This window comes from Ranitomeya variabilis, chromosome 6 (genome assembly GCF_051348905.1).
Source record: "Ranitomeya variabilis isolate aRanVar5 chromosome 6, aRanVar5.hap1, whole genome shotgun sequence".
NCBI classification, from domain to species: Eukaryota; Metazoa; Chordata; class Amphibia; order Anura; family Dendrobatidae; genus Ranitomeya; species Ranitomeya variabilis.
The window spans coordinates 562,529,956-562,674,134 of record NC_135237.1 but is presented as its reverse complement, the minus strand read 5'-3'; positions in this window follow the sequence as shown (position 1 = coordinate 562,674,134).

Genomic DNA, 144,179 nt, shown 5'->3' with positions numbered 1-144,179 from the left:
AGAGAATCGAAAGGAAATATCTATTATGTAGAACCAAAATATTTTTTTCTAATTGTCCACATGCTTCTATCCCTCTTCACGATAAATACAGTTAGGTCCATATATATTTGGACAGAGACAACATTTTTCTTATTTTGGTTATAGACATTACCACAATGAATTTTAAACAAAACAATTCAGATGCAGTTGAAGTTCAGACTTTCAGCTTTTATTTGAGGGGATCCACATTAAAATTGGATGAAGGGTTTAGGAGTTTCAGCTCCTTAACATGTGCCACCCTGTTTTTAAAGGGACCAAAAGTAATTGGACATATTCAATAATTTTAAATAAAATGTTTATTTTTAGTGCTTGGTTGAAAACCCTTTGTTGGCAATGACTGCCTGAAGTCTTGAACTCATGGACATCACCAGACTCTGTTTCCTCCTTTTTGATGCTCTGCCAGGCCTTCACTGCGGTGGTTTTCAGTTGCTGTTTGTTTGTGGGCCTTTCTGTCTGAAGTTTAGTCTTTAACAAGTGAAATGCTGCTCAATTGGGTTGAGATCAGGTGACTGACTTGGCCATTCAGGAATATTCCACTTCTTTGCTTTAATAAACTCCTGGGTTTCTTTGGCTTTATGTTCTGGGTCATTGTCCATCTGTAGTATGAAACGACGACCAATCAGTTTGGCTGCATTTGGCTGGATCTGAGCACACAGTATGGCGGCTCTGAAGACCTCAGAATTAATTCGGCTGCTTCTGTCCTGTGTCACATCATCAATAAACACTAGTGACCCAGTGCCACTGGCAGCCATGCATGCCCAAGCCATCACACTGCCTCCGCCGTGTTTTACAGATGAGGTGGTATGCTTTGGATCATGAGCTGTACCACGCCTTCGCCATACTTTTCTCTTTCCATCATTCTGGTAGAGGTTGATCTTGGTTTCATCTGTCCAAAAAATGTTCTTCCAGAACTGTGCTGGCTTTTTTAGATGTTTTTTAGCAAATTCCAGTCTAGCCTTTTTATTCTTGATTCTTATGAGTGGCTTGCACCGTGCAGGGAACCCTCTGTATTTACTTTCATGCAGTCTTCTCTTTATGGTAGATTTGGATATTGATACGCCGACCTCCTGGAGAATGTTCTTCACTTGGTTGGCTGTTGTGAAGGGGTTTCTCTTCACCATGGAGATTATTCTGCAATCATCCACCACTGTTTTCTTACGTGGGCGCCCAGGTCTTTTTGCATTGTTGAGTTCACCAGTGCTTTGTTTCTTTCTCAGGATGTACCAAACTGTAGATTTTGCCACTCCTAATATTGTAGCAATTTCTCGGATGGGTTTTTTTTGTTTTTTGCAGCTTAAGGATGGCTTGTTTCACCTGCATGGAGAGCTCCTTTGACCGCATATTTACTTCACAGCAAAACCTGCCAAATGCAAGCACCACACCCCAAATCAACTCCAGACCTTTTATCTGCTTAATTGAGAATGACATAACGAAGGGATTACCCACACCTGTCCATGAAACAGCCTTGGAGTCAATTGTCCAATTACTTTTAGTCCCTTTAAAAACAGGGTGGCACATGTTAAGGAGCTGAAACTCCTAAACCCTTCATCCAATTTTAATGTGGATACCCTCAAATGAAAGCTGAAAGTCTGAACTTCAACTGCATCTGAATTGTTTTGTTTAAAATTCATTGTGGTAATGTCTATAACCAAAATAAGAAAAATGTTGTCTCTGTCCAAATATATATGGACCTAACTGTAAGTACATTCAACCGCCTACCTATCCCCCTCCACTAATCGCCACCAAATGCTGAATCATTCTTTAAGTATCTGGGTGCTGCTTTCTAGATTGGGTTTGCCCGGTTGGAATCAATACTAACAATCACCGTCTCTTTGTATTCTAGAACGTTTTCTTTTATGTGCAATCAGAAGATAATTTTATAGCTCCAACGCGTTTTCCACTTTTATGTCGCAGTGGTATTTCTTTTTTATCTCATCTTTTCTTTTGTTCGTCGGCTTCTAACAGCTTCTTTTTTGATAAACATTTGCTTCTTACTGTGTGCCGGCAGAATGCACGAAGGGCCGGTGGTCGAGAAAGAAGAGGGAAGAGGATACAAAAAGATTTCGAAAAAAAAAAACTAGACAAGTCAATTCTCCATTCGGCTTTGCTGCCTTTAAAAGGCTGAGCTCTTAATTATCTACATTATCTGTTTGACAAATCATCCCCGACAACCTTTGAAAAGCCGAGGAAAAAACAGAGCATGTTCCGCTCTCCCTGTGGGATCTGGAGCACATCACGAGATTTTACTCAAAAGGATTTCTGTCACTTTGGTTCTTTAGCCACCAGGAGTGTAAAATGCAACAGACGCTTATTCATGATTTATTTTATATTTTTCTGTTTTCCTGTGATCTTCGATTAATGACTACAGAATCCACGGCTCTAACGAAGCGCTAGCAAAAAGAAGGAGAAAAAAGTTTGCAAATTAATTGGAAGACGGCTTCTAAACGAATAGTGAAGATGATTGAGTTTCCGGAGCAGCGGTGGTAATCATTAAACCGGTTTGTTGCAATTCGGGGGCGAATCAGATTTAGAGCTGGAAACCCGCAATCCCCCCCAAACCTGGCGGTGGTGATTATGTATGAGCCGGACGCCAACTGCTTTTCTGCAGGACGCTCAGAGGAGGAAACAAAAACTACTCAATAGTCCCTGAAAGCATCATGAAGGGCAATTATATAGGGATAAACATATCGGGAAAAATATGCGTAAATGAGGGAGCCCCTCTGGTGATATAAGAGAGATGCAGAGGACTGTGGGCTAGGAGGAAGATGGGGGTCTACCATGGTTCTGACAAATAAAAAAAAAGTCTGAGCCTCGTTTTAATTGTCAAACTCTAAAGGACATCTGATATAACATAGGAATCTGGTAGAATCTGGCTACTTATGATGTTCAGGTCATTGGACCCCAGTCTGGCACCAATTCCAACCATAATGTGGGGATAGAAAGGAGCAGAAAATGACCTAAATCTGTCCAAAGTCTTTGATTTGAAAGTGGCAACCCTACTTGCGAACTGGTCAACGCATCGAGATGTCAACTGCAAAGTAAGATCTTGAAGGTTTCATGGGGAAGCTTGCACTGAAACCCTGTAACAAACCCTCAGCTGGGCCAGAACATGCTTGGCACCACATATGACTCTTGGAAGAACAGAATTGAGATCTGCAGCCTGGAGGAATCATCTGCTCCCATCTCTCGTCTGCTCTGATGTTTCTACATGCAGATGACATTGATCAACGTTCGGATTACCGCGGCCGACAATGGTCCCGTTCCTTCTATGAGCAGTTTCCCAGCAACCAAAGCTGATAAAATAACAGGTGACGGAGGTATTCTGCAGCAAACTCATTGAGTCAGTGCCTTCGGGGGCACACAATCTCATCCTGGGCGAAACACCGGAGAACAAATGATGATTGTAGCGGTATAAACCGAGACGTTTCTGTAATGGAAGGTAGCCCCCGGTGCAGGGGGAAGTTATTGTCCAGGAGAGCACCTGGGATTCTCCTCATCATCCTCTCACTCTCTTCATTGCTTTGTCTACAGGGATCATAATAAAACGTCTGGAGTTCATCAATTTACTGCATATTACCCATCAGTATGTCCTGGAGGAAGAGAAAACAATATAATGGCCGCTCTTATAAAAAAATCCCGTGCCTGCTGGTGGCGTAGGGTTCATGCCTCAGAGGTTGGAGGCTATTAGCATAGCTCATTTGCAGATGTCATTTGTATTTTGCTCCATTTTGAGGAGATGGAAATCATTTTCTTGCACATTCGGATTCATGCTTGAACTATGGGTGTTCTCTGAGCCTCATTCACACACGTGATGTATAGCTAATATGGACAAATAAATTGCAATTACCAGTGATGGCGCACACATCAGCTCAGTCATAAAAGGGCGGTTTATCTTAATCATTGCTTTGCCAGCACCATAAGTGCTGGAACAATTTTTTTTCCTTTCTTCCAGCATGCACTGCTCTTGCCATTATCCACAAACTGAAAACCCTCTTCTATGTTATACTTGTATACAGCTTAACGGACAAGACAAAAATCCATACCCACTTATTGTAGATAGACAAAGCTCCACCTCCACTTCCTACTGAACAAACAAAACAAAGATTATCAGCTAACCGCTGATGTAAGGACTTATGGAGTACACATTGGCTCCATGTGGATTTTATGAAAATGTTTTTATGAAGAGCTCCCTGGATGCTAAATAATCTGTTTTGTGGCTGTAATACATCTCGGCTTCTCTGCAGATACAGACGGATTACACTTTACAACAGGCAAGAGAAGTAAGTTTGACTGACGGGAGACACCCAGTAAATTACATATTTTATTTTTCAGGAGTAAAAATATTTAAGTTTTGGGAAAAGTGATTTACCAATTCCTTACTGAGCATATTTTTCATGAAATGAATTTGCCTGAAAGTGTAGGGTCAATTTAAATTCTGCAAACGATGCATCCTCAGCTGACACTCATACCAGTCTTCAGCTGGCTCTGGCAGAAGACACCAATGCAAAGCTACTGATTAGTTACTCAAAGATCACTTCCTAGCAAACATTATGAGTACAATGCAAACTTGGGCTCACTGAATGGAAGACTGCATATGAGGCAGCTCCATGTATGCGGCATGAGTATGCTGGGTTCCAGGAGGTGCACAAATAAGGCACTCTGCCTTAGCCAGGGCATGTATATAGAAGTCTAGGGTAGTGAACATGATTCTGTGCGTGGGGTGGGGGGAGCTGTCGGGGCATCATATTGTGGGGACATCATACTGTGTGTGGAGATGGGGGGAGCTGTCAGGGCACCATATTGTGGGGACATCATACTGTGTGTGGGGGAATGTACTGTGGGGACATCATACTGTGTGTGTGGGAATGTACTGTGGGGACATCATACTGTGTGTGGGGAATGTACTGTGGGGACATCATACTGTGTGTGGGGGAATGTACTGTGGGGACATCATACTATGTGTGTGGAAATGTACTGTGGGGGCATCATACTGTGTGTGGGGGAATGTACTGTGGAGACATCATACTGTGTGTGGGGGAATGTACTGTGAGGACATACTGTGTGTGGGGAATGTACTGTGGGGACATCATACTGTGTGGGGGGAATGTACTGTGGGGACATCATACTGTGTGTGTGGAAATGTACTGTGGGGGCATCATACTGTGTGTGGGGGAATGTACTGTGGAGACATCATACTGTGTGTGGGGGAATGTACTGTGGGGACATACTGTGTGTGGGGAATGTACTGTGGGGACATCATACTGTGTGGGGGGAATGTACTGTGGGGACATCATACTGTGTGTAGGGGAATGTACTATGGAGACATCATACTGTGTGTGGGGGAAAGTACTATGGGGACATCATACTGTGTGGGGGGGAATGTACTGTGGGGACATCATACTGTGTGTGGGGAATGTACTGTGGGGACATCATACTGTGTGTGGGGGAATGTACTATGGGGACATCATACTGTGTGTGGGGGAATGTAGTGTCGGGACATCATACTGTGTGTGGGGAATGTACTGTGGGGACATCATACTGTGTGTAGGGGAATGTACTATGGGGACATCATACTGTGTGTGGGGGAATGTAGTGTCGGGACATCATACTGTGTGTGGGGAATGTACTGTGGAGACATCATACTGTGTGTAGGGGAATGTACTATGGGGACATCATACTGTGTGTGGGGAATGTACTGTGGGGACATCATACTGTGTGTGGGGGAATGTACTGTGGAAACATCATACTGTGTGTGGGGGAATGTACTGTGGGGACATCATACTGTGTGTGGGGAATGTACTGTGGGGACATCATACTGTGTGTGGGGGAATGTACTGTGAAGACATCATACCGTGTGTGGGGGAATGTACTGTGGGGACATCATACTGTGTGTGGGGAATGTACTGTGGGGACATCATACTGTGTGTGTGGGAATGTACTGTGGGGACATCATACTGTGTGTGGGGAATGTACTGTGGGGACATCATACTGTGTGTGGGGGAATGTACTGTGGGGACATCATACTGTGTGTGTGGAAATGTACTGTGGGGGCATCATACTGTGTGTGGGGGAATGTGCTGTGGAGACATCATACTGTGTGTGGGGAAATGTACTGTGGGGACATCATACTGTGTGTGGGGAATGTACTGTGGGGACATCTAACTGTGTGTGGGGAATGTACTGTGTGGGACATCATACTGTGTGTGGGGGAATGTACTATGGGGACATCATACTGTGTGGGGGGAATGTACTGTGAGGACATCATACTGTGTGTAGGGGAATGTACTATGGAGACATCATACTGTGTGTGGGGGAAAGTACTATGGGGACATCATACTGTGTGTGGGGGAATGTACTATGGGGACATCATACTCTGTGTGGGGGAATGTACTATGGGGACATCATACTGTGTGTGGGGGAATGTACTATGGAGACATCATACTGTGTGTGGGGGAAAGTACTGTGGGGACATCATACTGTGTGTGGGGGAATGTACTATGGGGACATCATACTGTGTGTGGGGGAATGTAGTGTCGGGACATCATACTGTGTGTGGGGGAATGTACTGTGGGGACATCATACTGTGTGTAGGGGAATGTACTATGGGGACATCATACTGTGTGGGGGGGAATGTACTGTGGAGACATTATACTGTGTGTGGGGAATGTACTGTGGGGACATCATACTGTGTGTGGGGGAATGTACTGTGGAGACATCATACTGTGTGTGGGGGAATGTACTGTTGGGACATCATACTGTGTGTGGGGAATGTACTGTGGGGACATCATACTGTGTGTGGGGGAATGTACTGTGAAGACATCATACTGTGTGTGGGGGAATGTACTGTGGGGACATCATACTGTGTGTGGGGAATGTACTGTGGGGACATCATACTGTGTGTGGGGGAATGTACTGTGGGGACATCATACTGTGTGTGTGGAAATGTACTGTGGGGGCATCATACTGTGTGTGGGGGAATGTGCTGTGGAGACATCATACTGTGTGTGGGGGAATGTACTATGGAGACATCATACTGTGTGTGGGGGAAAGTACTGTGGGGACATCATACTGTGTGTGGGGGAATGTACTATGGGGACATCATACTGTGTGTGGGGGAATGTAGTGTCGGGACATCATACTGTGTGTGGGGGAATGTACTGTGGGGACATCATACTGTGTGTAGGGGAATGTACTATGGGGACATCATACTGTGTGGGGGGGAACGTACTGTGGAGACATCATACTGTGTGTGGGGAATGTACTGTGGGGACATCATACTCTGTGTGGGGGAATGTACTGTGGAGACATCATACTGTGTGTGGGGGAATGTACTGTTGGGACATCATACTGTGTGTGGGGAATGTACTGTGGGGGCATCATACTGTGTGTGGGGGAATGTGCTGTGGAGACATCATACTGTGTGTGGGGGAATGTACTGTGGGGACATCATACTGTGTGTGGGGAATGTACTGTGGGGACATCATACTGTGTGTGGGGAATGTACTGTGGGGACATCATACTGTGTGTGGGGGAATGTACTATGGGGACATCATACTGTGTGGGGGGAATGTACTGTGAGGACATCATACTGTGTGTAGGGGAATGTACTATGGAGACATCATACTGTGTGTGGGGGAAAGTACTATGGGGACATCATACTGTGTGCGGGGGAATGTACTATGGGGACATCATACTGTGTGTGGGGGAATGTACTATGGGGACATCATACTGTGTGTGGGGGAATGTACTATGGAGACATCATACTGTGTGTGGGGGAAAGTGCTGTGGGGACATCATACTGTGTGTGGGGGAATGTACTATGCGGACATCATACTGTGTGTGGGGGAATGTAGTGTCGGGACATCATACTGTGTGTGGGGGAATGTACTGTGGGGACATCATACTGTGTGTGGGGGAATATACTGTGGGGACATCATACTGTGTGTGGGGAATGTACTGTGGGGACATCATACTGTGTGTGGGGGAATGTACTGTGGAGACATCATACTGTGTGTGGGGGAATGTACTGTGGGGACATCATACTGTGTGTGGGGAATGTACTGTGGGGACATCATACTGTGTGTGGGGGAATGTACTGTGAAGACATCATACTGTGTGTGGGGGAATGTACTGTGGGGACATCATACTGTGTGTGGGGAATGTACTGTGGGGACATCATACTGTGTGTGTGTGGGAATGTACTGTGGGGACATCATACTGTGTGTGGGGAATGTACTGTGGGGACATCATACTGTGTGTGGGGGAATGTACTGTGGGGTCATCATACTGTGTGTGTGGAAATGTACTGTGGGGGCATCATACTGTGTGTGGGGGAATGTACTGTGGAGACATCATACTGTGTGTTGGGGAATGTACTGTGGGGACATCATACTGTGTGTGGGGAATGTACTGTGGGGACATCATACTGTGTGTGGGGAATGTACTGTGGGGACATCATACTGTGTGTGGGGGAATGTACTATGGGGACATCATACTGTGTGGGGGGAATGTACTGTGGGGACATCATACTGTGTGTAGGGGAATGTACTATGGAGACATCATACTGTGTGTGGGGGAAAGTACTATGGGGACATCATACTGTGTGGGGGGGAATGTACTGTGGGGACATCATACTGTGTGTGGGGAATGTACTGTGGGGACATCACACTGTGTGTGGGGGAATGTACTATGGGGACATCATACTGTGTGTGGGGGAATGTAGTGTCGGGACATCATACTGTGTGTGGGGGAATGTACTGTGGGGACATCATACTGTGTGTAGGGGAATGTACTATGGGGACATCATACTGTGTGGGGGGGAATGTACTGTGGAGACATCATACTGTGTGTGGGGAATGTACTGTGGGGACATCATACTGTGTGTGGGGGAATGTACTGTGGAGACATACTGTGTGTGGGGGAATGTACTGTGGGGACATCATACTGTGTGTGGGGAATGTACTGTGGGGACATCATACTGTGTGTGGGGGAATGTACTGTGAAGACATCATACTGTGTGTGGGGGAATGTACTGTGGGGACATCATACTGTGTGTGGGGAATGTACTATGGGGACATCATACTGTGTGGGGGGAATGTACTGTGAGGACATCATACTGTGTGTAGGGGAATGTACTATGGAGACATCATACTGTGTGTGGGGGAAAGTACTATGGGGACATCATACTGTGTGTGGGGGAATGTACTATGGGGACATCATACTGTGTGGGGGGAATGTACTGTGAGGACATCATACTGTGTGTAGGGGAATGTACTATGGAGACATCATACTGTGTGTGGGGGAAAGTACTATGGGGACATCATACTGTGTGTGGGGGAATGTACTATGGAGACATCATACTGTGTGTGGGGGAAAGTACTATGGGGACATCATACTGTGTGTGGGGGAATGTACTATGGGGACATCATACTGTGTGTGGGGGAATGTACTATGGGAACATCATACTGTGTGTGGGGGAATGTACTATGGAGACATCATACTGTGTGTGGGGGAAAGTACTGTGGGGACATCATACTGTGTGTGGGGGAATGTACTATGGGGACATCATACTGTGTGTGGGGGAATGTAGTGTCGGGACATCATACTGTGTGTGGGGGAATGTACTGTGGGGACATCATACTGTGTGTGGGGGAATATACTGTGGGGACATCATACTGTGTGTGGGGAATGTACTGTGGGGACATCATACTGTGTGTGGGGGAATGTACTGTGGAGACATCATACTGTGTGTGGGGGAATGTACTGTGGGGACATCATACTGTGTGTGGGGAATGTACTGTGGGGACATCATACTGTGTGTGGGGGAATGTACTGTGAAGACATCATACTGTGTGTGGGGGAATGTACTGTGGGGACATCATAGTGTGTGTGGGGAATGTACTGTGGGGACATCATACTGTGTGTGTGTGGGAATGTACTGTGGGGACATCATACTGTGTGTGGGGAATGTACTGTGGGGACATCATACTGTGTGTGGGGGAATGTACTGTGGGGTCATCATACTGTTTGTGTGGAAATGTACTGTGGGGGCATCATACTGTGTGTGGGGGAATGTACTGTGGAGACATCATACTGTGTGTTGGGGAATGTACTGTGGGGACATCATACTGTGTGTGGGGAATGTACTGTGGGGACATCATACTGTGTGTGGGGAATGTACTGTGGGGACATCATACTGTGTGTGGGGGAATGTACTATGGGGACATCATACTGTGTGGGGGGAATGTACTGTGGGGACATCATACTGTGTGTAGGGGAATGTACTATGGAGACATCATACTGTGTGTGGGGGAAAGTACTATGGGGACATCATACTGTGTGGGGGGGAATGTACTGTGGGGACATCATACTGTGTGTGGGGAATGTACTGTGGGGACATCATACTGTGTGTGGGGGAATGTACTATGGGGACATCATACTGTGTGTGGGGGAATGTAGTGTCGGGACATCATACTGTGTGTGGGGGAATGTACTGTGGGGACATCATACTGTGTGTAGGGGAATGTACTATGGGGACATCATACTGTGTGGGGGGGGAATGTACTGTGGAGACATCATACTGTGTGTGGGGAATGTACTGTGGGGACATCATACTGTGTGTGGGGGAATGTACTGTGGAGACATACTGTGTGTGGGGGAATGTACTGTGGGGACATCATACTGTGTGTTGGGAATGTACTGTGGGGACATCATACTGTGTGTGGGGGAATGTACTGTGAAGACATCATACTGTGTGTGGGGGAATGTACTGTGGGGACATCATACTGTGTGTGGGGAATGTACTATGGGGACATCATACTGTGTGGGGGGAATGTACTGTGGGGACATCATACTGTGTGTAGGGGAATGTACTATGGAGACATCATACTGTGTGTGGGGGAATGTACTATGGGGACATCATACTGTGTGGGGGGGAATGTACTGTGGGGACATCATACTGTGTGTGGGGAATGTACTGTGGGGACATCATACTCTGTGTGGGGGAATGTACTATGGGGACATCATACTGTGTGTGGGGGAATGTAGTGTCGGGACATCATACTGTGTGTGGGGGAATGTACTGTGGGGACATCATACTGTGTGTAGGGGAATGTACTATGGGGACATCATACTGTGTGGGGGGAATGTACTGTGGGGACATCATACTGTGTGTAGGGGAATGTACTATGGAGACATCATACTGTGTGTGGGGGAATGTACTATGGGGACATCATACTGTGTGGGGGGGAATGTACTGTGGGGACATCATACTGTGTGTGGGGGAATGTACTGTGGGGACATCATACTGTGTGTGGGGGAATGTACTATGGGGACATCATACTGTGTGGGGGGGAATGTACTGTGGGGCATCATACTCTGTGGGAAAATGTACTGTGGGGACATCATACTGTGTGGGGGGTGTACTGTGGGGACATCTTACTGTGTGTGGGGGGATGTACTGTGGGGACATCATACTGTGTGTGGGGGGGATGTACTGTGGGGACATCATACTGTGTGGGGTGTGGGGGGGATGTACTGTGGGGACATCATACTGTGTGTGGGGGGAATGTACTGTGGGGACATCATACTGTGTGTGGGGGAATGTACTGTGGAGATACAGTGAAGCAGCATTATAACATATGGGTGCACATTGGGGGAATCAAAGTGTTGCGGGCTCTGTGGCAGCATTATAGTCTAAGGGCATCAGAATTTGCAGGAGCAATATTGCAGTCATACTGTATGAATGGGGTGTGCTATGGAGGGATTTACTATTGAGGTCATACTTTGTGTGAGGGGCATTTCTGACACATCATACTTAACGGAGGCCTTGAAAGGGATACTGTAGTTAATGAAAATGCCAAGAGGCTCCAGTAGGGGCACAATTTCTGTGTTTTGCTTCAGTTCTTGTGGGAAAGGGGTGACAATTAGGACAAAGCCCATAGATAACTGCTGTCTATTAGACACTATCTAACAATAGACTAAGAGCAAAAAAGATGCAGTCATAGAATCCAAAAAACACTTTTTATTAGTAAATAGTAAAAATACACGAATAAAAGACCAAACAGTATGCGGTGAGACCAGTAGATGAAAAAAGAAGCCAAAGGCAACATGGAAAAACTAGTCTCCCTTGCTATGCTTTATGCCCGTTTAGTTACATGGGCTGCTTCTGGACTACCTCTGGGGACATTAGACCTTGGGTGACTAGTTTTTCCATGTTGCCTTTGGCTTATTTTTTCATCTACTGGTCTCACCGCATATTGTTTGGTCTTTATTCGTGTATTTTTACTATTTACTAATAAAAAGTGTTTTTTGGATTCTATGACTGCATCTTTTTTGCTCTTAGTCTATTTTGCGTTGGCAGTTATCCGCATTGTCCATGTTTGGGTGGTGTACTTACCTGGTTATATAGTGGCAATAGTGCAGTGATTTATATGCACCACCAAAGTCGTTTATTGGAATTCTTATGCTTAACTATCTAACAATGCATATTGGGCTGGAGCCCTGTATAATGGGGAATTGTGTAGTGTGTACTCTCTAGATGGGGCCCCATTTATCAGGGCTCCCGCTGGCTCTCACTGTGGACTAGACAGTATCTGATCTTGAACATTTGGCTTCATAAGGAAATGTACAGTGGGGCAAAAAAGTATTTAGTCATTCAGCAATAGTGCAAGTTCCACCACTTAAAAAGATGAGAGGCGTCTGTAATTTACATCATAGGTAGACCTCAACTATGGGAGACAAACTGAGAAAAAAAAATCCAGAAAATCACATTGTCTGTTTTTTTATCATTTTATTTGCATATTCTGGTGGAAAATAAGTATTTGGTCAGAAACAAACAATCAAGATTTCTGGCTCTCACAGACCTGTAACTTCTTCTTTAAGAGTCTCCTCTTTCCTCCACTCATTACCTGTAGTAATGGCACCTGTTTAAACTTGTTATCAGTGCAAAAAGACACCTGTGCACACCCTCAAACAGTCTGACTCCAAACTCCACTATGGTGAAGACCAAAGAGCTGTCAAAGGACATCAGAAACAAAATTGTAGCCCTGCACCAGGCTGAGAAGACTGAATCTGCAATAGCCAACCAGCTTGGAGTGAAGAAATCAACAGTGGGAGCAATAATTAGAAAATGGAAGACATACAAGACCACTGATAATCTCCCTCGATCTGGGGCTCCACGCAAAATCCCACCCCGTGGGGTCAGAATGATCACAAGAACGGTGAGCAAAAATCCCAGAACCACGCGGGGGGACCTAGTGAATGAACTGCAGAGAGCTGGGACCAATGTAACAAGGCCTACCATAAGTAACACACTACGCCACCATGGACTCAGATCCTGCAGTGCCAGACGTGTCCCACTGCTTAAGCTAGTACATGTCCGGGCCCGTCTGAAGTTTGCAAGAGAGCATTTGGATGATCCAGAGGAGTTTTGGGAGAATGTCCTATGGTCTGATGAAACCAAACTGGAACTGTTTGGTAGAAACACAACTTGTCGTGTTTGGAGGAAAAAGAATACTGAGTTGCATCCATCAAACACCATACCTACTGTAAAGCATGGTGGTGGAAACATCATGCTTTGGGGCTGTTTCTCTGCAAAGGGGCCAGGACGACTGATCCGGGTACATGAAAGAATGAATGGGGCCATGTATCGTGAGATTTTGAGTGCAAACCTCCTTCCATCAGCAAGGGCATTGAAGATGAAACGTGGCTGGGTCTTTCAACATGACAATGATCCAAAGCACACCGCCAGGGCAACGAAGGAGTGGCTTCGTAAGAAGCATTTCAAGGTCCTGGAGTGGCCTAGCCAGTCTCCAGATCTCAACCCTATAGAAAACCTTTGGAGGGAGTTGAAAGTCCGTGTTGCCAAGCGAAAAGCCAAAAACATCACTGCTCTAGAGGAGATCTGCATGGAGGAATGGGCCAACATACCAACAACAGTGTGTGGCAACCTTGTGAAGACTTACAGAAAACGTTTGACCTCTGTCATTGCCAACAAAGGATATATTACAAAGTATTGAGATGAAATTTTGTTTCTGACCAAATACTTATTTTCCACCATAATATGCAAATAAAATGATAAAAAAACAGACAATGTAATTTTCTGGATTTTTTTTCTCAGTTTGTCTCCCATAGTTGAGGTCTACCTATGATGTAAATTACAGACGCCTCTCATCTTTTTAAGTGGTGGAACTTGCACTATTGCTGAATGACTAAATACTTTTTTGCCCCACTGTATATGTGGGCAATGAGTAGGCGGTGTGCCCTCAAGCTCGGTCACTGTACATAGGGGGCGTATTTGAGGGTGTATGTAGCATGTAGCTCAGAATACTTTCTTGAACTTAACCGAGGGTCTTAAAGGGAAAGATGCAATTTGTTTTATTGACCTATAATCAGGGGACTAACAATCACGATTGCAGAGGATGCGACTGTTACCAGGCCCATGTGGAAGGACGGCTCACCGATGGCAGCGCCTGCTTCAGCTGGATGTGCATTTGAGGATGCACATTCAGGTGAAGGGTATTGCAACCCTCCGGCTCCCTGCACTGCAGCATATATACTGGGACACTGTACATATATATCAGGTTGGGGGGCATATAGATCAGGCTGGGGGATATATATGCCAGGATGAGGGCATATATACTGTGGTGGGGGGCATTTATACCAGGATGGGGGCATATATACCAGGATGGGAGGCATATATACTAGAATGAGGGGCATACTGTATATACCAGGATGGGGGATATATATACCAAGATGAAGGATATATATGCCTGGAGGAGGGGACATATATACCTGGATGGGGGGCATATTGTATATACCAGGATGGGGGATATATATACCCGGATGGGGGACATATTTACCGGGATGGGGGACATATATACCAGGATGGGGGGCATACTGTATATACCTGGATGGGGGATATATATACCTGGATCGGGGGCATTTATACCAGAAAATGGGGCATATACACCAGGATGAGGGACATATAAACCAGGAAGCGGCCCAGGATAACTGACATATATATTAAAATTGAGGGTCATATATACCAGGATGGGGGACATATGTACCTAAAAAATATAAATGAAAGGGGCCCAGCATGGGGGATATTACTACACAATGAAGGGGGGACGAACATGTATGTCTTTATAGGATTGAGAACGCTATAAAGGGTCATACATCTGACCAACATGTAGGGGGGACAGGTCCAAATTTGACTCTAGTTACGCCACTGCCTACAATGTCAGGTTGCCCACCCCTGCATAGCTGAATCCCCAGCATTGTGCCCCCTGGATAACAGCCATAAGGCAGTGGTCTGTATATAGGGCTCTCATCTGCATTCTATACAGGGAAGGCTTCTGTTTATCTATCGTATACCTATGTGATCCCACCGCAGATCAGCGATGCAGAATGGATTTTCCGTGTCCTCGATTTGAAGTGGCTGACCCGACAGTTGCCTCCATAGTCTCCATAAATGACTGCATTCATCTCCCTGGCCCGGCTTCTCTGGTAAATGTGCAGCCAGGAGATAGGACACTTTCATCTGCTATTCACTATAATTAAGCTTAATTGCAAAGTTAATTGTTTAAGAGGCTGTGTATAAAAAAACCCACACAAACAGCTGGAGCCGGGAAGGTTGCATGCTAATATAGCCTAAATAATACCGCTACATGAAAGAGCAATAGCGCTGATTGAGAATTCTGCCACGCCATCATCAGTCGGCAGCACGTTCATCATCAGCCTGTTAGCATATTCACCAGCTGCCACCAATTTCCAAAAATGTCTTCATTCAAGGGGAGAGTTGAAAAAGTTCAGAAAAACATGGCTGCATTTTCTCGTAAACAGCGCCACATTGTTCAACAGGTTGTGGGTGGTACAGCAGCTCCACACACAACCTGGGACAGGTCTGGCACTGTTTTCTTTGTTTTTATTAAGGAAGCCATATTTTTCTCACCCTAGATGACACTTAGAGCTTTTCCTGCTTTACCTGCTAATTAAAGGGGAACTTCTTATTGTTAGCTGATTATTTCCCATTATTATTAGTAAGTAGGTAGACTTTTAGACACTTTGAAATTATTTCTGAAGGACTAATGCCTAAATAAAAGTTACCCCCAATTAGGTTTACTTTTGCTTCTCCAGTTTAGCATGATGGTTGGAGAACTCTCGTGCCAACCGTGGTTGTGTCTACAACGGTACAATGCAATCTGCAATCCGCAACATGGGTGGTGTCCTTAAAAAGGATTGTGCCACTAAGAATACTCTTGTCCATATACCATGCTCGTCAACTCATCTGGAACCTCCTGGAGGCTCCTACAAATTGGATTAGTTTCCAACACTCCCAATGGAATCGGGAAGTCTCATTGATGCCCCCCAAACCTCCATCCTAAAGGTTTATTTGGTGGAGGTGGCATGGAAAGAGCATTTGGCAGAAGTGATCACATTGACCAACTTCCCCGATGATTTTCTCAGAAAATTAGCAATTATGCAGGTGCTTCTCACAAAATTAGAATATCATCAAAAAGTTAATTTATTTCATTTCTTCAATACAAAAAGTGAAACTCATATATTATATAGAGTCATTACACACAGAGTTATCTATTTCACATGTTTATTTCTGTTAATGTTGATGATTATGGCTTACAGCCAATGAAAACCCAAAAGTCATTATCTCAGTAAATTAGAATAATTAGCAAAAAAACACCTGCAAAGGCTTCCTAAGTGTTTATAAAGTCCCTTAGTTTGTCTCAGTAGCTCCACAATCATGGGGAAGACTCTGACTGACAGATGTCCAGAAGGCATCACTGGCACACTCCACAAGGAGGGGAAGCCACAAAAGATCATTGATAAAGAAGCCAGCTGTTCACAGAGTGCTGTATACAAGCATATTAATGTAAAGTGGAGTGGAAAGAAAAAGTGTGGTAGAAAAAGGTGCACAAGCAACCGGGGTAACCGCAGCCTTTAAAGGATTGTTAAGAAAAGGCCATTCAGTAATGTGGGGGAGATTCACAAGGAGCGGACGGCTGCTGGAGTCATTGCTTCAAGAGCCACCACATACAGATGTCTCCAGGACATGGGCTACAAGTGTCACATTCCTTGTGTCAGCCACTCATGACCAATAAACAAAGCCAGAGGCGTCTTACCTGGGCCAAAGAGAAACAGAACCGGACTGTTGTCAGTGGTCCAAGGTGTTTTCGGATGAAAGTCAATTTTTCATTTCATTAGGAAATCAAGGTCCCAGAGACTGGAGGAAGAGTGGAGGCCACAATCCAAGCTACTGGAGGTCTAGTGTGATTTTTCCACAATCAGTGATGGTTTGAGTAGCCATGTCATCTGCTGGTGTAGGGCTACTGTGTTTTATCAAGACCAAAATCAGTGCACCAGTCTACAAGTACATTTTAGAGCACTTCATGCTTCCCTCTGCCGACAAGCTTTTAGGAGATGGAAATGTCATTCTCCAGCAGGACTTGGCCCCTGTCCACACGGGCAAAAGTACCAATACCTGGTGTAAACACAACAGTATCACTGGGCTTGATTGGCAGCAAACTCGCCTGACCTTAACCCCATAGAGAATATTGTCAAGAGAGTATTGACAAGAGCAAGATGAGACACCAGACCCAACAATGCAGACGAGCTGAAGGCTGCTATCAAAGCAACCTGGGCTTCCATAACCCCTCAGCAGTGCCACAGACTGATCGCCTCCATGCCACTCCACATTGATGCAGTAATTGATGCAAAAGGAGCCCCGACCAAGTATTGAGTGCATTTATTGAACATACATTTCTGTAGGACAACATTTTGGGTTTTATAATCATTTTTCAAGCTGGTGTTATAAAGTATTCTAACTTACTGAGATAATGACTTTTGGGATTTCATTGGCTGTAAGCCATAATCATCAACATTAACAGAACTAAACACGTGAAATAGATCACTCTGTAATGACTCTATATAATATATGAGTTTCACTTCTTGTATTGAAGAACTGAAATAAATTCACTTTTTGATGATATTCTAATTTTGTGAAAAGCACCTGTATATTAGGGTATTTGGCCAACATATAAAGTGTTCCCCCTTGGGACTTTTTTAGGAACTAGATGGAGGACCATTAATGGCTCACATGCTGCTCATCTTGACACATAACACAGTCCTACTATACCAATGATTGACTTCACGAACTGCTGTGCTTCCCAAAATCGGCGTTTTGACTCAACAATCTGCACCATTGAAAGTTAGGTGACTATTGCTTGGGTCCAAACTGAAAAGTTGTTGTGCCACCAAAGTCTTTGAGACAACAGTTTCCTAAAATATTTCCAGTCAAATATAAAAAAAACTCTTGTTCTCCTGAATCTAAGTAGTGATTATTAATTTCTGTCATTATTGCTCCAAACCTCTCTGGCCTGCAGGAGTTCACAGATGATGACTTCCTGCCACTTCCTGTCGGCCATATTAGGGATCATTTTTGTGGTCCGGTGATTTTTGTGAGTTAGCATGATGCAGATAAGAAGCGGCTCTGAATTCTCCGTGTGTAAATAGAAATAATAAGATAATTATTGATATTACAGCACTGGTCTTATCTAGTTTTGTATAAGGCCAATGGGAGATGAAAAATATCGAAAGACAAGTTTGAGTGACCAGGTGACAGAAAAAAGCCGATGACAGGAAAGATGGCCGACAATAGTCCGTCAGCTACTTCCTATCTGGAAAGGAAAAAGAGCAACAGATATTTCCTATAGTTACCTATGATTACAGCTTAAGATTACAAATCACACCCCAGTCATGTCACCAATCTCCATAGAATATATCAGAATCTAGACTTAAAATGTAACTTCAGTTCAAGAATTCTCAAGGCAAATGTTAATTAGGATATGAGACCCTCCTGCTGAAGTGCTGCCAAACAATGGTCTCCATCGATACATGCATTGTTACCATGCAAATACACTATTTTTAATTAGCAATGTATCTTCACCAGGATTCTGCCAGCACCATATGTGCTGGATTTTCTTTTTCACTACTTCCCAGCATGCACTGCTTCTCACAATGTCCAATGGCTTTCTTTCCTGAATTGGAAGCCCACCTCTCCGCTATATCTTTATATAGTTTTACAAGAAAGAAATCCTTCTTCCTTTCCGGTATAAAGGCAAAAACCCTCCTACACTGCCTGTAGAGAAAGAAAAACCTGCCCTAAATTACTAAAGAGAGAAAAAAAAGCTCTTACACCATTTCCTGTAATTAATTCATCTCGACTTATCAGCTGCTAGAGACAGATTGCGCTTGAGAACAGACGGACCCAGCACTTTGGAGCAATTCTTCAAGGGTAAAACTCTGCTTAAGTGCTGTCGAGCAATGGTCACCGCCAACGTGACTTTATGTACATCTCTACCACTCATAGACACTTGACCACTGCGGCCAATCAATGGCCTTAGCAATGATACTTGCACTAGACTGTGAGGCCAATGACTGGCTGCTTGGTTGGAACGCCATTTCTCCAGGATGCGAATACAGACCCGCGGGTGGCCACTGGAGCTGCGGTGTTGGAGTGGAAACTACTTAAAAAGTGAGCCACAGACAGGGATAGACCAAAGCAGCATAGATTCAGTATTGGACTTGGTCAACCCCTTTAATTATGACCTACTGAATAAAGACAAGGTACATAAGCACCTTGCCAATGTTTGAGCTCAACATGCCAATGTGATGGCCCTCGTTCCTCTAGGCAGCGTATACAAACACAATGCACAACAGGGGGCAGCACTGAGCACAACGCATCTTTCCATTAATAAAGTGGATTTCAAAGTGAAAGAAAAGTCACTCCAGTCTATGAAAGAACGATAAAAAAGAGCATAAAAAAGACTTTACGGGAGACCCAGAAACATCTCACATTGGCCGATTCTATTGCCCGCACTACCATTTGCTTCCATAATACAGAGCTTTGCTTTCTCCCGGACAGAAAGGCTTTAGGACTGTAGGCATGACTCTGAACAGAGAGCCCCTTGTTCAGCGCAATTCCCAATATAAATGCAAATCTGGTAGAATTTGTGACTTATCTTCACGGCAAAGTGAGCGATCGCAACAGGAGAGATATATTGTAGATTAGTGTTTCTGTTCTTGTGTTCTCAATGTTTAATCCAACGCCATAAACAACTGTATTTCCTATGTGGAATTGCTTCTCTGCCGCTCTGTGTCGTTAAAAGGAAGGCAATGTGCTCAAGGATACAAAAGGACATAAAAACACGTGAACCCAATATCAACTACGACACAAAGAACAAAAGTATATACAAAAAAGATTATATATATCCACAGCTTACTGACATGAAATTCGTACCAGGTATAGGCAACAACCCATCCAATCCACACAGGCAAAAAAATCACCATAGATGTCCAAAAATTAAGTTATGTTTAATAATGAAAAATGACACAGGGAAAAAGTATAGAACACTCTTACTGAAATGTATTTAATATTTTGTACAAAAACCTTTGTGGTTGATGAAGCTTCAAGATTCCTGCTGTATGGAGAAACTAGTCGAAGGCATTGCTCAGGTGTGATTTTGGGCCATTCTTCAACCGAAGCAGTCTTCACATCCTGAAGGTTCTGCGGGATCCTTATATGATCTCTGAGCTTTAGTTTCTTCCATACATTTTGTATTGGATTCCGGTCTGGTGATCGGCTCAGCCATTTTAGCACCTTTATTTTCTTTCTCTCAAACCAATTGAGAATTTTCTTGGCTGTGTATTTGGGATCATTGTTTTGCTGAAATGTCTACACTCATTATATCTTCATCACTGGCAGATGGCATTTCAATTACATGAAATTTTTCAGTGCTGAAACACAGCCCCACACCATGATGTTCCACCTCCAAACTTCACTGTTGGTATGGTGTTTTTGGTGTGATATGCAGTGTATTTTGGCCTCCAACCATGGTGTGTATTATGGCATTCAAAGAGTTCAATTTTGGTCTCATCTGACCAGATTATATTCTCCCAGTATTTCACAAACTTGTCTAAATGTTGTTGAGCAAACATTACACGTGCTTGAACATGTTTTTTGTTTACCATTGTGTGGTGAGCATGCATACAGACCATGGATATTGAATGAATTACTTACAGCTTTCTTTGAAACAATTGTACCGGCTGATTACAAGTCTTTCTATAGCTCACCTCTGGTGTACCTTGGCTCATGGATAATTGTTCTGAAAATTCCTTTCACTCCTCTGTCTGAAATCTTTTGAGAAGCACCTGTTCGTGGCCGATTTATGGTGAAATGGTGTTCTTTTCTATTCCGGATTATGGCCCCAACAGTGCTCACTGAAACCTTCAGTAGTTTAGAAATTCTTCTGTAACCAATGCCATTAGTATGTTTTGCAACACTAAGGTTGCAAAGGTCTTGAGATAGCTTACTGGTTTTACCCATCCTGAGTTGTTAGTTGTGTGGTACCCTGGTAATGAGACACCCTTTTAATACGCCATCAGTTGAACCAGCTGATATTGTTTGTCACTAAGTGGCAAGATTGCTTTCTAATTACTGATAGATGATAGAGATGACTGCAGACTGCCCCTCTAATGATATTTGGATAACCCTATTGACGTTGCCCTCTAATGATAATGAGATGACTTTGCTGACCCTGCCCTTTAATAATAATGAGATGACTGCAGGTCACCCCCTTTAATTATAATGAGATTACTCTGCTGACCCTGCCCTCTAATGATAATAAGATGACTGCAGACTGCCCCTCTAATGATATTTGGATGACAATATTGATTCTGCTCTCTAATGATAATGAGATGACACTACTGCTTTCTAATAATAATCATTTGACTGTACTGATCCTGCACTGTAATAATAAAGAGATAGTTGCGGACCCTGCCCTCTACGGACTCTAATAATGAAAAGGAGATGACTCTGCTGACCACAACCTCTAATGATTATAAGACAGATGACTCTATTGACCCCACCCTATAATAATAATAATAATGAGATGACTGCAGGTCACCCCCTTTAATTATAATGAGATGACTCTGCTGACCCTGCCCTCTAATGATAATAAGATGACTGCAGACTGCCCCTCTAATGATATTTGGATGACAATATTGATTCTGCCCTCTAATGATAATGAGATGACACTATTGCATTCTAATAATAATGATTTGACTGTACTGATCCTGCACTGTAATAATAAAGAGATAGTTGCGGACCCTGCCCTCTATGGACTCTAATAATGAAAAGGAGATGACTCTGCTGTCCACAACCTCTAATGATTAGGGTTGAGCGACTTTCATTTTTTTAAGATCGAGTAGGGTTTTGGGAAACCCGATTTTGTCCAGAGTCGAGTCGAGTGCAGTCGGCCGATTATCGCTAAAAGTCGGGGATCGACCGAAACACGAAACCCAATGCAAGTCAATGGGGAAGCATAGTCGGCAGTGAGTGGAGGCCAGGAAAACACCTACAGTGCCCATTTTAATGCCAAAAACATCCATTCTTGTTTCTGAAGCTTGCCAATCTTAATTAACTGTATAATAATAGTTGGGCATAGGGAATTGGGGGAAAGTTGTGGGGGGAGTAGGGCTGGCTCAAGTTTTTCGTGGGCCCAGGAAATGCGGACTACGTCACGGCGGTGTTGCAGGGAAAGGTAAGTATTTAAACGTTGCAAGTGCTGTGATCCTGAGCAAGCAGGGGGGGGCCCACTCGTTCGCATTGCCACTGGCACAGGGCCCCTCAAAGTACGGCGGTGTGTTTGCATGGTGGGGGCGCCTCCCACCAGCAGCGACACTTTTGCGTACTCTGAGGGGCCCTGTGCCAGTGACGTCGCCAACGAGTATGCCCCCCCACCTGATGAAGGAACCTGCACTTTCATCTGCACCTTCCTCTTTGTCCCTGTGTAAGGTGGTATAACATGCGGGAAGGGGAACCTTACTTTCAGCAGGGTCAGATTCTGGCTGTGTAGAGTACAAGGGGAATGTAGTGGTCTAGGTCAATGTACCAGCAGACTCATTTAGCAGTGGCTGGGCAATGGGCAGGATGAGGAGGAAACAGATATAGGGCCAAAGAATAAAGTAGGCTACATGCAGTTCAAACTTGGTAACAGGATTAAACAGGCGGCATTGCTTTGTTCAGTGGAGTAGCAAACCCAAGAGCAGCAGACACTGTTTCAAGGGCCTAACCACACTAGTAGGCCAAATGCAGTTTAATATCTGATAGTATAGGGCGAAAGCCAGAATGTGGAAGCTCAGCTTTGTTCAGTTGAGGACAACACCAGGGAGGGGCAGACACCTTTAGTAGGCCGGAAAAGCCTATTGCATTTTTTAAAATGGTAATTTGGAGCAGAAGGTTGAAGCTCAGCTTTATTTAGTTGAGGGCAACACCAGGCAGGGGCAGAAGCCGTTAGTAGGCCCTAACCACCATTTTTTTTTTTTAAAACCACTTAATGAGAGCCGGAAGGTTGAAGCTCAGCTTTATTTAGTTGAGGACAACACCAGGCAGGGGCACACAGACAGACACCTTTAGTAGGCCGGAAAAGCCTATTGCATTTTTTAAAATGGTAATTTGGAGCAGAAGGTTGAAGCTCAGCTTTATTTAGTTGAGGGCAACACCAGGGAGGGGCAGAAGCCGTTAGTAGGCCCTAACCACCATTTTTTTTTTTTAAAACCACTTAATGAGAGCCGGAAGGTTGAAGCTCAGCTTTATTTAGTTGAGGACAACACCAGGCAGGGGCACACAGACAGACACCTTTAGTAGGCCGGAAAAGCCTATTGCATTTTTTAAAATGGTAATTTGGAGCAGAAGGTTGAAGCTCAGCTTTATTTAGTTGAGGGCAACACCAGGCAGGGGCACACAGACAGACACCTTTAGTAGGCCGGAAAAGCCTATTGCATTTTTTAAAATGGTAATTTGGAGCAGAAGGTTGAAGCTCAGCTTTATTTAGTTGAGGGCAACACCAGGCAGGGGCAGAAGCCGTTAGTAGGCCCTAACCACCATTTTTTTTTTTTAAAACCACTTAATGAGAGCCGGAAGGTTGAAGCTCAGCTTTATTTAGTTGAGGACAACACCAGGCAGGGGCACACAGACAGACACCTTTAGTAGGCCGGAAAAGCCTATTGCATTTTTTAAAATGGTAATTTGGAGCAGAAGGTTGAAGCTCAGCTTTATTTAGTTGAGGGCAACACCAGGCAGGGGCACACAGACAGACACCTTTAGTAGGCCGGAAAAGCCTATTGCATTTTTTAAAATGGTAATTTGGAGCAGAAGGTTGAAGCTCAGCTTTATTTAGTTGAGGGCAACACCAGGCAGGGGCAGAAGCCGTTAGTAGGCCCTAACCACCATTTTTTTTTTTTAAAACCACTTAATGAGAGCCGGAAGGTTGAAGCTCAGCTTTATTTAGTTGAGGACAACACCAGGCAGGGGCACACAGACAGACACCTTTAGTAGGCCGGAAAAGCCTATTGCATTTTTTAAAATGGTAATTTGGAGCAGAAGGTTGAAGCTCAGCTTTATTTAGTTGAGGGCAACACCAGGCAGGGGCACACAGACAGACACCTTTAGTAGGCCGGAAAAGCCTATTGCATTTTTTAAAATGGTAATTTGGAGCAGAAGGTTGAAGCTCAGCTTTATTTAGTTGAGGGCAACACCAGGCAGGGGCACACAGACAGACACCTTTAGTAGGCCGGAAAAGCCTATTGCATTTTTTAAAATGGTAATTTGGAGCAGAAGGTTGAAGCTCAGCTTTATTTAGTTGAGGGCAACACCAGGCAGGGGCAGAAGCCGTTAGTAGGCCCTAACCACCATTTTTTTTTTTTAAAACCACTTAATGAGAGCCGGAAGGTTGAAGCTCAGCTTTATTTAGTTGAGGACAACACCAGGCAGGGGCACACAGACAGACACCTTTAGTAGGCCGGAAAAGCCTATTGCATTTTTTAAAATGGTAATTTGGAGCAGAAGGTTGAAGCTCAGCTTTATTTAGTTGAGGGCAACACCAGGCAGGGGCACACAGACAGACACCTTTAGTAGGCCGGAAAAGCCTATTGCATTTTTTAAAATGGTAATTTGGAGCAGAAGGTTGAAGCTCAGCTTTATTTAGTTGAGGGCAACACCAGGCAGGGGCAGAAGCCGTTAGTAGGCCCTAACCACCATTTTTTTTTTTTAAAACCACTTAATGAGAGCCGGAAGGTTGAAGCTCAGCTTTATTTAGTTGAGGACAACACCAGGCAGGGGCACACAGACAGACACCTTTAGTAGGCCGGAAAAGCCTATTGCATTTTTTAAAATGGTAATTTGGAGCAGAAGGTTGAAGCTCAGCTTTATTTAGTTGAGGGCAACACCAGGCAGGGGCACACAGACAGACACCTTTAGTAGGCCGGAAAAGCCTATTGCATTTTTTAAAATGGTAATTTGGAGCAGAAGGTTGAAGCTCAGCTTTATTTAGTTGAGGGCAACACCAGGCAGGGGCAGAAGCCGTTAGTAGGCCCTAACCACCATTTTTTTTTTTTAAAACCACTTAATGAGAGCCGGAAGGTTGAAGCTCAGCTTTATTTAGTTGAGGACAACACCAGGCAGGGGCACACAGACAGACACCTTTAGTAGGCCGGAAAAGCCTATTGCATTTTTTAAAATGGTAATTTGGAGCAGAAGGTTGAAGCTCAGCTTTATTTAGTTGAGGGCAACACCAGGCAGGGGCAGAAGCCGTTAGTAGGCCCTAACCACCATTTTTTTTTTTTAAAACCACTTAATGAGAGCCGGAAGGTTGAAGCTCAGCTTTATTTAGTTGAGGACAACACCAGGCAGGGGCACACAGACAGACACCTTTAGTAGGCCGGAAAAGCCTATTGCATTTTTTAAAATGGTAATTTGGAGCAGAAGGTTGAAGCTCAGCTTTATTTAGTTGAGGGCAACACCAGGCAGGGGCACACAGACAGACACCTTTAGTAGGCCGGAAAAGCCTATTGCATTTTTTAAAATGGTAATTTGGAGCAGAAGGTTGAAGCTCAGCTTTATTTAGTTGAGGGCAACACCAGGCAGGGGCAGAAGCCGTTAGTAGGCCCTAACCACCATTTTTTTTTTTTAAAACCACTTAATGAGAGCCGGAAGGTTGAAGCTCAGCTTTATTTAGTTGAGGACAACACCAGGCAGGGGCACACAGACAGACACCTTTAGTAGGCCGGAAAAGCCTATTGCATTTTTTAAAATGGTAATTTGGAGCAGAAGGTTGAAGCTCAGCTTTATTTAGTTGAGGGCAACACCAGGGAGGGGCAGAAGCCGTTAGTAGGCCCTAACCACCATTTTTTTTTTTTAAAACCACTTAATGAGAGCCGGAAGGTTGAAGCTCAGCTTTATTTAGTTGAGGACAACACCAGGCAGGGGCACACAGACAGACACCTTTAGTAGGCCGGAAAAGCCTATTGAATTTTTTAAAATGGTAATTTGGAGCAGAAGGTTGAAGCTCAGCTTTATTTAGTTGAGGGCAACACCAGGCAGGGGCACACAGACAGACACCTTTAGTAGGCCGGAAAAGCCTATTGCATTTTTTAAAATGGTAATTTGGAGCAGAAGGTTGAAGCTCAGCTTTATTTAGTTGAGGGCAACACCAGGCAGGGGCAGAAGCCGTTAGTAGGCCCTAACTACCATTTTTTTTTTTTAAAACCACTTAATGAGAGCCGGAAGGTTGAAGCTCAGCTTTATTTAGTTGAGGACAACACCAGGCAGGGGCACACAGACAGACACCTTTAGTAGGCCGAAAAAGCCTATTGCATTTTTTAAAATGGTAATTTGGAGCAGAAGGTTGAAGCTCAGCTTTATTTAGTTGAGGGCAACACCAGGCAGGGGCAGAAGCCGTTAGTAGGCCCTAACCAAAGTTGAAGGCCAAATGCAGTTTAATTTCTGATACTATAGGCCGAAAGCCAGAAGGTGGAAGCTCCGATTTAGACAGTGGAGGACAATTTGAATTAGGGACTGCAGACAGACTTAGTAGGCTGTCCCCTGTGGACCATGCATCCACCACATCAACCCATTGCGCCGTAATGGACACGTAATCTTCCGTGGCCATGCCTACAGGTCCATGCGTCTGTTGTCAGGTGCACCTTTGTACTCACAGATTGCCAGAGTGCATGGACAATGCGGTCTTCTACATGCTGGTGGAGGGTTGGGATGGCTTTTCTCGCAAAAGAAGTGTCGACTGGTTAGCTTGTAGCGTGGTACAGCATAGTCCATCATGGCCTTATTAATAGTAAATAAAATATATAACTAGGCTCTATGAACTTTTAAATAGGTTCCAGGGGTACACGGGCAGCATTGGTGTGGTCAGTGGAGGAGTATTGCAAGTAGGGGCTGCAGACAGGCTATCAAAGGCCTAAAATAACAAACAGTAGGCAGTCATGGCAGTCTTACATCGGTTACATGGATACACAGGCAGGCACTCCAGGCAGCATTGTGGTCAGTGGAGGAGTATTGCAAGTAGGGGCCGCAGACAGGCTATCAAAGGCCTAACATAACAAACAATAGGCTCATGGCAGTTTTACAGCGGTTACATGGATACACGGGCAGGCAGCTTGGTGGTCAGTGGAGGAGTATTTAAAGTAGGGACCGCAGACAGGCTTCAAAGGCCTAACATAAGAAAATGGGCTGGCGGTAGGCACTTTATTATTGGTTCCAGGGGTACACGGGCAGCAGTGGTCTGGTCAGTGGAGGCCTAGTGGAAGGAGGGACCGCAGACAGGCTTCAAAGGCCTAAAATAACAAACAATAGGCTTATGGCAGTTTTACAGCGGTTACATGGATACACGGGCAGGCAGCTGGTGATGAGTGGAGGAGTATTTAAAGTAGGGACCGCAGACAGGCTATCAAAGGCCTAAAATAACAAACAATAGGCTCATGGCAGTTTTACAGCGGTTACATGGATACACGGGCAGGCAGCTTGGTGGTCAGTGGAGGAGTATTTAAAGTAGGGACCGCAGACAGGCTATCAAAGGCCTAAAATAACAAACAATAGGCTTATGGCAGTTTTACAGCGGTTACATGGATACACGGGCAGGCAGCTTGGTGGTGGTGAGTGGAGGAGTATTTAAAGTAGGGACCGCAGACAGGCTATCAAAGGCCTAAAATAACAAACAATAGGCTCATGGCAGTTTTACAGCGGTTACATGGATACACGGGCAGGCAGCTTGGTGGTCAGTGGAGGAGTATTTAAAGTAGGGACCGCAGACAGGCTTCAAAGGCCTAACATAAGAAAATGGGCTGGCGGTAGGCACTTTATTATTGGTTCCAGGGGTACACGGGCAGCAGTGGTCTGGTCAGTGGAGGCCTAGTGGAAGGAGTGACCGCAGACAGGCTTCAAAGGCCTAAAATAACAAACAATAGGCTTATGGCAGTTTTACAGCGGTTACATGGATACACGGGCAGGCAGCTTGGTGGTCAGTGGAGGAGTATTTAAAGTAGGGACCGCAGACAGGCTATCAAAGGCCTAAAATAACAAACAATAGGCTTATGGCAGTTTTACAGCGGTTACATGGATACACGGGCAGGCAGCTTGGTGGTCAGTGGAGGAGTATTTAAAGTAGGGACCGCAGACAGGCTATCAAAGGCCTAAAATAACAAACAATAGGCTCATGGCAGCTTTACAGCGGTTACATGGATACACGGGCAGGCAGCTTGGTGGTCAGTGGAGGAGTATTTAAAGTAGGGACCGCAGACAGGCTATCAAAGGCCTAAAATAACAAACAATAGGCTCATGGCAGTTTTACAGCGGTTACATGGATACACGGGCAGGCAGCTTGGTGGTCAGTGGAGGAGTATTTAAAGTAGGGACCGCAGACAGGCTATCAAAGGCCTAAAATAACAAACAATAGGCTTATGGCAGTTTTACAGCGGTTACATGGATACACGGGCAGGCAGCGTGGTGGTGGTGAGTGGAGGAGTATTTAAAGTAGGGACCGCAGACAGGCTATCAAAGGCCTAAAATAACAAACAATAGGCTCATGGCAGTTTTACAGCGGTTACATGGATACACGGGCAGGCAGCTTGGTGGTCAGTGGAGGAGTATTTAAAGTAGGGACCGCAGACAGGCTATCAAAGGCCTAAAATAACAAACAATAGGCTCATGGCAGCTTTACAGCGGTTACATGGATACACAGGCAGCTTGGTGGTGAGTGGAGGAGTAGTGCAAGGAGTGTCTGTCCCAGTACTCCCAAAATATAAATAGATGTTAATGTCTCGCAAAACAACCAAAACAAAAAAAAAGGTGGCATACTTAGGTACAGGGGTGGGCTCATCTACTGAGTTTCTGACATAGTAATTTGGCAGTAACTATTTAATGGTGCCAATATAGGACACAGACACAGACTACTTTAAGTTGCATCATAGATGTCTACAAATTTGTATTGTCAGTGCCAGACATTGAATGATGTCAGCGAATAGACTAAAGATTGGTGGAGCTGTGCGACATAATTTTGGACGTGGTAGAGCACATTTTGAGCTGGGGTAGGGGGGAACTCTCTTGAGGCCGGCGGGACCGCCCCAGGGCCCCTCATGTTACAACGGTGTGTCTGACGTTGGGTGCGCACCACCACCGCCAGAGACACTACATTGTACTATGAGGGACCCAGTAGCAATGCCGTCAACCAAAAGCGAGCACACCCACCTCTTCAGACAAACAGCAGTCTCACGGGTGCTTGCGCCAAGTCGCGATACCACGGCCCCGTGTGGGGAGTTTTGCCATTTAGGGAGGTGTAAACATGTCGTATGCTGTACAATCAGCTGCAGCAAATTAGACATTAGAAAAGTAATTCACAGGCAAGAGCTTTTCATAGGAAAGCTAGGTGTCGGCCGGGCAAGGTGGGGCAAAAGATTTCGAAATCCAGTTGTGGTTCATTTTAATGAATGTTAGATCGTCAACATTTTGGGTAGCCAGACGAGTCCTTTTTTCGGTTAATATTGAACCTGCAGCACTGAATACTCTTTCTGATAGGACACTTGCTGCCGGGCAAGCAAGCTCCTGCAATGCATATTCTTCCAATTCTGGCCAGGTGTCTAATTTGGAGGCCCAGTAATCAAATGGGAATGACGGTTGAGGGAGAACATCGATAAGGGATGAAAAATAGTTAGTAACCATACTGGACAAATGTTGTCTCCTGTCACTTTCAATTGATGCAGCAGTACCTGTCCTGTCTGCGGTCATAGCAAAATCACTCCACAACCTGGTCAGAAAACCCCTCTGTCCAACGCCACTTCTGATGTGTGCACCCCTAACACTCCTAGTCTGCTGCCCCCTGGAGCTCGTGTGAGAACGATCACGTGCGCTGTGTGCTGGGAATGCCTGAAGCAAACGGTCAACAAGAGTTGATTGTTTGGTTGCTAATATTAGTTCCAAGTTCTCATGTGGCATAATATTTTGCAATTTGCCTTTATAGCGTGGATCAAGGAGGCAGGCCAACCAGTAATCGTCATCGTTCATCATTTTCGTAATGCGTGTGTCCCTTTTTAGGATACGTAAGGCATAATCCGCCATGTGGGCCAAAGTTCCAGTTGTCAAATCTCCGGTTGTGATTGGTTGAGGGGCAGTTGCAGGCAAATCTACGTCACTTGTGTCCCTCAAAAAACCAGAACCCGGCCGTGACACGCAACCAAATTCCTGTGCCCCCGGGAAAGGTTCGGCATTAAAAATATACTCATCCCCATCATCCTCCTCGTCCTCCACCTCCTCTTCGCCCGCTACCTCGTCCTGTACACTGCCCTGACCAGACAATGGCTGACTGTCATCAAGGCTTTCCTCTTCCTCTGGTGCAGACGCCTGCTCCTTTATGTGCGTCAAACTTTGCATCAGCAGACGCATTAGGGGGATGCTCATGCTTATTACGGCGTTGTCTGCACTAACCAGCCGTGTGCATTCCTCAAAACACTGAAGGACTTGACACATGTCTTGTATCTTAGACCACTGCACACCTGACAACTCCATGTCTGCCATCCTACTGCCTGCCCGTGTATCCTCCCACAAATAAATAACAGCACGCCTCTGTTCGCACAGTCTCTGAAGCATGTGCAGTGTTGAGTTCCACCTTGTTGCAACGTCTATGATTAGGCGATGCTGGGGAAGGTTCAAAGACCGCTGATAGGTCTGCATACGGCTGGCGTGTACAGGCGAACGTCGGATATGTGAGCAAAGTGCACGCACTTTGAGGAGCAGGTCGGAGAACCCAGGATAAGTTTTTTCAATAAGCACTGCACCACCAGGTTTAAGGTGTGAGCCAGGCAAGGAATGTGTTTCAGTTGGGAAAGGGAGATGGCAGCTATGAAATTCCTTCCGTTATCACTCACTACCTTGCCTGCCTCAAGATCTACTGTGCCCAGCCACGACTGCGTTTCTTGTTGCAAGAACTCGGATAGAACTTCCGCGGTGTGTCTGTTGTCGCCCAAGCACTTCATAGCCAATACAGCCTGCTGACGCTTGGCAGTAGCTGGCCCATAATGGGACAACTGGTGTGCAACAGTGTCATCTGCCGATGGAGTGGTTGGCAGACTGCGTTCTGTGGAAGAGCTGTAGCTTCTGCAGGAGGACGAGGAGGAGGAGGAGGAGGGGGTGCGAACGCCTACAGCCAACTGTTTCCTAGACCGTGGGCTAGGCACAACTGTCCCTAAATTGATGTCGCCTGTGGACCCTGCATCCACCACATTCACCCAGTGTGCCGTGATGGACACATAACGTCCCTGGCCATGCCTACTGGTCCATGCATCTGTAGTCAGGTGCACCTTTGTACTCACAGATTGCCTGAGTGCATGGACGATGCGCTGTTTAACATGCTGGTGCAGGGCTGGGATGGCTTTTCTGGAAAAAAAAGTGTCGACTGGGTAGCTCGTATCGTGGTTCAGCGTACTCCATCAGGGCTTTGAAAGCTTCGCTTTCAACTAACCGGTAGGGCATCATCTCTAACGAGATTAGTCTAGCTATGTGGGCGTTAAAACACTGTGTACGCGGATGCGAGGATAAGTACTTCCTTTTTCTAACCAGAGTCTCATGTAGGGTGAGCTGGACTGGAGAGCTGGAGATCGTGGAACTTTCGGGTGTGCCGGTGTACATGGCAGACTGAGAGACGGTTGGAGACGGTATTGTTTCCACCGGTGCCCTAGATGCAATATTTCCTCCTACAAAACTGGTGATTCCCTGACCCTGACTGCTTTTGGCTGGCAAAGAAACCTGCACAGATACTGCCGGTGGTGCGGAAACTGGTGGCCTTACAGTGACGGAAGGGATGTTGCGTTGCTGACTAGCTTCATTGGCCGAGGGTGCTACAACCTTGAGGGACGTTTGGTAGTTAGTCCAGGCTTGAAAATGCATGGTGGTTAAGTGTCTATGCATGCAACTAGTATTTAGACTTTTCAGATTCTGACCTCTGCTTAAGCTAGTTGAACATTTTTGACAGATGACTTTGCGCTGATCAGTTGGATGTTGTTTAAAAAAATGCCAGACTGCACTCTTCCTAGACTCGGATCCCTTTTCAGGGATTGCTTTAACCGGATGGCAACGCTGTGCTCCAACAGGTTTTGGCTTTGACACGCGTTTTGGGCCAGATACGGGCCCGGCAGATGGAACCTGTTGCGATGTTGATGCCTGCTGCGGCCCCTCCTCCACCTCCGCTTCTGAACTACTGCCGCCTGCACCCTGTTCCCCCAATGGCTGCCAATCGGGGTCAATAACTGGGTCATCTATTACCTCCTCTTCGAGCTCGTGTGCAACTTCGTCTGTGTCACTGTGTCGGTCGGTGGTATAGCGTTCGTGGCGGGGCAACATAGTCTCATCAGGGTCTGATTGTGGATCTGTACCCTGAGAGGGCAATGTGGTGGTCTGAGTCAAAGGAGCAGCATAGTACTCTGGCTGTGGCTGTGCATCAGTGCACTCCATGTCAGAATATACTTGTAATGGGCATGGCCTGTTAAATGTTTCACTTTCTAAGCCAGGGACGGTATGTGTAAAGAGCTCCATGGAGTGACCCGTTGTGTCGCCTGCTGCATCCTTCTCTCTTGTTGTAGTTTTTGCTGAGGAGGACAAGGAAGCGACTTGTCCCTGACCGTGAACATCCACAAGCGACGCGCTGCTTTTACATTTACCAGTTTCGGAAGAGGAGGCAAAAGAGCTAGAGGCTGAGTCTGCAATGTAAGCCAAAACTTGCTGTTGCTGCTCCGCCTTTAAAAGCGGTTTTCCTACTCCCAGAAAAGAGAGCGTTCGAGGCCTTGTGTAGCCAGACGACGAACCTGGCTCCACAGCTCCAGACTTAGGTGGAATATTTTTATCCCCACGACCACCTGATGCTCCACTACCACTACCATCATTACCAGCTGACAATGAACGCCCACGACGACCTCTTGCACCAGACTTCCTCATTGTTTTAAAATCTTAACCAAAGTAACTTTATTTGTTGCTGTCAAACAACTTACACGGTGAGCTATAACTTCAGTATGATTTCAATATCCCTTAACAGGTTGTTGAGACCACAAGGAAAATCAGGCACAATGTTACACACTCTGTTTTCTGTGGCACAAAATCACAGAGATGACACACACGCAGGACTGTCACTCAAGCACTAATGTCAATATTAATCTCCCACCTAATTTATTTATTTTTTTTTCTCAGGGAGACTTTAGAAACCAAATAATATTAAAAAAACCAAAAAAAAAATAGCCTTTCTATGGCCCACTGAATGAGAGAGAGAGGTGGCACACCCAGGAGTCAAGACTGGCGCACAAGCTGAAAGGGCAATATTACTCTCCCACTGTTTTTTGTATGTTTTTTTTTTTTTTTCAGGGAGACTTTAGAAACCAAATAATATTAAAAAAACAAAAAAAAAAATAGCCTTTCTATGGCCCACTGAATGAGAGAGAGAGGTGGCACACCCAGGAGTCAAGACTGGCACACAAGCTGAAAGGGCAATATTACTCTCCCACTGTTTTTTTAGGTATTTTTTTTTTTTTCAGGGAGACTTTAGAAACCAAATAATATTAAAAAAAAAAAAAAAAAAAATAGGCTTTCTATAGCCCACTGAATGAGAGATAGCACACACAGCAGTGGCACACAAGCCCTGACTGAGGCCAATATTTTTCTCCCACTGATTGATGTAGTGTTTTTGTGTTGAGGTAGAATTTAGAACACAAATCACGGAAAAAATAAATAGGCTTTCTATGGCCCACTCAGTGAGAGATGGCACACACAGGGATGGCACTGTAGCAGAAATGCCAATCTTAATCTCCCACAAAAAAAACAAAAAAAAAACAGGGACTGTCCTACAATTACTATCTCCCTGCAGTAATCTAAGCCAGGTATGGCAGGCAGCAATAGGAGTGGACTGATGCACAAATTAAATAAAAAGTGTGGACAAACAAAAAAGATAGCTGTGCAGAAAGGAAGGAACAAGAGGATATGTGCTTTGAAAAAAGCAGTTGGTTTGCACAGTGGCGTACACACAGCAATACAGCTATCACGGAGCCTTTTAGGGCAGCCCAATGAGCTACAGCGCTGAGGGGAAAAAAAAAAAAAAATAGCTTCCACAGTCCCTGCACACCGAAGGTGGTGTTGGACAGTGGAAATCGCTGCAGCACAAGCGGTTTGGTGGTTAGTGGACCCTGCCTAACGCTCTCCCTGCTTCTGACGAAGCGGCAGCAACCTGTCCCTAAGCTCAGATCAGCAGCAGTGAGATGGCGGTCGGCGGGAACGCCCCTTTATAGCCCCTGTGACGCCGCAGACAGCAAGCCAATCACTGCAATGCCCTTCTCTAAGATGGTGGGGACCAGGATCTATGTCATCACGCTGCCCACACTCTGCGTTCACCTTCATTGGCTGAGAAATGGCGCTTTTCGCGTCATTGAAACGCGACTTTGGCGCGAAAGTCGCGTACCGCATGGCCGACAAGCACAGGGGTCGGATCGGGTTTCATGAGACGCCGACTTAGCGAAAAGTCGGCGACTTTTGAAAATGATCGACCCGTTTCGCTCAACCCTACTAATGATTATAAGACTCTATTGACCCCACCCTATAATAATAATATTGATATGACTGCACACTGCTCCCTCTATAGATAATGAGATGTCGTTGCTGACCCTGCCCTTTAATGTTGAGATGACACTCCTTATCCAACCCTCTAATGATAATGAGATGACTCTGCTGACCTTGCCCTCCAATGAAAATGAGATGGGTGCTGTTGTTGAACTGACTCTTCAGATCTCACCCTCTAAAATTACTTAAACTAATCTGATGATTCTTCTCACAAAGGATAATAAGATGACTTTTGACACTTCCCTTGAAAAATAATGATATGACTATGATGACCCTGATCTTTAATAATTATGAGATGACTCTGCTGACTCAGTCTCAGGCAATACAACAAAGCTGAAAAGTCAGATGCAGTAATATTTTTTATACTCCAGCAGCCATGTTAAAATCAGATTCTTTTTTCATTTTTTTTTTTATCAAAAAGCTCTTACAAAGCACAATCTTTAAAAAAAATATGCATAGAATACAAAAATAATGAAAAAGAAAAAAAACTATGCAAACTATTTTCGGTATGAGTACAGAATTATAGAATGCGTATGTAGACATTAAAAGGGATTATAAATTAGGCGTTTGCAACAATCCAGTAAATGCAAACTGATTATACCTGGAAATATCAATTGTTCCATGCATGAAGACTGTGAGCGCAGAACCACAAAGCCTTGTGTTAGTCTGGTCACAAGATTTAGTCAGTCGATGAAAAAAATCTATGAAAATTAAGTTATGGTTTAATATAGGTTTTACCTTATTGAATACTGGTGGAAAAAATGCCGAGCCACAGAGTGCGCAAGTAAAAGCGTGGAAACCACAATGGACCCATTACCATGTAAAAGAGCCTCTTTTGTTTTGGAAAGCCGTCACAATGAAATGCCTTACGATGGTAGTTTTTAATGCATTTTTTAAATTACCATAAGTGTAAAATATATTTTGGAAACAGCTACATGCAAAAATGCATTTTGAGCATAAGAAAAGAAAGTGATTTACTCATTGTAAGCCTTTGAATGATACTTTTTTTCTGCCTTCTGACACCAAAAATACTACAACAAACAGCAATAAAAATGGTCCAAATGGCCAAAAATGTCTAAAAAAAATTAATATGAATTTCAATAGTGATCTTATGTTATCTTGTTCAAAATGCAACAAAATCTGCGAACATCGAAGCCAGTGCAAAATGGCAGATTACAAGAAAAGTTGTTGTTTTGTTTGTTTTTGGAGGGGTAATTTTTGTTCTTTGTTTCCTATTTTTCTTGCCTCTTTCTTTGGTGCTTTATTCATAGGAACCATGAAAAGAAACGTTCAGCTAAGAATTCAAAGCCAAATTGGACAAAATTGGTCAGAAGAAGAAATGTTTCAGAGGTCCCCATGCGTCTCCTCCAACCCGCAAACTTGCTACAACTTGATGATTGTCGATGGCACCTGGGTTGTCTTTTGTTTTGTAGCTTGTAACATGATAATAACTTGTGATGATCGCTAATAGGGAAGCGCATAATGAAGAGACATGAAATAGCTGCTTTGGGCAGCAATCTTCGGGAGGAATGAAGGAACTGATGTAATTAATTTCTTGATGTAGAGCTGTAATGTAATGTCGTCTCTTTGTTCTACAAAAGGCTTCAAGTGATGGAATTTGTCTACTAAACTGTATCAAACGACGGGAAATGTCTTTGATGCAAAGGAATCACAAATTCTAAAAAAGATTTAATCTTTTTTTTCTTTTTCTTTAAATTAAAGTCAAGAATTTCGGCTGGTGTCGCAGATGAAAGAACTCCAAAGATAAGCCAACAAGAAGCGCACAACCATCGCAAAAAAAGCCATGTCAGAAAGTTTTACTACCTTAAATGATTAATTGATGTGGAGAACATGGAGGACAGTTTTCCCCTCATATCGCATGTATTTTTGGTATAAATTTAGGTTTCATTTAAAATTATGAACCGTTTAGCTCTTACGGTCTTTATGCATCCCGGTCAGGACTGGACTGGCCATCTGGCAATTCTGGAAAATGCCAGAAGGGCCTGTCTGGTCATGGGCTGCCTTGTCTGCTATGTTGTTAACAGAATCGGCATTCTCAAGACACTCATACTGTTAACGAGTTGTGATGGAGCACAAAGTCGCTGACTCCGTCACTTACCCCAGTGGCCCACGGGTATCATTAGAAATATTGTTTTTGTAGAAGATCTTACTTTCCTCCATCCAGGGTAATATTGGTAATATATCCCATCTGGTTCATGGCGACGAGGACAACATGGGCCTGTGTGATTTCAAATGCCAGGGCTGAACTTCAGCCCCAGTCCGTACCTGATCACAGAGCATAGCCATCTGTAGAATGAGGCAGTGCCGGACTGGGATGCCAATGGCCCACCAGTAACATTGACTCTAGTGGCCCACTGTTCAGCTACATGCAATTATCACATTACCCACATTCACAAATTTGTCTATGTTTGAATATAATAATAAATGAATGTTGAGATGATGCCCTTGTCTGTACAAAGTGAAACAAATATATTCTGCCAACTGCTTCTCATATAGGTGGAGAGTCCATTCCTCCAAGGGGGGCCTACCGGAGGATTCTCCTCTTCTCCTGTGGGCCAGTCCGAGCCTTATAACGCTTATATTTTTCCCCCTAAACTATCATTTAAGCAGATTGAAGACCACATCAACGTTTAGGTGAAATTTAATTTGGTCAAATGTTCAACAGAAGAAAGATTCACTCTGCTAACCTTATCATCAGAACGAGCTTTGCTGCGATTTCCGTGGTATCTCATTCTGCAGTTTGCTATGTACTGTTATACATCAAGACTGTAGAAACAAAACAGTCCATCATTTTTACTAAAACCAAGTTGTATTAATTATATTATTAATTATATTTTAGGAAAAAATTCAAGCATTTAGGTTAAAAATGCCCCGAAGGTGTCCACAATTATTTCATTCTGCCAGCTCCTTTCGATAACGCCTATTCGTCCATAGGTCTAAGTCCTCACTATGGAGATACATTCATAAAATAGATGTAGTTTTTCCTGCTTTAGGGGACTTAGACCACCCATGTATGACATTCACATTGTTGGGTGCTATCAGGGGTGGACATCCATAGAGGCATTCAATGCTCAACTGCATAACTTATTGTTATGGTATGTAAAGCCAGTGCCGGTATCCCAGGTCTACCACAATGGAACAAAGAAGGGGCAAGGAAAAATAATCAATACTTATTTTAGTGGGAAGAAGAGAATAATGAATAATTCACTAGTAGAGGCTTCTCCACCAGGGGTAGAAAGGGTCAAATTGCAATACAAATCTTTTTGGCCAACGTCTTCCATTAGGGGTTAAGTCACCTTAGATTGTTGGGTGATCTCTTGCGTTACAATAACTTTTATCTTATGCCTACAACTAGCTTTTTGAAAACCTAATTAGAACATTGATTTTAAGCATTGATTGCTATTGCAATCCAAAAAGTTTCCGGTTCTGCTTCAATATCATATCACTTAATAGAAATAGCTTTATATATTACATGCAAAAAAACAAATAGTCTCCTGTGAATGCAAAACGGGCACGATCAGGGATTAATAGTAGTAACAGTTGTAGTGTTATTATGATAAATCTTTATTTTTATAATTACTATTATAATACATTTTTCACTGCATCTCTCTTTACTCTTCGCTTAAACAATTAGCTGATATTTGCTTTCATCTTTTGCCTTTATTTTTAGAATTAATTAGAATTTTTTTCCCCTGTATTCACATTTCATTTGTAGTTTCTTATTTTTAGACTTATGTTATTTTACGTTTATTCACACATACTTTTAGAATCTACCAGTTTTTATGTTTATTTATTTTTTTATTACCTTTATTTTCTTATATGGGCAATATATTTTGAATCATTATTTTTAGAATGTTAATGTATTTTACATTTATATTTTAAATCTAAACATTTTATTAGTTAATTTATTTTATCTTTATTTTCCTGTAAAATATATTTTGCATTACATTTTACAATAAATATTATTATTACTAATACTACTACTAGTAATAATAGTAATAATAATAATTTACTTTATCATTACAACTTTATTTTACCATTTTTGCTATTATTTTGCTATATTAAATTTGTAGTTTTTTTTTTACGATGTATTCTTATAATAGACATATTAAAGTAAATCTTAAAGAGTCTAAGACTAAGAATAGGCTTTAAAGTCTGTGTAATTGTCCAGAGTGAAAATGCTTGAGTCTTAAAGATTGTGCTCTTGCCTATATCTTCTTTCACTTGACTTTTACCCAGTCCCTGGTGATCTCCGGTAGCAGAATTTGACACCACCCGATCAATACCGCCTGATAAAGTTTCCGCACAACGTAATGATCTTATAAGTGCAATATAAATTATTACTTTCTATGGATTTTTTTTAAGTCTGCCATTTCACAAGTGTTTGATTTTTATCCCCTTTAGAAAAATAGGTTAAACAAAAGTTATAATATGAAAAAGTATGAAGCGCGGGGGAAAAAAATGGGATTTATGCAAAACAAAATGTCTACATCTAGAAAAATAGATGACTTGAGGTTTGGGTAAATACAAAGGATTTGTGCTCAATCTCCAGATCAGATACATCTTAACTTCAATATGACAGTCGTAAATTCCTAAAATTGACATATAGTCGGCTCCGGTTATGACTCAACGCATGGACCTTGTATGGAGATGTTATATGACACCCATAGATGTCCACACTATAGAACAAAAATTCAGGGGTCATTTTATAGGAGTTAAAAAGAGTAGTCCAGGGCTTAGATACTCATAATCTATTCATCGGGTAGGTCGCCAACATCAGATCGGTGGAGGTGTGACACCCGGTACCCCTACCTTGTTACCAGGATCCCTGACATCTAAAAGTGTCCAGAGCCAGAACACGAGAGCTCAGCATAGCAGCCAATCTCAGATACTTCACATCAGATCCAAATGTAGTGATTACAAACCAAGCTGCATTACCCAACAATGGTGAATACCCTGTGTATGACGCTGTGGTGTTCCATCTCCTACCGATGGCCATGGGACCTGGTAAAAGCTGATCATGGGGATATCAGGCTTTGGACCACCACTGATCTGATAGTCATGATTTTTATGGCCTCCATATAGCCTCCTGCGCGTTGTGTGCCTTATAGCTTGGGATAGGCAAATCCTACCCAGAGTCTTTGGTTTTATACCACAACTCTGGTGTTTTTTTATGTTTAGCGTGGTAACATTAATGTATTTTTCCTGTGTATAGTAAAATATTTACCATCTGCTGTCTTCTGTTTTTCCTGGTGCCACCCTGCTCCTCTTCTACATCACATCATCGGAGTTGCGACCTGTTGAATTGTTCCAGTGTTTGCTGGACGGACCGGAAGTCACTTCTCAATGTAAGTCTATAAGACTCAGAACGAGACTCTCATAGACTGACATTGTGAGATAGTGACTGTAAAGAGTGACTAGCTGCAGTCACAAGATGGCGGAGAGGGACACAAGCGGCCAGGGAACTGGTAGAAGTCGGCGACCGGTAAGTACTTGACTGCACAGGGGAAACATACATTATTGATACCACATCGGTGAAGAAATAAAAAAATACCCCAGAGTGGTACTTTTAGCCAAGCTCACATACAGTGTACGACATTGCATAGTACTGCCTAAGTACATAGTAATGAGCACTCACCATAGATATGGCGGAATCTTGATGGTAGATACGGCTGAATCATTGACTTTTGCTACATCTGCAGATGTTCTTGTTTGAGGCTTCCACATTGTCAGTTGTGACGTTGGAACCATGGATTATCCTATCTCCCAGAAGTGTTGCGTGGGCATCTATGCACCTATATGATATATGTCTGTGTGTACAATATATGTGATTTGTAACATATAAGACCCTCCTCTGCAACAACACAGCCTCACAAACATTATCGGCTGTCAGTCACCTGACACCCATAATTTGGCCAAGCTTATCTTGGATTTTTCTTGGTTCTTAATGTGATCTCCAGTGTCTACAGACATTCTGCACTCTTTGTATTACATTTTAATAAAGCAACAATATCTACTGTTACACTAAAAATTGACATCAAAAATAGATGTCTGGTAAGCATAGGAATTGTACTCACCTGTTGCTGCCCCGCTCTGCTCTGGTGGCAGTCTCCTATTCACTCTTTTGCTGGTGCTTCCAGAGTCATGACATTAGAACAAGTGTTGCCCCATGGGGTCACGTAGGGATGCACACAATATGATGACGGGACATACGTCTAGGCATTGCCGACACTGTTAGAGAGTGAAGGGGAAGCCGGCACCGGAGAGTGCAGTGGAGGACCAGTGGAGACCTGCGGCTGCAGGCACCACTGAGGGACTCGTCAAGTATAAATTTTTATTGTGTTTTTAATCCGTTCCCAGCCCATCTGTTTATTCTGTTTTGTTGTCAGGAGAACTCGGATCATAAAAGAACAACATTTATTAAGGCAATTGGGGCTCTGTGATGGTGTGATATGCTATGTGGGTATCATTTTTGTGTATATTTCTGTTTTACTTATTTTCATGGTGTTCTCTTGTAGAAGGAGTTATTTGCTAATCGATGAATGGCTGTTGCTGCCATCTGATATCAGCCCCACAGTACTGTATTGTATGCTGATGACATGTTGACCTAGCTTGTTGAAACAATGAGCCCCTGAGACCTTCCCCCTCCTGACCTGTGAATGAGGAGGTGAGACACAGATCAGTCTTGTGTGGAATGATGATGTCAACACAGCACATCAGAGAGAAGGGGAAGCATATGGACCATTTTTTATCCTCTGTCTGCGGGATTATTGGACTCTCATCTCCTTGGACATTTATCCGGTTACTGAACTGCATTCAGCTTCTGGACTATCTTATCATTTGTGTGGTGGATTGTATATGGACATTTCATGTTTTTGCCTAAATAAAGCTTTTGGAATTGTTCACTGTTCTCTTGCTCTGTTGATTGTGTGATACCGGAACAGGACCCCGTGACAACTGGTGGCAAGCAGCGGTATCAACAGAGCGTAACCTAATGTAGAACCACCCACAGAGTGAGTACAGAAATTGGATTGTATCCAGTTTGCAGGAGAGAGCCAGAGACCTGGGCCTGAACTACCAGGGACTGATGCCTTAATTGACCTACTGGTGGGTGCCAGCCCAGCCACCTCCTCCCATATGTCTGAAGGACGAGCACTCAAGACGAGGACCCCCACCCCAAAAAGCCAGTGGGTGGTGTGGTAAGAAGAAGAGATGGCGTTTCTGGGCTCAGGCGTCTCTCAGGAGTACAAGGAGGAGCCTGCCCGCCTGGCACAGCGGAGACAAGAAGCAATGGAGCTTGAAAGAGGGAGTAATGCAATGTGGAATGTAAACCCAATGATCCAGGAGCCTGTACGGATCACCCGGACAGAGTTTAAGCCATTTGATGAGGCTTCCGGAGATGTGGAGGGGTTCTTCAAGGACTTTGAGCAGCAGTCTGCTGTGATGGAGGTGCCCCACTCTGGCTGGATGCGTTTGTTAGTGGGACTCCTGAACGATAGCCTGGCGGAGGCTTACCGAACCATTGACTCAAAGTGGAATCGGGATTATAACATTGTAAAGCGGACTGTCCTGGATTACCATGCTATCACCCTAGACTCATATAGGGCCAAGTTCCGAGACCTCCAATGCACTACGGGGGGATTATTGGACTCTCATCTCCTTGGACATTTATCCGGTTACTGCACTGCATTTGGCTTCTGAACTATCTTATCCTTTGTGTGGTGGATCGTATATGGACCTTTCATGTTTTTGTCTAAATAAAGCTTTTGGAATTGTTCACTATTCTCTTGCTCTGTTGATTGTGTGATACTGGAGAAGGACCCCGTAACAGGCTCATTCAATTTGCATTAAATAAATTCAATGCAAATCAAATTTCCATTATGATTTTGAGGGAATTTTGGGAATTCCAATTTTGTCACATTCGCTCACCTCTACGGGCTGGTCACTTATGGCTACCGTATGTTGGGTAAGGTCCAATTTGTGTAGAAATTGAAAAAATGTATAATTTCCTAAGTAGATATAAATGCTACATTAGTAGATAGGATTTCGTTTAGTGAATATGCCGCCCTCTACTCACACGGCACAACTGCCCTCTATCCTGAACCTTTACTACGGTTTGGGGGTGTATGTCAGATAGAGTTGTTGACTTGTGAAAATCTCCGCACACAAAGAGCATTTATCCACAGAAAACTGTCCATTTTTGTCAATTTTGCCTGCAGAATTCACAGAGATGTTTTTGTTCTGACAGCTGCCACTTAAAGAAATGGTTTTCTCGTCCATCATTTGTCAGCGGCGGTTGCGCTCCTGACAGATCATTGCCCTTTCTGAAGCCGGTGGTGCCATCTCTGATCTCTTTCCATCAAGTGGCTATTCTTCTTTATTCCTGACAGTCTCTAATACAGATAATATCCTTACTCTTAGAATAAAGATCAGATTGATGTTGGCGCATGATACACGTGGCTGTATACTGGAGCTTATATGTATAAAATATAATACAAGTAAGCATAGAAACACCTAGAATGACGGAGGCCAGTGTCCTGTTAGTGTCAGGTTTCTACATCTTTTCCTGCTTGGATTGCCCCAGCTGAACCACCATATTACCTTCACAGCAGTGAAAAAAAAAGATCGCCATACAATGCCCCAATTACCCCGCTGACATTATCCTACTGTTATGTATAATTACCACCTTCCCCACTGGGACCACACAACTCTGAACACGGCTAACCCTTGTCATCATAAACCAAATCCCCCTTTATTGACCGTGCCAAGCAAACTCCACGGTGGAAAAGCCAAAAGCCTTCCATCATCAATGATCACATATCACAGTGCAGTAATATCTGCCTGACCAGTGCATGATGTGGTTGGCAGAAGGTTGGATGTTTGGGATAGGACATAGAGGCAGAGCAAGGGCAAGCCATTGCTTGTTTTGGTCTCTACTTCTTGCTGGATGGCTTTGGGCATGATGGTGACCATGGATAGTGCACAGGTTGGTGTCCTCCAACCGCCCCACCGGATGAGCTTCTCTGGCTTCCTTCTTGGCCATGACCTCTCTGAAGGCAAAGAACGTTTTTTCGTTATCAGCCATTTGTTTGAGGTTGGGATGGGGCAATACACTTCCAGCGTTAAGGGGCTTGGGTTGAAGTCTAATTGCAGTGACTCCCCGGTTGACACTTAGTCTCGATGTCCCAATGTGTATCTGCACTGTTGACTAACACCTCTCCTACAAATGCATGATTTGGCTTGAGGCAGAAGGTAGATGGTGGCACATGGGGTAAAATATACTACACTGTGCCGCTAATGAAAATCTTTCGATCTGAAAGGTAAGTGACCAATACTCTACCAGCATCATTGGGCTGGAATAAAAAGTCATGCCACTTCATTTCAGTGACATCGTTTCTTGACTTGGACAGCTCTGGTTGAATCTTGCACCTCACCAGCCATTGGAGTTTGCCCCTCCACCACTTTCAGTAGCGTTGTGTTTTCAGGCCCCAATCTAACTCTCCTTTAGTTTGACAAGTATAGACAGTTTTTGACTCACCCAGTACCGTAAAATAAAAAATCTATATTGAGTCTTCCTCATATTTACTCCTTTCACTCCCGAGCTGTCCAACAGGCGCGGGATATAGTACAAAAAGAAGCTCATATAAGACTGGAACCGATATTCTCTGCTTTTTCTTTATTAGGCGGCACATGCTTGAAGTCACCTATATGCCCCAAAAGAGAAAATAAGAAGAATTTATCCCATTTTTGAGTGGGATTCATCTAATAATGTAGGCAGGAAGTAAGATTGGCTGTTGTTTGGGTACAATTCTTTTTTATTTTTATGCTCTATTAATGACATTTGACTCCAACCATCAAGGCTCTGTCTCGAAAAACACTTTTCTTCTGCAAAGAAAATCTCCAGACACTTGAGTGCACTTGGCGGAATGATAATCTTCGCACCTTTGCTTTGTGTTTCTGTTTGGAGATCCATCGATGCCTCTTTTCAGTTCATTTAAAAAGCACTATAATGTAGCGCTCGCGCGCGACGCCTCCACCGCTCTCACTCTAATGCAGGGCCATCTACTGCTTTCGGAAAGCCATATCTGCCAGTATTTTGGCAAAATGCACTTCATTTCGTGGAGAGACGCAGCTCCGATGCACTGGGAAATGCACGACCCGCGCTGCCCTCACTCCGGCTGATCAGAATTAATGTCTCATCAGAAGGCCGTTTATTAACAAGTGACAAGTCCCATTTCAGCATTATGGTGAATGCAGCATTTGTGGCGCATGAACCTTTCCCACTTATCACAATGACCCGTAAATGACAAAATGGGAAATTAAATTGCCAAAAAAAAATAATTCAGATGTGCACAATAAGAGAAGCTGAATTATTGCACATTCCTGCACATGTGGCTGGTGGTAAGGACCTCCGAAGTGCAGGCGAAGAAATACATATTCTGGATTAATACGATACAGAGACGGAAAACTGCATCTATATAGACTGGAAAGCAACTGATTGACAAAGCAAAGTGCAGCATTAATTATGTACCGTCCCCCGACAGCACCCAGGGCCGATAGCAGGTTATTCCTCCCCATATCAGCAGTCAGGGCCGATAGCAGGTTATTCCTCCCCATATCAGCAGTCAGGGCCGATAGCAGGTTATTCCTCCCCATATCAGCAGTCAGGGCCGATAGCAGGTTATTCCTCCCCATATCAGCAGTCAGGGTTCTTCAAGACATATTGACTATAAGAATAGAGAAATGTCCGACCAATAGTTTGTATGAAGTGAAGCCGTACAACTAAATGCACCTGTATTGCTGCCTCATACCTAACCTTCATGACATCCATCGAAAATGTTTTTATACAGGATTTGGTGGAGTTTTTTACAGCCCTGATTCCTAAAACTGCAGCAAAAAAAGCTATTGCGCAAAAACTGCAGCAGTTTTAGTGTTATAAAAAATAGGCAGCAAAAGTAAAAAAAGAAACTACTGAAAACTATGAAACAAGTAACAGCAAACTCTAAGTCTGTAAATGGAAGTATTGTACCAGTTATATGTATGTGCATAAGGGCAGTGTTATAGTATTATATTCTTGTACATCGGGGCAGTATTATAGTAGTTATATTCTTGTACATCGGGGCAGTATTATAGTAGTTATATTCTTGTACATCGGGGCAGTATTATAGTAGTTATATTCTTGTACATCGGGGCAGTATTATAGTAGTTATATTCTTGTACATCGGGGCAGTATTATAGTAGTTATATTCTTGTACATGGGAGCAGTATTATAGTAGTTATATTCTTGTACATAGGAGCAGTATTATAGTAGTTATATTCTTGTACATAGGAGCAGTATTATAGTAGTTATATTCTTGTACATAGGAGCAGTATTATAGTAGTTATATTCTTGTACATAGGAGCAGTACTATAGTAGTTATATTCTTGTACATAGGAGCAGTATTATAGTAGTTATATTCTTGTACATAGGAGCAGTATTACGGTAGTTATATTCTTGTACATAGGGGCAGTGTTATAGTAGTTAAATTCTTGTACATAGGAGCAGTATTATAGTAGTTCTATTCTTGTACATAGGAGCAGTATTATAGTAGTTATATTCTTGTACATAGGGGCTGTATTATATTAGTTATATTCTTGTACAAAGGGGCAGTATTATAGTAGTTATATTCTTGTACAAAGGGGCAGTATTATAGTAGTTATATTCTTGTACATACGAGTTGTATTATAGTAGTTATATTCTTGTATATAGAGCAGTATTATAGTAGTTATATTCTTGTAAATAGGAGCAGTATTATAGTAGTTATATTCTTGTACATAGGAGCAGTATTATAGTAGTTATATTCTTGTACATAGGGGCATTATTATAGTAGTTATATTCTTGTACATAGGGGCAGTATTATAGTAGTTATATTCTTGTACAAAGGGGCAGTATTATAGTAGTTATATTCTTGTACATAGGGGCAGTATTATAGTAGGTATATTCTTGTACATAGGAGCAGTATTATAGTAGTTATATTCTTCTACATAGGAGCAGTATTATAGTAGGTATATTCTTGTACATAGGGGGCAGTATTATAGTAGTCATATTCCTGTACATAGGAGGCAGTATCATAGTAGTGATATTCTTGTACATAGGAGCAGTATTATAGTAGTTATATTCTTCTACATAGGGGCAGTATTATAGTAGTTATATTCTTGTATATAGGAAAAGTATTATAGTAGTTATATTCTTGTACATAGGAGCAGTATTATAGTAGTTATATTCTTGCACATAGGAGCAGTATTATCGTAGGTATATTCTTGCACATAGGAGCAGTATTATAGTAGTTATATTCTTGCACATAGGAGCAGTATTATAGGAGGCATATTCTTGCACATAGGAGCAGTATTATAGTAGTTATATTCATGTACATAGGAGCAGTATTATAGTAGTTATATTCTTGTACATAGGGGCAGTATTATAGTAGTTATATTCTTGTAGATAGGGGCAGTATTAATGCAGTTATATCCTTGTACATAAGGGGCAGTATTATAGTAGTTATATTCTTGTACATAGGGGCAGTATTATAGTAGTTATATTCTCGTACATAGGAGCAGTATTATAGTAGTTATATTCTTGTACATATGGGCAGTATTATAGTAGTTATATTCATGTACATAGGAGCAGTATTATAGTAGTTATATTCTTGTATATAGAGGCAGTATTATAGTAGTTAAATTCTTGTACATAGGAGCAGTATCATAGTAGTTATATTCTTGTACATAGGGGCAGTATTATAGTAGTTATATTCTTGCACATAGGAGCAGTATTATAGTAGTTATATTCTTGTACATAGGGGCAGTATTATAGTAGTTACATTCTTGTACATAGGGGCAGTATTATAGTAGTTATATTCTTGCACATATGAGCAGTATTATAGTAGTTATATTCTTGTACATAGGGGCAGTATTATAGTAGTTATATTCTTGTACATAGGGGCAGTATTATAGTAGTTATATTCTTGTACATAGGAGCAGTATTATAGTAGTTATATTCTTGTACATAGGGGCAGTATTATAGTAGTTATATTCTTGTACATAGGGGCAGTATTATAGTAGTTATATTCTTGTACATAGGGGCAGTATTATAGTAGTTATATTCTTGTACATAGGGGCAGTATTATAGTAGTTATATTCTTGTACATAGGGGCAGTATTAATGTAGTTATATCCTTGTACATAGGAACAGTATTATAGTAGTTATATTCTTGTACATAGGGGCAGTATTATAGTAGTTATATTCTTGCACATATGAGCAGTATTATAGTAGTTATATTCTTGTACATAGGGGCAGTATTATAGTAGTTATATTCTTGTACATAGGGGCAGTATTATAGTAGTTATATTCTTGTACATAGGAGCAGTATTATAGTAGTTATATTCTTGTACATAGGAGCAGTATTATAGTAGTTTTATTCTTGTATATAGGGGCAGTATTAATGTAGTTATATTCTTGCACATAAGGGGCAGTATTATAGTACTGTGAATTAGATTCATTTTTTTTCCATGCTTGTTTAGCTCCCACTACTTATAATGTATGCTATCTATGCAGTACGAGTATTTTTTCAACTTTCTAATATGGTCTTTCACACCATTTTAGTAATAGGAAGATATATATATATATATATATATATATATATATATATATATGTCTATATTTATATCTAGATATATACGGTAGTCATTTTTTAACATTTTCAGCATCATAATAAAGCTGTCTAATGCTGTGTAGGCCTCCACGTGTCTCGCTGGATGCTGGCACCGCTTTGACGGCAATATTTTGAAATCATATTATTTACACTCCTCAAAGAAAATTTAAAGCTGATCCTGGAAATGTATTTTCCAATATGATTAACCTTGCGCCGATGCAGTGACCCAGAAACCTGTGTATGTCAGGAGCCCGGTCAGCAGATACTAGATTAAGACTGCACAGAGCGAATCGTTCCACTAACCTTTTTTTTCATGGATTCACAAAACTGCAACTGGAATTACGATAATTAATATACAGAGATGCATCGGCCTCGTTTGCATTCATAAAACCCAAAGAAAAATTCTGCATGACTATTCTTATATGTGAGTGGGATTTTACTTTAATTTTTAATTTTTTTTTTTCCAAAAAGAAGAGAACTGCCTGTAAAATGTAATTTACCTGGCTTTCTCCTCCAGACGTCTGGGAATGTGCCTTGCATATTACATGACGGAGGATGAGCAGATCTGGGTCTCTCTGCTCATATACATCAGCAAACAGCAAGGACTGGCTTAGAACTTTCCGCTGATGTCCATACGCGCTGATACAGCAGAATTGATGTGAATCGGTTTGCAGAACTGGGTCCATTAGCCTCATCTGATGGTCGCCATGAGTGGAGAATTGTTTCTTGACTGACGGCATCCACGGCTCTAATTTTGAGTAGCCAGCCTTGCACAATATTGCATATTTTTCAGGGCGCGCCGCCACACCAGGCTGGCTAACTAAAAGAAGAGCCATGATGCCATCAGGGAAGAGGGATTTTTCAGGCTTCCAATCTGGGGGCCACAGATTACTGATGTGGACCGTTGGGCCGGAACCTGCAAATTGGTTCCCACCAACTCTAGAAGATTGATAAAAACTAAGTCTTTTCTTATAGTTATGGAGCATTTATGTTTTGTTCTGATGATTTAAGAAAAGGTATTTGTCTATTTTTCAAAAAAATTATTGCCTTAAAAGTCATCCGCACCTTTGCAGCTTCCATTACTTTGTATATACAGCTAGGATACAGACATACACAAAACAGATTAATGCAGCTGCTGTCCCAGACTTCAAGTATGCTCTTGCTATCTCCATTTTAAAGGAAACCTTCGAATTGCACTTTTTCCTTGGAGCTCGTTGCTTACACACAAGCAACATTGTTTAAGATGGAGAGTTGCAAGAGACCAAGGTATATACTGTAGACAAGAGCATTAAGACATGGGTGCGATAGATGGGTGAGCTCCACATGAAACACCCACTCAACATCTGTAGCAAGCAACATGTTCCAACTTCTGAATCTGTAGATTCACAAGCAAGATAGACACACTGAGCTCTAAACCTGCTGCTTCACAAGTAAGGTATGTTCATTCAAATCTTAACCTGCAGCTGCAGCAAGGAACACCCACTGAACTTTGAAGTTGAGGTTTCACAAGCAGGGAACACCCACTGAACTCTTAACTTGTACATTCACAAGAAGAGAACATCCACTGAACTTTGGGCTTGTAGCTTCACAAGCAGGAAACACCCACTGAACTCCAAACTTGTAGATTTACAAGCAGGAAACACCCACTGAACTCCGAACTTGTAGCTTCACAAGCAGGAAACACCCACTGAACTCCGAACTTGTAGATTCACAAGCAGGAAACACCCACTGAACTCTGAGCTTGTAGCACAAGCAGGAAACACCCACTGAACTAAGAGCTTGTAGCTTCACAAGCATGAAACACCCACTGAACTCTTAGCTTGTAGATTCACAAGCAGGGAACATCCTACTGAACTCCAAACTTGTAGATTCACAAGCAGGAAACACCCACTGAACTCTGAGCTTGTAGCACCAGCAGGAAACACCCACTGAACTAAGAGCTTGTAGCTTCACAAGCATGAAACACCCACTGAACTCTTAGCTTGTAGATTCACAAGCAGGGAACATCCTACTGAACTCCAAACTTGTAGATTCACAAGCAGGAAACATCCACTGAACTCTGAGCTTATAGCACAAGCAGGAAACACCCACTGAACTCTGAGCTTGTAGCTTCACAAGCAGGGAACGCTCACTGAACTCTGAGCTTGTAGATTCACAAGCAGGAAACACTCACTGAACTCTGAGCTTGTAGCTTCACAAGCAGGAAACATCCACTGAACTCTGAGCTTGTAGCACAAGCAATAAACACCCACTGAACTCTGAGCTTGTAGCACAAGCATGAAACACCCACTGAACTTATAGCTTGTAGCTTCACAAGCAGGGAACACTCACTGAACTCTGAACTTGTAGCTTCACAAGCAGGAACCACCCACTGAACTCTGAGCTTGAAGCAAAAACACGAAACACCCACTGAACTCATAGCTTGTAGCTTCACAAGCAGGGGACACTCACTGAACTCTGAACTTCTAGCTTCACAAGCAAACATGTTGATATAATTCCAAATAAAGATAAAAAAGCAAAACTAAACTTTTCAAGCAACACAGTAGAATCTAAATCTTTCCAAATACAGAGCCTCATATACAATTTTTCCCTTAAAAAGTTGCACCTATATTTCCCCTGATCCATTTATACACTATTTAATTCCTAGCAAGCTATTAGACCATATCATGAGCACACACTTATTGAAATGGAGAAAATATCTATACAGAACATAAATGTATAATTCTTCTTCCTAAACATGTTGTATATTAATAGTTACAGACAACCAGGCCCAAACAATTGACCATAATGGACCATATACTGAACCTTATCAGTAATCAAATATTGGACATAAATCTACAGCATGCCAAAAATCTTTTTTTTATTCATTAATATATGCACAGAACTGATCAGTCTTACTCTGGTGTCCACAGGAAGGTTTCAGTGATGGTCATTCGTGGTAACATGTGGTTTGCATGAGCGACTCCTGAAGTTCAGTTCCCCACCTTGAATTTCAGACATTTGACCATTCTTTGGGAAAACTTATTGGTTCCTTGGCTGTGTACTTAGGGGTCAACCGGGACCATTGTATGGCAACTTGTCTTTGCCTTGCCATCTTGGATACTACTTGACTTTTTAATACTCTTACCCTCAAATGCATCCATAATTAGTCCATTTTGAACACAAACGACTCTTGTCCTGACATGTGATTGGATGTTTTACCCCATAACAGCAATATGGTGAAAGCAAATTATGCTTCATTGATGTCCCTAATTGCCATTAAATAAATACAGTGGCATTCACTGGAAATTACGAGACCCACCATTGAGCTCCCGCATTGGTTTGCACTTATATGGTCCTCTTATGTATGTTCCATTGCTTGCCTTTTAGGGTTAGTGGTACTTTAATGAGTACTAATTTGCTGACACCTCCTCAAAAATTGCTTGCACCGCATTTGGCTAACGGTAGACTAAGCTCAATAATAGATTCAGCCAACTTTTATGGTATTTGCAGAATTTTACGATACTCCAGATGATTTTTTTTCCATTAACGGCCAATAAGGGGGAGAAGAGGCGATCCCAAATAACTCCTTCATTATCGGTGATGGTTTGCAATTTTCTCTGTACTCTACCAATACAGTTCGGTTATGTTAGCAATTAATTACAACTTGGGTTCTGCAGTCATTAAAGTGGTAAGACTAGATAGATTCATCCTTGTCTCTTGTGAAATAATGGCAATCTGCCCAGATTTTTTTTTTTCAAGTCCTGCCATCTAGACTTGCCCTATGTGAATTGGCCTGAAACGACAGCCGCTTGGCTCCAGTATCGGTCAATGTCATTGTTCCTTCACCTTAGCCTAAGAAACTATTCAACGAGATCTTGTAAGGTCAATTTGTGCCCGGAATATCCCAAGTATCCGAGATCTTGTAAGGTCAATTTGTGCCCGGAATATCCCAAGTATCCGAGATCTTGTAAGGTCAATTTGTGCCCGGAATATCCCAAGTATCCATGCTCCGAAATGACAGGTGACCTCTATCATAACCCCTTCTTGTAAACAGACTTCATTAACTTTCCCCACCCTGCAAATATATTTAGAAAGCTAAGACATTACATGTGAGATCCGCACTTTTCCTGTAAACCTCCAGAGAGACTATTAGGAAGCACAATGATATCTGCCTCCAGCTAATACCCTATTAAGTAACTAGATATCAACTTAATTTCTCCAGAGCTGCAAACTTACATGTTAATGGAGGGTGGAGAAAATTTTCAGTTTGCTGAATGTTCAGAAATGAAAATGAAAACAGTAAGAGAGGTCACCCGCCACGCTTAATTACAAGATGTCTTATCTGAACGAGCCTGATGTACCAACCCAGTGATGCCGACATCATAAACAAGAGTGTAAACCAACACATGGAAATCTCAACTACTGGATCACAATTTAGGACAAAAATAAAAAAAAAATATTTGAAAATTTTTAACTAAGAATTTTTTGTGGAGTTGATTAGTGTTGAGCAATTGTGCTCGGATAAGATGTTTTCTGACTGAGTACACGGACTGAGTATCTTCAGCGCGCTCGAATACTATGTTCGAGTCTCGGCGGCTGCATGTCTCGCAGCTGTTCGACAAATGCAACACATGCAGGGATATTCACGCAAACAGACAATTATTGCATGTGTTGTGGCTGTAGAACAGCCAAGGCGACTCGAACATAGTATTCGAGCGTGCCGGAGACACTTGGTTAGCACCCAAGAGTGCTCGAATAACACCTTATCCAACAATGTTCTCTCAACACTAGAGTTGATGCCTCTTTTTTTACCCAACGTCTTTAACTCTCACCACTTGTACTTTCTAAGTTTCTCAGATTCATTTTCATTATATAAAAGCTATGGAAATGTAGAGAAATCCATACTAATGTCTGAGGATTGAGTGGCCAAGAAAAACCCAATTTGATTGTAGCCCACCTAAGAATGACCAAACCTGGAATAGAAGTCTTCAAATCTGAAGTAATATGTGTACAGAAGGTAATATAGCCGATCCTAGTAAGAATAAGTATCATTGTTAAATATTTTTTGCCATTTTGAATCCCCTGCACTACTTGATTCGTTGACGGAAGCGCTCATTCTATTCTTGAGTGTGCACAGAGCAGTGTGTGGATCGAGATACTTTCTCTTGTGCTCTTGCATACGCTGGAAGCTTCTGCCCTACAGATGAGCAAATATATTCAAGTAGAATTGAATTCTATTTGAATATACAAAAAAAACAGTATTTTTGAGAATAAGGATTTTCGTAACTGACCGCCATTTTGCTGAACCATAGACGGGCGGCAAAAAAACCCCAAAACATCTTATACTCACTTCACCACTCACCTGTCCAGCCCTTTCCATGCTCGTTGACCACTATCATTCCACTTCTGGCCATGACCAAGCCTCGGAGGTCACTGGGCATCACACGACATGACGTTAGCAGGGACGTAACAACAAAAGGTGCAGGGGTTGCAATCGCACCATGAGCTTCAAATTCTGCCATGTACGTGTGACATGCAGTGACCACTAGGGCCTTGTTGTGGCCGGAAGTCCTGGCCAAGGGTGAAGTTCCCGGGAGATACATCTAAAGTAGTGGCGGCTCTAACAACAGCAGAGGTCTGGACGGTTGAGCCATGAGGCAGGGATAAGTTTTTTTGTTTTTTTTACATCTTATGTTTATTATGCTGTGGGATCTGGAGAGAACCCAGAACATAATAATGGACATTGAATTTGCAGAGAATAACTTAGCTGCAAATTGAATTTAGTGGGAAAATCCAAGTGATTTGACTAATTTGTATTTTGACGGATCTGCTCATCTATATTTTACTCTTTGACTTAAGCAATCAGTAGGATCTCGGAGCATTGACATAGTTACATAGTTATTAAGGTTGAAGGAAGACTGTAAGTCCATCTAGTTCAACCCATAGCCTAACCTAACATGCCCTAACATGTTGATCCAGAGGAAGGCAAAAAAAACCCATGTGGCAAAGAGTAACTCCACCATGGGGAAAAAAATTCCTTCCCGACTCCACATACGGCAATCAGACTAGTTCCCTGGATCAACGCCCTATCAAGGAATCTAGTGTATATACCCTGTAACATTATACTTTTCGAGAAGGGCATCCAGTCCCCTCTTAAATTTAATTAATGAATCACTGTTATTACAACATCATACGGCAGAGAGTTCCATAGTCTCACTGCTCTTACAGTAAAGAATCCGCGTCTGTTATTATGCTTAAACCTTTTTTCCTCCAGACGTAGAGGATGCCCCCTTGTCCCTGTCTCAGGTCTATGATTAAAAAGATCATCAGAAAGGTCTTTGTACTGTCCCCTCATATATTTATACATTAAAATAAGATCACCCCTTAGTCTTCGTTTTTCCAAACTAAATAGCCCCAAGTGTAATAACCTATCTTGGTATTGCAGACCCCCCAGTCCTCTAATAACCTTGGTCGCTCTTCTCTGCACCCGCTCCAGTTCAGCTATGTCTTTCTTATACACCGGAGACCAGAACTGTGCACAGTATTCTAAGTGTGGTCGAACTAGTGACTTGTATAGAGGTAAAATTATGTTCTCCTCATGAGCATCTATGCCTCTTTTAATGCATCCCATTATTTTATTTGCCTTTGTAGCAGCTGCCTGACACTGGCCACTGAATATGAGTTTGTCATCCACCCATACACCCAGGTCTTTTTCATTGACGGTTTTGCCCAGAGTTTTGGAATTAAGCACATAGTTATACATCTTATTACTTCTACCCAAGTGCATGACCTTACATTTATCCCCATTAAAGCTCATTTGCCATTTATCAGCCCAAGCTGATAAAGACAAGAGAGGCTATAAAAAAATTAAATATTAAAAGTTTAGATACACTAAAGGGTTTTTGTATACTACGATTGCAGAAAGTAGCAAAATGATTTCTTATAGAAAAACATATCAACATGTTTCTATTGCCATAGTTGGGGTCATTCCAATTAATTACCGGTCTACACGTCAAGTACTCCAGTAAAATTAAATTCTAACCTATGCACAGGACAGGTAATAACTACTAGATTAGGGGTGGTAGGGGATGGGCAACCACTGACACCCCACTGATCACTGGAATGGGGACTGTGGTCCCTTGTGAAAATAAAGTGATCGTTATCTGCACTGTTACTTCATTCTTGACCACTGATCACCCCTGTTCTTCCAATCATTCATGGTTTCTGCAGTCGAAACAGATTAATCTAGTATTTATCGCCTATCCCGAGAAAAGTTTATAGCTCAAAACTGAAAACTTTCTAGTTTGGCCAAGTTGATGTAAAAACTGTAGTAAACTGGAAAGAAAAAGTAAGAACTCTGGTCTGATGAGTCCCAGGTGTCTTTCTGCATGGAGTCAACATTTCCATCTGTTATCGGAAATATACTCCTTCATTGGTCATTGGCCACCAACCTTTGGCTTTCCAGTATTTCTTGAGTATTCTGCGAGAATAAAAGCCAATTATTAGGCGATCATTAATCTAGATGATGTTTGGTCCTTGATTGTCCACCACCATCACCACCATATCTCTCATGTTTCCTCTCCGCCATGAAAAAGATTAAAGGAGGACCAACACCCAAATTTCTAATGGATGAGTTTCGGTGGTTATGGCAGGACCTCAGCATCACCTCTCCAGTAACATCCAACCAAGCGTGATGTTGCTGGGTTAAATTGAATCCCAAGAGGGATTGCATTGCACTTATCAAAATTTATCCCTAGCACCAACAAGCCAACAAATTTGAAGGTTTATATAGTTATGGACTGGAGACAAGAAAGTCAACATGATGCTAAATTTTGGTGTCATGATGTGCACAGACTAACTAGTCCGTCATATAGCAGCTGCCCGAAAATTTTCTAGCTTGACCAACTTGATGTAAAAATCAATAGTGAACTGGAAAGAAAAAGTTAGAACCAGAAAATGACCATCTGGTTTGATGAGTCCCAGGTGTCTTTCTGCATGGAGTCAACATTTCCAATTGTCATGGGAAATATTCTCCTTGATTGGTCATTGGCCACCAACCTTTGGCTTTCCAGTATTTCTTGAGTATTCTGCGAGAATAAAAGCCAATTATTAGGTGATCATTAATCTAGATGATGTTTGGTCATTGATTGTCCACCACCAAAACCACCATATCTCTCATCATATCACTTCTCACCATGGAAAAAAAAATAAGAGGTGGAAAAACAACCACATTTCTAATAGATGATTTTGGTTGCTCATGGCAGGACCTCAATGTCACCTATCCAGTACCATCCAGCCCAGCATGATGGTGCTGGGGTAGATCGTATTCCCAAGGAAATTGCATTGCATTTGACCAAGTTCATCCTTGGCACCAACAAGTCAACAAATGTGAAGGGTTATATGGTTATGGATTGGATAGGTGACAATGAGGTGCTGACATGAGGACACTAACTCGTCCATTAGAAATGTTGATGTTTGGGACCTTGCATCGTTTCTCCATCATTGGCAACGTAATGATAGGAGATATGGAGCCGATAGTGGCGGACAATCAAGGATCACATCGGTAGGGATGTCATTTTCAGACCTTTGTGCAGAAAGTAATAATTCCCCAAATTGTAATTGCAATGAAAATATCATTTCAGCTGTTACAATGATTCATTTTTGTCGAACAACCCATCTTCGACATAAATAATGTCTCATCCCTCAATGCTTTTCATTACCAGAAACTTCACCGTGTGCACGGCTGCCCTTTACCAAACGCAACAAGTCAGAACTGTAAAATCAATCACTCATTGCTTATAGAAAGTAGAAATCAGCATAATTGTCATTGTTCTACATGCCAAGTGATCTCACATAATCCACAGAGCGCCTCAATAACACAGATATTTAATTAATGTGATTAATCGCTGGTGCAGAGTGGAAAGAGGTGACACTGCCAAGCTGTAAAGCAGAAGGGGAGTCTGCAAGGCTGCTGTGTGACTAAGCGCTAAATGTGAAGGAAAGAGATAATCATTTCCAGAGATGCTGACCCGGCTGCAAACAGTCTTACAATTGCTGGTAGCATAACCAAGATCCAAAACTGAATTCTGCTTGAATTATTGACCCTAAATAAAAGGTTGACGCAATATAATGTGTTTTTCTAAACAAGCAGCAAATCTGTGGTCATGTAGCCGGATTCCAATTATTACCTAATGCTGAATATCACGTAGGAAAAATATATATTTTTTCATTACAGTAAAATACTGTGGATTAACGACTATAATGCTGCCCCAATGCACAAGAATATAACTACTATACTACTGCTCCCTATGTACAAGAATATAACTACTATAATACTGCCCCTATGTACTAGAATATAACTACTATAATACTGCCCCTATGTACTAGAATATAACTACTATAATACTGCCTCCTATGTACAAGAATATAACGACTATAATTCTGCCCCAATGCACAAGAATATAACTACTATAATACTGCTCCCTATGTACAAGAATATAACTACTATAATACTGCTCCTATGTACAAGAATATAACTACTATAATACTGCTCCTATGTACAAGAATATAACTACTATAATACTGCCCCTATGTATAAGAATATAACTACTATAATACTGCTCCTATGTACAAGAATATAACTACTATAATACTGCCCCTATGTACAAGAATATAACTACTATAATACTGCTCCTATGTACAAGAATATAACTACTATAATACTGCCCCTATGTACAAGAATATAACTACTATAATACTGACCCCTATGTACAAGAATATAACTACTATAATACTGCCCCTATGTACAAGAATATAACTACTATAATACTGCCCCCTATGAACAAGAATATAACTACTATAATACTGCTCCTATGTACAAGAATATAACTACTATAATACTGCCCCCTATGTACAAGAATATAACTACTATAATACTGCTCCTATATACAAGAATATAACTACTATAATACTGCTCTATGTACAAGAATATAACTACTATAATACTGCCCCCTATGAACAAGAATATAACTACTATAATACTGCCCCCTATGAACAAGAATATAAGTACTATAATGCTGCTATGTAGAAGAATTGTATAAGATTTTTTATCAATCTTTGTGCCGCATGTAATTATTCTTTTTCTACTTGTCGCTTGATATCTATGTTGTAAATCCTTTTTGAGTAAATTGTGTATAATTCTCTTCATTTTCTCTTGAAGTTGTAGATGACGTCTTTCTTGTTGGCATTTGACAAGTGGTCGCTCAGATCTGTGAACAATTGCTCGTAGATTGCTTTACAAACATGGCAGAGCCTCGGCGTCCTCCTCCTGACGGGATCGGCAGTGTCAGGGGCTATGCATTCTGATTAAGTCCGCTCTGTTTTCTTGCATAATTGGAATGACACGATAATTGTATAGAGGAGATCGGCACGGGAGATTTGATTCGTTGTGATGAACTCGTTGCTTATGACAATAAAGCGTGCACAGAAGGAATGGGCCTGATCTTATGGCTGTCTGCTGGAATAACAAGCACCACCAGAGACGGCTCAGGGGTCATCGCTGACTGTCAGACGCGGCTTCGGAGAAGCAGAACTTGGAGAAGATCTTACTTTAACGCTGTTAACTAATTTACCGTATACGTAAGGAGCCGGAATATTGTGCATTTAATGGATGACTTTGGGGGTTATGTTTGTTTGTAGCTATAAAATGGGGAAATATTATATATTATGACGCTGGCCAAGACGGGAAATTTATAATGCTTTCTTGTCTCATGGCGTATAGCGGACCAGAACGTAATATGCTGTAGTATGTGGTGTAACATAGGAGCGCATCTTCCGGTCACCGCAGCCTACGGGGGAGCAACATTTCACCTCCTGCCCTTTTCACCTGGAACCTGTGAGGTGAATGGCGCCTACAGGTGAATGCCCGCCAGGATCTGCCTATGCAGAGTGCAGCAGCTGAGATGAGTTTGTCACCGGTTTCTGCGCTCTGCATAGCAGCAATAGAATTAAGTGAGCTTTCTTATGTTGGTTGCTGCCTCTACCATTCAAAAGTACAACTCGACCCACAATAAAACAAGCCCTTATTCGGCTATGCAGATGGGAAAAAAAATAAGTTATGGCTCTGGGAAGATGGGGAAGAAAAAATGAAAATTTTGATGACGTGACATTTTCCTATAAATGTGTCTTTTCCACCAATATTCACATATATACTCACTTCCTTCACGTAAGGATGTACATATTGATTTGCTTGGTGAGTGATGTCCACATTATTTCACTTCAATACATTATCATTTGAATACTCCAGAATTTCATACATATTACATAACCAGTGTGATTTCATCAGAAAACTTCTCGAAGACAATCACATCTGAATTCGAGATTTTTCTTTCTAGATGTTAATGTTCCCTTTTTAGTCAATGGAGTGTCTTTTAATATCTCGTCCAGGAATTCGATTTTAATTAATCCATCTCTCTGCCGTCAGCTCATTGCTAATTGATCCATGTTCACACACCCATTCTTTGATGGAGCCAATCAGTGCACAAAGGGGGGGATATGTAAGTAACCTTCTCTAGGCTCTCGGAGACTTTCCGCCATAGATGAGGAGATTATAGCTATAGTTCCCTAATGATCAGTTATAGCTTTGATCCAGTTGCTGTATTTTAATTATCAGGGTGACTACACAAGAGACAATGGATGAGACCGCAGGTTGCTGTAATATGCAAAACATCAATTACTGATGGAAACTACATCCCGGGAGGTCTTTTATCCAAACTCTTCCAATGCAACGAACATTGTTTCATTTTGCCATTAAAGACTTTGAAATAGTTTTTATAGTAAAGGAGAAAAGCCTAAAATTTCAAAAATAATTAGTCTTGCTATTACAAAAACAAGATAAAGTATTTTTTTCTGAAGAAAGTACCAGTGTCTGGACAGAACAATCGGCTGATAAAGGTAAAATGTTTCTGTCCTGCTTATAATACAGGGGCCAACAAGATGGAAAGACAGAGGAGAGAAGAAAGTAAAGAGAATGGAGGAGAAAGGTGGAGAGAAGGTGGTAGAGCATGGAGAGGGTGAGCGATAGGAGGAGTGTGGAAGGAGAGATTTGGGTGGAAGGAGAGAAAATTTGAGGAAAAGAGTTAAATAAGAATAGAAGAAGGGAACAGTGTGCCGAAGATAGAAAAAGAAGAGGAAAGGATTAAGAGAAGAGGAAACGAGGAAGAGACGACTAAAGGAAGAGAAGAGGAAAAGATGAAGAGCAAAATATAAGAAAAGAAGGAAAGAGAAATTAAGAAAAAAGTAGGCAGAGAATTGAAAACGGAGGAAGATGAGAAAAAGATAAAAAATGCAAAAAAGTTATGAAGAGAAAAAAGGAAATGATGAAAAGAAGAAAAAAGGTTTAAAGAATTAAAGTAAATATAAGGAAAAAGGAGAAGAGAGGAAAAGAATAAGAGATGAAAAGGGTGAAAAAAGGAAGGTAAAAAAGAGAGAAAAGCAGAAGATGAGAATAATGGGGAAAAAAAACAAAGAAAAAATATGATGAGACGTAAAAAAAGAGGTAGATGAAAAAAGAAGAGGAAAATATAAAAGGCAGAAAAGACATGAGGAGAAAAAGGAAAAGTTGAATAGAAGAGAAAAATGTAAAAGAAGAGGAGAGGAAAGATGAAGAAAAAGAGAAGAGAGAGGAAGAGAATAGAAGCAGGAAAAAGAAGAGGAAAAGAATAAGAGGTGAAAAGGATGAAAACATGAGAAAGATGAAGAAAAGAGAGAAAAACGGGCTGAGAGTGAGGGGAGGACAAAAAATATGATAAGAGAATAAGGAGAAAACATAAGATTGTGAAAGTAAAGGAAAATATAAAAGATCTAGAGAAGATTTAGACATGAAGATAAAAAGGAAATGAAAAAGAGAAGAAAAAAAGGGAAAAAGAAGAGATGAGGAAAGATGAAGAAGAAAATATGCAGATGAGGGACAGGGCTGAAGAGAAGAGAGGAAAAAGAGGTGAATATAGAAAGAAGTGAAAAGGCGAGCAAACGAGTAAGAGGAAAGGGTGAAAACATAAAAGAGAAGAGATGACAAGAAGTCTGGGGACCGAGGAAGCTTAAAAGCCATTGGCCACATAAGGAGACACCATTTTATATCAATGGCATATGACAATATGTTCTTGTTACAGATTTTGAATTGGGTCCAGGAACTTTAAGTTTCGCCAGTGCACCAGATGGAGCGTCCTCACAATATTAAGAAAGAGCCCCGGACCAAGATGATTGCATGCCAACTGGCAAAGGCCAATATTAGCCTAAAATGGATCATTTTAATCCCCGAGGCACAGTCCATTTGCCTAATTTGTCAGAAATGATGTCATATTTGGATGCAATGAAGATAATGGGAAATAGAGTCAATAAAAACGGAAGAATCCAAAGTGTCAAAAACTGAAAGAGAAGGCAGTCCAGTATATAGAGCATCCTAAGTGGAGATAGCCATAAGTGTGGCCTTGCCTGGGGGGCCCATTAATCACCGTCTGCTCCAATCGCTGGTGGGCCTTCCCCATCTTTCAGTGATGCTTTTCTCCTTTCGTCTATTCTTTTTCCTCTCCAGTCTGTTAAGATGGGACTGTCATCTCTTATCAATCACAGACTACGTGGGATAAATCTCTGCTTAGCACATTCAGCTGCAGATGTCGCCTGCTGGCGCTGAGATGACAGGTTGCTGATAATTGGGGTTGGATGTTCTGATATGTGCAGTAAATGTCACAAAGATAGATGTGCAGCTTCATAATGAAGACATATTGCATTGGGGACCCCCAGAATCCTTCATCTAATTCCACAAAAAATCCTCTCTACACTGTTATAAAGATCTCGAAAGACCCAGATGACCCCAATAGTGGTGGACTTTCCAGTGCCATGTTAGTGCAGTTCTACTCCCGAATACTCCAAGGTTATTCCTATTTCGTTAGGATTGGAAGAAACAACAGACTGCCCTGCTTTGCAAACACAGTCACCTCTGTGCACATGACGATGCATCATCTGCCCATCCATTGATTCCTAGAATGGAGATCGCCATGCCTCTTCTGATACCAAGTGCTTCCAATAGCAGTTACTACTAATTATTTCCAAACTCTATTGCCCATTTTTTTCCCAAACTTCATAAGGAACCATGAGAAAAAACCTTCTTTGTAGACAGTTAACGCAACCATACAATGGTCTTCCAAGACTCTCCGTGGAGTTCTTGGACTACTTGCATCTATGTGAGTGGAAATCTTCACATCACTTCCTGCTCTTTTAAAATAAAAAGATGGAGATTAATGTCATGATATGTACTTTTTTCCCTGTCCTGTATTTTGTATAATATGTCATGATGTGGTGCGACTTCCCTTTGGTTCTATTTACTGTACACTTTGCAATGTCATGGGATGTATGTAACTTAACCTGTCTCCTTCCCCCAATACTTGCAGCCCTAAGCTATAATGTAATTAAGCTTTGTCAACACCACTAGTGAAGGAATAGCCATTCTTCTTCACAGCAGGTGGCTAGTCAAGTGCACATACTGGATAGACTAAGCAGAGCCCACCAGTCTAGAATCTTCTGGTGGACCCAACCATTGAATAGAAGGTGTGACCCGTACCCCCTTCATGGGCTGATCCCAAGAGCTCAGAAAATCCATTCTTATTTTTGAGATCAGATGTGAGTTGACCCTTTAAGGAGAAGGAATGGGGATTCTTAGCCGAGGCAAGACCCCCACGTCCATCTGTGACTGCGGAAGCGAACGGGGCGAGACTTGAGCTGAGGACATATCTCGTCATTCGTGGGATTGTTTTGGGATCCCTTGGACTCGTGTGGACTATTGCTTTGTTAGCTGGCACAAGGATTATCGGGAGGTGCCCCCGAATCTGTTCCGTTGGACTCGTGTGGACTATTGCTTTGTTAGCTGGCACAAGGATTATCGGGAGGTGCCCCGAACCTGTTCCGTTGGACTAATTGTGGACTCTGTAGATCTACCTGCATGTGTTGTTCCAGCGTTCTTGATAATGAATCTGTTGAATCCTCCCTTGGCCTGTTGTCCCTTCTTGCTCTGCCGTACACCCCGTCACAATTAAGGGTCAACATTTTGTTGCCATCTAGATTTTTTTAACTTTATGTTTGGTTCTAGGTCTTGTACTGGCCTATCCCCCAGAAGAGTTCGTCAAAGTTTGATCAGTTGGGGTCAACCAAGACCACCAGCAATCAGGACAATGGAGTAGCCTTGGTTCTCCTGCCAACATGCATCCCGATCTTGGTGTCTTAACTCTTGGTGTCTTAAAGAACAGGACCATAATTGCATTATTCTTCGTCTAATTTTTTTCTGTATTCTGGCTGTTTTTTGTTTTGCGCCGGATTCCTCTTTTAAATTCTCCCTATTTTGTGTATTTTTTACTTCTTCACCTTTCCGGGACCATTTTGTTCTAATCAATAAATTTGCACCCAAGTCACTATTTCTGACTATGTAAAAAGTTAGTTTTGCATGCAACATTATAACGGATGGTGCAAATTTTTGCTATAGAATTGTGCAAAAAAAGAAGTAAAAGACAAAAGAGTGTTTTTGATTTGGCGCAAAATTTGTGAAGCTGCTTCCCCTCCTCGCTTCCCTGCCACTTTTCAAAAAGTCGAATGTTAGAGTTGCGTGAGACTTTCTTATTCTCTTAACGAGCAAAAAAGAGCATTTTTGATTTTTGAGCAAAATTTGTGAACCCACTTGAGCCACTTTAGAGACTATGGTTCTAAAACAGCAACGGACACAGCAAGATAAAAAAGGAAAATGACTGTAGAATTGCTGACTTGGGCTTCAAGAGTTTTGAGCTCAACCGATCAAACATTGATGTCCTATCGCAAAAAAAAAGTTGAGATCAGACCCCAACAAGCCTGAGAACAGGCTCTGAAATGCCAGGTTGGAATGGAGCTCTGACAGTGCAGAGGAGGAACTGCCCTTTAAGTCTCTGCTCCGTAAGCGGGATGCAATCTATGTGACGACATCTCCACTTGACACATTAGATCTAACACCCGCTGTGCATCATATACACGCGGCCATGTCTCCTGCTTTACCAAAATCAATTTTTGCTCCATATATTTAGTCGGGTTCCATTATAGCGACATTGCCTTTCGTCTGCCTTGAGTCGATGCAATATACATAGAAGAATCACTTAGCAGCAAAGTGTCCCTGGGAATTGTATTCGCATAATGACTACTTAATATCACAGTATTCAAAACCCAAACCTCTGCAGTAATATAAAGCAATAACAATAAAAACAACATAACACATTGCAGAAGGCGCTGCAATAATGCCGCACTGCTGCCAATCAAGCGCTCTGCAGGTTGGTAAATTAAATGCCTCTCTCTTGTTTTCCACCCGCACAATGGAAGCACTTTTGTTTCTATGGCTACAATTAATGCTCGGAGAATACAGCGACAGTGGAGTTTGCTGACAGACCTGAGAGAGAAGGGTATAGTCGGAGTTCATCTGGAAAAACCTTCATATGATAAAAAAAAGAAAGTAACGGAAAAATATTTTTGTGCATGGAGGACTGAAGCATCGGTATATGGACATCTCATGGACGTCCAGTTGTTCCAACAAGTCTTCTAGAGCAAATTTGCCTCCAGATGTTTATGGGTCCATGTCATAAAAGATCAGACCCCTATCTACCTCTAGGGTTAACCATGAGGACCATGACTTCTTGGATTTCTATGGGCCGCCCAAAGTCTAGTGGGTCCTAGTATCTGCTAATGTTTGCCAAGCGTTGAGGTGTACGAGAACGAGATTTGATATCAGCTCAACTGTGCCAGGTGTCAGGACTCTAAACATTTTTATTACCTTTTGTGCATTACTGCCCTTTTCCAAGATGGCGTCTTTGGTCTCATGTGCACTGTGTCTTCCTGCTATAAAACTCCACCCTAGCCTTCAGTCTGTGCTAGATTATTCTGCCTTGCATCCAGCTCCTGACTCTGGTGACTCCCTGGCTATATACCTGCTCCTGTGAACCTGTGGGGTTATCCTGCTACTCTGCTCTGAGTTCCAGCTGCATACACCAGTTTTCAGTAATCCTCCTTCATCTGCTGCTCGGGTTTACTTCCATCTTCATTTGCTGGACATGTAAGCTGTTGCTGCACTGCTTAAACCTGAGATTATCACCCAGGCCTTCCTGGTTGAGATAAGACATTGTTTGAACTGCCTTATAAGCATATCTATCTGTGTTTGGACTAAAACAAGGACTTATTCGTGTCAAGTTTCCTCAAGAATAACTGCTTCATAGACTTCTGCGTGATTGCATTTTCCTCTGAAGTTTCCTATAGACTGCTAAGCTGCGTTTAATATTTACACCAAGTGTTGTGGACTTGAGTTTCGCTCTGCACCTGTTTGAATCACCGTGTGATAATATAGACTTTACCACTTATAAAACTGTGTCCTGTAGTTGTCTTGTTCCACGCAAAGAGTCTCCTGAGTTATCCCCTATAATTATTACACCAGGTTCACATTGAGATTGAATCCACCAAATCCCAGTGTCGAAATTCTGCCGTTCTTTACTGGGAACAACAAAAGCTAGTGGTGCACAAAAAGGGGTACGGTTGTTGGACAGTCATGGATAGTTTCATTGGATCACTTTGAGCTCAACACTATTGACTTATATTAAAATCTTACCCAAAAGTCCAGTATCTTCTTGACCTCTAGTGATATCTCGTCCAAATTTTGGTCACGAATAGTTAAAGAAGGACAAGTAATAATAATAATCATTATTATTTCTAATTAGGGACTAATGTGAATGAAACACAATGGTGAAAACATGAGAGAAGAATTTTTACTAATGAACGAGAACACAACATTCACGGATCTCCTGGCTCGTAGGTCTCAAATGTAGGTGGCAAAATGAGGGGTGAATCACCAAAACTCAAATCGGTAACATGGGGGCAAATTTGGCAGCATGGGTCTAAAGGAAACGGGCAGTAGATGTAGCAAATTAGTCACAATTGTGCACATTTTGGCAGCTGCTTTTGATGACTTTCTTGGCCGGTTTATTTTATACGAATGTTTTGTCAGGTCAATAAAAATTTTAGCACAATTTTGGACTCCGGTTAGCAATGTCTCCTGGCTAAACTAGTTAATTTGACACACTAAATCCGCTCCAGTGACCCTTCCACTAGTGAAGCCCCGACTGTACTATCCCAGCCTTTGGAACACACTTTGGAAATATCCACAAATTTTCAAAAGGTTCTATCCACTCCTGCCGTTGTCCTAATGCCTCTATTTGGCTCCATCTTCTTTTCTGTTCATTGTATTATTATCTGCAGTTTACTCGTGAAGCGTGAAGGTGCTGTGTCTATTCCGAGCGTATTCACGCTATAAATGTCAGCGAGGATGCAGGTTTTAGATTCTCTTCCAGAAATTGCACCCTGGGCTCCTTCTCTGAGACAATGAGCAGATGCTGTGACACTGGTGGTTGTACGGGGACTTCTCTGTCGGGAAAGACAGAGAATCAAACTACTGCAGTGCCAGGCACATTTTTTGGAGAGGCATATTATAGGAATGTCCTAATAATCCACTGTAGCTTTCTTAGTAGATAGATGAAGCATTCTTAGTTAAACTCTACACACTTTAGAATTTTTGGTCTTTATTGGAGATTTCTTCTGAATTTTTGTCACTTCTGTCAATGTTATTGCCCTCAAAGTGTCAAAAGACTTGATGGATCTCTGGTGGACTTAATTGTGTCTTTCATGCTGGTTTGGATCCATCACACCCTTACGGCTTATATTTTGGATGGAAACCATGACACTGATGTTAACATCAACATCATGTTCCCTTTTTACTATCAACTGGATACTAAAATTTGCAACCATTTTCAGAAGTTGAAAGTTAAAGATGTGAAATGTTGTGCGATGGTGTCATGATCCAGTCCGGGGTTTGTTTCTTGTTATTCTCTCCCCAGTCTGGTCATGTGGGGGTTAACCCTCATTGCCTCATTCTGGGTTCTGTGTGGCTATTTCAGTCTGCTGTGGCCTACAGACCAATGTCAGTGATAGTTCATGCTTCCAGGCTAGAGCAGCTGACCTCTTTGATACTGTGTTTTTCCTCTGCCCGTCTACTCTGTTCCTGTGACCTCCGTTTCCTGCCTCCCCGTTTGTCTTATTGTTCCCTCCCTGTTCTTGGACCTCTTGATATGTGACCCGGCTTGTCTTCTGACCTGCTTTACTGTCTCTCATCTCACTTATATCTGCTCCCGTCTGACTTTTGGCTCGTATTTGACCACGTGCATTGCTGTGACCTCTGGTACTTCTTGTCCTGACAGTTTCTGACTCGGCTCGTTGCTGCTCGGTGTCGTTATGCTGTGTGTGCAACCTCTCTTCCCTCCCCAGCATCATGCGCTATACTGCACTGCAGCAGCATTACAGGTGGGAGATTTAATGTTACACTTTGCCTTTTACCTAGTCAGCTATTGAGGTCTATACAAGAGACATTCAGCTCACCCCTGAGAGATCCTCTGTATGCTTGTTGCAGAATCCGAGCACGGATCAACGTCTCTGTCTGACACTGTAGTCTTGCACAAGAGAGGAGAAAGGTATACAGCTCCGGAGATAAAATCAAAAGTCTTTTATTTGATAGTATTAAAATATAGATGCCGGTGAATTACCGGAGGAAGAGTGCCTGAAACAACTGAACGCGTTTCGAACACGTGTGGTGTTCTTAGTCCTCTGAGGACTACACGTGTTCGAAACGCGTTCAGTTGTTTCAGTCACTCTTCCTCCGGTAATTCACCGGCATCTATGTCCAGCAGCTATATTTTAACATTAGCTATTGAGGTCTACAGGCCAACATGAGGTCTAGCAATGTGGTTCTCACCAATGTAATCCTCCACCTTGGCACTGAAAAGTGACTATGCATTTGTCATGGATCATCACCCCACCCTATGTGCACTGTTTTCCTTTTTCTTCCTCCTGACGACCATGTTTTAGTCTTCCTGCTTCCAATAGTGGCAAGGAGAGTGCTGTGGTGCCCATGAACCACACTTGCCTTGCCATTGTTGTATAGTCATGGTTCAGGCTTACAATTGCTTCCATTGTCACTGCTATGGCCGTCTTGGCTTCAGTAAGGTCAGACTGCCGGGGGGGCAGCAGAAGGCACAGAAAGCACACAAGGTAGATGAACTATGTGTGACAAAGTATAGTCATGTTTTAGTGCCACGGTGGAGGGTTGCTATAAATTACTTAAGAAAAAATGAGTTTAGGTCTAAAGAGGATGACCAGGCTTGGACCACAAGCTGTAGTCACTATTTTTGACAGCAGGCATACTGCTTACCCATAGCACACTGCATGCTGTCAGGATCCTCCAGAATCGGCGTCAAGAGCGGGTGGGCGTGTGTCTCCCAGGGTGCAATTTGCATACATGCGGTCACGTGCCAACTAGACGTACGCGGACTCGCTCAAAACAAATACACTACTAGTCATAATGTGGCCAGAAGTATTACAAATGACCACTCGCTCCCGGCATCGGAGAATCCTGACAGTGTGCACACTGCATGCTGTGAGGAATCACGACTCTGCAGTCACAGAGTCATTGCAGAGGAGCTGCCTTCTATTTTAAGCACTATTCCTGTCCCTAAAACAGACCAGAAGGTCGAATGCTATGATTTTTTTCTATTTGCGAAATCGCTCGTCTATGACCAGTCGTGAACTCTTTAGAGATGATTCATAGATTTTTTCCACCATTTTCTGTCTTGAAAGGTAGAAAATTTTTGCACAAAATATTTTGCAACCTTTATCGGCCTTGTCAAATGGGTGGAGCTTAGTGCAAGAAGGTGGGGCCAACAAATGACCCTGAAAGAATCACAATAGTTAATAGTTGACCTAGATTTCTGATGGTGGCACAGAGGCCGACTGACCAGGTGCCACCATTTATAGTCGAGCCACGGGTGGAGATTTTGTCAGGCAAGGTATAGGACAGGAGATAATACAGTTTATTAGCTAGGTAATTGTTAGGGCTGGATTTTTACAGCCCTCTGAAAGCTTTATATGCTATGATGAATAGGGAAGAGCACTCCGAAGAGGAGGGGCAGCGCGAGCGGAGTCAGACTGGCGCGGGAAGCGCTTACCATGAACACATTACTTTTCTGTCCTTTTTGAATACATTTGCAACCCATCATTGATTCCATTTTCATCCCCCGTTTGTCGGTGAAAGCTTCGCCGCCCGACACTCAGCCACTCGTCTGCTAATAAGGCATGTTCCGTTTTTAGACAAAAAAAAAAGTGTCAGGCATTTGGGAAACTAATGTAAGTATTGAGTCAGAGTCTACAATATTTACTGTGATTGCAAATCTCCAGAGTCCACTTAGCTCCGCACAATTCAATAGCGGCTCACATCCGTATGTTCTCGCAAAAGTTAAAGTTGAAATATAACCTAAAGGGAAAAAAGATACGAGTGATGCGTTCCCCGCGCTCGTGTCTGCACCGGCCCCACGCTCAAATCTGTGCACGTTTCCTTGCTTCATTCTTTATGGTCCAAACAGTCCAAGAAGGAAGGGACATTATGGACATGTAGATGTGCAAGGTCATCCAATGCCCCAAACTCAGAGAAACACAGGAGACCACATCGAAAGAAGGCCGGGGGTCAATTGTCCTATTGTTTTGTGTCCAGACTGTATCTGGGGGCAGACGGCCATGTGCCAGGGTGGTCTGCAGTCAGGTGGACACGGGAACTGGTCTATCTATTATCTCTTATCTATCTATTATTTATCTATCTATTATCTATATATCTATCTATTATCTATTATTTATCTATCTATTATCTATATATCTATCTATTATCTATCTATTATCTATATATCTATCTATTATCTATCACTTATCTATCTATCTATCTATCTATCTATTATCTACCTATAATCTATTTTCTATCTATTATCTATGTATCTATCTATTATCTATCTATCTATCTATCTATCTATTATTTACCTATATATTATCTATCTATCAATCTATTATCTATTATCTATCATCTATCTATTATCTATTATCCATCTATCATCTATGTATTATTTATCTATATATTATCTATCAATCTATCTATTATCTACCTATAATCTATTATCTATCTATTATCTATTATTTATCTATTATCTATGTATCTATTTATCTATCAATTATCTATCTATTATCTGTTATCTATCTATTATCTATTTCTCTTATTATCTATCTATTATCTATTACCTATTGATTATCTATTATCTATCTATTATCTATATATCTATCTATTATCTATATATCTATCCAATATCTATTATCTATCTAAAATCTATCTATTTCTCTATTATCTATCTATCTATCTATCTATCTATCATCTATTACCTATCAATTATCTATTATCTATCTATTATCTATCTATCTCTCTATTTATCCATTTCTCTATTATCTGTCTTATCTATCTATTATCTATCTATATATCTATCCAATATCTATTATCTATCTATTATCTATTTATTTCTCTATTATCTATCTATCTATTTCTCTATTATCTATCTATTTATTATCTCTATCTATCTCTCTAGTATCTATCTATTATCTATATATCTAATATCTATCTAATATCTATTATCTATCTATTTCATATTGATCTATCTATTATGTAAACATGAAACCTTCAATTTAAAAAATGATCATTTTTCTTTTTTTTACAGATAGATTTACAGTATAAAAGGTTAAATATTCAGTATCTAAATCAAATTTTTGCCTAAAGTGGACAGTCCTAAGTGGGAAAAGTTGAAATTGGTTCTTAAGATGATATAAAACACCAGTACAATCGCAATAATAGTGGGGGGTTTTTACGTATCCCCAAAATTGTAGTAAATCTTCTTTGGAAAAATCTGCAGGGGCGTTTACTTCTTCATCCGGCTGCTCTCATTAGTTGTTACATCAGCCAATAGAAAGTGACGCATCGGTGTGAGGAGCTGTAGGCCCAGAGTGTGCTCAGCTTCCTATTCTGAATGTAAATTACATCAAGATTGTATGGGAAAAATGCATAAACGGGGAGTGTCCCTGAGTCTCAGACTAAGGAAATGTTTGCCGAGATAGAACTGCTACGTGATAAGTCCCCCACCAGTCCGGCGTTCTGCCGATCCAGCAATGCTGTGCCATACACCCCCATGACCAGAGCAGTAAATCACGGACTTTAATGGGGTACAGCCCAAGAACGTTGAGACCGATGATCGGCTGTAGTTGGCGTATGGGTGGATAGACAAGTCATCGGTACAGCACATAGATAGGAACTGGCGTGGATCTGGAATGGTGGAGAATTGATCAGTTGAGTAATGACTTTTGTTATTTTTTTGGCAATTTTTGTTTTGGTCTTGGAAAATAAATCTTCTATCCGAGATTGAGGCAGAATAAGTATTAGCTGCTTTCTACAAAATGCCGCCACCATGTTCTTGGCCGACCCAAATGGAAATGAATCACTGGCAGAATGGGTAATAATTTGCAGCTTTCTGGTGTCTGGTTTCTTCCCCAGTTGCCCCTCAATGGCCGATCTGTGGGATCCTTGGCAGCAGGATAGGCTTCTAGTGTCCGCGTGCAGAATAGACTCCTGGACTGTAACAAGCGGTGAACCTCGAGTGAACCTGGGAGATGTCTCCTCATAACGTATGTCCGTAGTCCCTCTTTCATGCCTCTGTTGACCGCGCAGACATATTGCTGCCCAGTGATAAAGAGGTTCCTTTCCGAAGTGATTTGTTTGCCCGAGCTGAAAAAGTCCTGAGTCCCATTATTTACATCACACAGATCCAACAACCCGTGAGAATTCGCTCGGACAACATCATTGATTCACGACCGGCCGGCTGACATTTTTCCGCTCGTGATTGAAGTTTTTCACTCCCTTCTTCCAAACAATTTTAGAAATGGTTTCCAAGTGAGAGGACCAAAAAGAGACATCAAAAGTCACAAATAACCAACAGGCGCTGCCATCCCGAGAGGACAGACATCACATGACTGCGGACAATCGCGGATTTTTCTTTCATCGCTTTGTGTTGGGATCGAGACCATCTGATTCTACAAGTTGGATGATGGGATTTGGTCCATAAATTCTTCCCGTCAGTCACCATAAAAACATCATTTTTCTTCTTCTCCTTGTTTTTATTTTGTTCCTGCGCCTCTCCGTTACTTAGATTTGGCCCTCTCTTCCCTGTAACAAAATCTAGTCTTCCTAGACAAGCAGGCGTGGTCCTCAGTAGAGAAGACCACACCCACTTGGCTAAAAAGCATAAATGTAAACACTTGGTAAAATGAGGAGCAGAGAGAAGTAACAAAAGAAAACCATCGCTGGATCACGAGAACATCGGCATTTACTGTACGTCGGGTAAAAATAAAAATGATAGAAAATTACCGTTGTGTGCTAGTCCTAAACTAAAGCGACCATAGGACCATAAATTATCGCAATAATGTGCTTAACACGGTTCCTATTAAATTATCCAGGGTCTGACTATATGTCTCGATGTCCTGACCGCACATAGTCTGTTTTCTGACAGTTCGGACCAGAGGCTACTCTGACCTGTGCTGTCCAAGGTGCTGCAGACTTTGCTGTCGGAAGAGTACAGAGGGACTGAAGCTGCTAAGATCAAATTTAGAGCAAGTTTTAAAGGGGTTATTCAGGCTTGGGGCTCAAGTCTGCAGTCGCTCTTTGTAACTGTAAACTTGTCAATCCTCACAGTGTGCAGTATGATCACTGTCAGGATGTGACAGAATTATGAGATTTGCAAACTTCCGGCCACATTCCAACTAGACATGCCCAACCTTGCTCAGTTCTCTTGTATTGAGCGAGGCCGTGCACGTCTAGTCGAAAGGTGACCCTTACGCAAATTATCACCAGAGAATCCTGACAGCAAGCAGATAGCACCCTCACCTATTTAACAAGATCTAATGACCCCTTTTAAGTACTTAATTTTAGGAATAACTGCTGTGGAGCACAAACTGCTGCCCTAATATACAGTCATATGAAAAAGTTTGGGCACCCCTATTAATCTTAACCCCTTCATGACCCAGCCTATTTTGGCCTTAATGACGCCATTTTTTGCAATTCTGACCAGTGTCCCTTTATGAGGTAATAACTCAGGAACGCTTCAACGGATCCTTGCGGTTCTGAGATTGTTTTTTCGTGACATATTGGGCTTCATGTTAGTGGTAAATTTAGGTCGATAATTTCTGAGTTTATTTGTGAAAAAAATGGAAATTTGGCGAAAAATTTGAAAATTTTGCAATTTTCACATTTTGAATTTTTATTCTGTTAAACCAGAGAGTTATGTGACACAAAATAGTTAATAAATAACATTTCCCACATGTCTACTTTACATCAGCAAAATTTTGGAAACAAATTTTTATTTTGCTAGGAAGTTATAAGGGTTAAAATTTGACCAGTGATTTCTCATTTTTACAACAAAATTTACAAAACCATTTTTTTTAGGGACCACCTCACATTTGAAGTCAGTTTGAGGGTTATATATGGCTGAAAATACCCAAAAGTGACACCATTATAAAAACTGCACCCCTCAAGGTGCTCAAAACCACATTCAAGAAGTTTATTAACCCTTCAGGTGTTTCACAGCAGCAGAAGCAACATGGAAGTAAAAAATGAACATTTAACTTTTTAGTCACAAAAATGATCTTTTAGCGAAATTTTTTTTATTTTCCCAAGGGTAAAAGGAGAAACTGGACCACGAACGTTGTTGTCCAATTTGTCCTGAGTACGCTGATACCTCATATGTGGGGGTAAACCACTGTTTGGGCGCACGGCAGGGCTCGGAAGGGAAGGAGCGCCATTTGACTTTTTGAATGAAAAATTGGCTCCAATCTTTAGCGGACACCATGTCGCGTTTGGAGAGCCCCCGTGTGCCTAAACATTGGAGCTCCCCCACAAGTGACCCCATTTTGGAAACTAGACCCCCCAAGGAACTTATCTAGAAGCATAGTGAGCACTTTAAACCCCCAGGTGCTTCACAACTTAATCCGTAAAAATGAAAAAGTACTTTTTTTTCACACAAAATTTCTTTTAGCCTCAATTTTTTCATTTTCACATGGGCAACAGGATAAAATGGATCCTAAAATTTGTTGGGCAATTTCTCCTGAGTATGCCAATACCTCATATGTGGGGGTAAACTACTGTTTGGGCACATGGTAAGGCTCGGAAGGGAAGGAGCGCCATTTGACTTTTTGAATGAAAAATTATCTCCATAGTTAGCGGACACCATGTCAGGTTTGGAGAGGCCCTGTGTGCCTAAACATTGGAGCTCCCCCACAAGTGACCCCATTTTGGAAACTAGACCCCGCAAGGAACTTATCTAGATGCATAGTGAGCACTTTAAACCCTCAGGTGCTTCACAAATTGATCCGTAAAAATGAAAAAGTACTTTTATTTCACACAAAATTTATTTTAGCCTCAATTTTTTCATTTTCACATGGGCAACAGGATAAAATGGATCCTAAAATTTGTTGGGCAATTTCTTCTGAGTACGCCGATACCTCATATGTGGGGGTAAACCACTGTTTGGGTGCACGGCAAGGCTCGGAAGGGAAGGCGCGCCATTTGACTTTTTGAATGGAAAATTAGCTCCAATCGTTAGTGGACACCATGTCGCGTTTGGAGAGCCCCTGTGTGCCTAAACATTGGAGCTCCCCTACAAATGACCCCATTTTGGAAACTAGACCCCCCAAGAAACTAATCTAGATGCATAGTGAGCACTTAAAACCCCCAGGTGCTTCACAGAAGTTTATAACGCAGAGCCATGAAAATAAAAAAAATATTTTTCTTTCCTCAAAAATTATTTTTAGCCCGGAGTTTTTTATTTTTCCAAGGATAATAGGATAAATTGGACCACAAATGTTGTTGTCCAGTTTGTCCTGAGTACGATGATACCCCATATGTGGGGGTAAACCACTGTTTGGGCGCACGGCAGGGCTCGGAAGGGAAGGCACGCCATTTGGCTTTTTGAATGGAAAATTAGCTTCAATCATTAGCGGACACCATGTCGCGTTTGGAGAGCCCCTGTGTGCCTAAACATTGGAGCTCCTGCACAAGTGACCCCATTTTGGAAACTAGACCTCCCAAGGAACTAATCTAGATGTGTGGTGAGCACTTTGAACCCCCAAGTGCTTCACAGAAGTTTATAACGCAGAGCCATGAAAATAAAAAATTATTTTTCTTTCCTCAAAAATGATTTTTTAACCCACAATTTTTTATTTTCCCAAGGGTAACAGGAGAAATTGGACCCCAAATTTGTTGTCCAGTTTCTCCTGAGTACGCTGATACCCCATATGTGGGGGTAAACCACTGTTTGGGCACATGCCGGGGCTCGGAAGGGAAGTAGTGACAATTTGGAATGCAGACTTTGATGGAATGGTCTGCGGGAATCATGTTACGTTTGCAGAGCCCCTGATGTGCCTAAACAGTAGAAACCCCCCACAAGTGACCCCATTTTGGAAACTAGACCCCCCAAGGAACTTATCTAGATGTGTGGTGAGCACGTTCAACCCCCAAGTGCTTCACAGAAGTTTACAACGCAGAGCCGTGAAAATAAAAAATCATTTTTCTTTCCTCAAAAAAGATGTTTTAGCAAGCAATTGTTTATTTTCACAAGGGTAACAGGAGAAATTGGACCCCAATATTTGTTGCCCAGTTTGTTGTGAGTATGATGGTACCCCATATGTGGGGGTAAACCACTGTTTGGGCGCACGTCAGGGCTTGGAAGGGAAGTAGTGACATTTGAAATGCAGACTTTGATGGAATGGTCTGCGGGCTTCACGTTGCATTTGCAGAGCCCCTGATGTGCCTAAACAGTAGAAACACCCCACAAGTGACCCCATTTTGGAAACTAGACCCCAAAAGGATCTTATCTAGATGTGTGGTGAGCACTTTCAACCCCCAAGTGCTTCACATAAGTTTATAACGTAGAGCCATGAAAATAAAAAATAATTGTTCTTTCCTCAAAAATTATGTTTTAGCAAGTAATTTTTTATTTTTGCAAGGGTAACAGGAGAAATTGGACCCCAATAGTTGTTGCCCAGTTTGTCCTGAGTACGCTGGTATCCCATATGTGGGGGTAAACCACTGTTTGGGCGCACGTCGGGGCTTGGAAGGGAGGGCGCACCATTTGACTTTTTGAACGCAAGATTGGCTGGAATCAATGGTGGCGCCATGTTGCGTTTGGAGACCCCTGATGTGCCTAAACAGTGGAAACCCCTCAATTCTAACTTCAACACTAACCCCAACACACCCCTAACCCTAATCCCAACTGTAGCCATAACCTTAATCACAACCCTAACCCCAACACACCCCTAACCACAACCCTAACCCCAACACACCCGTAACCCTAAATCCAACCCTAATCCTAACCCTAATCCCAACCCTACCCACAACTGTAACCCCAACACAACCCTAACCCTATCCTTAACCCTAACCACAAGCCTAATCTTAACCCTATTTCCAACCCTAGCCCTAATTCCAACCCTAAGGGTACCGTCTCACATAACGATTTACCAACGTTCACGACCAGCAATACGACCTGGCCGTGATCATTGGAAAGTTGTTGTGTGGTCGCTGGGGAGCTGTCACACAGACCGCTCTCCAGCGACCAACGATGCCAAGGTCCCGGGTAACCAGGGTAAACATCGGGTTACTAAGCGCAGGGCCGCGCTTAGTAACCCGATGTTTACCGTGGTTACCAGCGTAAAAGTTAAAAAAAAAAACGTACATACTCACATTTCGGTGTCCTTCAGGTCCCTTGCCGTCTGCTTCCCGCTCTGACTGAGTGCCGCCGTACAGTGAGAGCAGAGCGCAGCGGTGACGTCACTGCTGTGCTGTGCTCTTACTTTCCGGCCGGCAGACAGTCAGAGCGGGAAGCAGACGGCAAGGGACCTGAAGGACACCGAAATGTGAGTATGTACGGTTTTATTTTTTTTACTTTTACGCTGGTAACCACGGTAAACATCGGGTTACTAAGCGCGGCCCTGCGCTTAGTAACCCGATGTTTACCCTGGTTACAAGCGAACGCATCGCTGGATCGCTGTCACAACGATCCAGCGATGACAGCGGGAGACCCAGCGACGAAAGAAAGTTCCAAACGATCTGCTACGACGTACGATTCTCAGCAGGGTCCCTGATCGCTGCTGCGTGTCAGACACAGCGATATCGTATGGATATCGCTGGAACGTCACAGATCGTACCGTCGTAGCGATCAAAGTGCCACTGTGAGACGGTACCCTAACTCTAATTCCAACCCTAACCCTAAGGCTATGTGCCCACGTTGCGGATTCGTGTGAGATTTTTCTGCACGATTTTTGAAAAATCCGCAGGTAAAAGGCACTGCGTTTTACCTGCAGATTTACAGCAGATTTCCAGTGTTTTTTTGTGCGAATTTCACCTGCGGATTCCTATTGAGGAACAGGTGTAAAACGCTGCGGAATCCGCACAAAGAATTGACATGCTGCAGAAAATACAATGCAGCGTTTCTGCACGGAATTTTCTGCACCATGGGCACAGTGGATTTGGTTTTCCATAGGTGTACATGGTACTGTAAACCTGATGGAAAACTGCAACGAATTCGCAGCGGCCAATCCGCTGCGGATCCGCAGCCAAATCCGCTGCGGATCCGCGGCCAATCCGCTGCGGATCCGCGGCCAAATCCGCACATGCCATAACCCTAACCCTACCCCTAACGCTAACCCTACCCGTAACCCTAACCCTAACCCTACCCCTAACCCTACCCCTAGTTCTAACCCTAACCCTAGTTCTAACCCTAACAATAGTGGAAAACGAAAAAAAAAATATATATATTTTCTTTATTTTATTACTCTCCCTACCTATGGGGGTGATAAAGGGGGGGGGTATTTATTATTTTTTTTATTTTGATCGCTGTGATAGAACCTACCACAGCGATCAAAATGTACTTGTAAGGAATCTGCCGGCTGGCAGATTCGGCGGGCGCACTGAGCATGCGCCCGCCATATTGGAAGATGGCGGCGCCCAGCGAGGAGACGTACGGACACCGGGAGGATCGGTAAGTATGAAGGGGTGGTGGGGGGGTGGATTGGAGCACAGGGGGGGTGAATTCAAACAAGGAGGGAGCGGACAGGAGGACGGGGGAGCCGGCAGGCGGACAGAGGGGACCGGACCCCATAACGGAGGACTGGGGGGGGCGATCGGTGGGTGTGGGGGGGGGTCACTTAATATTTCCAGCCATGGCCGATGATATTGCAGCATCGGCCATGGCTGGATTGTAATATTTCACCATTTTTTTAGGTGAAATATTACAAATCGCTCTGATTGGCAGTTTCACTTTCAACAGCCAATCAGAGCGATCGTAGCCACGGGGGGGTGAAGCCACCCCCCCTGGGCTGAAGCACCACTCCCCCTGTCTCTGCAGATCGGGTAAAATGGGAGTTAACCCCTTCACCCGATCTGCAGGGACGCGATCATTCCATGACGTATACGCTGCGTCATAGGTCGGATTGGCACAGACTTTCATGACGCAGCGTATGCGTCAAAGGTCGGGAAGGGGTTAAGCTTATTGTTTTATAAAAATGTTTTTTTTTGCAACAGCTATTTCAGTTTCATATATCTAATAACTGTTGGACACAGTAAATGTTTCTGCCTTGAAATGAGGTTTATTGTACTAACAGAAAATGTGCAATCTGCATTCAAACAAAATGTGACAGGTGCATAAGTATGGGCACCCTTATCATTTTCTTGTTTTAAATACTCCTACCTACTTTTTACTGACTTACTAAAGCACTTTTTTTGGTTTTGTAACCTCATTGAGCTTTGAACTTCATAGCCAGGTGTATGCAATCATGAGAAAAGCTACTTAAAGTGGCCACTTGCAAGTTGTTCTCCTGTTTGAATCTCCTCCGAAGAGTGGCATCATGAGCTCCTCAAAACAACTGTCAAATGATCTGAAAACAAAGATTATTCAACATAGTTGTTCAGGGGAAGGATACAAAAAGCTGTCTCAGAGGTTTAACCTGTCAATTTCCACTGTGAGGAACATAGTAAGGAAATGGAAGAACACAGGTACAGTTCTTGTTAAGGCCAGAAGTGGCAGGCCAAGAAAATCATCAGAAAGGCAGAGAAGAAGAATGGTGAGATCAGTCAAGGACAATCCTCAGACCACCTCCAGAGATCTGCAGCATCAACTTACTGCAGATGGTGTCACTGTGCATTGGTCAACTATACAACGCACTTTGCACAAGGAGAAGCTGTATGGGAGAGTGATGCGAAAGAAGCCGTTTCTGCAAGCACGCCACAAACAGAGTCGGCTGAGGTATGCAAAAGCACATTTGGAGAAGCCAATTTCTTTTTGGAAGAAGGTCCTGTGGACTCATGAAACCAAGATTGAGTTGTTTGGTAATACAAAAAGGCGTTATGCATGGCGGCAAAAAAACACAGTGCGTTGTATAGTTGACCGATGCACAGTGACACCATCTGCAGCAAGTTGATGCTGCAGCTCTCTGGAGGTGGTCTGAGGATTGTCCTTGACTGATCTCACCATTCTTCTTCTCTGCCTTTCTGATGTTTTTCTTGGCCTGCCACTTCTGGCCTTAACAAGAACTGTACCTGTGTTCTTCCATTTCCTTACTATGTTCCTCACAGTGGAAATTGACAGGTTAAATCTCTGAGACAGCTTTTTGTATCCTTCCCCTGAACAACTATGTTGAATAATCTTTGTTTTCAGATCATTTGACAGTTGTTTTGAGGAGCCCATGATGCCACTCTTCAGAGGAGATTCAAACAGGAGAACAGCTTGCAAGTGGCCACTTTAAGTAGCTTTTCTCATGATTGCATACACCTGGCTATGAAGTTCAAAACTCAATGAGGTTACAAAACCAAAAAAAGTGCTTTAGTAAGTCAGTAAAAAGTAGGTAGGAGTATTTAAAACAAGAAAATGATAAGGGTGCCCATACTTATGCACCTGTCAAATTTTGTTTGAATGCAGATTGCACATTTTCTGTTAGTACAATAAACCTCATTTCAAGGCAGAAACATTACTGTGTCCAACAGTTATTAGATATATGAAACTGAAATAGCTGTTGCAAAAAAAACAATTTTTATAAAACATTAAGCTTAAGATTAATAGGGGTGCCCAAACTTTTTCATATGACTGTATGTAACATTCTTGATCACAGGGTATAAATGTGTAGAACATTCTTTCACAATGTTGAGTTCAGCTTTACTGATAAACCCTTCTCGCCGTCTCCCTACACAACCATCTGACACTATTAGAACCATCGATGGGTACATGGTATATTCCACCAACTTTGTTAATATTCCGATGTTTTTGGAATAGGTAACAAATATATATTTTTGTCTGCTGGATACAAGATGCTAGAGGGTTACTATGGAGACTTTGCTGCTGAACAAGCTATATTTAGGAGCGTGAAATCACAGGCGGCGCGGCCCCAGCGTAATATTAGGCGAGTAGACCGAACGGCGCGCACAGATGGGAGTGAAGCCGCGGCCCCGACACAGCGGAGAAAGCTAAAGGAGTCAATGAAGTGAATGAGGATCGTCGTAAGTATAACTCCGGAGCTGCAATAATTGGTAGATAGTGAGTAAAGTAAATCACCAGTGCAGATGGCGGCGAGCAGGCTACATTCTACACACTTGCTCCAATATTTGGAAATGGTTCAAAAATTCTAAAAAAAGAAAATTTCATGTTTTCAAAAACATCAAACATCTCTCCTTCACTCGTCTAATTCGCAAGTGGAAAGTGTTTGTTGCAACTTTCCAAAAGGATGGGGGGCGTGAATATTATTACCTTCTGTATATAGTACTCTTATTTAGCCCAGGCAGGTCCTCCGCTACTTAAACGCAGCTTGAAATTTTCAGGGCAACTTCATTTACTTTGGAAAAAAAACCTATAAAATAGTAAAGCTATGAAAGTAGTCTTATCTTAGCCGCCTCTGGTTCCGACCTCGACACCTGCTTGACGTGTCCCACAGTGCCCACTGGGCAGATTGGGCAGAAGTTCCTGCCCAATGTATGAGAGTCAGTGATGGTGGTGTGAGGGGTGCCAGGGCCGTAGTCGTGGCCCGCAATGACAGCTTTTGGATCACATCCTGGCCACCAGACACGTGCAAACAATGTCCCTTTGTCAGCGTACCTGTCTCTCCATTTTCAGAACCATCAGGGTCACCTCTGTTCTGTTGCAGGCTCACTCCCAACGATTGCACACAAATAGAGACAGAGTCCAGTTCCAACTTTAAATGGGTAACTTTACTGGTTTCTTTTCTCAGCACATCCAAACCTATTACAGCATCAACATAGGGTTCCACACAGTTTGCATCCTTCACTTCCCCTGTGGTGTCCTTCATATCCATCAGCACGTTCCCTGGTTGTACCGTCTTGTCCGGTACCGCAGCGTCCTCCCTGTTCAGCTTCACTACTCTTAGACGTTTCCCTCTCTGCTTCGCAACAGACAAAAGAGCATCTGCCCATGTAGTAAGCTACCACATGATAGAGCCACCAGCATTCCTGTATTGCTCACTGTGGTCCTCTACTTTGCTCCTCCTGTCCTCGCCGTATCTTTAGAACTCTGACCACTCACCATGGAAACTTCATATTTCCTGAACTTTGCCAACACCTATGTGAGTCATGGCACCCGGTAAGATCCTGCGCATGCGCGCGGGAGTACACGGCGTACGTCATGACATCATGACACTGATGACCAACAATACGCATGACACTTGGAAGTCGCGGCATAGTGAAAGAGAAACAGAGTTTCCATTACGAACAGGGAGGATCCGAAATTGTGGCGATGACCGGACGGGTGGCGGTCAGTAGTGGAGGGGCCAGAAAGCTGAGCAGTGACGGGAAGTTTAATGTTTTTTCTTATTTTTTTTGTCTTTAGTTGGCGCCTTACATTTCAGGAAAATGGAGAATTGGAGGCGAATTACAAACAAAATGAACATTTTGACGAACGTGGATTTTTGTACAATTCAAGCCCACTCAAATGTATTCGCTCATCTCTACTTTCTTCTTCACTTGGAACCGTGATCAACTGTTATTGTCGCTCTCCCTTTGCATAAAACATCGGTACATTTTATGACTTGATACAAATGTACTACACACATGAACACTGAACCTCATTATCTGCTACCAAAAGAATAAAAAATAAAAATTCCAATTTGTTTTGGTCCCCAAGAAATAAAATGTTGTAAAGCTTTAAACATTTGGTAATGACTTCACCTCCTTCACCCCCATTACAGCAAACACAGCCCGGACATTCATTCATGGGCCTGATTCATACTGCATCCAGGGTTTGGCAAGTATTGTGCCGTCTTTCATTTTTGTAGGACGGTTTCCTGTTGTGCTGTTCAATACCGCAACACTGTAAGGCACAACAGGGAGCGGAGGACGGAAAACTGGTGGAAAAAGCAAATTGTTTCCAGTTATTCTTCTCCCGGCTATTTAATACAACCAAGGTCAGATGGACTAAGAAAGCTTCAACTCACACAAACAAATTGCTTTATTATTTCCTGACTGAAAACAGGAGAAAGAAGAAACAAAAATGTACTGTCTCATACATCAACAAATTACACATAACGGGCAGCGTTATAAAACTTATATTCCTGTACATAGGAGCAGTATTATAGTAGTTATATTCTTGTACATAGGAGCAGTATTATAATAGTTACATTCTTGTACATAGGGGGCAGTATTATAGTAGTTATATACTTGTACATAGGGGCAGTATTATAGTAGTTATATTCTTGTACATAGGGGGCAGTATTATAGTAGTTATATTCTTGTACATAGGGGGCAGTATTATAGTAGTTATATTCTTGTACATAGGGGCAGTATTATAGTAGTTATATTCTTGTACATAGGGGCAGTATTATAGTAGATATATTCTTGTACATAGGGGCAGTATTATAGTAGTTATATTCTTGTACATAGGAGCAGTAATATAGTAGTTATATTCTTGTACATAGGAGCAGTATTATAGTAGTTATATTCTTGTACATAGGAGCAGTATTATAGTAGTTATATTCTTGTACATAGGGGCAGTATTATAGTAGTTATATTCTTGTACATAGGAGGCAGTATTATAGTAGTTATATTCTTGTACATAGGAGCAGTATTATAGTAGTTATATTCTTGTACATAGGAGCAGTATTATAGTAGTTATATTCTTGTACATAGGAGCAGTATAATAGTAGTTATATTCTTGTACATAGGAGCAGTATTATAGTAGTTATATTCTTGTACATAGGAGCAGTATTATAGTAGTTATATTCTTGTACATAGGAGAAGTATTATAGTAGTTATATTCTTGTACATAGGGGCAGTATTATAGTAGTTATATTCTTGTACATAGGAGCAGTATTATAGTAGTTATATTCTTGTACATAGGGGCAGTATTATAGTAGTTATATTCTTGTACATAGGAGCAGTATTATAGTAGTTATATTCTTGTACATAGGAGCAGTATTATAGTAGTTATATTCTTGTACATAGGGGCAGTATTATAGTAGTTATATTCTTGTATATAGGAGCAGTATTATAGTAGTTATATTCTTGTACATAGGAGCAGTATTATAGTAGTTATATTCTTGTACATAGGGGCAGTATTATAGTAGTTATATTCTTGTACATAGGGGGCAGTATTATAGTAGTTATATTCTTGTACATAGGAGCAGTATTATAGTAGTTATAGTCTTGTACATAGGAGCAGTATTATAGTAGTTATATTCTTGTACATAGGGGCAGTAATATAGTAGTTATATTCTTGTACATAGGGGGCAGTATTATAGTAGTTATATTCTTGTACATAGGAGCAGTATTATAGTAGTTATATTCTTGTACATAGGAGCAGTATTATAGTAGTTATATTCTTGTACATAGGGAGCAGTATTATAGTAGTTATATTCTTGTACATAGGAGCAGTATTATAGTAGTTATATTCTTGTACATAGGGGGCAGTATTATAGTAGTTATATTCTTGTACATAGGGGCAGTATTATAGTAGTTATATTCTTGTATATAGGAGCAGTATTATAGTAGTTATATTCTTGTACATAGGAGCAGTATTATAGTAGTTATATTCTTTTACATAGGAGCAGTATTGCAGAGATTACATGTTCATGATGAGGATGCATTATTCGATTTGCTGTCACAAAGCAGGCGGTATTATAGGCTTAGTTCTTTTTTCTGGTACGGTATTCCCCCCAGTTTTGCTGTCGTAGCTCCATGCTCCCTCGCCGGTACATGTGAGCATGCATTCCCATGATAAATAACATTACAGCTGATTTCTTAAACCGTCCCCAGGGCGCTATCTGCATGTTGCAGCATACGTCTGTAAAGCGTTTTCATTCCTCATCAGCGAGATCTCCATTAATTACTGGCAGGAGGAAGCTTCCTCTCCTCTGACACTTGTAGCCTTCGCTGTTTTTCTTTATCTGGCCCAGAAATGACAGGACAATTCTCATTTATTTTGAGTCGTGTGTTATCGGTGGCCGGCCGCTGCCTCCACGATGCGCAGTGATTGCTGTTACCCGCGCTTCTTGTGGCGCCACAGACACAAACATGAGGAAATGAAGAGCTCGGTTTTAGTGTGTGAAAATTTACAATTTGTTTCTAAATATCCGGCTGTGCGAGGCAGCGAGGTAGAAAATGTCGCCAGTCTATGTGTCCGTGTACTTAATGTCTGCGGCCGGGAGCGATGTGAGGCTCAGTGGGCGCAGTCAGCACCCGGGCACGGGCGAAGCCGGATGAGTGAGCAAATTGTGCCGCCACCGTTGGAGCACTGAGGATCTCCACCATGACACGATGGCCGTAAGAGAGCAAGCAATGACCAGTACCAGGACAAGCGGGTACTATGGGGGAGCCTAGCGCAAAAATACACCCACCCAAATTCAGGAGCTGGACCTTGTGGGGTGCAATGTCCTGTCCTTGGATTTATGGCGCTCGTAAGACGCCCTACATCCTCAGTGTTTGGGCAGTGGGAAGAGGAGGTGGAAGCCCAGCTGGAATCTGTCAAGACTGGCACAAGGTTTGGATGTAATTTTAATAAATTCCAGACTTTTCAAAAGCTGACGTAGATGCTGCCACCACCCTACTTGTAGACAATACGGGCAAAGCTGTGGCACGTGCAACTCCTGATTCTGCCAAGGCGGAAAATATCATAGGAGGGGGATATTTGGGGGCTAATTCACTGTAAAGACAGTGGGATCAACTGTCCCAGAGTTATAGAATCTTTGTTTTATTTTAACTTCAAAACATTCTGTATATTTTTTTTAAAGAAGCACTCCTCCTCATCATCCTCCTTCTCCTCCTCCTTCTTCTCCTCCTCCTCATCAGCATCACCCTCCTCATATTCCTCATCCTCCTTATCCTCCTCCTTCTCCTCCCCCTCCTCATCACTCTCCTCCTCATCATCTTCCTCCTACTCCTCCTTATTCTCCTCCCTCTCCTCCTCACCCTCCTCCTCCTTCTCCTCATCTACCTCCTTCTTATTCTCCTCCTCTTCATCCTCCTCCTCCCCTCTGCCTCATACTTTTCTTCATCATCCTTCTCCTCATCCTACTCATCCTCATCCATTTCCACCTCCTCCTTCTCCTCCTCATCCTCCTCCACCTCATCTACTTACTCATCCGTCTCCTCTTCATCCTCCTACTTCTCCTTATCCTCCTCCTCATCCTTCTCCTCATCCTTCTCCCCCTCATTCTTGTCCTACTCCCCCTCTTCCTCATCCTTTTCCTCCTCCTCATCCTTTTCCTCCTCATCCTTTTCCTCCTCATCCTTTTCCTCCTACTCATCCTCCTCCTCATCCCACTCCTCTGCATCCATCTACTCCTCCTCCTCATCATCATCATCCTCTTTCTCCTTCTCCTCCTCCTCCTCCCCGTCCTCCTCATCTTCCTCATCTTCCTCTTCATGATCATACTCCTCCTCCTCATCATTATCTTCATTCTCCTCACATCAAGGTTTTATCCTCATAATATATTGCAGTCATCATATTATATAGCACTGTGATCTTACAATTGCTTATTTTCCCTTTCTACCCATATGATTCTTCTCTTTTCCATTAGGTCTACAGCATCACGTGATTAATACGTACGAGCTGAATCCTTCTAAGCTCTATGTAGATGCAGGAATTATCTTTTCAGTGATGAGTCATCATTAGAACTACAATTCTCCATTACTGCAAAGTTCTTAGCCTGGGGATGTAGAAGAGCAGCTGGGTCAAGAGTTGAACAGGGGTAGAGCTGAGCTGCCAGGGACTTTTCAGTAAAGTAGAATTGTAGTTCTAATGATGACTCATGCAGGGAATAGACTAGTGTTTTATGCATAGAGCTTAGAAGGAAACAGCTAGTCAGTTTTTAATCACGTGATTTCATGAACCTAATGGAAAAGGAAAAATTTCTGGGTAGAAAGGCAAAGTGAGCAATTGTAACTGCGCAGTGCTATATAATGTGATGACTGCAATATATTAAGAGGATACAAACCTTGATGGGAGGAGGAGGAAGAGGAGAAAGATGAGGAAAAGGAGGATGAGGAGGAGAAAGTCAAAAGTGTTGTATGAGATTAGTAAAGCTTGGTGGTATCACCTGTTCCTAGTAACTTCCATAGAAGTCCATGGGAATTACAGAAAGTGCTGCCAAATTGTGGATATTTATGTTTGTGATATCTTTTAATAAAATGTAATTTGCCAAATTAGCAAAAATAAATGATCTTCTGAGAATTGGGCGCTGCAGTGTGAACTGTTCCCAGTGTTACTCTGGTGCGGACAATGAAGACCCTGAGTGACGTGGGTCTTAGAAATGACAGAAAGGCCTTCATTTCCCAATGTGCCGGAGCCAGGAACGTCCTGTCCACGCGCTGGAATGTGCTCTGCGGCCACTGGCAACCAGGGCTGTATACTGCGCATACAGTGCTCGGAGCCCACACACGCCGGCTGTTAGTTATGTAACGCCCGAAAACCGTCTGATAGTAGACACGCAGGAGAGCAGGGGTCATCATTAAGTGACCTAGGACCACAGGTCCCAGCAGGACGGATTGGCCACCGAGACTGTCCAGCTGCACAGGGGTCCTGTAACATCCTTGTAGGTAAACTCCCAAGTGTAGTGCATTAATGCTACTATCCCTGGTGGTCCTGTGTAGTGCATTAATGCTACTATCCCTGGTGGTCCTGTGTAGTGCATTAATGTCACTATCCTGGTGGTCCTGTATAGTGTATTAATGCTACTATCTCTGGTGGTCCTGTGTAGTGCATTAATGCTACTATCCCTGGTGGTCCTGTGTAGTGCATTAATGCTACTATCCCTGGTGGTCCTGTGTAGTGCATTAATGCTACTATCCCTGGTGGTCCTGAGTAGTGCATTAATGCTACTATCCCTGGTGGTCCTGTGTAGTGCATTAATGCTACTATCCCTGGTGGTCCTGAGTAGTGCATTAATGTCACTATCCTGGTGGTCCTGTGTAGTGCATTAATGCTACTATCCCTGGTGGTCCTGTGTAGTGTATTAATGTCACTATCCTGGTGGTCCTGTGTAGTGCATTAATGCTACTATCCCTGGTGGTCCTGAGTAGTGCATTAATGCTACTATCCCTGGTGGTCCTGTGTAGTGCATTAATGCTACTATCCTGGTGGTCCTGTGTAGTGCATTAATGTCACTATCCTGGTGGTCCTGTATAGTGTATTAATGCTACTATCCCTGGTGGTCCTTAGTAGTGCATTAATGCTACTATCCCTGGTGGTCCTGTGTAGTGCATTAATGCTACTATCCCTGGTGGTCCTGTGTAGTGCATTAATGGTACTATCCCTGGTGGTCCTGTGTAGTGCATTAATGCTACTATCCCTGGTGGTCCTGTGTAGTGCATTAATGTCACTATCCTGGTGGTCCTGTTTAGTGCATTAATGCTACTATCCCTGGTGGTCCTGTGTAGTGCATTAATGTCACTATCCTGGTGGTCCTGTTTAGTGCATTAATGCTACTATCCCTGGTGGTCCTGTGTAGTGCATTAATGTCACTATCCTGGTGGTCCTGTGTAGTGCATTAATGCTACTATCCCTGGTGGTCCTGTGTAGTGCATTAATGCTACTATCCCTGGTGGTCCTGTGTAGTGTATTAATGCTACTATCCCTGGTGGTCCTGTGTAGTGCATTAATGCTACTATCCCTGGTGGTCCTGTGTAGTGCATTAATGTCACTATCCTGGTGGTCCTGTGTAGTGTATTAATGCTACTATCTCTGGTGGTCCTGTGTAGTGTATTAATGTCACTATCCCTGGTGGTCCTGTGTAGTGTATTAATGTCACTATCCTGGTGGTCCTGTGTAGTGCATTAATGCTACTATCCCTGGTGGTCCTGTGTAGTGCATTAATGTCACTATCCCTGGTGGTCCTGTGTAGTGTATTAATGTCACTATCCTGGTGGTCCTGTGTAGTGCATTAATGCTACTATCCCTGGTGGTCCTGTGTAGTGTATTAATGTCACTATCCCTGGTGGTCCTGTGTAGTGCATTAATGTCACTATCCCTGGTGGTCCTGTGTAGTGCATTAATGCTACTATCCCTGGTGGTCCTGTGTAGTGCATTAATGTCACTATCCTGGTGGTCCTGTATAGTGTATTAATGCTACTATCTCTGGTGGTCCTGTGTAGTGCATTAATGCTACTATCCCTGGTGGTCCTGTGTAGTGCATTAATGCTACTATCCTGGTGGCCCTGTGTAGTGTATTAATGTCACTATCCTGGTGGTCCCGTGTAGTGCATTAATGTCACTATCCTGGTGGCCCTGTGTAGTGCATTAATGCCACTATCCTGGTGGCCCTGTGTAGTGTATTAATGTCACTACCCCTGGTGGTCCCGTGTAGTGCATTAATGTCACTATCCTGGTGGTCCTGTGTAGTGCATTAATGCTACTATCCCTGGTGGTCCTGTGTAGTGCATTAATGCTACTATCCTGGTGGCCCTGTGTAGTGTATTAATGTCACTATCCTGGTGGCCCTGTGTAGTGCATTAATGTCACTATCCTGGTGGTCCTGTGTAGTGCATTAATGCCACTATCCTGGTGGCCCTGTGTAGTGTATTAATGTCACTACCCCTGGTGGTCCCGTGTAGTGCATTAATGTCACTATCCTGGTGGTCCTGTGTAGAGCATTAATGTCACTATCCTGGTGGTCCTGTGTAGTGCATTAATGCTACTATCCCTGGTGGTCCTGTGTAGAGCATTAATGTCCCTATCCTGGTGGCCCTGTGTAGTGTATTAATGTCACTACCCCTGGGGGTCCTGTGTAGTGCATTAATGTTACTATCCCTGGTGGTCCTGTGTAGGGTATTAATGTCACTATCCCTGGTGGTCTTATGTAGTTCATTAATGTTACATTATTACTGGAAAGATATCACAATGGGGACATTATATCAGGGAGGGGCCCAGATTGGGGACATTATACCTGGATGGGAGACATTTTTACTGGAAGCGTCTCAGGATGGAAAACATTATACCAGGAATGGTCCCAGTATTGGGGACAGTATACGAGGAATGGGTCCAGTATGGGGACATTATACAAGGAATGGTTCCAGTATGGGGGACATTATGCAAGGAATGGGTCCAGGATGGGGGACATTATACGAGGAATGGTCCCAGTATTGGGGACATTATACGAGGAATGGGTCCAGTATGGGGACATTATACCAGGAATGGGTCCAGTATGGGGACATTATACGAGGAATGGGTCCAGTATGGGGACATTATACGAGGAATGGGTCCAGTATGGGGACATTATACGAGGAATGGGTCCAGTATGGGGACATTATACGAGGAATCGGTCCAGTATGGGGGACATTATACCAGGAATGGTCCCAGTATGGGGACATTATACCAGGAATGGGTCCAGTATGGGGGATATTATACCATGATGGGGCCAGTATGGGGACATTATACCAGGAATGGGTCCAGTATGGGGGATATTATACCATGATGGGGCCAGGATGGGGGACATTATACGAGGAATCGGTCCAGTATGGGGACATTATACCAGGAATGGGTCCAGTATGGGGACATTATACCATGATGGGGCCAGGATGGGGGACATTATACGAGGAATGGTCCCAGTATGGGGGACATTATACCAGGAATGGTCCCAGTATGGGGACATTATACCAGGAATGGGTCCAGTATGGGGGATATTATACCATGATGGGGCCAGTATGGGGACATTATACGAGGAATCGGTCCAGTATGGGGGACATTATGCCAGGAATGGGTCCAGTATGGGGACATTATACCATGATGGGGCCAGGATGGGGGACATTATACCATGATGGGGCCAGGATGGGAGACATTATACCAGGAATGGTTCCAGTATTGGGGACATTATACGAGGAATGGGTCCAGTATTAGGGACATTATACCAGGAATGGGTCCAGTATGGGGACATTATACCAGGAATGGGTCCAGTCTGTTGGGCATTATACCATGATGGGGCCAGGATGGGGATATTATACCATGATGGGGCCAGGATGGGGGACATTATACCAGGAATGGGTCCAGTCTGTTGGGCATTATACCATGATTGGGCAAGGATGGGGATATTATACCATGATGGGGCCAGGATGGAGGACATTATACAAGGAATGGGTCCAGTATGGAGGACATTATACCAGGAATGGGTCCAGGATGGGGATATTATACCATGATGGGGCCAGGATGGAGGACATTATACAAGGACTGGGTCCAGTATGGAGGACATTATACCAGGAATGGGTCCAGTATGGGGATATTATAAGAAAAAGACAAACAAGTTTGTATGCCAGCTCACCGTTAGAACACGCAGGTGCAGGGAACTCCGCTTGCAGGAAGTCGAGTCAGATCCACAGAACAAAATGAGAGGTTGAGTTCCAGCTCCATAAAACATCCAAAAATTTATTTAGTCCAACATTAAAAATAAGACAAATGCTCCCTAGCATGTGATGACTCCCACAGAGTAGGGTACACGGCAACGCGTTTCGATCCTGAGATCTTTTTCAAAGCCATGTCTATATCAGTTCGAGTTCCTGCTATATATGGGAACCCTCCAATCAGGTTTGATTATTGTATCACATGATAAGTTAAAACGTCATACTAAAATCATCAATAATATATATAAACAAATATAAAATATTCACTCTATATTTAGCAATAGTGCAGCATGGTCTCTACACGTTTATTCAGACCCATCGGATATCTAGTATTGAGATGAAATATCCAGTACGCCTCTCTAGTAAGGAGACGTCTCCTCATATCTCCGCCTCGCCGAGGCACATTAACCTGCTCTATAGCTTGAACCTGAAAACTAGCCGTACTACGTGCATGACAATTAACAAAGTGTCTAGAAGCAGCTGATATATTTCTATTGTTATTTGCTATATTGTTAATATCATACAGATGTTCTCGAACACGGATCTTTAGTTTCCTTGATGTACATCCGATATATGATATATTGCATATATTACAATCTATCTTATATATCAAGTTATAGGAATTACAATTTATATACTGCTTGATGTTAAATTTAATTGTATTTTCCATGTTCTGAAACGTTTTAGTTACCACCGCATGTTTGCATGTACCGCAGTTATTGGTGCCACATTTGTAAAAACCCGGATAACTCAACCATGTTTTTTTCTTTTGTTCCCCTGTATGCATCTGAAATAAACTAGGGGATATTTGGCTTCCTATGCTTGGAGCCCTTCTGGACACTACATTAATGCCTGATTTTAAAATGCATTGCAGTTGTTGATCCTCATATAATACAGGCAAATACCTATGTATAATATTTTTTAATTCATTATATTGGGGACTATATTGGAAACATATATAGGGTTTTAAACTCCTATTTGAGTCTATCTTTTTTTCCGCTGTTATAAGATTTATCCGATCTTTCTTTTCTACTATTTTTTTTGCCCTATTTATTGTCCACTTGGGGTAATTCCGTTTTTTTAGTTTGTTTTCAATTTGCCTGTATTCACCCTGAAGATCCTCTACTACAGAACAATTTCTCTTTATTCTGGTGAACTCTCCCACTGGAATTGCTTTGATAGTATGCCTATTATGGCTACTTCCCGCATGTAATATAGTGTTGCCACTAACTGGTTTGTAGTGCGTTCTAGTAATAACCTTTTGATTTGCAATACCACTCAGCTCTAAGTCCAAGAAAATAATTTTGGTGCTATTCATTTTATATGTAAATTTAATATTATGATCATTGTCATTGAGATAATCGACAAATTGTGGTATGGCAGACACATTGCCCCTCCATATGATGAGGGTATCGTCTATGTATCTGCCATACCACACGATGTCATCAATATACGGGTTGCCCTCGGAAAACACATATTCCAGTTCCCAGTATGACATAACTAGATTGGCTAGGGAGGGTGAGTATTTGGCCCCCATTGCCACTCCCGTTTTTTGTACATAAAATTGTCCATCAAATAAGAAAAAATTGTTAGATAATAAGAATTGAATCACATCAAGCAAATAATTAGTCAAATCCATGGAAAAGCCACTAAATTTACTGAGGTGATATTGTATTGCCTTTAGAGCCAGCTGATGGGGAATGCACGTATAAAGAGAAACGACATCACAGGACACCCATGAATAATTATCTTGCCATATTTTACTATCCATAATTCTCAGAACTTCCTTTGAGTCTCTTATATATCCAGGGGTCCGTTTTACTAACGGTTGAAGAAGAGAGTCGACCCATTGGCATAATTTTTCGTTACATGATCCTACACCCGACACAATTGGTCGCATGGGTGGAATTCCCTCTTTTTTGTGTATCTTAGGGACCCCATATATAATGGGGATAATAGGATTTTCTACCATTAAATATTCTGTCTGTTTTTTTGTGAGTATTCCCAGACTCTGACCTTCCTTTATAATTAAATCCCTTTTTTTGATAATTGAGTTAGATGGATTAGATTTTAATTTCTCATATGTTTTATCGTCTGATAATAATTCTACCATTTTATTGTGGTAATCTAGTGTGTTTAAAACTACCACCACTCCCCCCTTGTCTGACATTTTAATGGTAATGTCAGTCATGTTTTTTAGTTCTCTCAATGCTTTTTGACACTTCCTAGACATATTATTGTTATTTCTAATATCATTATTTTGATGTTCATTATATAGCTGTCTAAGTTCTTTTTCAACGCTCTCCTGAAATCGATCCATACATTCCGATCTATTCTGGAGTGGATAGAAATACGGGTTCTTTGTTTTAAATTCCTCGGATATATCAATTTTATTTATATCTGATATTCCTTCACTATTAAGATCCTGTAGCGTGACCAATGTCAATTGCTCTTTAAAGTCCATGTCAGCATATTCATTAGTTATTCCAGTAGCAATATGATCATCTGTTTGTTGAGTATTGTCCTCTGGTTTTTGTTCCTGTAAAAAATGTTTTTTAATAGTCAAATTTCGAATGAATTTATTTACATCCATAATGGTTGCAAATAAATCAAAGTTTTGGTCCGGCACAAAATTGAGACCCAAAGATAATACTTGGGTTTGATTCTCAGTCAAAGACCTGCTGGATAAGTTCAATACATTAGTGAAATTGTCTATTTCCTGTGGAACTTTTTGTTGCGAGTTGTCATTCCTTCCCCGTTTGTGTTTTCTACCCCCCCGCCTCCTACGTTTTTTGCCTGGCGGTAATTATGTTTTGGGGTGGGCATCCCTTTTTCATTGGAGGAAATATCCGATGTATTACTCTGGTTGTCAGACGAGTCCGGGTCCGAGGATGTGAAATAAACGTGCGACTTGTTTCTTTTTTTATAGTTGCTGCGTTTTTGGTGAGACTGGCTCTGCTTTAGTATGGATTTTGGGGTTCCATTGCTGTTAGTCCATTTGCCCCATTCATAGACCACATTTGCTTGGTAATCATTAGAGTCTCTGGTAAATTTTCTTTTTTTTCTTTCCATAATTAGTTCCTCCAGGGCAGCTACTTTTTCTTTTATTATCGTCATTGATGAATCATATGATGTGTTGGTTTTATGTTCCATCAGCGTAACATTTATTTCCTCCATTTCTTGCTGTATATCCTTTAATTTTATTTCCTCATATTTGATGATCAATTTCATGAGGTTACTGGAGCAATTACTTAGAATAGAATTCCATTCCTCTGAAAACTGTTCAGAGTATATGGTCGTTGGTAACTTCTTAATGCGTAGCCCCCTGGGAATCATATCTTTAGATATATAATTTTTCAAAGTGGTCTGATCCCACCATACTTTAGTTTCCAACATCATAGTGGTTTCCAGTTTATTCAAACTATCATATAAAACATTATTCTTTGATAAATCCACTTGCTGAATAGAAAACACTTGTGCCGCTTTTTGAAGCCGGTCTCTGGATATATCCGTAGCCATAGTGCTATATAGAGTGAACAAGCACCCTCTCGTTTATGGGAGTATGAATGAGTCTTATGTATTTGTATGAATAAAATACACACTTGTGCATAGGGAGCAATAACGGGTGCACGGCAATCCAGCAATAAATATAAGAAAAAGACAAACAAGTTTGTATGCCAGCTCACCGTTAGAACACGCAGGTGCAGGGAACTCCGCTTGCAGGAAGTCGAGTCAGATCCACAGAACAAAATGAGAGGTTGAGTTCCAGCTCCATAAAACATCCAAAAATTTATTTAGTCCAACATTAAAAATAAGACAAATGCTCCCTAGCATGTGATGACTCCCACAGAGTAGGGTACACGGCAACGCGTTTCGATCCTGAGATCTTTTTCAAAGCCATGTCTATATCAGTTCGAGTTCCTGCTATATATGGGAACCCTCCAATCAGGTTTGATTATTGTATCACATGATAAGTTAAAACGTCATACTAAAATCATCAATAATATATATAAACAAATATAAAATATTCACTCTATATTTAGCAATAGTGCAGCATGGTCTCTACACGTTTATTCAGACCCATCGGATATCTAGTATTGAGATGAAATATCCAGTACGCCTCTCTAGTAAGGAGACGTCTCCTCATATCTCCGCCTCGCCGAGGCACATTAACCTGCTCTATAGCTTGAACCTGAAAACTCTCCTTACTAGAGAGGCGTACTGGATATTTCATCTCAATACTAGATATCCGATGGGTCTGAATAAACGTGTAGAGACCATGCTGCACTATTGCTAAATATAGAGTGAATATTTTATATTTGTTTATATATATTATTGATGATTTTAGTATGACGTTTTAACTTATCATGTGATACAATAATCAAACCTGATTGGAGGGTTCCCATATATAGCAGGAACTCGAACTGATATAGACATGGCTTTGAAAAAGATCTCAGGATCGAAACGCGTTGCCGTGTACCCTACTCTGTGGGAGTCATCACATGCTAGGGAGCATTTGTCTTATTTTTAATGTTGGACTAAATAAATTTTTGGATGTTTTATGGAGCTGGAACTCAACCTCTCATTTTGTTCTATGGGGATATTATACCATGATGGGGCCAGGATGGAGGACATTATACAAGGAATGGGTCCAGTATGGAGGACATTATACCATGATGGGGCCAGGATGGGGGACATTATACCATGATGGGGCCAGGATGGAGGACATTATACCATGATGGGTCCAGTGTGGGGGACATTATACCATGAATGGGTCCAGTCTGTTGGGCATTATACCATGATGGGGCCAGGATGGGGAATATTATATCAGAAGGGACAATGATGAGAATATTGTTACAGGAAGGGTCCAGGATGGAGGACATTATACCAGGAATGGGTCCAGTCTGTTGGGCATTATACCATGATTGGGCAAGGATGGGGATATTATACCATGATGGGGCCAGGATGGAGGACATTATACAAGGAATGGGTCCAGTATGGAGGACATTATACCAGGAATGGGTCCAGGATGGGGATATTATACCATGATGGGGCCAGGATGGAGGACATTATACAAGGACTGGGTCCAGTATGGAGGACATTATACCAGGAATGGGTCCAGTATGGGGATATTATAAGAAAAAGACAAACAAGTTTGTATGCCAGCTCACCGTTAGAACACGCAGGTGCAGGGAACTCCGCTTGCAGGAAGTCGAGTCAGATCCACAGAACAAAATGAGAGGTTGAGTTCCAGCTCCATAAAACATCCAAAAATTTATTTAGTCCAACATTAAAAATAAGACAAATGCTCCCTAGCATGTGATGACTCCCACAGAGTAGGGTACACGGCAACGCGTTTCGATCCTGAGATCTTTTTCAAAGCCATGTCTATATCAGTTCGAGTTCCTGCTATATATGGGAACCCTCCAATCAGGTTTGATTATTGTATCACATGATAAGTTAAAACGTCATACTAAAATCATCAATAATATATATAAACAAATATAAAATATTCACTCTATATTTAGCAATAGTGCAGCATGGTCTCTACACGTTTATTCAGACCCATCGGATATCTAGTATTGAGATGAAATATCCAGTACGCCTCTCTAGTAAGGAGACGTCTCCTCATATCTCCGCCTCGCCGAGGCACATTAACCTGCTCTATAGCTTGAACCTGAAAACTAGCCGTACTACGTGCATGACAATTAACAAAGTGTCTAGAAGCAGCTGATATATTTCTATTGTTATTTGCTATATTGTTAATATCATACAGATGTTCTCGAACACGGATCTTTAGTTTCCTTGATGTACATCCGATATATGATATATTGCATATATTACAATCTATCTTATATATCAAGTTATAGGAATTACAATTTATATACTGCTTGATGTTAAATTTAATTGTATTTTCCATGTTCTGAAACGTTTTAGTTACCACCGCATGTTTGCATGTACCGCAGTTATTGGTGCCACATTTGTAAAAACCCGGATAACTCAACCATGTTTTTTTCTTTTGTTCCCCTGTATGCATCTGAAATAAACTAGGGGATATTTGGCTTCCTATGCTTGGAGCCCTTCTGGACACTACATTAATGCCTGATTTTAAAATGCATTGCAGTTGTTGATCCTCATATAATACAGGCAAATACCTATGTATAATATTTTTTAATTCATTATATTGGGGACTATATTGGAAACATATATAGGGTTTTAAACTCCTATTTGAGTCTATCTTTTTTTCCGCTGTTATAAGATTTATCCGATCTTTCTTTTCTACTATTTTTTTTGCCCTATTTATTGTCCACTTGGGGTAATTCCGTTTTTTTAGTTTGTTTTCAATTTGCCTGTATTCACCCTGAAGATCCTCTACTACAGAACAATTTCTCTTTATTCTGGTGAACTCTCCCACTGGAATTGCTTTGATAGTATGCCTATTATGGCTACTTCCCGCATGTAATATAGTGTTGCCACTAACTGGTTTGTAGTGCGTTCTAGTAATAACCTTTTGATTTGCAATACCACTCAGCTCTAAGTCCAAGAAAATAATTTTGGTGCTATTCATTTTATATGTAAATTTAATATTATGATCATTGTCATTGAGATAATCGACAAATTGTGGTATGGCAGACACATTGCCCCTCCATATGATGAGGGTATCGTCTATGTATCTGCCATACCACACGATGTCATCAATATACGGGTTGCCCTCGGAAAACACATATTCCAGTTCCCAGTATGACATAACTAGATTGGCTAGGGAGGGTGAGTATTTGGCCCCCATTGCCACTCCCGTTTTTTGTACATAAAATTGTCCATCAAATAAGAAAAAATTGTTAGATAATAAGAATTGAATCACATCAAGCAAATAATTAGTCAAATCCATGGAAAAGCCACTAAATTTACTGAGGTGATATTGTATTGCCTTTAGAGCCAGCTGATGGGGAATGCACGTATAAAGAGAAACGACATCACAGGACACCCATGAATAATTATCTTGCCATATTTTACTATCCATAATTCTCAGAACTTCCTTTGAGTCTCTTATATATCCAGGGGTCCGTTTTACTAACGGTTGAAGAAGAGAGTCGACCCATTGGCATAATTTTTCGTTACATGATCCTACACCCGACACAATTGGTCGCATGGGTGGAATTCCCTCTTTTTTGTGTATCTTAGGGACCCCATATATAATGGGGATAATAGGATTTTCTACCATTAAATATTCTGTCTGTTTTTTTGTGAGTATTCCCAGACTCTGACCTTCCTTTATAATTAAATCCCTTTTTTTGATAATTGAGTTAGATGGATTAGATTTTAATTTCTCATATGTTTTATCGTCTGATAATAATTCTACCATTTTATTGTGGTAATCTAGTGTGTTTAAAACTACCACCACTCCCCCCTTGTCTGACATTTTAATGGTAATGTCAGTCATGTTTTTTAGTTCTCTCAATGCTTTTTGACACTTCCTAGACATATTATTGTTATTTCTAATATCATTATTTTGATGTTCATTATATAGCTGTCTAAGTTCTTTTTCAACGCTCTCCTGAAATCGATCCATACATTCCGATCTATTCTGGAGTGGATAGAAATACGGGTTCTTTGTTTTAAATTCCTCGGATATATCAATTTTATTTATATCTGATATTCCTTCACTATTAAGATCCTGTAGCGTGACCAATGTCAATTGCTCTTTAAAGTCCATGTCAGCATATTCATTAGTTATTCCAGTAGCAATATGATCATCTGTTTGTTGAGTATTGTCCTCTGGTTTTTGTTCCTGTAAAAAATGTTTTTTAATAGTCAAATTTCGAATGAATTTATTTACATCCATAATGGTTGCAAATAAATCAAAGTTTTGGTCCGGCACAAAATTGAGACCCAAAGATAATACTTGGGTTTGATTCTCAGTCAAAGACCTGCTGGATAAGTTCAATACATTAGTGAAATTGTCTATTTCCTGTGGAACTTTTTGTTGCGAGTTGTCATTCCTTCCCCGTTTGTGTTTTCTACCCCCCCGCCTCCTACGTTTTTTGCCTGGCGGTAATTATGTTTTGGGGTGGGCATCCCTTTTTCATTGGAGGAAATATCCGATGTATTACTCTGGTTGTCAGACGAGTCCGGGTCCGAGGATGTGAAATAAACGTGCGACTTGTTTCTTTTTTTATAGTTGCTGCGTTTTTGGTGAGACTGGCTCTGCTTTAGTATGGATTTTGGGGTTCCATTGCTGTTAGTCCATTTGCCCCATTCATAGACCACATTTGCTTGGTAATCATTAGAGTCTCTGGTAAATTTTCTTTTTTTTCTTTCCATAATTAGTTCCTCCAGGGCAGCTACTTTTTCTTTTATTATCGTCATTGATGAATCATATGATGTGTTGGTTTTATGTTCCATCAGCGTAACATTTATTTCCTCCATTTCTTGCTGTATATCCTTTAATTTTATTTCCTCATATTTGATGATCAATTTCATGAGGTTACTGGAGCAATTACTTAGAATAGAATTCCATTCCTCTGAAAACTGTTCAGAGTATATGGTCGTTGGTAACTTCTTAATGCGTAGCCCCCTGGGAATCATATCTTTAGATATATAATTTTTCAAAGTGGTCTGATCCCACCATACTTTAGTTTCCAACATCATAGTGGTTTCCAGTTTATTCAAACTATCATATAAAACATTATTCTTTGATAAATCCACTTGCTGAATAGAAAACACTTGTGCCGCTTTTTGAAGCCGGTCTCTGGATATATCCGTAGCCATAGTGCTATATAGAGTGAACAAGCACCCTCTCGTTTATGGGAGTATGAATGAGTCTTATGTATTTGTATGAATAAAATACACACTTGTGCATAGGGAGCAATAACGGGTGCACGGCAATCCAGCAATAAATATAAGAAAAAGACAAACAAGTTTGTATGCCAGCTCACCGTTAGAACACGCAGGTGCAGGGAACTCCGCTTGCAGGAAGTCGAGTCAGATCCACAGAACAAAATGAGAGGTTGAGTTCCAGCTCCATAAAACATCCAAAAATTTATTTAGTCCAACATTAAAAATAAGACAAATGCTCCCTAGCATGTGATGACTCCCACAGAGTAGGGTACACGGCAACGCGTTTCGATCCTGAGATCTTTTTCAAAGCCATGTCTATATCAGTTCGAGTTCCTGCTATATATGGGAACCCTCCAATCAGGTTTGATTATTGTATCACATGATAAGTTAAAACGTCATACTAAAATCATCAATAATATATATAAACAAATATAAAATATTCACTCTATATTTAGCAATAGTGCAGCATGGTCTCTACACGTTTATTCAGACCCATCGGATATCTAGTATTGAGATGAAATATCCAGTACGCCTCTCTAGTAAGGAGACGTCTCCTCATATCTCCGCCTCGCCGAGGCACATTAACCTGCTCTATAGCTTGAACCTGAAAACTCTCCTTACTAGAGAGGCGTACTGGATATTTCATCTCAATACTAGATATCCGATGGGTCTGAATAAACGTGTAGAGACCATGCTGCACTATTGCTAAATATAGAGTGAATATTTTATATTTGTTTATATATATTATTGATGATTTTAGTATGACGTTTTAACTTATCATGTGATACAATAATCAAACCTGATTGGAGGGTTCCCATATATAGCAGGAACTCGAACTGATATAGACATGGCTTTGAAAAAGATCTCAGGATCGAAACGCGTTGCCGTGTACCCTACTCTGTGGGAGTCATCACATGCTAGGGAGCATTTGTCTTATTTTTAATGTTGGACTAAATAAATTTTTGGATGTTTTATGGAGCTGGAACTCAACCTCTCATTTTGTTCTATGGGGATATTATACCATGATGGGGCCAGGATGGAGGACATTATACAAGGAATGGGTCCAGTATGGAGGACATTATACCATGATGGGGCCAGGATGGGGGACATTATACCATGATGGGGCCAGGATGGAGGACATTATACCATGATGGGTCCAGTGTGGGGGACATTATACCATGAATGGGTCCAGTCTGTTGGGCATTATACCATGATGGGGCCAGGATGGGGAATATTATATCAGAAGGGACAATGATGAGAATATTGTTACAGGAAGGGTCCAGGATGGAGGACATTATACCAGGAATGGTTCCAGTATGGGGACATTATACCATGATGGGGCCAGGATGGGGGACATTATACCATGATGGGTCCAGGATGGGTGACATTATATCAGAAGAGACAATGATGAGAACATTGTTACAGGAAGGGTCCAGGATGGAGGACACTATTTCATGGGAGGAGTAGACATGTATGCCTTTATAGGATCTAGAATGGTACAAGGACACTGCCTGACCTGACATTTTGGCTCCGGGCCATGGTAGAAGGTGATCGGGAGCAGCAGAGCTGACGTGGACAGATGAAGACCTGATGGATGGGCTGCATGAAGGACATTGGGACTACTACCCCCAGAGTGGATTATTTCCGCCTCCTCCAGCCCCCGGATAACATATTGCTCTGCACTCAGCCGCTGCATTTGCTTAATGTATTCCATCTGTGTCCCGGTGGAAAGTCCTCTACAGATCCGTTAAGCAGCTGCACCCCGGAGATACGGCGCACACATCATCGCTCTTATCGATTTTCTGATTGCAGGTTCATTTGTATGATCCCGTGTTCATATATTCAGCTCGCCTGTGCATTAAACTCCCACCAATCTACACCTTCCTGACACTGAGCCGCGCCGCGCTCCAGTCCTTCATGCATGAAAAAAAAAAAAGCGAAAGAAATGTACTGGGAGTCCGCCATCGGCAATTAACCTGGGGTCGGATCGATGCCATTGATCTGATTCTGAGAGCACCTGAATGGAGAAGTGCATTAGAAGACTTCACGTGTGGTGGGAACGGACCTTCAGACAAGTCCTACACCCCACAGAACCCCAGGAGGTGGGGGTTCTCTGAGACGCTTAGAGGGGCACCCCGACTGAAGCCCAATACATCTCCCAGAAAGAGCTTAAGACGCACCATGACTGGTCTAGACATGGATGTCCTGACCGATGACAATGGCGACCTAAAACATCTGAAGGATGTAGGATGGGCTGGAAAACCCTCGCGCCCAAAAAACAAGGGTTTTTAAGTGTTGTGCCGTCCAGCTCACGTCCTTGAATACATTTTATAGGTTATTGGAAGTTTTTAGAATTCCTTATAAAAACAAAACACAGGTTATTATTTTGAAGATGCACACCTTAAAGGGATTGTTCACTAGTGCCAAAAATATGGCGGTTTTCTTCATTAAACAGCACCACATCTGTTTATATGTTCCGTATGCTCAGCTTCAATCACTTCAATGGAGCTGACTTGCAATACCAGATGCCACCTGTACACAGGGGTGGCGCTGTTTAAGGAAGGAAACAGTCATGTTATAATTTTGAACAGCCTCTGAATATGGAAGTAACTTTTCTGGGCTACGTAATCAGGAGCTTGAGTTCACTCCACAGATGCAAGATGCTGGCTGTGTTACACAGCCGACATCTGCCTGAAACAGCAGCAACCAGAGCTGAGCTCCAATCGCTGCTATTTAACAATTTAAATTCTGTTGTTAATAACTGACTTCCGCATTCCCCCGCCATCTCCCATCAGCTGATGGGTCCAGCCGCCATTTTTCTACCCAGGCTGCGTTTCATAGGTGACCATAGCTCGTGCTATACACAGGGGTAGTGCAGTTTACAGAACAAGAAATTAAAGGATCATAGGTTCATGTTCCCTAGAAAAAAAAATAATATATATATATATATATATATATATATATATATATATATATATATATATATATATATACTAGCTGTACTACCCGGCTTCGCCCGGGGTAATAACTGCTGTTAGCAAAATAGAATGTGTTAACAAGAATTTATTCTGCACAAAAAAACCACAAAACAAATAGATAGAAATGTAATTATTAAAAGGCAAAAACTAAGCTAATAGAAGCATTTTACAACATATATTTCAACACCAGAGATATTCCACACAGATTTAACTAAATTGGCCAAGTAATGTGAAGTAATCTTCTACTACTTATTCGAGAGCCTTTTGATAAACGACATTCTTAGTTTTTCCTTCAGGTGCAAAGACAAACAGATTTTTGGCTGTTCCAACTCTTGAACAGGCCACATAAAGTTGACCATGAGAAAAGCATGGAGATTGTAAATCTAAGCTAGCTGAAGAGCCTGGCGTTGCCTGGGCATAGTAAATATCTGTGGTTAGTTATAGCACCTCACTTCTCTTATTTTCCCATCACGCCTCTCATTTTCTCCATCACATCTTTCATTTTCCCCCTCACATCTCTCATTTTCTCCCTCACACTTCTCATTTTCCCCCTCACTCCTCTTATTTTCCCCCTCACTCCTCTCATTCCCCCCTAACACTTGTCATTTCGACCTCACATCTGTCATTTTCCGATCACTCCATTATTTTCCCTCACTCCTCTCATTTTGCACTCACACCTTTTCATTTTCACCTCACACCTCTCATTTTCACCTCAGTATATACATGTTTGTCATCTCCCTTATATATAGTATACACCTGTATGTCATCTCCTGTATATAGGATATACCTGTATGTCATCTCCCCTGTATATAGTATATACCTGCTGTGTGTCATCTCCCCTGTATATAGTATATACCTGTATGTCATCTCCTCCTATATATAGTATATACCTGTATGTAATCTCCTCCTGTATATAGTATATACCTGTGTGTCATCTCACCTATATATAGTATATATCTGTGTGTCATCTCCTCCTGTATATAGTATATACTTGTATGTCATCTCCTCCTATACATAGCATATACCTGTATGTCATCTCCTCCTGTATATACTATATACCTGTAGGTAATTTGCTCCTGTATATAGTATATACCTGTGTGTCATCTCCTCCTGTATATAGTATATACCTGTATGTCATCTCCTGCTGTATGTAGTATGTACCTGTATGTCATCTCCGCCTCTATATAGTATATACCTGTGTGTCATCTCTCCTGTATATAGTATATATCTGTGTGTCATCTCCTCCTGCATATAGTATATACCTGTGTGTCATCTCCCCTGTAAATAGTATATACCTGTGTGTCATCTCCTCCTGTATATAGTATATATCTGTATGTCATCTCCTCCTGTATTAGACCTCGTTAACACGTTATTTGGTCAGTATTTTTACCTCAGTATTTGTAAGCTAAATTGGCAGCCTGATAAATCCCCAGCCAACAGTAAGCCCTCCCCCTGGCAGTATATATTAGCTCACACATACACATAATAGACTGGTCATGTGACTGACAGCTGCCGGATTCCTATATGGTACATTTGTTGCTCTTGTAGTTTGTCTGCTTATTAATCAGATTTTTATTTTTGAAGGATAATACCAGACTTGTGTGTGTTTTAGGGCGAGTTTCGTGTGTCAAGTTGTGTGTGTTGAGTTGCGTGTGGCGACATGCGTGTAGCAACTTTTTGTGTGTCGAGTTGCATGTGACAGGTTAGTGTAGCAAGTTGTGTGCAGCAAGTTTTGCGCATGGCGAGTTTTGCGCGTGGCGAGTTTTATGTGTGGTGCCTTTTGAGTATGTGCAAGTTTTGTGTGAGGCAACTTTTGCATGTGTTGCAACTTTTGTGCATGTGGCAATTTTTCCGCGTGTGCAAGTTTTGTGTGTGGCGAGTTTTCCATGAGGTGAGTTTTGCACGTGTGGCGAGTTTTGCATGTGGAGAGTTTTGCGTGTGGCGAGTTTTGAGCGGCGACTTTTGTGTTTCGACTTTTATGTGGCGAGGTTGGTGTATGTGTGGTGAAATGTGCGCTGAGGGTGGTATATGTGTTCGAGCACGTGGTAGTGTGTGGCGCATTTTGTGTGTGTGTTCATATCCCCGTGGTGGTGGGGTGATTATCCCATGTCGGGGCCCCACCTTAGCAACTGTACTGTATATACTCTTTGGCGCCATCGCTCTCATTCTTTAAGTCCCCCTTGTTCACATCTGGCAGCTGTTAATTTGCCTCCAACACTTTTCCTTTCATTTTTTCCCCATTATGTAGATAGGGGCAAAATTGTTTGGTGAATTGGAAAGCGCGGGGTTAAAATTTCACCTCACAACACAGCCTATGACGCTCTCGGGGTCCAGACGTGTGACTGTGCAAAATATTGTGGCTGTAGCTGCGACGGTTCAGATGCCAATCCCGGACATACACACATACACACACACACATACATACACACATTCAGCTTTATATATTAGATATATAAAAGTTTTAATAAAATCTAAAAACAATGTAAAAGTTCAAAAACAAATAAACAAAAAACTGATATTGGTAAGTCTAAAAAAGTCTGATCTATCAAGAAGATATAAAAGTATTTAACCCATAAATTGAATCAAATCGCCAGAATTTACTTTTTTTTTTCATATCTTGGCACTTCTCTAAACAAAAATGCAATAAAAAGTGATCAAAAAGTTGCACATCCTCCAAAAGGAAATCAGTAAAATATCAATAAAGTAAAAAAAAAAAAGGAAAATAAAATAAAATAAAAAGATCTATGTTTGTTATTATGGTGATGGCGCCTGGAGAATCGTGTTACCAGATCGTTCCTACTGCACAACAAAGTGCCATCATATCAGTTGGAGAAAAAAAAGAAAGTTATGGCTCTTGGAAGAAGAAGAAGAGGAAAATAACAACGTGCAAATAATGAAAAGTCCCAACAAGTCCTTCGTGAATATCTGGACCAGCAAGGTTACAAGTGATGATTATGCAGCTTTGGGCGCTGAAGTCACAAGGGGCCAACACTTCTAGTACTGGGGTCCCCCAAGTTGTCATCAATGACCCTGACATATGGTGTTGTCCATACTAGTCAATGCCATCAATGGGATTCCGGTCTACTTGTGGAGGTTGCAGTCATTCAACGTCACTGACCCCATAAATGGCACCTTTCTGATTCCGTGCCGACCACCCCGAGACGGAGCGCATACAGAATATCTACGATAATGACTGGTGAAGACTCCAATTATTTTATGTATATTACTCAGCTCATTAATTCCCAGACTTTGATATATATTAATGGCATCTCGCTCCTTTACTCGCTCTTTCAGTTAAAGTACAAAGGAGCCATTAGCCGGGAAGGTAATGAATCTTTATTAGCCGAGCTCTTCGGTTCCCAGATAATTGCCTAAAGGATGCAGGTCGTACAGGCCAAGTAAATGGGCAGAACGGACGCTCTGGAGGGCCGGGGCCGGTAAACACACTTACAGGCCCTGTAAACATACGCCCTTGAGTTGTCCTCTACTGGTAAGTGGTTCCAATCCTACTAGCCATCACTAAAATGCAAAGTCAATGGGAAGCCAAGAAACGTGACATGATCATTCCTTAGTTCAATGACCAGTGATGAAACTTGGAGTTTCTCGGTCTCAATCCAGAATCTGTAGCAGGGACCGAAAACCAATATGGGCAACTAAAGGGGTTATGTTCCTCCAAGAACATCGCCACCCCTCTCGACATGCTGCGCTTGTTCACAAAGGTGCAAGATGAAGTGCCATTCCAGACTCAACCTGTAGACTGGGGTGGTGCTGTCTTTGACTTATCAACCCCTTTATTGGGAATCTGCCAAGAACTTGAAAGCTTCCAACCCAACAAAATATATGGCCAGGTAGGCTTGTAAAGTACAAGGTACGGCCTCTGCTTCACTGCAGAGAAATCACACTCTGACCATATATGCTAATGAGACTGGAAGTGCAATGGGGCGGATCGATGAATGATCCACCCCTCCTCTCCTTCACTGATAACTTATCGATTTTTGTTTAGTGGTGAGCAGAGCTTTCAATCTAGGAAAGGCAGGTCACAACGGGGTGATGAGAAATGAAGAAGACTGATAAACTAGCTCTTCGTTAATTCACAGCTCTGGTCTCCGTTAGACAAATGCCTAGAAGGCAGATCCGTCAACCAAATGGAGGAGAGATGGTTCAAGGAGGCGAGGAACGAAGAAGACTGATGGTTTCGGCACTTCCAGACTCTTTATCTTACGAGTTCAGAATGGGATTTGGCAGCACTGGAGCAGGAACCATACTGGTATCCATTACCTTCTATATTCAAAACCTACACCCTGTAGGGGGGCTATAAAGTTTATGACAGATTCCCTTTAAATTCAGTTGTTACAGATGGCTGTTGGGGATCTCTTAGACATCAAGGCCAATGTTTGACTCCAACCTCTGCACTCTCCACTGACAATCCTCAAGGCTAATAATTGAACACTCTCGGGAATTACTGCTGAACTTTCCCAAAATATAAAGCAAAGGCTGAATCCAACAAGTGGGAAGTCAATGGATCCAAAGTGGACATACGAGAAATCAAGCACAAAGTCTATTCTGACTTGACCTTCATCACCACCAGAAATTACATCAGATACATTCCAAGGAGCGAAATCAAGCAGAAAACCATTGTAAATCCTTTCGGAGGTCTATTTTCAAAGATCTTTGGGTCATCACAGGTGGATGGTTGGACATGGAGAAGAATCCTTTGGTAAAGAACCAGAGAAACTATTGAGAAACTCATCGATGACCAAAGACAAGTCAGTGGGTCAAGAGGCGCCAGGTACATAAGAGAAAGCCAAAGCTTAAGACAAAAATCGATGTGTCCCCGAAGAGAAGTCTACGAGCCAAGGAGCCAGATCCTGATAGTCTGCTTTGATGTTTTCATTGTTTTTACAGGAACTAAAGACAAGAAGATGCGGAGTCCGTCCGAGCGTGACAATCTCGTTGTCCTTGTAATTGACTTCCATGTCTTCGGAGAAGATTCGATATATGGAATCCGTTTGGTAATTAAAAAAGCCAAGTCTAATTTTTTTTTGTAGACACTTTGGATGGCGGATGAGACTCCACTGCCGGCCGGCGTTGTTAGACTGCCACGTTTACATGGGTCACTGTCTGAAGCCATTAGAGAAACCACAAATCACAGGGAAGAGGGAACCTTTTCGGAGCGGGCGGGCGCCAGATGTTTAGCGTTTGGCATAGATTGATACATGGATCCTGGGATTAGCACGGAGAGGAGGAAGAGATGGATCAGATAGAATGATGGATCGTACGGGAACGACAATTACATCAAACCCTTCTCTGTGGCCAGTTTTTCAGGAATTACTTGCCATAAAAGTCAACGCCAGTTATGTTGGATGCTAAAAAAAGATTTTTGATAGGACCTGAAGGTAATTTCAACAGGAAACATGAAAAAGTGGTGATTTAATTGAGATTTTAATTAGTAAGGACCTTGCCAAGCTGACATATGGAGACTTAGAGGCCACACAATGCTCCATGGGAAATAAAATATGCAAATAGCCCTATGATAAAGGACGAGAGCAGGGACTCTAGCGCCGCCTATTGGAAGGAACAATCTAATAATTTAATATTCAGCCACTTAGGCTCTAAAACTTATCAAGTCTAATAGAAAAGATACTTATCTTTATCTTAGATACATTAAAAAGTAATGATTACAATAAAATATATATTCGGTCTTTCCACATAAGAAGTTTTATCCTCATCTATGTATCATTTCAATCTATATAAACTTTGTAAAAATGTAAAATAAATAAAATGATATAAAATAAACAAATAATATGAAATAAAATAATAAAATGATTTTACTGATTTTCTTTTACTCTTCTACTCCAGTCACAACCAAAGCTGCACGCACTTTTCAGCTGCCTGCTGCCTGCTGTGTGACTGTGCAAAAACATGAGATTCTTTGATGACGCATCGGGCACAATTTCTACATTGAATTTTAATTTTTAAAGTCGCTTTTATTTATTCCTTTGTTTTCTCAGTTTCTTTCAGTTGCGCCAAATTTATCCAAATGGCAAACGCGGCTTCTTTCATTTTTTTTTTTTGCAAAATCAAAATCTTTTTAATTTTCCCTTTTACGTTTGTTGCCCCTTGATCCGTTAAAATGTCGCTAGCATAAATTTGTGGTGCGTAATAATAATAATAAAAAGACATAGCAAACAATTTTGCAACTTTTTAAAAAGTTGTAAAAAGTGAACCGTCTGCAAACATCTAGATTACCGGAAAAAAAACCCAGCAAAAGAGAAACATAAACAGACAAAAGAGTTGAAAATAGACTTCAAAATAAAAGCAAATTAAAAGAAAACACAAAAAATGTTTTAAAACAGGAAAAAAAGATAAAAAAAAACCTTTTTAACCGAGTTTGACCTATATCTAAAAAGTTATAAAACTCCGAAAACAGGATCATTTGTATTTAATTATCCAGAATACAGAGGGCAGGAGTCTGGGATAAGCATAGAGGTACGGCATGCCTGCTGGTGCCGGATCCCAAGTAGAAATGCAGCTTTGGATGTGACTAGAGTATAATTCAAGATAAGTAAAGAAACAGACTATTGACAATGACTTATCTGCCGTTTATACAACATTGTTATAAAAGTGGCAGGAAAGAAAGTACTCCCTCTCTACTCCAACTGAAAATTTTAGGCAGTGTCTAATCATTGCCAACCCCCATTGTGCCAAAATATTATTAACTCTAAACAGCCCATCTGATACCACTACATACTATCCAATAAATATTCCTTATAAAATAATTTTTCCTTAAAAAATCCACATGATGCCGCCATCTCGTGCCAAGATAATATCACAAACAGACCACATAATGCCACCGTATAGAATCCAATGAATATACATTTTAAAATAATACTTCCCTGAAAAGAAAACACTTAAAACAGCCAATTTTTGCCAAGATATTATTATCTTATACAGGCCACATAATTCCACCATAAAATGGCCAACAAAAAATGCATTATCCAAAGTAGACGTCTTTAAAACCCTCACATTATACCGCCAACTGGTGCCAAGAAAATATCGTCATAAACTGTCCACCATAACGCCAATATATAGCATTAAAGAGCTAATCATTATCCAAATAAAGAGATGCCGCCATTTTGTGCCAACATAATACTGCCAAAAACCGCACATATAATGCCATTATGTATCCAAATAAACAGCTCGCTTAGTACTGTTATTTTGTGCAAAAATAATACCGTCATATCCATCCCAGAGATATAGTATGCAACAATTTTGCATTATCCAAATTATCCTTACTTAAAGTGCCAACATAATATAGCAAGATATAAAGCCACCGCATAGTATTATAAAATAATGCCGTATCCAAATAATACTCCATTAAAGAGGCAACGTAATACCGCTATCTTATGCCAAAAAATTATCACATACAGCACTCCTAATTCCACCATATAATAGCCAACATTCATGCATTATCCATGTAATACTAAGCTAAATAAATAATTAAAATAATACTGCCATGTACTTTCCACATACTATACTCCTATACTACAATTTATTTTCTAAATAATGCTACCTTAAAGCAATAAATAATACCGAATAGTGTTAGTATGATTTCTGGTATTCTTTATTGGGTAATTTTTTGGCAGTAAGAGACGTAACATGACCGGACCCTCGTCTAGTTGAGTGTTGCTGCCTTTCTCCATACATAGTGCTGCCAGCTATGGCACATTAATGTACCGCTGACACATTAAATATACACTTCTCGTTCGGTGGGGGCGGCGTTGGACCCTTACGCAGAATACAGCTGTTGTGTCCGCAGATAGCGGTTATTGTAACCAGCTGAACGTGCGACTAAAAATACTCCGACTCCGACCAAAGTTTATTTTCGGCTTATGATGAACTTGAAAACGGCAACATGTTGACATCTGCACTTAATGGGATTTCAGCCTTCAAGGAATAACAATTATAGAAAATTTTTCATCTCATGGAAAAAAAAAAGAAGAATTTATCAGATAAGCATCAATGGACCATCTGGGGTTTACATGCTTGAAAAGTGAAACACTCAAAGGATCAGCGGCAGATTGAAGTAATTGTATCAGGCAGATCTAGGCAGGTAGAACCCTCTGAAGCCGCCGCACACAGGGACTCTCTGTAGGAGGCACCAGGGAAGGAGTTTACTGTGGGATTTAGAGAAATAGCTAAATTTACTCCAAAGATCTGTGAACGTGAGCAGGAACAAAAGCTGCAAGGAGCTGTCCATGGTCTGAAAGTGACTATCCACCGCTCTATAGACTTAATGCATTACATAACATGTAATGTACCAATGATGGACTGATCCATGGAATGTAACTACTATAATACTGCCCACTATGTGCAAAAATATAACTACTATAATACTGCTCCTATGTACAAGAATATAACTGCTATAAAACTGCTCCTATGTACAAGAATATAACTACTATAATACTGTCCCTATGTACCAGAATATAACTACTATAATACTGCTCCTATGTACAAGAATATAACTACTATAATACTGCCCCCTATGTACCAGAATATAACTACTATAATACTGCCCCTATGTACAAGAATATAACTACTATAATACTGCCCCTATGTACAAGAATATAACTACTATAATACTGCCTCTATGTACAAGAATATAACTACTATAATACTGTCACCTATGTACAAGAATATAACTACTATAATACTGCCCCTATGTACAAGAATATAACTACTATAATACTGCTCATATGTACAAGAATATAACTACTATAAAACTGTTCCTATGTACAAGAATATAACTACTATAAAACTGCTCCTATGTACAAGAATATAACTACTATAATACTGCCCCCTATGTACCAGAATATAACTACTATAATACTGCCCCTATGTACAAGAATATAACTACTATAATACTGCTCCTATATACAAGAATATAACTGCTATAATACTGCCCCTATGTACAAGAATATAACTACTATAATACTGCTCCTATGTACAAGAATATAACTACTATAATACTGCTCCTATATACAAGAATATAACTACTATAATATTGCCCATATGTACAAGAATATAACTACTATAATACTGCCCCCTATGTACAAGAATATAACTACTATAATACTGCCCCTATGTACAAGAATATAACTACTATAATACTGCTCCTATGTACAAGAATATAACTACTATAATACTGCCCCTATGTACAAGAATATAACTACTATAATACTGCCCCTATGTACAAGAATATAACTACTATAATACTGCCCCTATGTACAAGAATATAACTGCTATAATACTGCCCCTATGTACAAGAATATAACTACTATAATACTGCCCCTAAGTACAAGAATATAACTACTATAATACTGCTCCTATGTACAAGAATATAACTACTATAATACTGCTCCTATGTACAACAATATAACTACTATAATACTGCTCTTATATACAAGAATATAACTACTATAATACTGCTCCATGTGTACAAGAATATAACTACTATAATACTGCTCCTATATACAAGAATATGACTACTATAATACTGCTCCTATGTACAACAATATAACTACTATAATACTGCTCCTATGTACAGGACTATAACTGCTATAATACTGCTCCTATGTATAACAATATAACTACTGTAATACTGCCCCCTATGTACAAGAATATAACTACTATAATATTGCTCCTATGTACAGGACTATAACTGCTATAATACTGCTCCTATGTATAACAATATAACTACTATAATACTGCCCCCTATAAACAAGAATATAACTAATATAATATTGCTCCTATGTACAGGACTATAACTACTATAATACTGCTCCTATGTACAACAATATAACTACTATAATACTGCTCCTATGTACAGGACTATAACTGCTATAATACTGCTCCTATGTATAACAATATAACTACTATAATACTGCCCCCTATGTTCAAGAATATAACTACTATAATACTGCCCCTATGTACCAGAATATAACTACTATAATACTGCTCCTATGTACAAGAATATAACTACTATAATACTGCTCCTATATACAAGAATATAACTACTATAATACTGCTCCTATGTACAAGAATATAACTACTATAATACTGCTCCTATGTACAAGAATATAACTACTATAGTACTGCCCCCTATGTTCAAGAATATAACTACTATAATACTGCCCCTATGTACAAGAATATAACTACTATAATACTGCTCCTATGTACAAGAATATAACTACTATAATACTGCTCCTATATACAAGAATATAACTACTATAATACTGCTCCTATGTACAAGAATATAACTACTATAATACTGCTCCATGTGTACAAGAATATAACTACTATAATACTGCTCCTATGTACAGGACTGTAACTTCTATAATACTGCTCCTATGTATAACAGTATAACTACTGTAATACTGCCCCCTATGTACAAGAATATAACTAATATAATATTGCTCCTATGTACAGGACTATAACTACTATAATACTGCTCCTATGTACAAGAATATAACTACTATAATACTGCCCCCTATGTTCAAGTATATAACTACTATAATACTGCCCCTATGTACAAGAATATAACTACTATAATACTGCTCCATGTGTACAAGAATATAACTACTATAATACTGCTCCTATGTACAGGACTGTAACTGCTATAATACTGCTCCTATTTATAACAATATAACTACTGTAATACTGCCCCCTATGTACACGAATATAACTACTATAATATTGCTCCTATGTACAGGACTATAACAGCTATAATACTGCTCCTATGTATAACAATATAACTACTATAATACTGCCCCCTATATACAAGAATATAACTACTATAATATTGCTCCATGTGTACAAGAATATAACTACTAAAATACTGCTCCTATATACAGGAATATAACTACTATAATACTGCTCCTATGTACAACAATATAACTACTATAATACTGCTCCTATGTACAGGACTATAACTGCTATAATACTGCTCCTATGTATAACAATATAACTACTATAATACTGCCCCCTATATACAAGAATATAACTACTATAATATTGCTCCTATGTACAAGAATATAACTACTATAATACTGTTCCCTATGTACAGGAATATAACTACTATAATACTGTTCCTATGTACAAGAATATAACTACTATAATACTGCCCCTATGTACAAGAATATAACTACTATAATACTGCTCCTATGTACAAGAATATAACTACTATAATACTGCTCCTATGTACAGGAATATAACTACTATAATACTGTTATAATAATAATTTTTATTTATATAGCGCCAACATATTCCGCAGCGCTTTACAGCTTATAGAGGGGACTTGTACAGACAATTACAGCATAACAGAAATCACAGTTCAAAATAGATACCAAGAGGAATGAGGGCCCTGCTGCTCGCAAGCTTACAAACTATGAGGAAGAGGGGAGACATGAGAGGTGGATGGTAACAATTGCTTTAGTTATTTGGACCAGCCATAGTGTAAGGCTCGGGTGTTCATGTAAAGCTGCATGAACCAGTTAACAGCCTAAGTATGTAGCAGTACAGACACAGAGGGCTATTAACTGTATAAAGTGTATGAGAACATGATGAGAGGAACCTGATTATGTGTTTTGTTTTTTTTTCTATTTTTAATAGGCCACACAGGGATAGTTAGGTTAATGCGTTGAGGCGGTAGGCCAGTCTGAACAAATGCGTTTTTAGGGCACGCTTAAAACTGTGGGGATTGTGGATTAATCGTATTAACCTAGGTAGTGCATTCCAAAGAATCGGCGCAGCACGTGTAAAGTCTTGGAGATGGGAGTGGGAGGTTCTGATTATTGAGGATGCTAACCTGAGGTCATTAGCGGAGCGGAGGGCACGGGTAGGGTGGTAGACTGAGACCAGAGAGGAGATGTAGGGTGGTGCTGAGCCATGGAGTGCTTTGTGGATGAGGGTAGTAGTTTTGTACTGGATTCTGGAGTGGATGGGTAGCCAGTGTAATGACTGGCACAAGGTAGAGGCATCGGTGTAACGGTTGGTGAGGAATATGATCCTGGTAGCAGCTACTGTTCCTATGTACAAGAATATAACCATTATAATACTGCCTCTATATACAACAATATAACTACTATAATACTGCTCCTATGTACAAGAATAAAACTACTATAATACTGCCCCTATGTACAACAATATAACTACTATAATACTGCTCCTATGTACAAGAATAAAACTACTATAATACTGCCCCTATATACAACAATATAACTACTATAATACTGCCCCTATGTACAAGAATATAACTACTATAATACTGCTCCTATGTACAAGAATATAACTACTATAATACTGCCCCTATGTACAAGAATATAACTACTATAATACTGCTCCTGTGTACAAGAATATAACTACTATAATACTGCACCCTATGTACAAGAATATAACTACTATAATACTGCTCCTATGTACAAGAATATAACTACTATAATACTGCTCCTATGTACAAGAATATAACTACTATAATACTGCTCCTATGTACAAGAATATAACTACTATAATACTGCCCCCTATGTACAAGAATATAACTACTATAATACTGATCCTATGTACAAGAATATAACTACTATAATACTGCCCCTATGTACAAGAATATAACTACTATAATACTGCTCCTATGTACAAGAATATAACTACTATAATACTGCTCCTATGTACAAGAATATAACTACTATAATACTGCTCCTATGTACAAGAATATAACTGCTATAATACTGCCCATTTGTACAAGAATATAACTACTATAATACTGCTCCTATGTACAAGAATATAACCACTATATTACTGCCCCTATGTACAAGAATATAACTACTATAATACTGCACCCTATGTACAAGAATATAACTACTATAATACTGCCCCTATGTACAAGAATATAACTACTATAATACTGCCCTATGTACAAGAATATAACTACTATAATACTGCTCCTATGTACAAGAATATAACTACTATAATACTGCTCCTATGTACAAGAATATAACTACTATAATACTGCCCCTATGTACAAGAATATAACTACTATAACACTGCTCCTATGTACAAGAATATAACTACTATAATACTGCTTCTATGTACAAGAATATAACTACTATAATACTGCCCCTATGTACAAGAATATAACTACTATAACACTGCCCCTATGTACAAGAATATAACTACTATAATACTGCCACTATGTACAAGAATATAACTACTATAATACTGCTCCTATGTACAAGAATATAACTACTATAATACTGCCCCTATGTACAAGAATATAACTACTATAATGCTGCTCCTGTGTACAAGAATATAACTACTATAATACTGCACCCTATGTACAAGAATATAACTACTATAATACTGCTCCTATGTACAAGAATATAACTACTATAATACTGCTCTTATGTACAAGAATATAACTACTATAATACTGCTCCTATGTACAAGAATATAACTACTATAATACTGCCCCCTATGTACAAGAATATAACTACTATAATACTGATCCTATGTACAAGAATATAACTACTATAATACTGCCCCTATGTACAAGAATATAACTACTATAATACTGCTCCTATGTACAAGAATATAACTACTATAATACTGCTCCTATGTACAAGAATATAACTACTATAATACTGCCCCCTATGTACAAGAATATAACTACTATAATACTGCTCCTATGTACAAGAATATAACTACTATAATACTGCCCCCTATGTACAAGAATATAACTACTATAATACAGCTCCTTGCCCAGAATACTCTAATATTGTATATTTGTACATCAGCCATGAGACAACACTGGATTTCCTGCAGCAGAATCTTTACAAAAACCTTGTTTGTTTTAATTTGAAAAATCATATTTTACACCCAGTAAAAGCCGTACATCCATCTGCATAAAATATATCACCAAGTAATGGAAGACGACTTCAGGCTCGCAATGAAAAGCAGATTTATCTGTAAATTGAAGTCACAAATGTTTTCAGCTCTCGAATCCTAAAACATGAATCAGATAAGTTCTCGTCAGGCAGCGGCGTACTGAATGACATGCTCGGGTTATCTTATGGGCGGCTGGCCCCATGTGTTCTGGGGAATTATTATTTTTTCAGTCCCTGCCCACTTGGCCGGTTCTCAAACAATGATCCTCACTGTCCGGTGGCAGCACCAATCTGGGGGAACAAAGGAGACTCCACCAAAACCAGTGGAACGTCACTGGCCAGAAACTTCCCTGCCAGACTGGGGGATCAGTGTAAACCCTAATTAAGATCCCAGGAACCATCGCACGTACATTACGTCTTAGCAGAAATCTTTACCGTCTATTCATTCTCAGAAAAAACACCGTCCACTCTGGGGGTAATATACCGCCTTTATTTTATGGACTCTTATTCATATCTGGACTTCATTGTTTATTATCTAGACTCATATTATTTATCTGGATTATATTATTATCTGAACTCATACTCATCATAACTTTTTGGAATTCTACTCATTTTCCAGTCTCAGCTTCACATTTATTATCTGGATTTGTGCTCATTATCTGGACTCATACTCATATGGACTCTGGATAAATATGTGGACTCATCCTTATTATTATCTGGAGGTGTACTAATTTTCTGAACTCAAGTTTATTATATGGACACATATTCATTATCTGGACTCATACTAATTATCATATTATCTGTACTTATACTCCATTATCAGGAGTTGCACTCATTATCTAGACTCTGGTTGACTATCTTGACCCCGTGTTATTATCTGGACTCTGCTTTATTATCAGGAGTTGCACTCATTATCTAGACTCTGGTTTATTATCTCATGCCATACTTATTATCCGGACCTTGCTTTATTATCTGGCCCCTGGGTTATTATCTGGACTCTGCTTTATTATTATTAGTTGTTCTCATTATCTGGACTCAGGTTTATTATCAGAAGTTGCACTCATTATCTAGACACTGGTTTATTATCTCATCCCATATTTATTGTCTGGACTCTGATTTATTATCAGGACTTGCACTCATTATCTTGACTCTTGTTTATTATCTGAACCCTGGATTATTATCTGGACTCTGCTTTATTATCAGGAGATTCACTTATTATCTAGACTCTGGTTTATTATCTCATCCCATACTTATTATCTGGACCCCGTGTTATTATCTGAACCCTGGTTTATTATCAGGAGTTGCACTCATTATCTGGACTCTGAAATATTATCTGATCCCTGGTTTTTTATCTGGACCTTGCTTTATTATCAGAAATTCCACTCATTATCTGGACACTGGAATATTATCTGGACCCTGGTTTATTATCAGGAGTTGCACTCATTATCTGGACCCCATGTTATTATCTGGACTCTGCTTTATTATCAGAAGTTGCACTCATTATCTGGACCCCATGTTATTATCTGGACTTTGCTTTATTATCAGGCGTTGCACTCATTATCTGGGCCCCGTTTTATTATCTGGACCCTGGTTTATTATCAGGAGTTGCACTCATTATCTGGGTCCCGTGTTATTATCTGGACCCTGGCTGATTATCAGGAGTTGCACTCATTATCTGGGTCCCGTGTTATTATCTGGACCCTGGCTGATTATCAGGAGTTGCACTCATTATCTGGGCCCTGTGTTATTATCTGGACCCAGGCTGACTATTAGGAATTGCACTCATTATCTGGGCACCGTGTTATTATCTGGACCCCGGTTTATTATCAGGAGTTGCACTCATTATCTGGGCCCCGTGTTATTATCTGGACCCTGGTTTATTATCAGGAGTTGCACTCATTATCTGGACTCTGGTTTAATATCTCATCCCAAATTTATTATCTGCACCCCATGTTATTATCTGGACCCTGGCTGATTATCAGGAATTGCACTCATTATCTGGGCCCTGTGTTATTATCTGGACCCTGGTTTATTATCAGGAGTTGCACTCATTATCTGGGCCCCGTGCTATTATCTGGACCCTGGTTTATTATCAGGAGTTGCACTCATTATCTGGGTCCCGTGTTATTATCTGGACCCTGGTTTATTATCAGAAGTTGCACTCATTATCTGGGCCCCGTGTTATTATCTGGTATCTGGTCCCTGGCTTATTATCAGGAGTTGCACTCATTATCTGGCCCCTGTGTTATTATCTGGTATCTGGACTCTGGCTGATTATCAGGTGTTGCACTCATTATCTGGCCCCTGTGTTATTATCTGGACCCTGGTTTATTATCAGGAGTTGCACTCATTATCTGGGCCCCGTGTTATTATTTGGACCCTGGCTGATTATCAGGAGTTGCACTCATTATCTGGGCCCTGTGTTATTATCTGGACCCAGGCTGACTATCAGGAATTGCACTCATTATCTGGGCCCCGTATTATTATCTGGACCCTGGTTTATTATCAGGAGTTGCACTCATTATCTGGACTCTGGTTTAATATCTCATCCCATATTTATTATCTGCACCCCATGTTATTATCTGGACTATGGATGATTATCAGGAGTTGCACTCATTATCTGGGCCCCGTGTTATTATCTGGACCCTGGCTTATTATCAGGAGTTGCACTCATTATCTGGGCCCCGTATTATTATCTGGACCCTGGTTTATTATCAGGAGTTGCACTCATTATCTGGACTCTGGTTTAATATCTCATCCCATATTTATTATCTGCACCCCATGTTATTATCTGGACCATGGATGATTATCAGGAGTTGCCCTCATTATCTGGGCCCCGTGTTATTATCTGGACCCTGGTTTATTATCAGGAGTTGCACTCATTATCTGGGCCCCGTGTTATTATCTGGTATCTGGTCCCTGGCTTATTATCAGGAGTTGCACTCATTATCTGGCCCCTGTGTTATTATCTGGTATCTGGACTCTGGCTGATTATCAGGAATTGCACTCATTATCTGGGCCCTGTGTTATTATCTGGACCCTGGTTTATTATCAGGAGCTGCACTCATTATCTGGGCCCCGTGTTATTATTTGGACCCTGGCTGATTATCAGGAGTTGCACTCATTATCTGGGCCCTGTGTTATTATCTGGACCCAGGCTGACTATCAGGAATTGCACTCATTATCTGGGCCCCGTATTATTATCTGGACCCTGGTTTATTATCAGGAGTTGCACTCATTATCTGGACTCTGGTTTAATATCTCATCCCATATTTATTATCTGCACCCCATGTTATTATCTGGACCATGGATGATTATCAGGAGTTGCACTCATTATCTGGGCCCCGTGTTATTATCTGGACCCTGGCTTATTATCAGGAGTTGCACTCATTATCTGGCCCCTGTGTTATTATCTGGACCCTGGTTTATTATCAGGAGTTGCACTCATTATCTGGACTCTGGTTTAATATCTCATCCCATATTTATTATCTGCACCCCATGTTATTATCTGGACCATGGATGATTATCAGGAGTTGCCCTCATTATCTGGGCCCGTGTTATTATCTGGACCCTGGCTGATTATCAGGAGTTGCACTCATTATCTGGGCACCGTGTTATTATCTGGACCCTGGTTTATTATCAGGAGTTGCACTCATTATCTGGGCACTGTGTTATTATCTGGACCCTGGTTTATTATCAGGAGTTGCACTCATTATCTGGGCACCGTGTTATTATCTGGACCCGGGTTTATTATCAGGAGTTGCACTCATTATTTGGGCACTGTGTTATTATCTGGACCCTGGCTGATTATCAGGAGTTGCACTCATTATCTGGACTCCGGCTTATTATCTGAGTCTATCATTGTATACAAAGTTTCGTTCTGTTGAATCTTCCTCCACAATGTCTTTTACTTTCAGCTGCAGCCTCCTAAGATTTGTGTGTGGGGATTGTGCGGGTTTGGCTGGCAGAATGCAGCTGGATTGATATAGAGTGTGAACACACCAAGAGTGTACATGGCAAATTGTGGATTTATGGAGCTGCTTTATTTATACAGAGGTGGATGCTGTTGCCGGAGGGTAGAATTATCCAATCTTGTGCTTCAAGTTCTATTTTCTCAATAGGAGAAATTGCTTACATATTCCCAGAAGATTCCGATGAAGTAGTAAATAAATATTAATAAACGCCACGCGGCAAAGAAGAAGAAGGGAATCTGTCTGAAGATTATAGTTTATAGTTTGTTTAAATGAAAGTAAACGTGGTTAACACCGAAGTAGGGGGGCACTTGCTTATTAGCTTTCAGGAGCTACTCATTTATTAGGTGTTACAAGGTACTTTTTTATTATGTATGCATGTGGGCAACATGTTTGAGACAATAATGCTGCATTTTGTGTCTTGTATGTCCGCTGACACCATTCTAAAGACTTCTTCTCAAGTGATAAGTAGCAAGCGACAGTCCTTTAAAACACCAATTATTATTTTTACAATTGCTTTTTACAACTCTTTTCCTTTAGTTTACACAACACTGGCTTTGTAGTCCCTCCTTAGATATATGGCCGCTGGCCCCATCATGGGGCTTTCTAAAGCAGTTGCAGAAAGGTAATAAGCAAGTAACCTTGTTCTCATGTCATGTTTTAAAGACATTGTTGAGGGGGATGGCATCTTTTAAGGGCTCAGAGTTGTATATGAAAATAAAATAGGAATGCGTACTCCCAGTGATCGCTCAAAGCTCCCATTCAGATTCTTACCCAGCCCCAGCCGGTCTCTACTTTCTGGTGCCACCAAAGATAGGGGAGGGTGAGTATTACTTCTTTTCATTTTTTTAATGAACCCTTTTAAAACTAATTTTAAGCCCCTGGACAAGTCATTTAAAGGAATGACATAAAACCAAGTGCATATAAAAATCATTTTTATCCCTTTAAAGGAATCATTCAAGTCCTTATATCGAGATCCAAAAATTGTTACTATTATTGTTATTGGCTTTTTCCTTGACAACTTGTATTATGCAGCACCCCTTGTGGCTGTTAGTGGTACTGCAGTCCAATATATAGTATTATTGTTATTATATTACTCCATATTTAAAGGGGGTCGTTCATTACTTTTTTTTTTTTTCAAAAAGCAGCACTCATTACCATAGACTGTATTTGGCCCGATTTTCTAGAATTTTCTCATAGCTACAGTATTAATATTAGGCTAACATATGGACAAAAAAGAAAAAAAAAAGCAGATCCTTTTTTCTTATCATGGACAACCCCTTTAAAATATGAAATTATTATAATACAATTGAAGCCGTCATCTTCCACTATCTTCTCTTTATAACTGGTCGACTTCAGATTTTCCACCATTAAAAAAAAAAAATATCCGATTGTGTAGCCAACCTTGAAATAGACCCGGCCGGCATTCGCTGGGATATTTGATGGCAGTGACTGCAAGATTATTTTATTATTAGTAATATTGATTGTGAGAAATTGATATTTTTATTAAATTAGTCAAGGACGCATTCCGGCTGCACGATTGGATTTTATGCTTCTCGTCTATTTTTTCATGAACAATATATCACTGTGAGATGTTCGTTCTCCCTAATGGAGCGATGAGGGCGAATGTCGGTCGTGTCTCCTCCTCGCCCTGACCATGAGGCTTGGAAAGGTCCTAATATGGAAGCTGTATAGGGCCTGTGGCCCCTGGGGGCCCGTGGTGCCCATCGTCCAATCTGCCACAAGTACACCGGTATTTTTGATTCATCCATTCACCATTGGATTAACCTGATAGATACTGATTAAAGGGAATGGTTCATCATTCAGAATGAGTAAAATTGAAAACTGCTTGTAAAAACGTAGCAACTTACCAGTCACCTCTGCAGTCCATCAGTGGTGGCCGGTTTCCTAGGCTTATAAGCTTTTTGCTCTAAACTGTGCTAGTTCTGTTTTGAAGCTGACCGGATGCTGCAGAGGTAACGTTACCTCTGCTAGTAGACTCAGGGATCGCGAAATAGCGGCTCAGCTAGGCCACTGTCAATCATCATGAGTTCACCACGCCTCTGAAACTGTACACTTGTGAATCCTCACGTCGTGCGCGCTGATAAAAGTATACCGGTGGGAGCCAACATTCACATCATCACAAGTATGTAACTTGCATACATGTGGTCACATGACGACTAGACGCTAGTGTAATGAGCAAAGCTGGTCATGTCTAGTCTGAATGTGGCCGCGCGTATGCAAATCGAATATGCCTGCCCATTCCTGATACTGTACAATCCTCACGTTGTGAGGAGTCACAAGTCTGCAGGCACACTGAATGACCGCAGTCTTGTAGTTTCAGACTGGACAACCCCTTTAAGCATTGCCCTATGTGATTACCATGCACTGCATTTCATGGATGAGTGGTATAAACACTGGGTGCCATGTCCATGGCACTATAGATGGCAGCCGTCATAGGCTGACTGGTTGTTGTGCTCATATGCCATAACAATGTCATGCGAGTGCCGACAGACTCTGCCGCGACCTTGCTGAGATGACACCGATATGGGAGGTGAGTAGAAGGTTTTTTTGTTACCACAGTAGTGAACATCCCCTTAAACACAGTTTAAAGACCCCATTCTGTCTTGTGACTCTATCTGGTATTGCAGCTTAGCCCCATTTTAGTGAATAGGACTGAGCTTCAGACACAGTTAGCCGACGAGAGTGGTGCTACTTTGTGCAAAAAAAACAGTCAGATGTTAACAGCCATGAAAAGGTAATTAGCAAGTGCCAGCTCATTCTAATAATTGTCTGTCACTCCTGGTCCCAGCAAACTATCCATGCCCCGACCCGGACTAGATTACACAGCGAAGACCAATAAATACACTGTCCGGGATTAGGAAAAAATGGCTGATTTCTTCCAGTAATAGCATCTGTTCTGCTCATGGGTTGTGCCCGTTATTGCAGCTCAATAATGGCTTTGAGCTGCTGTATTTCAAAAAGGCATTGAAAAACTGGAGCAAGTTCAGAGAAGAGCGACCAGGATGGTGAGCGGACTGCAAACTATGTCCTATGAGGAACGGTTAGAAGATCTGGGAATGCAAAAAAGGAACTGAGAAATATCTGAGGGGCTGTCACAGTGTAGAGGGATCATCATTATTCTCATTTGCACAAGGAAACATGAGACTGAAAGGGAGAAGATGCAGATTAGATATTAGAAAAAACTTTTTGACAGTGAGGGAGATTAATCAGTGGAACAGGCGACTACGAGAGGTGGTGAGTTCTCCTTCAATGGAAGTCTTCAAACAGAGGCTGGACAGACATCTGTCTGAGAGGATTTAGTGACACGATGGTGGACACGATGACCCTGGAGGTCTCTTCCAACTCTAACCTTCTAGAATTCTAGGATCTCAAACAACCTCCAGATGGGTTTGGTGCGACGTATGCAAGACAGCAGCCATGTTTTTCTAGTTCTGGGCCACCCCTTTAACTATGAGCCGTCTGAGGTCATCCTGGAACTTTGTAAGGCAGCACGAGAGGCAGTGCTCGGAAATTGCTGAACTCTTCAGAGTAGTCCATTAGCTCTTCTAGCGCATACGATATCTGGAGGTTAATTGGTTTGTTAATCAAGGAAATCCCCAAGATAGAATACAAAATTACTTACGAGGTCCAAGTAATGCAGATATTTTTGATCGGACTCTACAGGAACGAGGAAACAAGAGCAAAACCTAAAATCCCTATACAATCTATATTGGGATCAGAAGTCGATAAAACTTCCATTTTGTCCTTATTTTCACTACAAGACGTAATCGCTATTAATTGGCATTCCGAGAAAAAGCTAAATGCTTCAATAAACGTGCTTCATCTGTGCATCATTCACGATGAAAATAAAAAAGTTCATACAAACAAGGCCACAACCGTATATGTTAATTGAATATTCCCTAAAGTTCAAGACCACAAAGCCGTGTAAGACTGATTGTATGTTTCCTCTAATTAACGGGAACGTAGCCAATTAAATGTATTCTCACGGGAATTTGCCATGATATTATTTTTTTTTCCATTCCACTCCATAGACTGGAGCTCACCAACCGAGAGTAGAGAAGCCGAGGGGAGAGAAGGACGTCATCGCGAGGCATAAGCGGCTTGATCTAAAGGATGTCTGGCTGGTCCACGTGATGGTCTCAATTTTCCTTTCTGTTTTTGAATATTTTTGCATAAATGGCGGCAGAATAATTGGATGCAGATATTTTCTTAAAGTAATGGACGTTGTGATCTTTGTAAAGGTCACCATCAGTGATTCTTCAGTGGGTTCATCATTGATATTCCAACCCTCTGAAAACACATAATGTTCCATCATCCCCCCCATGATAACAGTTTTATTGGATACCACCAGCTCGCAGATCCCAGATTGTTGGTCAAACCCAACAATTATGATGGGACCAACTAACCATGTAAGGTCTATGGGGTTGTCCCCGCTCTCCCTTCATAGCAGCTGCCAGGAAAAAGAATGATTGGGAATGTTGGATGGCAAAAATTTTACTCCCGTAGAAGGTAAGCCTAGTTCCTCCCTCCTGATTGAAAACACATGCATGCTCAGCAGAGCGTGAACGTTTAGGGTGTAGAATGCAAGATGAGCATTGGGTATGGACAGCTTAACATTTCTGCTTCCATCCCAATGAGAAGATGGTTCCCCACTTAGAGTCATAGCCAAAACTTCCTTCTTGGGTTGACCTTACAGGTCAGATAGATGATAGCCAAACACCTTCCGAACCACCCGTATACATGCATGCTCATCATAATGGAGCATGAATGTGTTCTGAATGGGATAAAGGAAGTTAAGCTCTGGATGCGACTTATCTCCTCTGGGAACAAAAAAATTGAGCATTGACATTGAAAGTGTCCGATCTTTCTTTTTTCCCCAAACACCTTTTTTGGGGCAAAGTCACGTGGATTCTAAACAAATTGAGTGAAATTGATGGGCTCAACCGATAATATTCCAGTGTGCATGGCCAGCTATAGACACAATCTCTATCCGGAATTTATAAAGGTTTAACGACAAGCAAAGAAGAAGAAAGTCAAGCTGTCAAAGGAGATGATGACAAAACGGAAGATCAAAAAGGGCATTTTGTGGAATTTTTATATTTGCCTTTATTTTTGGCTATTCCATCAGATCCTTAGAGCCGTGATGACAACTGATGTTGACGGGTGACCAGGAGCATTCATAGCCATCAAACATGTCCAGTTGAGTTGAAGTTCCATTGAATGTAACAGTGTATCATGTTGAGGTTTTCAAAATGATCTAGAAATTGGTCAGCAATCTTATAAAATGGACAAAGGCACAGTTTTCACCGAACATTTCTCTTTTCTAAATGCTTTTGGACATCATGGCTACTATAGAGCTGACCCAGTTGTCATATTTTGACTCTGATACTATGGATATATGAAGATTCAATCTAAAAAAAGCCCAAAACACTCATGTCTTCTTTTGACCTGTCCATCCATGGTTCCAAGCAAAGTGTTGGGCATTGTCCATCCATTGTGATGTACAGAGAAGAGCAGCATAGCGGCAGAATGAAAGTCATGAAATAATCTTGCCTTAGATCCAAGAAAACAGGGAAGGTTTCCTTCTCCAAATATGCAGTATGGGATCAGGCTGAATGACTGTGCTGGAGAGACATCTTATCATGGCAAATGGTCTTGTGGACTGTCGTAATATCCATTGCAGGAAGAGACCTCCAGGTAAAAATTGGTTGGGCTTGTGACTTGAACGTTCAGCCACACTTTTCCGATGAACGGGATAAATCCAAATGTGGTGCTGGAGAAGCATGTTATCAACACCATGGATGGCAAGAAGAACAAGCAGATCAATTTTGGAACAAGCCAGACATGTCACTGGTAGCAAGGATCACCGAGCTACGACTTGCCAACTTTGGGCACAGCATATGAAGAAAGCAATCACCAGAGAAGGACATCATGGTCGGAAGAATAGAAGGAACAAGACAAAGACAAGGCAGAGGAAGACCAGCAACTCAATGGATTGATACTATCAAGAAAATGGAAGAGAAGACCCTGGTGGACCTATCTAGGCTTGTACAAGATTGATCTTCCTACAGATCGTTCATCCATCAAGTCGAATATTTTGGACACATCATACAAAGAGAGCAATCACTGGAGAAGGACATCATGGTCGGAAGAATAAAAGGAACAAGGCGAGGAGGACGACCAGCAACTCAATGGCTTGATACTATCAAGATAATGGTGGAGAAGACCCTGGTGGACCTATCTAGACTTGCAAAAGATCGATCCTTCCATCCATCAAGTTGCCACAGCTCGAGATGGAGCCAAAGGTCATAAAAGAAAAAGGTTGGGATTTGTGGGGTTTGCTGGTACTATGATGAGAGAGGGTCCTTTCCATTTTAGCTATTGGGTCTTCCAGCTAGGAGGCAACTGAAAGACCAACAAGCCACCTTGCCTTGGCCAAGATATTTAGACACGGGGTTATGGCAGCATTTGAACCATAGTTCTGATAAAAGGAAACCGCTTTTCATTGGTGATAGGAGATAAATTCTGCGGTATCTGCTATACACATAATTGCTTTTGATATTAGACATATTTCTAGACATTTCACCATTGCACATTTTGCAGACAGATGACTTCCTCCATCATCATTCATTTTTTTTACCCTATACTTAAAGGGGTGGCTAATTATACCAGCAAAATGACGACAACGCTCTTGGCTGTTTGGTGGCGATGAAGTGGTTAATTAATGAATCTACTGCATGGCATAAACACTTTAGATCCCACACATGCTTCGTCTGTGATTAACCTTTCCACATCTAGCACAGATCCATGCTACATTTTTTTTTATTTTAGTGGCGCACCAAGGGGCATGGCGAGCACGGCATCTACCGGCAGCCGACATCTCACGCCACGGCACTCTGAGCCGCTTTATTTTGTGTCGTCTTCCTCTCCAGTGTTTATAGCGCAGCTGTACAGAACATTTTGCAGCTCGTTCCCCTCTGCAAGAAATGCGCGAAAGTGACTATCTGGCGCCCTCTATTCCCCGATGGAGGGTACTACAAGCACCAGACTCATCCAGTTGGCTAGTCACCAGGGGAGCTAAGCTTAGTCAATCGCTCAGGGTAATTGTATCAACAGGTACAATTTAGTTTTTACTAATGGAAACAAGCGAAGGAATGGCTAGAATGAGAAAAAAAATCCGTGATACTTACAAATCCGTCTCGTCTTTTCATCTACAATGTATCAAGCAATAAATAAATAGATGAAAAGTTAGAAAATAAATAATAAAAAAAATGAAATAAATAAGGTTTCAAGGTCTTTGGGAGGTTTTGATCTAGTAAAATTATATATTATATAATTAAATTAACCCATTAATTCACGCATGTTGGCTATGAAAAGCTAAGAGCGGGCTTTGTTGGGGATCTTCTCTTTGCACTGGTTAATATATGTGTATGGTTAACCCCATGTATTACGGATACACATTGATATACCAGGCGATGCATGAAATCGCTATACAGCGGTCTCTCAATCTCCCGGCGTCATTTGGATGCACATTTCCAAACCTAACAAGCATTTACTTCACCCCTTCCTCCTCCTCCTCCTCCAGAATGTGACATGAATTAGCCGAGGCCACCACAAACCCCACGTGCAAAGCTCATAATCAGCGGGTGAAATTGTGCAACAATACATCACTTCTTCCTGAAGACCTAAATCACAGCATCACCATTCAAGTCAATTTCCAACCCCTGGCCCAGAATGCCAATGATTTTAAAGACATCCATCAGGCCGATGTTAGAGAGCGAGAGAGAAACGGAGATCAAATTGTCACTTCTCCGAGGAGAGAACCTTTAATCATTCCGGGGTGATTTAAATCATTTCATTTCCCCCATTGAAAACTAACTAGCTGCCTCCCAAGAGAACCGGCTCGGGCCAAATGATAGCTGTGCAGGCAACAAAACAAGCATGGAGTGTCGACAGTGAGCGCAAAACAATGGACTCTGTGTATTTCAATCCCCACTACAAGTCTCAGCATGCCCTGCCTGCGCCTGCCTTAGTGACCGTGCGCCGTCCCTACCCACTCACAACTCAATTAAGGGAGTCTTTGATGCTCGATGACCCTGAAAATCACCATTTACATAGACTTTTTTTTATCTTCTTCTCCATGGATGCATGAGCAAATGTTATAGGATTCCTCTATAGAAATGGATGCATGAGCAAATGATGAAAACAGCTCATGCAGATCAATGCAAATGTATCCATTTTTTTGACTATTGAATTTAAATTGATACATTGAGTAACATTTAACACTCGATGTTCCAAGATTACAAGACCCCCCCTTTCGAATGTGTCAGTAGCCCAAGGCTTTCCGGGTTGGACTATTGTCAATATCATGACATTGGAAAATAATCTGAAATATAAGAATTGGCTGGAAAATCCTTATTCCAGGGGCTTAAAATAGAGCAGAAAATCCCAGTTTATTTTTGAAAGCTCTCAGCATTTCCTTCCAGAGCCAGGTGCAATCACAAGACATAAACTTGCGGTGAAAATTTTCTCGCCTTTTGCTGGAGCTAAATCGCTTATCGAGTATTAGTCATTTGGAATGTAGGATAGCACAGGAGCGTGGAAATCTCAGTGCTATTAGGTAGCACTTCAGCATATCCATAATCTCCAGAGAAAAACCTAGTTTTACCCTCTCGAAAGACGAAGGACCCCATTACGATGGGTGTCCTGTCCATTGGCTCTTCCAAGAAATGCAAGCACCTGCTCAACAAGTCATCATAGACCCAATGTCTCTTATGGGATTTAGGGTATGGACATCCTAAAGACAGAGAATATGCATTTATGAAGCCCCCAACTGTCCCCGGGGTTACTCAATCTTAGAAATGATCCCATCATTTCTGTAGGATCTAAGGGAATGTTGATGCTTCCTCCGAGGATTTTTTTGGTGATCTTTAAATCATATTAATGTCCAATCATCTTGACTCTAATATTCGGCTGAAGTCATTGATATTCTATCCTCTCCCGCCCATGGCATTTACATTTTAATAACTAAATTACAAAGTCTGGGATTCTCAAATCTTAATCAGATAGGCTTATGATTGGAAAATATAAAAAAAGAAAAAAGAAAAAAAAGAGATGAACTCAATGTGCCATTAGCTCCTACGAGCACAATGATTCAGACAAGGTTAGCTAATAATTACCCACGCTGATTAAGTCTTCATATAGTCATCGGCAGACTGAAGGTGTCGGAGCCCTATGTAACATTTAAGGCATCGGTGATGCATAATAGATACATTGGCATTCTGGCGTCTTCTTTGGAACTTGCTGATAAGCAATGATTAAGGGAGCCATAAAGGTCATTACAGAGACAATCAGCCCTTAATAATGAAATAAAGGCACCTGAGCTCATCTATTATGGGAGAGACATTTAGGAATTATCAGGAGAAGAGCACATGCCTTCTCTCTCCTAAACCACAGGGAAAACACAGCTAGAACCCAATGCGTGTATTGGATACAATGGAGCAAGAACGTGACAACAAAAAAAAATGTCATCAAAATCCTTAAAAAATAATGTCAACATGAAAGAAGACCCCCATTGGGTTAATCAACTCAACTCCCATAGTGCAAACATGAGCTCCAGTAGCGGGGGTCCACCAGTGACCCACTGTGCTGATAGCGCTTGCTCGCCCAGGAATGCTGTCCCTCCAATGCAGCAATGTATATTAAAGCCGGGGACTGTGTATTATTGAAGGACTGATTTATTTATGACAGTATAATACTCCTTTTTCATCTCCCTTCTCAAATATTCATACATTTATTTTCCTTCCTTTCCCCGGTTAGCCATTCATGCGCTCAGCAAGGTACAAAATGTTGGTGGCTCACCAGGGTTAGATGGTGAAAGGGTGGTGGGATGTATGGGGGGGGGGGATGAGGAATATAAAAGTTGATCGTTTCCTAAAAAATAAAAAAAAATAAGAAACCTGGATGGTATAAGAAAACCATATCTAACTGGGCATTAAGAGTACTCAACAGCCCAAATCCAAACCTGTCCGAGAAGCCGAGATCCAACTCATACAAGGCTAATCTAGACTTTGTCTTACCTTGGACTTCAATGTCCCCTTCTTCTTCTAAAGCAAATTCCAGGTATTAAGTAAGTAGCCCAGTAGAGCCATATCCTCCCCACCACAATGACCAATTTGTGTAAAGTCTTCAGCTTTAATGCCTTAACTTGCTCCTCACAATGAATAGATAAGAAGAAGATGATGAAGAAGAAGACGAAGAGCCTTGGGTTAACAGATGAAATCAGGTGCAAATCCCCAGTTTCGAGAAAAGCCAAAGAAGACGATTCCATCCAATGACACCATCAAAGTCTTCAGATTCAAGCAAGCTCTTCCATAAAACACACACACAAAAAAAATTGGCTTCCCGGAGAGATGCTTGTTTGCTTAAGATCCTCCGCCGCTATGTATTTTGCCTGTCTCTGGTATTTTTCATTCTTTTTTTTTTCTCTTGCTACTCGGTGATTCTAGATCCAGTCCTCGTAGCCAGGGGCTGCATTAAGAATTACATCAGGCTTTTATAAGCTTTCCAGATCACACATTAGAGTGAGAGAAAGAGAGGGAGAGAGAGAGTATGTGTGTATGTGTGGGGGAAGAGAGAGTGAAAGGAGAAAAAAAAAGAGAGAGGCGGGAGGGAAGGCAGAGACAGAGAGAGGCATGGATAAAATGCATCAACCCCAGCCACACACAGGAGGCAAAGTAAACTCTGCTTCCTCCTCCAGCAAATCCTAAGGTTTGCAGCTTGCAGGTCTGCAGAAAGCGTTAGATGAGGGCGATGGTGGTGGTGTTGGGTTGGATGCCCAAGTTGGCAGATGCAAGGGGTTGGGTGCATTTAGAACCTGAGAAAGAAGCCAAAGACAAGTGGAGGTCTTCACTATCCATTGGATGAATACGTGAACTTTGGACAAAGCAGATTTAGGGGAGCCGTGAAAGGATACCAGCACCCTTGATGGTGGGTGTGTGTTTTTTTTGTTTGTTTTTTTACCGCAGTCCTCACACAATTCCGTACCAGAACTTTCCTGATGATTACACGGATAATAACTTGGAAAAAAAGAAAGGAACTGGAGACATCTGCCAGTGCTGTGGAGTTACAGCCTCTTTGGTTATCCGCCGAGACACTTTAATGGTGGGAAGGGATTGAAGAAAGTCAGAGGAGAGAGACGCGGCGCCCCCTCCACTTTACCGAGCCCCCTCTGTGTGATTAAGTGTTCCGTACAAGCCGGAGGTTACCATGGTGACTGCATACAGCCATGTGTACTGTATATATTCCTTTTTTTTCCCCTTTGTCCCTTTTTTTTTTGCACCTGAAGCTTCTAACACGAGTTGACACTGGGAGATCTCAGCAACAGCGAACCAATGAGCGGAGCTCGTAGCGAAAAAAAAAGGGAAAAAAAAGAGAAAGACATCTGTATGCCATAGGAGGACGATAGTGCTGGCATTAGCCGTAGTCTTCTGTAGGTATATGGGTCTTTAACTACGAGACGAGAGGCTTTAAATGGGTAATTAAGTTGCCTGCTGCTCGCGCATCTTCTGCAGTTTGGGCTAACGGAGGGTTAAATGCAGAAATGAGATCTCGGCTCATCCAAGCTCAGGACAGATGTCCCTTTATAGGCAAAAGCTCCGAGCCTGAATCAATGGAAAGCCTTAAAGTAGCATAGACAGAACCGGGGCAGCCTTCCACCGCACATGGGCTGGGGATGGCACTGAGGTGGCAGCAGAAGTGGCTGAGAGCTCAGGGAGGTGGGAGCAGAGCTCGTCAGGCTCAGGAATCTGCGGCTCATTGCAGTCCATTATGTCCTTATATGTGAAGGAGGAAAAGGCTGGAGAACTGGCTGCTGAGCTGCTACATGCAAGATGTGCTGTCTGCAGGGCTAGCAGACTGCTACAGAGACCGACCTGACACCTCTGCTGTGCTGCTACATGCAAGATGTGCAGTCTGCAGGGCTAGGAGACTGCTGCAGAGACCAACCTGACACCTCTGCTGTGCTGCTACATGCAAGATGTGCAGTCTGCTGGGCTAGGAGACTGCTGCAGAGACCAACCTGACACCTCTGCTGCGCTGCAACATGCAAGATGTGCAGTGTGCTGGGCTAGGAGACTGCTACAGAGACCGACCTGACACCTCTGCCGCGCTGCAACATGCAAGATGTGCAGTGTGCTGGGCTAGGAGACTGCTACAGAGACCGACCTGACACCTCTGCTGCGCTGCAACATGCAAGATGTGCAGTGTGCAGGGCTAGGAGACTGCTACAGAGACCGACCTGACACCTCTGCTGTGCTGCTACATGCAAGATGTGCTGTCTGCAGGGCTAGGAGACTGCTACACAGATCGACCTGACACCTCTGCTGTGCTGTTACGTGCAAGATGTGCAGTGTGTAGGGCTAGGAGACGGCTACAGAGACCGACCTGACACCTCTGATGTGCTGCTACATGCAAGATGTGCAGTGTGCAGGACTAGGAGACTACAATATAGACCGACCTGGCACCTCTGCTGTGCTGCTACATGCAAGATGTGCTGTGTGCAAAGCTAGGAGACTGCTAAAGAGACCGACCTGGCACCTCTGCTGTGCTGCTACATGCAAGATGTGCTGTGTGGAGGGCTAGGAGACAGCTATAGAGACTGACCTGGCGCCTCTGCTGTGCTGCTACATGCAAGATATGCTGTGTGCAGGGCTACGAGACAGCTACAGAGACCTGAGACCTCAGCTGTGCTGCTACATGCAAGATGTGCTGTCTACAGGGATAGGAGACAGCTACAGAGACTGACCTGGCACTTCTGCTGCACTGCTACATGCAAGATGTACTGTGTGCAGGGCTATGAGACAGCAACAGAGAACGATGTGACACCTCTGCTATGCTGCACTGTTCGAAATGCACTGCGGCCCCACATTACCTCACCTGTGCTGCCCCTCATTACCTCACCTGTGCTGCCCCTCATTACCTCACCTGTGCTGCCCCCTCATTACTTCACCTGTGCTGCCCCTCATTACCTGACCTGTGCTGCCTCATTACCTCACCTGTGCTGCCTCCATATTGCCTCACCTGTGCTGCCTCATTACCTCACCTGTGCTGCCTCCATATTGCCTCACCTGTGCTGTCTCCTCATTACCTCACCTGTGCTGCCTCCTCATTACCTCACCTGTGCTGCCTCCTCATTACCTCACCTGTGCCGTGTCCTCATTACCTCACCTAGATGCCTCCTCATTATCTCACCTGTTCTTCCTCATTACCTCACCTGTGCTGCTTCCACATTACCTCACCTGTGCTGCCTCCACGTTACCTCCTCCTCTATTCTTCCTCATTACCTCACCTGTTCTTCCTCATTATCTCACCTTTTCTGCTTGTCCATAACCTCACCTGTTCTTCCTCATTACCTCACCTACTCTTCCTCATTACCTCACCTGTGCTGCCTTCTCATTACCTCACCTTCTCTGCTTCCTTATTACCTCACCTGTGCTGCCTCCTCATTACCTCATCTGTGCTACATCCTCATTACCTCACCTCGTTGCCTCCTCATTACCTCACCTGTGCTGCCTCCTCATTACCACACCTTTGCTGCCCCCTCATTTCCTCACCTGTGCTACCTCCTCATTACCTCACCTGTACCATCTCTTCAGTACCTCACCTGTTCTTCCTCATTACCTCACCTGTTCTTGCTCACTATCTCACCAATGCTACCTCCACATTAGCTCATCTGTGCTGATTTCTCATTACCTCACCTGTGCTGCCCCCTCATTACCTCAGCGGTGCAGCCTTCTCATTAACTCACATGTTCTTCCTCGTTACCTCACCTGTGCTGCCTCCTCATTACCTCACCTGTTCTTCCTTGTTACTTTACCTGTGATGCCTCCTCATTACCTTACATGTTCTTCCTCATAGCCTCACCAGCTCTTCTTCATTACCCCACCTGCTCCTCCTCATTATCTCACTTGTTCTTCACTACCCCACCTGTTCTTCCTTATTGTCTCACCTGTTCTGCTTCTTCATTATTTCACCTGTTCTGCTTCAGTACATCACCTATTCTTACTCATTACCTCACCTGTTCTGCTTCTTCATTGCCTCATCTGTTCTTCCTCATTATCTCACTTGTCTTCCTCATTGCCTCACCTGTTCTTCCTCATTACCTCACCTGTTCTTCTTCATTACCTCACCTGTTCTTCCTCATTGCCTTACCTGTTCTTCCTCATTACCTCACCTGTTCTTTCTCATTGCCTCACCTGTTCTTCCTCATTTCCTCCCCTGTTCTGCTTCTTCAGTACCTCACTTGTTCTGCTTCTTCATCTCACCTGTTCTGCTTCTTCAGTACCTCATCTGCTCTGCTTCTTCAGTACCTCACCTGTTGTTCCTCATTTCCCCACCTGTTCTTCCTCATTGCCTTACCTGTTCTTCCTCATTACCTCACCTGTTCTTCTTCATTACCTCACCTGTTCTTCCTCATTACCTCACCTCTTCTTCCTCATTACCCCACCTGTTGTTCCTCATTACCTCTTCTTCCTCATTACCTCACCTGTTCTTCCTCATTACCTCACGTGTTCTTCCTCATTGCGTCACCTGTTCTTCCTCATTGCGTCACCTGTTCTTCCTCATTACCTCACCTGTTCTTCCTCATTACCTCACCTGTTCTTCCTCATTACCTCACCTGTTCTTCCTCATTACCTCACCTGTTCTTATACATTACCTCACCTGTTCTTCCTCATTGCCTCACCTGTTCTTCCTCATTACCTCACCTCTTCTTCCTCATTACCCCACCTGTTGTTCCTCATTACCTCTTCTTCCTCATTGCCTCACCTGTTCTTCCTCATTACCTCACGTGTTCTTCCTCATTGCATCACCTGTTCTTCCTCATTGCGTCACCTGTTCTTCCTCATTGCGTCACCTGTTATTCCTCATTACCTCACCTGTTCTTCCTCATTACCTCACCTGTTCTTCCTCATTACCTCACCTGTTCTTCCTCATTACCTCACCTGTTCTTATTCATTACCTCACCTGTTCTTCCTCATTGCCTCACCTGTTCTTCCTCATTACCTCACCTGTTCTTCCTCATTGCCTCACCTGTCCTTCCTCATTACTTCACCTGTTCTTCCTCATTGCCTCACCTGTTCTTCCTCATTACCTCACCTGTTTTTCTTCATTACCTCACCTGTTTTTCTTCATTACCTCACCTGTTCTTCTTCATTTCCTCACCTGTCCTTCCTCATTGCCTCACCTGTCCTTCCTCATTACCTCACCTGTTCTACCTCATTGCCTCACCTGTTCTTCCTCATTACCTCACCTGTTCTTCCTCATTACCTCACCCGTCCTTCCTGATTACCTCACCTGTTCTTCCTCATTGCCTCACCTGTTCTTCCTAATTACCTCACCTGTTCTTCTTCATTCCCTCACCTGTCCTTCCTCATTGCCTCACCTGTCCTTCCTCATTACCTCACCTGTCCTTCCTCATTGCCTCACCTGTTCTTCCTCATTACCTCACCTGTTCTTCCTCATTGCCTCACCTGTTCTTCCTCATTACCTCACCTGTTCTTCTTCATTCCCTCACCTGTCCTTCCTCATTGCCTCACCTGTCCTTCCTCATTACCTCACCTGTCCTTCCTCATTGCCTCACCTGTTCTACCTCATTACCTCACCTGTTTTTCTTCATTACCTCACCTGTTCTTCTTCATTTCCTCACCTGTCCTTCCTCATTGCCTCACCTGTTCTTCCTCATTGCCTCACCTGTTCTTCCTCATTGCCTCACCTGTTCTTCCTCATTACCTCACCTGTTCTTCCTCATTACCTCACCTGTTCTTCCTCATTACCTCACCTGTTCTTCCTCATTGCCTCACCTGTTCTTCCTCATTACCTCACCTGTTCTTCCTCATTGCCTCACCTGTTCTTCCTCATTACCTCACCTGTTCTTCCTCATTACCTCACCTGTTCTTCCTCATTGCCTCACCTGTTCTTCCTCATTACCTCACCTGTTCTTCCTCATTGCCTCACCTGTCCTTCCTCATTACTTCACCTGTTCTTCCTCATTGCCTCACCTGTTCTTCCTCATTACCTCACCTGTTTTTCTTCATTACCTCACCTGTTTTTCTTCATTACCTCACCTGTTCTTCTTCATTTCCTCACCTGTCCTTCCTCATTGCCTCACCTGTCCTTCCTCATTACCTCACCTGTTCTACCTCATTGCCTCACCTGTTCTTCCTCATTACCTCACCTGTTCTTCCTCATTACCTCACCCGTCCTTCCTGATTACCTCACCTGTTCTTCCTCATTGCCTCACCTGTTCTTCCTAATTACCTCACCTGTTCTTCTTCATTCCCTCACCTGTCCTTCCTCATTGCCTCACCTGTCCTTCCTCATTACCTCACCTGTCCTTCCTCATTGCCTCACCTGTTCTTCCTCATTACCTCACCTGTTCTTCCTCATTGCCTCACCTGTTCTTCCTCATTACCTCACCTGTTCTTCTTCATTCCCTCACCTGTCCTTCCTCATTGCCTCACCTGTCCTTCCTCATTACCTCACCTGTCCTTCCTCATTGCCTCACCTGTTCTACCTCATTACCTCACCTGTTTTTCTTCATTACCTCACCTGTTCTTCTTCATTTCCTCACCTGTCCTTCCTCATTGCCTCACCTGTTCTTCCTCATTGCCTCACCTGTTCTTCCTCATTGCCTCACCTGTTCTTCCTCATTACCTCACCTGTTCTTCCTCATTACCTCACCTGTTCTTCCTCATTACCTCACCTGTTCTTCCTCATTGCCTCACCTGTTCTTCCTCATTACCTCACCTGTTCTTCCTCATTGCCTCACCTGTTCTTCCTCATTACCTCACCTGTTCTTCCTCATTACCTCACCTGTTCTTCCTCATTGCCTCACCTGTTCTTCCTCATTATCTCACCTGTCTTCCTATCTCTACCAGCTCACTTGTTGTGGTGTTAGGGCCAGTCATGGCTCTCCTAGTCCATCCGTTTCACAGTACTCTCACCACATTAAATGCTGTGACTACACTACATGTTGGTCATACTGCAGCAGCACCTCACCAGTTTCCCCATGTATATCCATCTTCACGTGTTTCCAGGCTTTATCAGGTGTTCTGTACTTTTCTGCTCTACCTTCTTTAGTATGCGGTGACCTTATCAATAAGGGACTCAAGTCCTATTTCTGATTCCTGAGCACCATCATCGCCTCGTAGCCATTCTTCCTTTTTCCTTTTTCGCAATGTGACATAAAATACCTAATACATTTTCCCAGAACCCTGACATTCATGTCAGATCTGCAACCGTTATCGCAATAAAACCAGCTCCAGCTGTATGCATGTACATAACTGCTGCTGCGGCCAACTGTCTCTTTCTGCATGGCTGTTGGTGAGATGTCTCTTCCTTCTACACCAGACCCCAGGCTGAGGAGCTGCACTGCACCGCCTGAACGTTGCAGGTGTCCTCACCGGTGTCATCCCCATGATCAGTGCGGCTGCCTGGAACAGACTTTGCTGCTGGAGGGTTCCCAGTGGGAGCTGGTGAGATGGAGTGCGCCTATGATTGCCCCAAATATCGAGAGGCAGCTCTCATCTGTTTCCATTTACTTCAAGCAGACAGGTATGAAGAAGTGACATGATCCTCCATGACCCTGAAATCCCATCTGGCCAGAGGAGGCTGCTGAGCCACCGAGGCGGCGCAGGGGGTCCGCACGGGGTGAATGTCATTCAATGGAAATTTCTCTGTTCTCTCAGTACAACTTACTGCAGCTTCCAGCCCTCATTATTCCTCATTACACACAGGGCTGGCTCTGCTGCCAGTTACCTCACCGCCATCTAAAGCAGAGAGCGGCGGCGCTGGAGCGTCCACAATCACTGCGTCCAGTCTAATCGCCATAGAAGAACCGAGAGCCGGCCACACATGACAGAAAAACCACTACCCCCTGTAAGCTCAGCGCTCTGGGGAGGAGAGAGTTAAAGATCTAAACTCTGCGGAGAAAAAAGATGATGTAAGAATCCGCATCTATTCAAGTGTTTATACCGCGCCCTATACAGAACGGCCCGGACAGAAGGAACAATTCATAGGGGCAGTTACATTCCTGTACATAGGGGGCAGTATTATAGTACTTACGGTATATTCTTGTACATAGGAGCAGTATTATAGTAGTTATATTCTTGTACATAGGGGCAGTATTATAGTAGTTATATTCTTGTACATAGGGGCAGTATTATAGTATATTCTTGTACATAGGAGCATATTATAGTAGTTATATTCTTGTACATAGGGGCAGTATTATAGTAGTTATATTCTTGTACACAGCGGCAGTATTATAGTATATTCTTGTACATAGGAGCATATTATAGTAGTTATATTCTTGTACATAGGGGCAGTATTATAGTAGTTATATTCTTGTACATAGGGGCAGTATTATAGTAGTTACATTCTTGTACATAGTGAGCAATATTATAGTAGTTATATTCTTCTATATAGGGGCAGTATTATAGTAGTAATATTCTTGTACATAGGGGCAGTATTATAGTAGTTGTATTCTTGTACATAGGGGCAGTATTATAGTAGTTATATTCTTGTACATAGGGGCAGTATTATAGTAGTTATATTCTTGTACATAGGAGCAGTATTATAGTAGTTATATTCTTGTACATAGGAGCAGTATATAGTAGTTATATTCTTGTACATAGGGAGCAGTATTATAGTAGTAATATTCTTGTACATAGGAGCAGTATTATAGTAGTTATATTCTTCTATATAGGGGCAGTATTATAGTAGTAATATTCTTGTACATAGGGGCAGTGGCAATGTGGAAGCATCACATTGTATGCGGAGGCTGTGGAGACATCGCACTGTTTGCTGGGGGAATGTGGGGCATCATTATATGTATGGGGGGCATCGCACTGTGTGGAGAATAAAGGGGGAACATTAAACTATGTGTTGAAATTATAATGAATATTGGGATGACGTGGGGGCATTATTCCATAGTGGGGGACCTGGCTGAGTGGGCCATGATGTCATACTGTGGCTGTGCACTAGGATCTGCAGTCTTTGATGGGATCTGTAAAGTTTGAGGGGACCCATTATTATTTGATGGCGATTACCCCTTTTATTGACCCCACTGTAGCTAGTTCTAGTCTAGTTATGTACAGATGAGGCCGTGGGTTTCATGCACGGGGCAGAAGATATTGTGTGAATGTTACAGAAACAGTGAATTGCTTCTGGCAGTGACATTCGGGGTCTGGCAGTGACGTTCGGGGTCTGGCAGTGACATTCGGGGTCTGGCAGTGATGTTCGGGGTCTGGCAGTGACATTCGGGGTCTGGCAGTGATGTTCGGGGTCTGGCAGTGATGTTCGGGGTCTGGCAGTGACGTTCGGGGTCTGGCAGTGACATTCGGGGTCTGGCAGTGACATTCGGGGTCTGGCAGTGATGTTCGGGGTCTGGCAGTGATGTTCGGGGTCTGGCAGTGTGGGGGTGCAATAATCCGATCTCCTTTGCCGTAGTATAGCATTGTCAGACAGAGTTTGGCTGAAGGCCCCTGGCAGTGCGTTCATTACACAGTGAGTATCGCAAGAAAGCAAGAGCCTCTGTTCAATGATTAAAAATGAATGTCTATAACTCCCACTATTGATAAATAAATAAGAGGAACAAACGTGTAGATTTATCAGCGCTCGCGCTCTGGAGGCTCGAATTCTGCACCGTTTACTCAATCAGCAATACAGATAGCTATACAGAGAGTCGTCTGATCCCGACCTGCCGAGCAACATGAAGCCGAGCCCTAACTATGTGATCGGAGGAAGGCGATAAGGAAAAATATTACTAATAGACTAATAGATAAATTCACTGCTCTCACTGTGACATCATCCAATCACAGACTGACCTGCTACATAGACTGTGACCTCACTGCTCTCACTGACATCTCCAATCACAGACTAACCTGCTACATAGACTGTGACCTCACTGCTCTCACTGTGACATCATCCAATCACAGACTGACCTGCTACGTAGACTGTGACCTCACTGCTCTCACTGTGACATCATCCAATCACAGACTGACCTGCTACATAGACTGTGACCTCACTGCTCTCACTGACATCTCCAATCACAGACTAACCTTCTACATAGACTGTGACCTCACTGCTCTCACTGTGACATCATCCAATCCCAGACTGACCTTCTACATAGACTGTGACCTCACTTCTCTCACTGTGACATCACCCAATCACAGACTGACCTGCTACGTAGACTGTGACATCACTGCTCTCACTGTGACATCATCCAATCACAGACTGACCTGCTACATAGACTGTGACCTCACTGCTCTCACCGTGACATCATCCAATCACAGACTGACCGGCTACATAGACTGTGACCTCACTGCTCTCACTGTGACATCATCCAATCACAGACTGACCTGCTACGTAGACTGTGACCTCACTGCTCTCACTGTGATATCATCCAATCACAGACTAACCTGCTACATAGACTGTGACCTCACTATTTTTGCCCTGTGACATCACCAGTGTATGTGGGCAGTGGCACAGTGGTCTCATTTATGTCCGCATTATGTAATATCTTGGTGCTGGTACTGTTATAAGGATGTCGGATGACACTGCTCTGGGGGCACTGTAATGAGAGGAATTACATTTTTCCTGTTATTACAACCCTTGACTCTGCCCTGTCCTTCAAACCGCACATCCAAGCTCTTTCCACCTCCTGTCGCCTCCAGCTCAAAAATATTTCCAGAATCCGTCCTTTCCTCAACCCTCAATCTACTAAAATGCTTATGCATGCCCTCATCATCTCCCGCTTCGACTACTGCAATATCCTCCATCCTACTGCTGCCCGACTAATTCATCTCTCTCCTCGCTACTCCTCCACTTTTCCCCTCTGCAAATCTCTTCACTGGCTCCCATTCCCTCAGTGTATCCAGTTCAAATTACTAATAGAATTTGCATATTACCCAGAGGAGCATTGCGGCTTTAAGTCTCCTCACCTCGACATGCTTATCATGTCACTCTCCGCAAAGAGAAACAATACTTCTTGGATCCCGGTCAGACGCCTCTCAATCAGCCAAACCAGATCTCCACTTTGCACTGACGAGGGGCAGTACCCCGAAACACAGTGTCTGCAAATTGAGATTCTGGTTTGGTTTTTATCCTAAGTCATGTGACAAGGCTCGTTAAAGGGTCGACATTGACTGTTAGGATTGCTACTTCCAATAGGTGGCACTAGCGTTCTAGTCCTCTTCCTCTCTGAAGAGACAATTTGCATAATACTGACCTACAAAGCCATCCATAACCTGTCTCCTTCATACATCTCTGACCTAATCTCCCGATATCATCCCTCACGTAATCTGCGGTCCTTCCAAGACATCCTTCTCTCCTCCACAATTATTCTCTCCTCACCTAATCACCTCCAAGACGTCTCCCGAATATCCCCCATCCTCTGGAATTCTGTGCCCCAACACATCCGACTATCAACCACATTCAGATCCTTCAGACGGAACCTGAAAACCCATCTCTTCAGGAAAGCCTACAGCCTGCAATGACCCCGCTTCCTCCTCACCATTTATCGTGAGCTCCAGCAACCCTCAACCTACTGTCTCCTTCCCCACCATCCCCAGAATATAAGCTCGTAAGGGCAGGATCCTCACCCCTCTGTATCATTCCGTAATTGTTAGTTTGCTTACTGTGATATCTGTAATTTGTATGTAACCTCTTCTCATGTAAAGCACCATGGAATCAATGGTGCTATATGAATAAATAATAATAATAATTATTATTATTATTACAGTATGTTGGCAAAAAATACATAATATCCGCACTGTGCACATACTGGTTTCCCTAATTCCTGTGTTCCACAAATGTGGACAGTCTATCGGTGTCAGATTGGAAAGTGTCAGACTACAGGCAGACTGCCGCTCGGCCCACCATCAAGCTCTACATTCATTTCACTACAGCGCTAGTGTTGAGCGATACCGTCCGATACTTGAAAGTATCGGTATCGGAAAGTATCGGCCGATACCGGCAAAGTATCGGATCCAATCCGATACCGATACCCGATACCAATACAAGTCAATGGGACTCAGGTATCGGACGGTATTCCTGATGGTTCCCAGGGTCTGAAGGAGAGGAAACTCTCCTTCAGGCCCTGGGAACCATATAAATGTGTAAAAGAAAGAATTAAAATAAAAAATATCGCTATACTTTACCTCTCCGACGCAGCCGGGACCTCAGCGCAGGAACCGGCAGCGTTGTTTGTTTAAAATTCCCGCTTTTACATGGTTACGCGAACTCCCGGCTTGTGATTGGTCAGGGCGCCCATGTTGCCGGGCCGCGGACCAATCACAGCAAGCCGTGACGAAAATACGTCACGGCTTGCTGTGATTGGTCCGCGTCCCGGCAACATGGCCGCCATTAACCAATCACAAGCCGTGACGTCACGGGAGGCTGGACTTGCGCGCTTTTGAAAAAGCGCGCGTGTCCAGCCTCCAGTGACGTCCCGGCTTATGATTGGTCACGGCGCCATGTTGCCGGGACGCGGACCAATCACAGCAAGCCGTGACGAAAATACGTCACGGCTTGCTGTGATTGGTCCGCGGCCCGGCAACATGGCCGCCATTAACCAATCACAAGCCGTGACGTCACGGGAGGCAGGACAAGCGCGCATTTTAAAATTGCGCGCGTGTCCAGCCTCCCGGCTTGTGATTGGTTGATCGCGGCGCAACCAATCATAAGCCGGGACGTCACTGGAGGCTGGACACGCGCGCTTTTTCAAAAGCGCGCAAGTCCAGCCTCCC